Source organism: Papio anubis, chromosome 20 (assembly GCF_008728515.1).
Source record: "Papio anubis isolate 15944 chromosome 20, Panubis1.0, whole genome shotgun sequence".
Classification (NCBI taxonomy): Eukaryota; Metazoa; Chordata; class Mammalia; order Primates; family Cercopithecidae; genus Papio; species Papio anubis.
The window spans coordinates 13,678,230-13,816,286 of record NC_044995.1 but is presented as its reverse complement, the minus strand read 5'-3'; the positions used below and the strand labels follow the sequence as shown (position 1 = coordinate 13,816,286).

At 50.7% G+C, this 138,057-nt stretch overlaps 8 protein-coding genes across 15 annotated transcripts; 3 read left to right on the top strand and 5 right to left on the bottom strand.

Annotated features, from left to right (window-relative positions):
• Nucleotides 1–7,728: 7,728 nt before the first annotated feature.
• On the bottom strand, nucleotides 7,729–41,324 carry XRCC1 (X-ray repair cross complementing 1). Its single transcript, XM_003915641.3, has 17 exons — nucleotides 41,071–41,324; nucleotides 40,566–40,658; nucleotides 26,352–26,462; nucleotides 18,020–18,178; nucleotides 16,975–17,049; nucleotides 16,767–16,878; nucleotides 16,351–16,460; nucleotides 16,166–16,277; nucleotides 15,353–15,611; nucleotides 14,911–15,027; nucleotides 11,170–11,263; nucleotides 10,881–11,013; nucleotides 10,448–10,502; nucleotides 10,214–10,353; nucleotides 8,558–8,648; nucleotides 8,024–8,099; nucleotides 7,729–7,917 (listed from the first exon to the last, which is right to left on the bottom strand). The coding sequence occupies exons 1-17, from the start codon at nucleotides 41,119–41,121 to the stop codon at nucleotides 7,804–7,806; spliced, it is 1,902 nt and encodes a 633-aa protein (XP_003915690.1). The 5' UTR covers nucleotides 41,122–41,324; the 3' UTR covers nucleotides 7,729–7,803.
• An 858-nt stretch (nucleotides 41,325–42,182) lies between these two features.
• PINLYP (phospholipase A2 inhibitor and LY6/PLAUR domain containing) lies at nucleotides 42,183–47,762 on the top strand. Its single transcript, XM_021931144.2, has 5 exons — nucleotides 42,183–42,932; nucleotides 44,244–44,360; nucleotides 46,869–47,021; nucleotides 47,220–47,360; nucleotides 47,525–47,762. Exons 1-5 carry the CDS (start codon nucleotides 42,791–42,793, stop codon nucleotides 47,668–47,670), a joined length of 699 nt encoding a protein of 232 aa, XP_021786836.1. The 5' UTR covers nucleotides 42,183–42,790; the 3' UTR covers nucleotides 47,671–47,762.
• A 10,112-nt stretch (nucleotides 47,763–57,874) lies between these two features.
• IRGQ (immunity related GTPase Q) lies at nucleotides 57,875–62,326 on the bottom strand. Of its 2 annotated transcripts, none has more exons than XM_003915642.5 (3): nucleotides 62,054–62,326; nucleotides 60,879–61,410; nucleotides 57,875–59,441 (listed from the first exon to the last, which is right to left on the bottom strand). In XM_003915642.5, the coding sequence occupies exons 2-3, from the start codon at nucleotides 61,406–61,408 to the stop codon at nucleotides 58,100–58,102; spliced, it is 1,872 nt and encodes a 623-aa protein (XP_003915691.2). In that variant the 5' UTR covers nucleotides 61,409–61,410; nucleotides 62,054–62,326; the 3' UTR covers nucleotides 57,875–58,099. The 2 variants fall into 2 exon arrangements, with proteins under 2 accessions (XP_003915691.2, XP_009192911.2); XM_009194647.4 differs by having other exon boundaries at nucleotides 62,074–62,326.
• A 116-nt stretch (nucleotides 62,327–62,442) lies between these two features.
• On the top strand, nucleotides 62,443–66,071 carry ZNF576 (zinc finger protein 576). Of its 3 annotated transcripts, none has more exons than XM_009194648.4 (3): nucleotides 62,443–62,815; nucleotides 63,161–63,257; nucleotides 64,899–66,071. In XM_009194648.4, the coding sequence occupies exons 2-3, from the start codon at nucleotides 63,173–63,175 to the stop codon at nucleotides 65,324–65,326; spliced, it is 513 nt and encodes a 170-aa protein (XP_009192912.1). In that variant the 5' UTR covers nucleotides 62,443–62,815; nucleotides 63,161–63,172; the 3' UTR covers nucleotides 65,327–66,071. The 3 variants fall into 3 exon arrangements, with proteins under 3 accessions (XP_009192912.1, XP_003915694.1, XP_031515274.1); XM_003915645.5 differs by having other exon boundaries at nucleotides 63,158–63,257; XM_031659414.1 differs by having other exon boundaries at nucleotides 62,443–63,257.
• A 7,798-nt stretch (nucleotides 66,072–73,869) lies between these two features.
• On the bottom strand, nucleotides 73,870–86,431 carry ZNF428 (zinc finger protein 428). Its single transcript, XM_003915644.5, has 3 exons — nucleotides 85,324–86,431; nucleotides 81,148–81,352; nucleotides 73,870–74,530 (listed from the first exon to the last, which is right to left on the bottom strand). Exons 2-3 carry the CDS (start codon nucleotides 81,221–81,223, stop codon nucleotides 74,031–74,033), a joined length of 576 nt encoding a protein of 191 aa, XP_003915693.1. The 5' UTR covers nucleotides 81,224–81,352; nucleotides 85,324–86,431; the 3' UTR covers nucleotides 73,870–74,030.
• Nucleotides 78,596–81,416, top strand: SRRM5 (serine/arginine repetitive matrix 5). The gene has a single exon (XM_009194649.3). It carries the CDS (start codon nucleotides 79,095–79,097, stop codon nucleotides 81,186–81,188), a length of 2,094 nt encoding a protein of 697 aa, XP_009192913.2. The 5' UTR covers nucleotides 78,596–79,094; the 3' UTR covers nucleotides 81,189–81,416.
• Nucleotides 86,432–88,441: 2,010 nt separating the features above from the next.
• Nucleotides 88,442–107,552, bottom strand: CADM4 (cell adhesion molecule 4). The gene is made up of 11 exons (XM_003915647.2): nucleotides 107,546–107,552; nucleotides 106,400–106,437; nucleotides 105,315–105,795; nucleotides 93,581–93,727; nucleotides 93,103–93,255; nucleotides 92,724–92,858; nucleotides 92,069–92,233; nucleotides 91,856–91,946; nucleotides 91,137–91,309; nucleotides 90,170–90,298; nucleotides 88,442–89,509 (listed from the first exon to the last, which is right to left on the bottom strand). The coding sequence occupies exons 1-11, from the start codon at nucleotides 107,550–107,552 to the stop codon at nucleotides 89,400–89,402; spliced, it is 1,629 nt and encodes a 542-aa protein (XP_003915696.2). The 3' UTR covers nucleotides 88,442–89,399.
• A 4,078-nt stretch (nucleotides 107,553–111,630) lies between these two features.
• Nucleotides 111,631–137,248, bottom strand: PLAUR (plasminogen activator, urokinase receptor). Of its 5 annotated transcripts, none has more exons than XM_017952955.3 (7): nucleotides 136,733–137,012; nucleotides 133,862–133,972; nucleotides 131,476–131,619; nucleotides 121,663–121,824; nucleotides 120,643–120,777; nucleotides 117,296–117,442; nucleotides 111,631–112,090 (listed from the first exon to the last, which is right to left on the bottom strand). In XM_017952955.3, the coding sequence occupies exons 1-7, from the start codon at nucleotides 136,785–136,787 to the stop codon at nucleotides 111,999–112,001; spliced, it is 846 nt and encodes a 281-aa protein (XP_017808444.2). In that variant the 5' UTR covers nucleotides 136,788–137,012; the 3' UTR covers nucleotides 111,631–111,998. The 5 variants fall into 5 exon arrangements, with proteins under 5 accessions (XP_017808444.2, XP_003915697.2, XP_021786837.2 ...); XM_003915648.5 differs by lacking the exon at nucleotides 111,631–112,090 and adding an exon at nucleotides 113,944–114,507; XM_021931145.2 differs by lacking the exons at nucleotides 111,631–112,090; nucleotides 120,643–120,777 and adding an exon at nucleotides 113,944–114,507 and having other exon boundaries at nucleotides 136,733–137,248.
• Nucleotides 137,249–138,057: the final 809 nt, after the last annotated feature.

The following is a 138,057-nucleotide window of genomic DNA, read 5'->3' as shown; positions in this document are numbered from 1 at the left end:
GCCTATAATCCCAGCACTTTGAGAGGCCAAGGCGAAAGGATAGCTTAAGTCAGAAGTCCAAGAGCAGTCTGGACAACATAGCAAGACCCCATCTCTACCAAAAAAACAAAAGCTGGGTGTGGTGGCATGTACCTATAGTCCCAGCTACTTGGGAAGCTGAGGTGGGTGGATCACTTGAGCTGGCAGGTCAAGGCTGCCGTGAGCTGTGATCGTGCCACTGCCTTCTAGTCTGGATGACACAGCAAGACCCATCTCAAAAAGAAAAAGAAAAAAAATCCCAAGATTCAGAGCCATCCCTGACCCACTTCTTACAAGTTGCCAGGCCTTGGACAAGCTCTCTCACTCCTCTGGACTCAGATGCCTTTGCTGTAAAATGGGTGGGTTATAAGGCATTTGTAAGGGGCAAGCAACACCTCAGGCAAAGTCAGTTCCCCTCTTAGAGCCTGTTTCTCCCATTGTAAAATAAAGATGAGCAAGCTAGCATGGGACTACTCTTCATTCCACAAATATTAAGCACCTCCTGTGTGCTGGGCCCTGCATGGGGTGCTGGGGACACAGCAATGAAGACAGACCTTGTCTAGTGAGGAAAGTGGACACTAATTTTAAAAAGCAGCAGCGGCCGGGCGCGGTGGCTCAAGCCTGTAATCCCAGCACTTTGGGAGGCCGAGACGGGTGGATCACGAGGTCAGGAGATCGAGACCATCCTGGCTAACACGGTGAAACCCCGTCTCTACTAAAAAAATACAAACAGCAGGCCATGCAGAGTGGCTCAGACCTGTAATCCCAGCACTTTGGGAGGCCAAGGCAGGTGGATCACTTGAAGTCAGGAGTTCGAAACCAGCTTGGCCAGCATGATGAAACTCCGTCTCTACTAAAAATATAAAAACTAGCTGGGTGTGGTGGCGTGCACCTGTAATCCCAGCTACTTGGGGAGGCTGAGGTACAAGAATTGCTTGAACCCGGGAGGCAGAGGTTGCAGTGAGCCAAGGTTGCACCACTGCACTCCAGCCTGGGCGACAGAGACCCTGCCTCAAAAAAAAAAAAAACAAAAAACAAAAAACCAGCAGCAGCCAAGTCATTCATTCATCTATGTATGTATGTATGTAGAGATAGGGTCTATGTTGCCCAGGCTAGTCTGAACTTCTGGACTCAAGCAGTCCTCCCACTTTGGCCTCCCAAAGTGCTAGGATTACATGTGTGAGCCACCATGCCTGGCCCCAAGTCCATTTAGAAGAACAAGTAGGAGAGCCTTGGCTCCCCACCCCCTCAACCCAGATACAAAAATTATTACAAAGCTGTGCAGTAATGAAATTGGTGGTGTTGGCTTGAAAACAGGTCAGTGGAAGACAACTGAGAGCTCAGAAACAGACCTGTGCTTATGCTGACATATGACAAACTGGACCTGTAGATCTGGGAGTGGCAACCTTTTCTATAAAGGGCCAAACAGTACAGACGGTACCTGACTTACAATGGTTTGAATCAGGACTTTCCAACTTTATGATGGGTTCATCTGGATGTAGCACCATTGTAAGTCAAGGAGCATCTTTTTTTTTTTTTTTTTTTTTTTTGAGACAGGGTCTTGCTCTGTTGCCCAGGCTGGAGTGCAGTGGCACGATCACAGCTCATTGCCCTGAACTCCTGGGCACAAGTGATCCTCCTACCTCAGCCTCAGAAGTAGCTGGGACTACAGGCACACACCACCACACCTGGCTTATTTATTTTTATTTTTGAGACAGAGTCTTGCTCTGTTGCCCAGGCTGGAGTGCAGTGGCATGATCACCACTCACTGCAACCTCTGCCTCCCGGGCTCAAGCAATTCTCCTACCTCAGCCTCCTGAGAAGCTGGGATTTCAGGTGTGCGCCACCATGCCCAGTTAATTTTTGTATTTCTAGTAGAGATGGGGTTTCGCCATGTTGGCCAGGCTGGTCTCGAACTCCTGACCTCAAGTGGTCCGCCTGCCTTGGCCTCCCAAAGTGCTGGGATTACAGACGTGAGCCACTGCACCCAGGCCCCAGCTAAATTTTTTTTTAATTTTTTTGTAGAGATGGGGGTCTCACTATGTTGCCCAGGCTGGCCTCAATCTCCTAGCCTCAAGTGATCCTCCTGTCTTGGCCTCCCAATGTCCTGGGATTCCAGGCGTGAGCCACTGAACCCAGCTGCATCTGTTACATTTTTAAGTTCTGCGGGCCATACAGTGTCTTCCACAACTATTCCACTCTGCCACTGTAGCAGGAAAGCAGCCACACACATTACAATACATAAATGAATGAGCATGGCTGTGTTCCAATAAACATTTACCAAAATTCTAAGTAGGCTGGATTTTGCCTATGGGCTGTAGTTTGTTGTGACCTGACATGGATGAGTGGAGGATGGACAGACTAATCAGTAAATAAGGCTAAGAGACATGGGGAAAAATTAAGTTGAATCCCCTGTTGTATAGAAGAATGATCCCCCAAAGATATCCACATTTGAATCCCCAGAACCTGTATGTTAGCTGGCATGTAGCAAAAGGGACACTGCAGATGTGATTGAGATGGGTAAGTTATCCTGATTATTCAGATAGGCCCAATATAATCACAAGGGTCCTTATATGGGAAAGAGGGAAGCAGGAGACAGAGAGAGGTGATCATAAAAGCAAATATTCGAGTGATGGAAGACCCCAAGTCAAGGAATTTTGCCTACAAAAGGCAAGGAAATAAATTCCTTCTTAGAGCCTCCAGAAGGATTGCAACCCTGCTGACACTTGATTTTAGGCCAGTGAGGCTGATTTTGGACCACTGACCTCCAGAACTATAATAAAATTAACTTGTGTAGTCTAACGCCACTAAGCTTATGGCAATTTGTTACAGCAACAATGGGAAACTACTGCAGATCCCTACCTCACACCATATGCAAAAATACATTTCTGGGAGTTTAAGATCTAAATTTGAAGAGAAAAACTCAAAAACATTTACATGGAAATAAGAATTATCTTAGTAACTCCAGAAGTAGAGACAATATCCTTAAGAGACAAAAGAGTATAAATCATAGATGAAAAGATGGGTAGGCCGGGCACGGTGGCTCTCACGCCTGTAATCCCCCAGCACTTTGGGAGGCCGAGACGGGCAGATCACGAGGTCAGGAGATCGAGACCATCCTGGCTAACACGGTGAAACCCTGTCTCTACTAAAAAAATACAAAAAAAAAATTAGCCGGGCGTGGTGGCGGGCGCCTGTAGTCCCAGCTACTTGGGAGGCTGAGGCAGGAGAATGGCATGAACCCGAGGTGGAGCTTGCAGTGAGCTGAGATTGCACCACTGAACTCCAGCCTGGGTGACAAAGCAAGACTCCATCTCAAAAAAAAAAAAAAAAAGAAAAAAGAAAAAAAGTAAAAAGAAAAGATAGGTAAATGTGACCATAAATGAATGTAAAGTTATGACTAGGATGGATGAGATGTAGTATTTTAAGAGTGTGTACCTGGCATATCCTATTATACAGTGGAGGTTAGGAAAGGCCTTGTTGAGGATGTAATGTTTGAGCTGAGATCTGAAAGTTGTGGAGGAAGGAGAAAGTAGAAAGTGTCCATAGACTAGATAAAGAACATGTGGTACATATAAACCAGGTAATACTATGCAGTCATAAAATGGAATGAGATCACATCCTTTGCAGGGACATGGAAGGAGCTGGAAGCCATTATCCTTAGCAAACTAACGCAGGAACAGAAAACCAAATACTGCATGTTCTCACTTATAAGTGGGAGCGGAATGATGAGAACACATGGACACAGCTGGGCATGGTGCCTCACGCCTCTAATCCCAGCACTTTGGGAGGTGGAGGTGGGCAGATCACCTGAGGTCAGGAGTTCAAAACCAGCCTGGCCAACATGGCAAAACCCCCTCTCTACTAAAAATACGAAAATTAGCCGGGCATGGTGGCAAACGCCTGTAATCCCAGCTACTCGGGAGGCTGAGGCACGAGAATCCCTCGAACCCAAGAGGCAGAGGTTGCAGTGAGCCAAGATCATGCCACTGCACTCCAGCCTAGGTGACAGAGTGAGACTCCATCTCACAAAAAAAAAAGAACACATGGGGGGAACAACACACACTGGGGCCTGTCAGGGGGTGGGGGTGAGGGGCTAGGAAGAGCATCAGGAAGTATAGCTAATGGATGCTGGGCTTAATACCCAGGTGATGGGATGATCTGTGCAGCAAACCACCACGGCATACATTTACCTATGAAACAAAACTGCACATCCTGCACGTGTACCTCTGAACTTAAAAGTACGAGAGCCGGGCACGGTGGCTCACGCCTGTAATCCCAGCACTTTGGGAGGCTGAGGCAGGTGGATCACCTGAGGTCGGGAGTTCAAGACCAGCCTGATCAACATGGAGAAACCCCATCTCTACTAAAAATACAAAATTAGCCGGGGTGGTGGCGCATGACTGTAATCCCAGCTACTTGGGAGGCTGAGGCAGGAGAATTGCTTGAACCTGGGAGCCGGAGGTTGTGGTGAGCCAAGATTGCACCACTGCACTCCAGCCTGGGCAAAAAAGTGAAACTCTGTATCAAAAAAATAAATAAAAATAAAAAGTAAAAATAAATAAAAAATAAAAGTAGGAGAAAACAAAGTGTCCAGCATAAGGGCTAGGACTGAGCAGGTTGCTGTACTGTACTCTACTCAGGCCTTTTGGGGAAGGTTCTGGGAGGGATAAGGGGTCTACTCTGTCCTCCTAACCCAGCAGTGCTGCTTGTATCCACGTTTATACAGAGAGCTGTGCTGTATATGTGAGCTGGAGAGTTTCTCCAAAGCAACCGCACCAGCAGCAAAGTTTCAAAGACACATACTCATTTGAGAGGGCGTTGATCTGATCCAACCTTACTTTCACAGATGGGGGAAATGAGGCCAGGAAAGATGAGATTTATTGGCAACCAAACCACAGGGCAGTGCCTGAGTCTAGGTGGATCCTGGGTCTCTTGATAGCCTGACACCCACCCAGCTGTTCCTTGAACACATAATGCGCGCTCCTGCCTCAGGGCCTTTGAACTTGCTTTTCCTCTGCCTGGAAGGGCTCTCTCAGATACTCCTTACTTCTCCCAGGTCCCTGTAAGTCCTCCAAGAGGCCATCCCCAATCACCCTATCTAAACTACCAAGACCTTACCATTGCTGTCACTCACGATGCTATGTTTTCCTTGCTCTCACAGCATTTCCCACTGTCCAAGGCTGCATTGCACATGCACCATCTCTGTCGCCCTGTACAATGTCAGGCCAATGAGACTGGGGACTATTGTCTGTTTTTTTCATACTGTCTTCCCAGTGTCTCCCACATGGTGGCTGTGGTAGGCAGAGTAATAGCCTCCCAAAGATGTTCACATCCTGGCTGGGCACAGTGGCTCATGCCTGTAATACAGCACTTTGGATGGCTGAGGCAGGTGGATCACCTGAAGTCAGGAGTTCGAGACCTACCTGGTCAACATGGTGAAACCTCGTCTCTACTAAAAATACAAAAATTAGCTGGGCATGGTGGCAGGCGCCTGGAATCCCAGCTACTCGGGAGGCTAAGGCAGAGAACTGCTTGAACTCAGGAGGCGGAGGCTGCAGTGAGCTGAGAATGTGCCACTGTACTCCAGCCTGGGCGACAGAGAGAGACTCAGTCTCAAAAACAAAAAACAGGGAGATTATCCCAAATGATCCAGGCAGGCTTAATGTAATCACAAAGATCTCTTGTTGCCCAGGCTTAAGTGCAATAACATGATCTTGGCAGACTGCAACCTCTGCCTCCCAAGTTCAAGCGATTCTCCTGCCTCAGCCTCCCAAGAAGCTGGGATTACAGGCATTTGCCACCACACCTGACTCATTTTGTATTTTTAGTAGAGATGGGGTTTCTCCATGTTGGTCAGGCTGGTCTCAAACTCCCAACCTTGGGTGATCCGCCTGCCTCGGCCTCCCAAAGTGCTGGGATTACAGGCGTGAGCTACTGCACCTGGTCTACAATCACAAAGATCTTTACATGTGGAAATACGGAACAGAAGAGTCAAGGTCAGGGTGATGGGATATGAGAAGGACTCAATAGGCCATTGCAGGCCTGGAATATAGAAGGGGAATGGAATGTGGCAGCTTCTAGAAGCTGGGAAAGACAAGAAAGCAGATTCTCCCCTCAAATCTCCAGAAGGAATGCAGCCCTGCCTACCTTGATTTTTAGCCCAAGGATACCCATTTTGCACTTCAGACCTCCAAACCTATAAGATCATAAATTTCTATTGTTTTAAGCCACTGAGTTTGTGATAATTTGTTACAGCAGTAGTACAAAACTAACATGGTGAGTTATCGGTAGGAGTGTGAATGAGCAAATGAATGAGTAAACGTGAAGTCTAAAGCCACGCTTTAGCTGGGCGCGGTGGCTCAACACCTGTAATCCCAGCACTTTAGGAGGCCAAGGTGGGAAGATTGCTTGAGGCCAGGAGTTTGAGGCCAGCCTGGGCAACATAGTGAGAGTCCATCTCTACAAAAAAGAGAAAATTTCTCAGGTGTGGTGGTACACGCCTGTAGTCCCACCTACTCAGAAGGCGGAAGCAGGAAGATCGCTTGGGCCCAGGAGATCGAGGCTGAGTAAGCAGTGATTGCACCACTGCACTTCAGCCTGGGCAACAGAGCAAGACTCTGTCTCTAATAATAATATAAAACCATCCTCATCAGAAAGAGACAGGAGTGAGACTGGTAACCCTTGGTTGATGAGGCAAAAGTTGGGAAAGGACTTGGAATGTCCAAGAAAAGGTTACCCAAAGGTCAGATCTCAAACCTACCTCTGACCCTGGCCTCTGTCCTGTTCAAACCCCCTCCTAATCTTCCCACCCTCAGATTAAAGTCCAGGCTTCTCAGCCTGGAGTTCACAGACCTTCAGGCCAGCCCTGTCCAAAAGACCTTTCTAGAGTGATGCAAATGTTCTCTGTGCTGCCCAATACAGTAGCCACTGGCCCAATACAGTAGCCACTGAGCAACTGAAATGCATGGCCACTGTGACTACAGAAGTGAAGTTTACATTTCATTTCATTTCATTTTAATTATTTTAAATAGCTACCTGTACCCAGTGGTGATCACACTGGACAGCAGAGCTGCAAGGACTGTGCCTGGCTTTCTAAATCTGCCCCCAAAGCCTCTTCACCAAAGGCAGCAATGTTCTTCTGCCTGCCTCAGGCTGCTTCCCACCTCCTGACCCATGCTGTGGCCTCTACCTAGAGCACCATCCCATCCTCTGCCCTGATTCCCTCACAATCAGCTCAATTCCCACTTAAACGTGGTGGAGCCTTGAAGGGGGTCCAGGGTTTGAGTGGGTTGCTTAAAATGTCCTTTCCTCCCATTCTACCTCCTAAATTAGGTGATGTAAAACCACGGTGGTGACATTCATTATACAGCTACTTCTGAAAACCCTGGAGGAAAGGCACTATCCCTGGCCTGGGGATGCTGAGGCTTCAGGAGAGAGACGGGCCTCATGGGTACCGAGGCCTCCAGCCACGAAGGGACAGCCAAGACACAGGTGTGGCTCACAGGGCCAGAACAAGTTGAGGGGCAGTGCTGAGAGTCAGATTCCCAGTTCCCTGCCTCTTGCCAGCACAAGGATAAGGAGCCAAGCAGAAGAGACAAAGGGTTCCTTTTCTACTAGATCTCTGATGGAGGTGCCCAGCGTTCTTCCCCAGGTCCCAGGGAGCCTCTTAGCGTTTTGGGAGACTCCTGGGTGAGAATAGGCAGCTGCTCCAAACCAACTCATCTTTATTAAATGCATCGTGTGTGTGTGTGTGTGTGTGTGTGTGTGTGTGTAGCACATACTTCAGGCCTGTGGCACCACTCCATAGAGCTGGTGAGGAAGTAACTTCTGTTTCTCGTTGCAACTGTAGATCCATCGGGGACGAACAAATGCCAGGGAGGGGTTATCCATCAAGGCCTGCAAGGTGGGGTGGAGTCCATACAGGAATGTGTCATCAAGGGGAGGACGGAGGAGATGCAAAGGTGTGCCAGGGTCTCCCATTCTCTGCCTCTTTGGTACTCACCTCCTCAAAGCTGGGATCCCATTCCTGTGCCGTGATCACAAACTGAACCCGGTCGCTCATATAGTCCTCGAGTTCCCTGGTGGGAGAGAAGAAAAGAGGTAGAAGGCACATCAGGGAATCAGCACTGACATCCTACTCCCCAGCCACTCTCAATGGCTGTCCTCACACTGTCTCCACCTATTCCCCCCTAGGCTGCCTGTGGTGACTCCATTCTTCCATGTATCCATCTTGCCATAGCTACAATGACCAGAGCTCCCACAGTGGCTAATCCTCAGGCCAGCCCTTTCAGAAGCAGGGGTAGGGGTAGGGATCCTCACTGTAGAGAAGAGGAAACTGAGGCAAGCAACGTATCCTGGGCTGCCGGCGGTGGGCAAGCTGGCATTCGGATTCCATGGCCTGTGCTCACCTGCTGGGCATGGCCCTTCTCCATCCTTCTGATGGTCTTCTTTCCCACACCCCCACCCCTCCCAGCAGGTCCCTGAGCCCTCCCCTGGACCCATCACCCCTTCCCCACCCCAGTCCCTGGAGATTCACCCATTGAAGGCGGTGACATATCGGATGAGTTTCCGCCGCTCATCACCAGGGAACTCCCCGTAAAGGAAGAAGTGCTTCCCCTGGAAGAAATCTGCAGGAGAGAAGGGGGCTAAGGTAAGCATGAGGCCCCAGGAGTTCCCAGGACCAGACAGGAGTGACAAGGCTGACCCAGCAGCTGAGGAGAGGGCTGTCCACATGTGGCCAGGGATTGAAGGCGGGCAATGGCCCCTGCCCAGCGGCCCATCAGAGCCTTCTGGGGAGGTAGGCAGGTTGGTTGGTTGGTTTGCTTTAACAGTATAAGATACAATGACTATTATTGCGATTTGTTTCTGACAGACAGGCGGGAGCCACTTATCTCTCTCTCTCTTTCCTTTTTAAGACAAGGGCTCACTCTGTCGCCCAGGCTGGAGTGCAGTGGCGTGATCTTGCCTCACTGCAACCTCTGCCTCCTGGGCTCAAGTGATTCTTCCATCTCAGCCTCCCCAGTAGCTGGGATTGCAGGTGTGTGCCACCACGCCCGGCTAATTTTTAAACTTTTTGTAGACAGATGGGGTATTGACATGTTACTCTTGGACTCAAGCAATCCTCCCACCTCAGCCTCCTGAGTAGCCAGAACTACAGATGCACACCACTATGCTCAGCTAATTTTTAAAACTTTTTGTAAAGACGGGTGAGGGGGAGGGGCGGTCTCGTCTCACTATGTTGCCCAGGCTGGTCTTGAACTCTTGGACTCAAGCAATCCTCCCACCTCGGCTTCTCAAAGTACGGGGTGAGCCACCATGCCTGGCCTGCCTGGAGCCACTTAATGAGCTTAGTCCAGGCTGGAAACATCAGTATCTGCCACTTCTTCACCTTTGCTCTCCTTTCCAACCAGTGCCTTTCTTGCTCTGACCTTTGGGGTTGCTCCTTTCCATTTTAAGGTGACTCTCTAGGCCATCAATTTGCTGATGCCACTTTAGGGGCTTTGGAGAATCAAAGCATCTTCCTGCCCATCACCCAAGAGAAACTGGCTGGAAACGGCTCTTCTGGAAGTCCGCGAACCACACCCCTGCACAGCCCCTGGCTGCCTTTCCTCTGCTCCCTTCATTCTCAAACAAGCTCTACCTCCCTGCCCCCCATCCCACAACTCCCTGCAGAGTTTCCCCATTCTCTTTCGTTCTTATTATTTTACACTGGAAATGCACACACACAATGTGTGCAGACAGCATCCATGTCCAGAGTGATGGCTGATGTTAAAGCCAACACTGGTGTGCGCCCACCCAGGGCCTAACAGAGAGCAGTGCCCCTGTCACCTGGTGTGCCCGGCTTCACCCCAGACCAATAGAACGGCACCTGGGCAAGTGAATCACTAGCATGAGGGTGGGGCCCTCACCCCTGATGTGAAAAAAAGGAGGTCACACCTGGCACATGGCTGCAAGGGGAGTGGTCAGAACAAGAAATCTGGAGGGGAGAAAAAGGCAAGACACAGAGAGGATGCTGAAGGGAAGGGAACAAGCCTAGCAGAACCTGGAGGTGCTGAGGCAGGGAGTGGGTTGAGGAAGGAGAGGGGAGGCAAGACACAGGGACAGCAGTGACCCCAGGGTTGGCCAGGGCAAGTCCCAGTTGAGAACTGAGAAGGGAAAATGCTGCTTCAGGAGGGATGGGGGGATTTCCCACCTGGGAGCTCAGGGACTGGCAGATCAGGTGGCTCCTGGTGTTCCTCATCGTCCGTGTTCTCATCCGTGGAGCCCGCATACGGGTCTTCCCCGTTCTCCTCCTGGCCAGGGGGTGGTCTGTGTTCCTTCTGCTCAGCCACCCTGGGGATGCCAAGAGGAGTAGAGAGTGAGCATGCAGGGCAGCCTCCCCTACACCCAAGGCCAGGGACACCCCAACCCCCAGCCCCAGCCCTACCTCCTCAGCTCATCCTCTGTGTCCCCAGAATCTTCCGCCCCGTTGTCCTGTCCTTCTACAAGTAGAAGCTCAGTCAGTGCAAGGCTGCCTTATCTCCTAGGAAGACTGGCAGCTCTCCCAGCGTGGCACAGACCCAGGCATCTCATGTCCCCGGCCTAAACTGCCCTCCAGATCCAGTCATCTGGGCCCCTACCGCCTCCTCCCTCAGACCCAGGAGTCCAGGCCCCAATCCCTCCTCCCTCAGACCCAGGAGTCCAGGACCCAGCCCTTCCTCCCTCAGACCCAGGAGTCCAGGCCCCAGGCCCTCCTCCCTCAGACCCAGGAGTCCAGGACTCAGCCCTTCCTCCCTCAGACACAGGAGTCCAGGCCCCCAGACCCTCCTCCCTCAGACTCAGGAGTCCAGGCCCCAGCTCCTCCTCCCTCAGAGTCTGACCTGACCGTTCCCCCTCAATGTCTATATCTTCCTGGAGCACTGGTGAGGCTGCTTTGGTCTCTTCAGGGGATGGGGGCTTCTGGGGTAAGCTGGGTCCCGTTGCCTGAGTGGGTTTGGTTTTGGTCTGGGGGCGCTGAGGAGGGAGAGTGGGTGGGTGAGGAGGGCAGGAACAGTGTGGGTATGATGCAGGGGTACCTGTAAGAGGCAGGAGTGGGAAGTTTGGGGTGCCACAGCAGACCCATGTCATCCTCCCACTACACCCTCCCCCACTGGACAGGGGGCATCAGACCTTTCGAGGAAGCTTGGGGGCTTCATCTCCACTGCTGCCGCTGTGAGAGGCCTCATCCTCCTCGCTGCTGGAGCCTGGCCCTGCCATGAGGTACCTAGGGGAGGAATCAGGCCTCAGACAAACAGGCCCGAGGGAAGTGGGGAGGGCATTCAGGAGACAACAGCCACTGGTGTTTACTAAATACTCACTCTGGTGGGCTTCATGGTCTTGCTCCCAGCCCATTCCCTCCCAGCTCAGGAAGGCCCCAGTGAACCCAGTCAGCCCAGTCACCTGCCCTGCAGACCTGGGCACCCCCTTTCTTCCCCTCCCCTTTTTTTTTTTTTTTTTTTGAGACAGAGTCCCATTCCATCACCAGCCTGAAGTGTAGTGGTCTGATCTCGGCTCACTGCAATCTCCGCCTCCAGGTTTGAGCGACTCCCCTGCCTCAGCCTCCCTAGCAGCTGGGATTATAGGTGCACACCACCACGCCCGGCTAACTTTTTATATTTTAGTAGAGACGGGGTTTCACCATGTTGGCCAGGATGGTCTCGATCTCCTGACCTCGTGATCCGCCCCCCTCAGCCTCTGAAAGTGCTGGGCGTGAGCCACTACTCCCAGCCTTGAGACAAGATCCACCCCAGTCACCCAGGAGAGTGCAGTGGTGTGATCTTGGCTCACTGCAACCTCCACCTCCCGGGTTCAAAACGCATTCTTCACAGCCTCCTGCAGTAACTGGGTTAACAGGGCATGCCACCACGCTAATTTTGTGTTTTTGTTTGTTTTTAAGCATATACGTTTCACCCACGCTAGCTAGATGGTCTCGAACTCCTGACCTCGAGGATCCACCCACCTCAGCCTCCCAAAGTGCTGGGATTACAGGCATGAGCCACTGCACCCGGCATTCCCCTCCCTCTTGGGGAAGAAATGTCTCAATTCAGAAAGGAACGAAAAATCAGAACTTTCCCCTTTGAGAATCAAAGTCAGTTTCTCATTAGGAAAATACCCACCATTTAAGGGGAAAATCTCAAAGCAAATACGTTTTAAAGAACCCAACACTATAATCATGGTTCCTTAAGCCACTAACATTCCAGGAAAAGAATTTTCCCAGCTCTAACAACAGTAGCAGATTGACACTTACATGGGACTTCCTACATGCCAGGTAGCACATGACAAATACTGAGTCACTGAATCCTGAGGTAGGTGCTATTTTTAGCCCCATTTTACAGATGAGGAAACTAAGGCACAGAGAGATTATTTAATCTGCCCTAAGCCATAGGAAGGTATGCAGAAGCAAATGAATGTATTAGTTCCATTTTTCGGAGACATACGTGTTAAGACCCTTCTGCATTTAATTTGGTTGTTTTAAAGCTGGTGAAATGCTGTTTGGGTAAGTCACACTCATAAAACGGTGCCTTACAGGAGATTCAGAGAATTTAAAATGTAGTAGTTCATTAACAGTCAATAGTCGGCTTATTTTTTGAGACAAGAGTCTCGCTCTGTCCCCAGGCTGGAGTGCAGTGGCGTGATCTGACTCACTTCAACCCCCACCTCCCAGGTTCAAGGGATCCTCCCACCTCAGCCTCCAGAGTAGCTGGGGCTACAGGTGTGCACCACCATGCCCAGCTAATTTTTGTATTTTTTGGTACAGATGGGGTTTTACCATGTTGGCCAGGCTGGTCTCAAACTCCTGACCTCAAGCGATCCACCCGCCTCGGCCTCCCACAGTGCTGGGATTACAGGCGTGAGCCACCGCACTCGACCCAATTTTTATTTTTGAGATAAGGTCTTGATTTGCTGCCTAGACTAGAGTGCAGTGGTGCAATCATGGCTCATTGCAGCCTCAACCTCCTGGGCTCAAGTGATCCTACAACTTCAGCCTCCCAAGTAGCTAGGACTACAGGTATGTGCCACCATACCTGGAAAATTTTTTTAATGTTTTGTAGGGATGGGGTCTCACTACGTTGCCCGTGTCATATAGTTAATTTTTTATTTTACAAATGAGTACAAGCCAGAATTTTTAAAAATATAAAATGCTTTGTGAATTCTTTTTGTTAAGACCAGTTGCAAATCCAACATTGTCTGTCTTTTTCCCTTTTCTTTAATGCCCTCCTTAAGCTCTCCCAGGTAGATAATAACGCATATCTGGTTCCTTCTGCCCCAAATATAGCACCAGCCCATCCCCTCTTCTGTTCCTGAGGCCCCAGCCTACTCAGGAGTCCCTACCTGCAGCCTCCCCTTGACAGTCCATCCCTCCCAACAGAGCCCGCCTCTGCTGCCATCAAACCTTCAGTGATTCCCCTCTGCTCACAGAGGAGGGCCCTGGAGCCGGATGGGCTTCAGAATTTTCAATCTTTCAGATTTCAGAGAGGCAAATGGCTGGCGTACAGATTGTTACATAAACTCCCAGTAGGGCATGGGGGAGCACCCCATGATCAAACCCACTAATATTTCTGTAGTTAAGACCATGACACACTTAAGGCGATAAAAAAAAAAAGTCCGCAAATAGCCTCACATTAGTTCAGGATGACTGCAGCGAAATGAGTTTTTGCTGAACCTAGAAAAGAACTTTCAGCTTCTAGAGATGTTTGGATTCCTGAACAACAGATGAGGGTTCTGTGAAGCTGTATGGAGCCCAGTGTGTAGGCCGGGCTCCAGAAGCCCCTTCTGACCTGAGCCTACCCACCTCGCAGCCTCATTATCCCCCAAGGCAGATCATTTCTCAAATACACCAGGTACAGCTAACTTCTGAACACACTCAGGCCATAGAGTACAATCCAGTCTCCCCTCCAATCCACGGGCCTCAGATCTGAGCCTGCTGTGCTCAGTCCAAAGCCTTCTGTGGTTCCTACTGCCCCAGTCCCATTTTTCCTGCCACTTCTTGCCCCCACGTAAGCTCAGCCTCACCTACAACTCCTCCAGGCAGCCAACAGGCTGCCCTGACCTTGTCTCCTCTGCCCAGCATGTTCTCTGCCTCTGTTCAGCCTGAAAAATCTCTCCTGGGACCTTGAAGACCCCTCGCTCTCTGCAGGCCACCCCATAGAGCTTCCACTGCACTGTTACGATTCTGATCCCTCATCAAAGTGAGAAGCCTTCAAGGGCAGGGTTCAATAACTGGATCCTCAGCCTTGCACAGTCCAGCCTGGCACCAAGCAGAGGCTTCTGGGACTCATTTTAGTTTTTGAGGGTTTTTTTGTTGAGATGGAGTCTCGCTTTGTCCCCCAGGCTAGAGGGCAGTGGTACGATTTTGGCTCCCGGGTTCAACCGATTCTCCTGCCTTAGCCTTCCAAGTAGCTGGGATTATACGCATGCACCACCACACCCAGCTAATTTTTGTATTTTTAGTAGAGGCAGCGTTTCACCATGTTGGCCAGGCTGGTCCTCATACTCCTGACCTCAAGTGATCCACCTGCCTCAGCTCCCAGAGTGCTGGGATTACAGGCATGAACTACTGCGCCGGGCCTCACTTTGAATGAATGAATATGGACCCCAGCACTTGTTCTACCACCACTGAGTCTTTGCACAAACTACTCCTCCAGATTTTTCTGATAAGCAGGCTTCACAGAGCCCTGTGACCTCCCAGGCAGGTCCTCCTTCCCTCATCTGGAGTACCCCAGCCCCTGCCCCACTCCTCTCAGTAATCTGTTGATTCTGGGCTGGGACCACCTGTGTTTCCGCTGGCAGGCTCCGGTCTGACTCCTCTCCAGATCCCTGGCATTGCCCAGCACAGAATAAGGAGCAGGGTTGGTGTGTGTGTGGCCTCACCTTCGGGAGGGCAGCCGCCGACGCATGCGGTGACAGTCCAGCACCCACTCCTTACGCACGATGCGGCCTCCCAGGCCTAGGACCTGGCTGTACTTGGGGGTGTTGGCAAAGGCACAGCTGGTGGGGGGCAGAAGTGAGGATGTCAGTTAGGTGTGATAGGGGCAAAGGGGAATGAGAGAGACAGGGGAGACAGAGGGAGACAGAGAGAGAGGGAGAGAGATCGTGAGATCGAGGTGGGAGAAATAAAAAGAGGTTGGAGACCAAGGGAGAGATGCAAAAATCAGAGAGAAGACAAAGGCTACAGAGTGCAAGCGAGAAAGAAAGCGAGTGAGAGAGAGAGAAAGCATGCAGCATAGTGGACACAGAGAAAGCACAAGGTGGAGGAGACACAGGAAGCTGAGGGAGAAACTGTAGCGGCACAGACAGTGGGGTGCTAGCCTACATGAGATGCGTGCTGTCCTGGGTCCAGTCTGGCCGGTACTTGGCCCCAAGCTCTAGGGCCTTATCTCGCAGCTCAGAGCGGAATGGGTTCTGGAAGCCACTCAGCACCACTACCACACCCTGAAGGATCTTCCCTAGCTCCTCTGGGCCAGCTCGGGGTCGTCTGGGCTCGGTGCCTTCTCCTCGGGGCTTGCCTGTCACTGCCCCCTGTGCTGGGGCAGGGACTGGCACTGCGGCTGGGGTACGAGTGGGAGCTGGTACTGGAGAAACCAAAGAGTAGATTCAGTTACCACCACTGGGGCTCAACCCCCAGGCCCTCCTCCCTCAGACCCAGAAATCCAGGCCCCAGCCCCTCCTCCCTCAGACCCAGAAATCCAGGCCCGAGCCCCTCCTCCCTCAGACCCAGGGGTCCAGGCCGCCAGCCCCTCCTCCCTCAGACCCAGGGGTCCAGGCCCCCAGCCTCTCCTCCCTCAGACCCAGGGGTCCAGGCCCCCAGCCCCTCCTCCCTCAGACCCAGGGGTCCAGGCCCCAGCCCCTCCTCCCTCAGACCCAGGGGTCCAGGCCCCAACCTCTCCTCCCTCAGACCCAGGGGTTCAGGCCCCCAACCCCTCCTCCCTCAGACCCAGGGGCCCAGGCCCCAGTCCCTCCTCCCTCAGATTCAGGAATCCAGGCCCCCAGCCCCTCCCCCTCAGACCCAGGGGTCCAGGCCCCCAGCCCTTCCTCCCTCAGATTCAGGATAGCAGACTCCAGCCCCTCTTCCCCTAGGCCACAGGAGCACAGGCTCCTATGGGAACAAGGGATCTAGTTAGCTTACATTTAGGTCTCTTGGGAACAGATGGTGACAGCTGGGCTGGTGGTTTGCTGGGGGTCTTCTTTTCTTCTTGGTTCAAATCCAACTTCCTCTTCCCTTTGGGAGACTCCTGGGGCTGAGGGGATGGGGATGGGTTGAGGCCTCCAGCTTCTCTCCTCCTCCACCCCACCAAAGTCTGATGATTTCACCTTGGAGGTGCTGCCTATGGCCCTGGAGACTGGAGAGGCTGAGGAGGCAGCACTAGAGGCCTGGAGGGTAGCAGCTGCATAGCTGGGTCCTGCCGGGTCGCTGGCTGTGACTATGAAGGCAGAAAGTGGATTCAGGATGAGAGGGCTGAGCCCCAAGACCCTTTCACTCCCATCTATGGGACACAGAGTACTGTTCCCAAATCCCACCCATGATCCAGGAGTCCCAGCCCCCAGACCCCTCATCCCTCAGGACACAAGAGGCCAGGCCCACCTTCCTCCACCCTGAGACCCCATACAGGACTCCACTACCCTCCTCCCTCAGACCCAGGAATCTGAGCCCCAGCCCCCTCTACCCTCAAACCCACGAGTCTAGGTCTCAACCCTACTCACTCAGGACCCAGGTTGTCTGAGCTCACCTGGGGATGTCTTGTTGATCCGGCTGAAGAAGAGAGCCCCCGGCCTCAAAGAGTTGGCACTCTCATCCTCCTCCTTCACACGGAACTGGCCGAGCTTGGTCACTGTCACCTTCTAAGGTCCCGCAAGTTCAGTGTTATAGGTGGGCTGCTGGCAGGTGGGGGTGGAGAGGCAGGGAGAAGGCCATGGGGAGCAACGGGTACAGCTTACCTGGGACGGGGCCTCTGCCTCATCTTTGTCTGGGGGGCTATGAAACCGTACAAAACTCAAGCCAAAGGGGGAGTCCTGGGAAAGGAGGGGTGGGAGTCAGGGAGTCTGGCCCAAGGACAGAGGCCAGGCTCAAAGACCCTTTCACTCAGGGAAACCCCTTCCTGGCTCTTTCCCTCTCATGAACACCCATGTTGAAGGAGGGGCCCTGGTGATGGTGATGACGATTATAGGATTTAGCTGCTGTGACTGAGCCCTAACTCTGAGTCTGGCTCCAAGTCCTTTTCACACGTTAGCTCTTTGAGCAATTGGCAGAGTCTACTGGGTGTCCCAGCGAATCCACTGCCCTATGCACAAACTCCTGCCTGTGGAATGGGAGGGAGTGCTGCGTGCTGCTTCCAGAACACAGAAGTGTTCCAGGCTCTCTCCTCCTGTGCCAGCTGGATGCAGGGCCAGAAAATGGGAGAAGCCTGGGTCCCTGCATGACCTCATAAGGAGAAGCCAGCTGACAGGCTAAACACTCCCCAGGACAGTTACCTGGGCAAGAAGCACACCTTTATTGTGTGGCATCATCACATACTCCAGTCTTACTGTTACCACAGCTTTTAGCATCCCCTAACCTACAGCAACCCTATAAGGATCAGGAAATGGAGGCCCAGAGAAGGTAAGTCACTTGCCCAAGATCACAAACCTAAAAAGTGGTATAGCCAGGATGTGAACTCAGTCATCAGACTCCAGATCTCCTGATGTTAACTACTAGGCCCACTCTACTAGGCCACCTCCCTAACAAGTCAGTTCCCCTCCTCCGATTGCCCTCTGAGATGCTACAGTTCACCCTTCCTAGATTCCCTCCAGGAGATGAAACTTCTCGTTACAGGAAAGATTCCAAACCCATTTTGGGGAACGCAGGGATCCAGTCTCCCCATAATCCCAAGGGACACCAACTGTCTGCTCCTCCCGGCCCTATTGGCCCTCAATGTTGAGCAGACTCAACATTGGCCCTTATCTCCCTCCTTGCCCAGGACCAAGGACTCTGCACCCTAGGTACCTTGCTGTAGGGCTGGCTACAGACAATTTTGACCCGGTCCCAGCGCTTCTCGGCGGCTGCCCGGACCAGCTTGTCAGGTCCAAACATGCGAACACGGTTGGGGTTTGAGCCACTGCGGCTCTCAGAAGGGGACATGAAAGATGAGGTGACCAGAAGCACCTGGGGTGGGAGAAACCACAGTGAATGAGAACCAGGGCAGGTTGGCTTAGATGAGAACTTCTAGGGGCTGCAGAAAAGGGCACAGGGCCCATGTAGGGGACTAGGAGCCACTAGAATGTAGCTTGGGCCTCGATGGCTCCAGACCCTTCCTTTGTTTCTGGGCCTTGAGTCAGTCCTGCCCTGACACAGGCCCCAGAGGGATCTTTTTATCCTCCAGATGTGAGCGACCCTTATCTAAATTCTCCCATGGAGTCTTCCATATATCTGGCAATACAGCAGGCTACATGTCCTAAGGAACTTTCCCAGCAGAGAATACTTGGTAAACTGGAACAATATTCAAACACCTTTTGGAAATGTACAGGTGAGTCAGCGGAAAGGCAAGGGGAATTACTAGAGGCTGGAAATGAGAGAACAGAATCCAAAGAATCAGAGGAGCTGCACTAAGTATTAAGTGATTGTTTCTCAGCTCAACCCTACCCTCTACAACTCATCTCCGTGATCTGGGCCTACACTTGGTAAACCACGTTTCTGCTTCTCTAGCTGATCATGACCAGGCTCTGCCAAAAGGAGGAGCGAGAGAGAGAGGCTGCAAGGCTGCAGGAGGGAGGAGGGACCTGCTCCTCCTGCATTTGCAGATCCTGTGAGCATCACCCCCAGTTAAGCTTCAGCTTCTGCAGTGGTTCCTGCCTGCAGCAGCAGATGTATCCAGTTTGCAGTGTCCCGGTACCTCCAGAAACAGCCTCGTTCAGCCCCTCTCAGCAGCCGCTGGGGGAGAAAGCCCTCCTCAAATGATCTGAATTTCAGCTCCTGGGGCCCCACCTCCAAGTTTCCAAACATCTACGTTTTAACAATTCCTGCCCCTCTCTTTTGTTCCCCCAACCCTGGGAGTGGTAGCTACTCCCTGCTGATATGAAGCTTCTCCTTCATATCTTAGTCTTCCAGTAACACCTAGTTACTGGTTCTTTCTACTAAATTCTCTGTTAAAATAACTGGTGTGGTTTTAGTCTCCTGGCAGGACCCTGTCTGACCCGGCAGCACTAATGTTGGTAGTTTGTCATGGTGCTGATCTCAGGTGGCAAAAACTTGATTTTATTTATTATTTTTATTTTTTTAAGAAACAGGGTCTTTCTCTGTCACCCAGGCTAGAGTGCAGTGGTACGATCATAGCTCACTGCAGCCTCTACCTCCAGGGCTCAAGTGATTCTCCCACTTTGGCCTCTGAGTAGCTGGATCGAGAGATGCACAACACCACACCTGGCTAATTTTTTATTTTTTGTAGAGGCAGGGTCTTGCTATGTTGCCCGGGCTGGTCCTGAACTCCTAGCCTTAAACGATCCTCTCACCTCAGCCTCCCAAAGCTAAGGAATTACACGCATAAGCCACCACACCCAGCTAGAACTTGATCTTTAAGGGTTATGCACTTGGTGGTGAAAGAGAACAAGAGAGAAAACCCAGGCTCCAAGCAAGGGAGAATGGCATCTCAGAGATCCTCACCACATTGCACAGAACTGAGGACTCCCCAAAGGCAATGCCCACACTAGTTAAATGAACAGGAAATGCACCTGTGGAAAGAGTCCCTGGAAGGCCTGTCTGTCTTGGCCTTAGCTTGGGGGGACACCAAAGAAAAGGTGAAAATTCTTCTCTGGAGAACTCCTCACAAGTCTGTTCTCTCAAGGAATTTAGAGCAGAAATTCATGTTTGCAAACTGCATTGAAAAACTCAAGCTGAGGCCAGGCACGGTGGCTCACGTCTGTAATCCCAGCACTTTGGGAGGCCAAGGAAGGCAGATCTCTTGAGATTAGGAGTTCAACATGGTGAAACCCCGTCTCTACTAAAAATACAAAAATTAGCCGGGCATGGTGGCAGGCGCCTGCTGTCTCAGCTACTCGGGAGGCTGAGGCAAGAGAATTGCTTGAACCCAGGAGGCGGAGGTTGCAGTGAGCTGAGATCACACCATTGCACTCAAGCCTGGGTGACAAGAGGCCAGGAGTTCGAGACCAGCCTGGACAACATGGTGAAACCCCGTCTCTACTAAAAATACAAAAATTAGCTGGATGTGGTGGTGGGCACCTATAATCCCAGCTACTCGGGAGGCTGAGGCACAATAATTGCTTGAACCCAGGAGGTGGAGGTGATGGTGAGCCAAGATTGCGCCACTGCACTCCAGCCTGGATGACAGAGCAAGACTCTGCCAAAAAACAAAAAACAAAACAAAACAAAAAGACTGGGCATGGTGTGGCTCACGCCTGTAATCCCAGCACTTTGGGAGGCCGAGGTGGGTGGATCACGAGGTCAGGAGATCAAGACCATCCTGGCCAACATGGTGAAACCCCGTCTCCACCAAAAATACAAAAAATTAGCTGGGCGTGGTGGCGCGTGCCTGTAGTCCCAGCTACTTGGGAGGCTGAGGCAGGAGAATCACTTGAACCTGGGAGGTGGAGGTTGCAGTGAGCCAAGATTGCACCACTGCACTGCAGGCTGGTGACAGAGCGAGACTCCATGTCAAAAAAAAAAAAGATGAATGCAGCCACTTTTGGTTGGGTATATTTTGTTACTGACTTAGTCACTTAGTCTCTTTTCTAACTGACATGCTGTGAAATTTATAAAATTGAACAATAAAGCCTTTTGCTGAGAAAAACAGAACATAACCATAGCTCTTTTTGTGCACAGCTGATTGTGCAAAGGAAACAAGAAAGACAATTATACAGAAGGGAAGCTTTCTCCCTGACCTTGACTATACTTATTTAGAAAAGGCCTGATTTGGAGCTGACAGGGAAGCTGCATTTTTGGTGACTAAAAGGGGTAAAGCAAGCTGTGGTTGGCAGCTGCTATCCACATGAACCAAGATTTCCTCTGAGGGTTAGACCACTGGCTTCCTTGGCTTTAGGGCCTTGCAACTTGGGCTGAACCATGTTACCAGCTTCCCTGGTTCTCCAGCTTACAGACAGTCTATCATGGGACTTTGCAGCCTCTATAATCATGTGACCCAACTCTCGTAATCCCTTCTATCTATATCTATATCTATAAACTATTGCTTCTATCTCTCTGCAGCACCTTGACTAATACAACTACCCATTCCATCTTACTAGAAAGACAGCGAAGGTAAATAAACATTCACATACCAGATATGATAAAATTTTAGCTAAAAATGTACTTATTCTGTCTTTATCATTATAAAGTAGAATTCTGGCCAGGTACAGTTGTCCATGCCTGTAATCCCAGCACTTTGGGAGGCCAAGCCGGGCAGATTGCTTGAGCCTGGGAGTTTGAGACCAGCCTGGGCAACATGGCAAAACCCCATCTCCACTAAAAATACAAAAATTAGCCAGGTACGGTGGCAGGTGCCTGTAGTCCCAGCTACTCAGGAGGCTGAGGTGGGAGGATAACCTGAGCCTGGGGAGGTTGAGGCTACAGTGAGCCATGATCATGCCACTGGACTCCAGCCTGGGTGACAGAGTGAGACCCTGACTTAAAAAAAATAAGAAATAATAAAGTAGAATTTTGGCCGGGCGCGGTGGCTCAAACCTGTAATCCCAGCACTTTGGGAGGCCAAGGCAGGTGGATCACGAGGTCAGGAGATCGAGACCATCCCTGGCTAACATGGTGAAACCCCATCTCTACTAAAAATACAAAAAACTAGCCGGGCGTGGTGGCGGGCGCCTGTAGTCCCAGCTACTCGGAGGCTGAGGCAGGAGAATGGCGTGAACCCAGGAGGCGGAGCTTGCAGTGAGCTGAGATCGCGCCACTACACCCCAGCCTGGGCGACACAGCGAGACTCCGTCTCAAAAAAAAAAAGTAGAATTTTGATCTAAATCCATTTGCCAAAAGAACACATAACCTTTTTTTTTTTTTTTTGCGACCGTCTCAGTTTGTCATCCAGGCTGAAGTGCAGTGGCATGCTCATAGCTCACTGCAGCCTCCACCTCCAGGGGTCAAGGGACCCTCCCACCTTAGCCTTCTGAGTAGCTGGGATTACTAGTATGCACCACCATGCCTGGCTAATGTTTTTATTTTTGGGACAGACAGGGTCTTGCCTTGATGCCCAGACTGGTCTTGAACTCCTGATTTCAAGTGATCCTCCCGCTTTGGCCTCCCAAAGCACTGGGATAACAGGCATGAGCCACTGCACCCGGTCAGAAGCTTCATTTGTTAAGATGTACCTTGTAGAGCAGAAAAAGCACTTGATAAGATTCAATACACATTCATGAAAAAAAAAAAAAGCTCTCAACAAACCAGAAATAGAAAAGAATTTTCTCAACCTAACAAAGGACATCTATAAAAAACAAACAACCTATAGCTAACACCATATTTAATGGTGAAGGACTCAACGCCTTCCCCCTAAGATCAGGAACAAAGCGAGGATATCCACTTCCACTACTTCTATTCAACATTGCACTAGTCAGTGTGACAAGGTGAGAAAAAGAAAAAAGAAAACTATCTTTTTTCACAGATGACGTGATTGTCTATGCAGAAAATCCCAAGAGATCTAGACAAACTACAAGGTTTAGTAAGTGAAGGTCACAAGATGAGAAGTCAATATGCAAAATCAACTGTATATTACACATCATTTCTGTGGTATTCTGGCCAAAGTGTGCAACCTAAATTAATCACAAGGAAACATCATATATTTTGTACAGTAAGTGATATCTGACAAAATCACTGACCTCTACTCTTCAAAAACATCAAAGGCACACACCCAAAGTCACAGGAGTCTTCATTCCTTCCGTTCTCCCTCCCTCCCTCCTTCCCTTTTATGTTTTTTTTTTTTTTTTTTTGAGACGGAGTCTCGCTCTGTCGCCCAGGCTGGAGTGCAGTAGCCGGATCTCAGCTCACTGCAAGCTCCGCCTCCCGGGTTCACGCCATTCTCCGGCCTCAGCCTCCCGAGTAGCTGGGACTACAGGCTCCCGCCACCTCGCCCGGCTAGTTTTTTATATTTCTTAATAGAGACGGGGTTTCACCGTGTGAGAGGCTGGTCGTGAACTGCTGACCTCAGGTGATTCACCCACCCCGGCCTCCCAAAGTGCTGGGATTATAGGCGTGCGCCACCCACGCCCAGCTTCTTTCTTTCTGTGACAGCGTTTTGACGTTGTTACCCAGGCTGGTCTCAAACTCCTGAGGTCAAGTGATCCACCCGCAGTGGCCTCCCAAAGTGCTAGGATTACAGGCATGAGCCACCACACCAGGCCTTCTTTTTATTTTTTAATAGAGACGGGGTCTCAGTATGTTGCCCAGGCTGGTCCCTAACTCCTGGGCTCAAGTGATCCTCCTACCTCGGCTTCTTAAAGTTCTCGGATTACAGGCGTGAGCCACTGTGCCTGGCTGTCACAGGAACTCTTTTTAATGAATGGAAACCAAGGAGATGTGACAAATCAACGCAATGCGTGATTCTGCATTTTCTTTTGCTGTAAATAACATTATCGGGGCAATGAAGAAAATGTGAAGAAAGTCTGAGATCAGATGATATAGCACTGTATCAATGTTAATTTCCTAACTTTGTAATTGCACTGTAGTCAAGTAAGAAATGTCTCAGCTTTCAGGAAATACTCACTGGAGTATTCAGGGATAAAGGGGCATCATGCACATAATTTACGCTCAGTGCAGAAAAAAAATATGTACATATTTGTTACCTTTGGGGAATATGAATGAAGAGTATATGGAGGCCGAGGCAGGCAGACTGCTTGAGCTCAGGAATTTGAGACAAGCCTGGGCCACGTGGCAAAACCCCATCTCTACAAAAATACAAAAATCAGCTGGGCATGGTGGTGCAAGCCTGTAGTCCCAGCTACTTGAGGGGCTGTGGCAGGAAAATCACTTGAACCTGGGAGGCTGCAGTGAGCTGAGATCGTGCCACTGCACTCCAGCCTGGGTGACAAAGTGAGATCTCGTTTCAAAAAACAAAAGAGTAGGCCAGATACATACAGTGGCTCACATGTGTAATCCTAGCACTTTGGGAGACCGCAGCAGGTGGATCACTTGACCTCAGGAGTTCAAGACCAGCCTGGGCAACATAGTGAAACCCCATTTCTACAAAATATATTTAAAAATTAGCTGGGCATGGTGACTCCCACTAGCTACTTGGGGGGCTGAGGCGAGAGGATCACTTGAGCCCAGGAGGCAGAGGTTGCAGTGGGCTGAGATCATCCCACTGTACTCCAACCTGAGCAACAGAGTGAGACCCCCATCTCAAATAAATAAATAAACAAACAAACAAATAAAATGAAATATATGGTTTAAAAAAGAGACAGTTTGGCATTGGCATAAAGAAAAATACACATATCAATGGAACAGAGAAGAGAGTATAGAAATAAACCCACACATATTGTCAATTAATTCTCAACAAGGAGTCAAAATTATTCAATGAGAAAAGAGAAGTCTTTTTTTTTTTTTAAGTATTTTCAGTCAGGTGCAGTGGCTCAGGCCTGTAATCCCAGTACTTTGGGATGCCGAGGTGGGAGGATCACTTCAAGCTCAGGAGTTCAAGACCAGCCAGGCAATGTAGGGAAACCCCATCTCTACAAAAATTTTTTTTTTGTTTTGAGATGGAGTCTCGTTCTGTCACCCAGGCTGGAGTGCAGTGGCGTGATCTCGGCTCACTGCAAGCTCCGCCTCCCGGGTTCATGCCATTCTCCTGCCTCAGCCTCCCCAGTAGCTGGGACTACAGGCGCCCACCACCACGCCTGGCTAATTTTTTGTATTTTCAGTAGAGACAGGGTTTCACTGTGTTAGCCAGGATGGTCTCGATCTCCTGACCTTGTGATCCGCCCGCCTCGGCCTTCCAAAGTGCTGGGATTACAGGCGTGAGCCACCACGCCTGGCCAAATTTTTTAAAAAAATTAGCCGGGCATGGTGGCTCACACCTATAGTCTCAGCTACTCAGGAGGCTGGGGCTGGAGAATCCCTTGAGCCTGGGAAATGGAGGTTGCAGTGAGCCAAGATCATATCACTGTACTCCAGCCTGAGCAACAGAGTGAGACTCTGTCTCAAAATAAATAAAATAAATCAGCATTGTCAACAAACATATAAAAAAGATACAGAAAAGGGCCAAGCATAAGGGTCTTTATAAGAAAGGAAGGCTGGGTGTAGTGGCTCATGCCTATAATCCCAGCACTTTGGGAGGCTGGAGTGGGTGGATCGCTTGAGCCCAGGAGTTTGAGACCAGCCTGGGCAACACAGTGAAACCCTGTCTCTACAGAAAATAACAAAAGTTAGCCAGGAGTGGTGGTGTGCACCTGTAGCCCCAGCTACTTGGGAGGCTGAGATGGGAGAATCACTTGAACCTTGGAGGCAAAAGTTGCATTGAGCTGAGATCATGCCACTGTACTCCAGCCTGGGCAACGGAAATGAAATCCTGTCTCAAAAATAAAAGAAGTAAAAGAAAGATGGGCGCAGTGGCTCACGCCTGTAATCCCAGCACTTTAGGAGGCTGAGGAGGGCAGATCAGGAGGTCAGGAGTTCGAGACCAGCCTGGCCAATATGGTGAAACCCCGTCTCTACTAAAAATACAAAAAAAAAAGTTAGCAGGGCATGGTGACAGGCACCTGTAGTCCCAGCAACTCAGGAGGCTGAGGTAGAAGAATCACTTGAACCCGGGAGGCAGAGGTTGCAGTAAGCCGAGATTGCGCCACTGCACTCACTCCAGACTGGGCGACAGAGTGAGACTCTGTCTCAAAAAAAAAAAAAAGAAAAAAAAAGAAGGCAAGAGAGTTAGAGTTGGAGAAGTGACAATGGAAATGGAAGCAGGCATTAGAGGGACAGGAGTGCTGGCTTTGATGAAGGAAGGGCCACAAGCTGAGGAGGGCAGATGGACTCTAGAAGCTGAAATAGGCAAGGAAATGGATTCTCCCCTAGAGCCTCCAGAAGGAACACGGCTCTGCCCACACCTCGATTTTAGCCCAGTAAGAGTGATTTTAGACTTCTGACCTCCAGAATAGTCAGATAATACATTTGTGTCACTTTAAGCCATGATCCAAACTTGCTCTCTTCCCTGATGTGCAGTTTACCGCCCCGTGTCTGCCTTCTGTCTCCTCCGTACACTGGTGATCCTCCAGAGGGCAGCAATCAGGTGTGACTCACATCTGCCCCATGTCTTCCCAGCCCCAGCCCCTGGGGGAGACGGTGATGCAGGCATGAGGGGCAGAGGTCAGTATGGGATCCATCTCATAGCCCTGCTTACCTCATAGTCTTGCTCCCCAGCGCCTCCAGCTGAACTGCCCACCAGCACCTCCACGAAAGCTGAGCCATCATTCCCAATGTCCACACTGTGTATCTGCTCCTCCTTCTCCAACTGTGGGCAGAGAGAGAAGCCACTGTCAGTGCCTGCTCTGCCCCTGGGCTCACTGTGGGACCTCAGGATGAATTTCCTTTGGATCACCATGTCCCTGTAACGTCAACTCTGTGAGGGAGCACACCAGGGTTGACTGGTGCCATGAGTCCCCTCCACGCAGCATAGGGTATGGCATGGAGCAGGAATTGACAAAACAGTCACTGAATGAATGCACACGCCCCCACCCCACACATACCTGCTTCCCTGACCTCTCCAGACTCCACCACGTCAGCCTATCACACGCCACCATGGAGCTCTCCTTGGTAAGCACTTGTCAGAGTTATAACTTTATTCAAATCATCATGCAGACAAACAGCACATGTCACCCCTCACCCACAATTGCAGAGGACTCCAGGAAACCTCCCTGAGAGCAGGGGCTTTGTCCCATCTTGCTCACCACTAGTTCCTGGGTTTGAATCCCAGCTCTGCTGCACACTAGCTGTACGATCATGCCAGTTAACCTTTTGGAGCCTCAGTTTTCTCACCTGTAAAATGGGAATGACCACCATATCTAGGATCATGCACATAAATAATGGCCACAGGGCATGGTGAGGAGTAGGCAATTAACCACTGTCAGTCAGGAGGTATTATTAGTCAGTGCTTGACAACTCTTTGTTGAAAGAAGAAAAGAGCTACCTATAGGAGGCCTCATCTCAAAGGATCTGCCATTCCGGTCTGACAGATGAAGATGCAGAAAGTCATGTGGGCCATGTGGGCATGGGAGGCAGTTAGGTTGAGGCAAGTGTCCTACCTTCCAGTTTGGGGCTCTTTTATTAGGATCCTAGAATGACACATTATTGCAACTCTCAAAGTTACCTAGGCCAGGTGCAGTGGCTCAAGCCTGTAATTTCAGTACTATGGGAGGCCAAGGCAGTGGATCACTTGAGGCCAGCCTGGCCAACATGGCAAAACCCTTCTCTACTAAAAATATAAAAATTAGCCGGGCATGGTGACGCATGCCTGTAGTCCCAGTTCTTCAAGAGGCTGAGGCGTGAGAATCTCTTGAACCTGGGAGGCAGAGGTTGCAGTAAGCAGAGATCGTGCCACTGCACTCCAGCGAGACTCTGTCTCAAAAAACAAAACAAAACAAAAAACAAGGTACTTAGTCCACCACCCTACACTGCCCTCTCCTCCCACCCGTGATGATGACAGATGCTCCAATCTGCTCTGTTGCCTCCCTGTCAGATCATCTAGACATCATCTGCACACTGCTATCAACAGGAACACCATCGTATGGGAGGAAGGAGCCTGGACTTGGGGTGAGGTAGGCCTGGGCTCAAATACAGCAATGCCATTTCCAACCTATACAACCTTGGGTGACCTAGTCAACGTCTCTGTGAGGCAGTTTCCTCACGTGCAAAAAGGGAAGATGGTCATAACAACCCTCCTTCCTTGGCCAGGCACAGTGGCTCACATCTGTATAAGCAGCACTTTGGAAGGCTGAGGTGGGAGGATCACTTGAGGTCGAGAGTTCAAGACCAGCCTGGGCAACATAGCCAGACCTTGTCTCTACAAAAAATACAAAAATTAGCCAGGCATGGTGGCATATACCTGTGGTCCCAGCTACTCAGGAGGCTGAGGCGGGAGGATCACTTGAGCCAGGGAAGGTCAAGGCTGCAGTGAGTCGTGCTCGTATCACTGTACTCTGGGCGACAGAGTGATGAGACCTTGTCTCCAAAAAAAAACTTACCCTCCCTCTGAAGTAAGTTGAGATGACACACAGAGTTAACAACTATAACCACAACTGCGGCCAACATCCGAGTGCACTCAGTGCTCCTGGTATGCCAGACTCTTGCTAATAATACATGTATCTACTCTCCTGCAACGGCTCTGCCAGGCAGTTGCTAAAATTATCTCCATCTTACACATGAGCAAACGGAGGCAGGAAGTGATTATGTAACTTCACAGCTGGTGGGTGGCAAAGCCGGACCGGAACCCAGAAAGGCTGGCGACAGTCCATGCGTGCTCCTCCATCACACCACTAACGTGCTGGAGAAGGAAGATGGTGCTGGAGGAAGGGCCTGCCTAAGGCTGAAGCCGGCAGACCTCCTGCTGACTCCCCTGCCTCCACCGCCACTCCCAGCCCTGGGCCCTGGGCAGTGTACAGTGCTGCCTGGGCTCATGAGAAGTCCCAGTCTGGGCCGGGTGCGGTGGCTCACACTTGTAATCCCAGCACTTTGGGAGGCTGAGACAGGTGAATCGCTTGAGGTCAGGAGTTTGAGACTAGCCTGGCCAACATGGTGAAACCCCGTCTCTACTAAAAATACAAAAATTAAAATTAGCAGGGCATGGTGGTGAGCCTGTAATCCCAGCTACTGGGGAGGCTGAGGCAGGAGAATCACTTGAACCCGGGAGGCGGAGGTTGCAGTGAGCCGAGATTGTGCCACTGCACTCCAGCTTGGGCAATGGAGCGACACTCTTGTCTCAAAACAAAACAAAACAACAACAACAACAAAAAAAACAAAACAAAACAAAAAAAACACACACACACAAAAAAAAACAAGAAGCCCCAGTCTGACTGCTTAGCCTCTGGCCAGGCTTTGTGACTCTTGACCAGCCACAACAGCCTCCTTTCTGTGCCAAGAACAGTCTGGCTCCTTCCCACCTCAGGGCATCTGCACCTGCCAATCCCCCTGTCTGGACCACTTTTCTCTCAAACATACCCATAGCTGGGTAAAAGTTTACCTTCTGTGCTTCAGGTGCCCACTCAGATGTCACTTCAGACCATAAGTAGCCTACCTCGCCCCCTACCCGGTGCCACTCTCTATCTCCCTACCCGACTTTACTTTTCTTCATGTTTACTGCCTGGTGTTACACAGTTACATCTTTTTTGTTTGTATTTGTCTAGCATCTGTCTCTCCCGCTAGACTTTTAAGCTCCACGAGAGCAAGGACAATGTCTGAGTTGCTCCCTCCTGCGTCCCCAAGGCCAAGAACAGTGTCTGGTCCTTCCCAGCTCTGCTGATTTCCTGCTGTGTGATCCTGGAGCAAATGGTTTCACTTCACCCCTTGTGCCTCAGTTTCTGAACCTGTGAAATGGGGACAGTAAAAACGCCTACCTCATAAAGTTGTTGATAACATTCAAATTCATACCAAGAATGAGAAATAACATACCAAGTGCCTGGAATACTGCCTGGCACAGAGCAAACACTATATAAATGTCAGCTGTGAATATCATTAACACAGCAGGCCTCTAGTGCATTCCCAGTGGATGGACAGACAGACGCAGAAGAGGCCCCCAGCGACCGTTTGCAGAAGCTACTACTCAAGAGTTACTAAGCTGTAACTCTGGCTCTGTCCTCCCTTACCAGGTGGCCCTGTTGAACCCCTTCTCTGATGCTTGCTTGGGTGTCCCATCTGTCACAAGTGGATCATCATGGCTAACATTTTCAGATTCTCACCATGTGCCAAGTGCTTGGTGTATGAGTTTCCTGTTACTGTTGTACAAATTAGCAGAAACTTCGTGGCTAAAAACAACACAAATTTGGCCAGGCGCAGTGGCTCACGCCTGTAATCCCAAAACTTTGGGAGACCGAGGCGGGCGGATCACCTGAGGTCGGGAGTGCGAGACCAGTCTGACCAACATGCAGAAACTCCGTCTCTATTAAAAATACAAAATTAGCCAGGCGTGGTGGCCCATGCCTGTAATCCCAGCTACTCGGGAGGCTGAGGCAGGAGAACTGCTTAAAACTGGGGGGCGGAGGTTGCAGTGAGCTGAGATCGCACTACTGTATTCCAGCCTGGGCAAGAGGAGCGAAACTCCATCCCCCCTCAAAAAAAAAAACCCATAAATTTGTTATCTTATAGATCTGGAGGTCAAAAGTCTGAAACTGGGCCTTACAGAGCTAAAATCTAGATGCGGCAGGGCTGCGTTCCTTCCTTCCGAGAGCACTAGAGGAGAATATGTCTCCTTGCATGTTCAGCTTCTCGAGGCCACCTGCCTTCCTTGGCTCACAGTCCCTTCCTCGTCTTCAAAGCCGCTGAAAGCGCTGGCATCACTCCAGGCTCTGCTTGCATCTTCACAGCTCTGGTTCCAGCACTCTTGCCTCCCTCTTTCCCTTATAAGGCTTCCGGGGGTTACATGAGGTCCACTGGATAACCCAGGGCACTCTCCCCATCTCAAGATCCTTAATTTAATCAAACCCACAAAGCTCCTTTGGTCATTAAAATATTTCCAGGTTCTGGGGACGAGGACATGAACATCTTTTGAGCGCCACCGTTCTGTCCACCACACTTGGCTAAGCATGCACCAGGCATCACTGAAGCCTCAAAACCACTTTAAGTAGAAGGGTCTGTTACGACTCCAGTTTCACAGATGGGGAAACTGAGGCTCAGACAGGTTAAATCAATAGCTTACATGGCACACAAGCTAATAACTAGCAGAGTACTTCGGACCCAACTGCCTGACTGCAAAGCACTGCCCAATGCCACCACTGTTCTCAACTCCTTTCCTTCCATCCCTGAGTCAAACTCAACATCTTTACCTCTCCCACAATATTAAGCACAGCTCCTAAATCTGGTAGGATGGAGATGCTTTTATTTTAAATGAATGATTCCTACTGCATATATAACTATTTTTACTTTAAACACGCACAGGCACTCCCTGACATTTCTTCTTCATATATAAAAAAACTACTGGCTAGGAGCAGTGGCTCACGCCTATAATCCCAGCACTGTGGGAGGTGGAGGCGGGAGAATCACTTGAGGCCACGAGTTCAAGACCAGCCTGGCCAACATAGCAAAACCCTGTCTCTACCAAAAATACAAAAAGTTAGCTGGCTGTGGTGACACACACCTTGATAGTCGCAGCTACTCAGGAGGCATGAGAATTACTTGAACCTGGGAGGTGGAGGTTGCAGTGAGTTGAGATGAGCCACTATACACCAGCCTGGGCAGGTGACAGAGTGAGACTCTGTCTCAAGAGAAAAAACAACAGGCTGGGCACGGAGGCTCACACCTGTAATCTCAGCACTTTGGGAAGCCAAGGCAGGCAGATCACTTGAGGCCAGGAGTTCGAGACCAGCATGACCAATATGGTAAAACTCTTTTTCTACTAAAAATATAAAAATTCTCCAGGCATGGCCGGGTACAATGGTTCACGCCTGTAATCCCAGCACTTTGGGAGGCTGAGGCGGATGCATCACCTGAGGTCAGGAGTTCGAGACCAGACTGGCCAACATGGAGAAATCTCGTCTCTACTAAAAATACAAAAAGTAGCTGGACGTAGTGGTGCACACCTGTAGTCCCAGCTACTTGGGAGGCTGAGGCAGGAGAATCTCTTAAACCCAGGAGGTGGAGTTGCAGTGAGCCGAGATTGCACCATTGCACTCCAGCCTGGCCAACAAGTGAAACTCCGTCTCAAAAAATAAAAAAATAAAAAAATAAAAATTAGTCAGGCGTGGTGGTGTGCACCTGCAATCCCAGCTACTCAGGAGGTTGGGTGACACAGCGAGACTCTGTCTCAAAAAAAAAAAAAGTAAAAAAATACTTTTAAAAATTCTGATAAAAATGTTTATACATAGAGGCTGTGGGTGGTAGCTTATGCCTGTAATCCCAACACTTTGGGAGGCCGAGGCAGGTGGCTCACTTGAGCCAGGAGTTCAAGACCAACCTGGGCAACACGGTGAAATCCTGTCTCTACTAAAAACAGAAAAATTAGTTGGGCATGGTGGCATGCGCGTATAGTCCCAGTTACTCAGGAGGCTGAGGCAGAAGAATCACTTGAACCTGGAAGGCAGAAGTTGCAGCGAGCCGAGATCATGCCACTGCACTCCAGCCTGGGCGACAGAGCGGACTCCATCAGAAAAAAAAAAAAAAAAAAAAGTGGCTGGGCACAGTGGCTCATGCCTGTAATCCCAGCACTCTGGGAGGCTGAAGAGGGTGGATCATGAGGTCAGGAGTTCAAGACCAGCCTGGCCAAGATGGTGAAACCCCTTCTCTATTAAAAATACAAAAATTAGCCAGGCGTGGTGGCGGGTGCCTGTAATCCCAGCTACTTGGGAGAGTGAGGCAGAAGAATTGCTTGAACACAGGAAATGGAGGTTGCAGTGAGCCGAGATTGCACCACTGCACTCCAGCCTGGGCAACAGAGCAAGACTCAATCTCGAAAAAAAAAAAAAGTTTATATACACACGGAAACAACCCAATACATGTCTATCAATTGATGAATGGATAAACATTGTACAATATATTTATGGAATATCATTCAGCTATTAAAAACAATGAAGTTGTGATATATGCCACAACATGGATGAACCTCAGAAACATTATGCAAAGTGTAACAAGGTTAAGTGTAAAAGACCACATATACATTTATAAGTCCAGAATAAGCAAATCCAGAGAAGCAGAAAGTAGATCAGTGGTTGCCAAGGGCAACAATGGGGAGAGAATAAGAAGTGACTGCTAATGGTTATGTGGTTTCTTTTTGGAGTGATGAAAATATTCTGAATTAGAGAATGGAGATGGTTGAAGAACATTGTCAATAAGCTGGAAAAAAAAAAAAAAAAACCCTGAAATGTGCACTTTATTTATTTATTTATTTTTGCTTTTTGTTGAGACAGAGTCTCGCTCTGTTGCCTAGGCTAGAGTGCAGCAGTGCGATCTCAGCTCACTGCAACCTCTGCCTTCCGGTTCAAGGGATTCTCTTGCCTCAGCCTCCCGAATAGCTGGGACTACAGGCACGCACCACCACCCCCGGCTACTTTTTGTATTTTCAGTAGAGACGGAGTTTCATCATGTTGGCCAGGCTGGTCTTGAACCCCTGACCTCAAGCAATCCACCTGTCTCAGCCTCCCAAAGTGCTGGGATTATACAGGTGTGAGCCACCACATCTGGCTGAAATGTGCACTTTAAATGGTTAAAACAGTAAATTTTATGTGAATTTTATCTCAAAATAAGACATGAGTGCTCAGTATGTATCAGCTGTGAGGATAAGGACACAAGATGACTATCATCTGTGGCCTGGGTTCATGTGCATGCACCTTTCTCAGGGAGACACGGTTCATGATATGAACTGTTCCTGAAACAAACATGGCACAGGAGGGCAAAGTTCCTGAGAGATATATTGCTAAAAAATTGTTCCACGTTGATGAAATGCAATCTTTTTTTTTTTTTTTTTTTTTGAGACAGAGTCTTGCTTTGTCACCCAGGCTAGAGTACAGTGGCACGATCTCGGCTCTCTGCAACCTCCACCTCCTGGGTTCAAACAATTCTCCTGCCTCAGCCTCCCGAGTAGCTGGGATTACAGGCGCCCGTCACCGGACCTGTCTAACTTTTACATTTTTAGTAGAGACAGGGTTCCACCATCTTGGCCAGGTTGGTCTTGAACTCCTGACCTTGTGATCCACCTGCCTCAGCCTTCCAAAGTGCTGGGATTACAGGCGTGAGCCACTGCGCCCAGCCATGAAATGCAATCTTATGCATCATTTAAAAGGATAAGGTAGGCCGCACACGGTGGCTGACACCTGTAATCCCAGCACTTTGGGAGGCCAAGGCAGGAGGATCACTTGAGGTCAGGAAGTCAAGACCAGCCTGGCCAACACAGGGAAACCTCATCTCTACCAAAAATACAAAAAGTAGCCAAGCCTGGTGGCATGTGCACCACTGCACTCCAGCCTGGGCGACAGAGCAAGATTCTGTCTCAAAATAAATGAATGAATGAATGAATGAATGAATGAGGTAGAAATTTATGCAGTGTGCATCTCCAAAATACACTGTTACTTCAAAAACACACACAAGGGAACAGTGTATATACCATGCATTTTTTAAAACGGGATGGAGGGGGTAGGTATATATGCTTGTATGTGTACAGAATGACCCAGGAAGACCACCCAAAAAAACTGCTAATGCTGGTTGCATCAGGAGAGAAGAATGAGGGAGCAGGAGTTGGAAAGGAAGCAGGGAGGGATGGAAAGGGTGAGGGGAGATTTTCTTTTTAGTGTATACCCTTTTGCCCCTTTTGAATTTCGCACTATATGCATATAATACCCATTCAGAAAGCAAATATAATAAAATCACAATGGCCAGGTCTTGTGGTTCTCTCTGTAATCCCTGTAATCCCAGCTATGCAGGAAGCTGCCTTCAAAAAGCTCAAAAAAAAAAAAAAAAAAAAAAAACAAATTAGTTGGGTGTGGTGGTGTGCACCTATAGTCCCAGCTACTCAGGAGACCAAGTTGGGGGATCACTTGAGATCAACAGTTCAAGACCAGCCTTGGCAACATAGTGAGACTCCATTTAAAAAAACAATCAAATATAAATAAATAAAACCATAATGTTATCTCAATACAACCGAATACTATACAGAAATGACAATAGGCCAGGCGCAGTGGCTCATGTCTGTAATCCCAAGGATTTAAGAAGCTGAGGCAGGAGGAATGCTTGAGCCCAGGAGTTCAAGACCAGCCTAGACAATACAGTGAGACCCCATCTCTGCAAAACAAGACAAAAATTAGCCTGGAGAAGTGGCACATGCCTGTCGTCCCAGCTATTCAGGAGGCTAAGGTGGGAGGACCGCTTGAGCCCGGGAGGTTGAGCCTGCAGTGAGCTGAGATGGTGACACTGCACTCCAGCCTAGGTGACAGAGTGAGCCCCTATCTCAAAAAAAAAAAAAAAAAAAAAAGACAATAGGAGTTGGGCACGGTGGCTCATGCCTGTAATCCCAGTGCTTTGGGAGGCTGAGGCAGGTGGATCACCAGAGGTCAGGAGTTCGAGACCAGCCTGACCAACATGGTGAAAACCTGTCTCTACTAAACACAAAAAATTAGCCGGGCGTGGTGCTGCATGCCTGTGATCCCAGCTACTTAGGAGGCTGAGGCAAGATAATCACTTGAACCTGGGAGGCGGAGGTTGCAGTGAGCTGAGATTGTGCCATTGCACTCCAGCCAGGACAACAAGAGTGAAACTCCATCTCAGAGACAGAAAAAACAAACAAACAAACAAAAAAAATCACAATAAACCATCTGCAGCTACACTCAACGACATAGATGAAATGAACAAACATAACAAGGGAACCTGGACAAGAAAAGTTTATACCACACGATTCCATTTTGTACGCAATTCAAAATCAGGCAAAATGAATCCATGCTGTTAACAATCAGGACAGTGGTCACCCTTGCAGGGGTACTGACAGGAAGAACCTGAGGGAACTGCTGGGGGCTAGGCATGTTCTGTGGCTCTGTGCTGCATCTGGGTGTGGAGTAGACAGGGCTGCAGTTTGCGAAGAGTCACTGAGCTCTATGCTTACTTACACCTTCACTTCACTCTATGTATGTTACACGTCAAAAAACAGTAAAAACAAATTTAAAACACCACAGTGGCAAACTGAATGACTAGAAAACCAATGACAATCAAAAATGACCATAGGCCCTACTGCTGATGAACATTTCTTCTAAAAATGACACACCTCCAGTGACACACAGGAGTTATATCTGGGTCTTATCCAAGCCACCCCTCCAGCCCAGGAGTAGTTAGCAAAGAGGTTGGCATTTCCCTCTGGGAGCAGGTGATGAGCTGGCAACAGAGCCTTCTGTGGCTACTGCAAACAATCAGGTGTGTGGGGCTGTCATAAGCAGATGGCTAAGCCCCATGTGGTAAGATCCAGATGTTGCGTAATAATGATTAGAGGAGAAAATGCAGGGTAGTAGAAGAACCCACAGATGTGGCCAGGTGCAATGGCACATGCCTGTAATGCCAGGACTTTGGGAGGCCAAGGCAGGAGGACTGCTTGAGCCCACGAGTCCGAGACCAGCCTGGGTAACACAGTGAGATCCCATCTCTACGAAAAATTTTTTAAATTAGCTGGGCCTGGTGGCACGCACCTGTAGTCCCAGCTATTCATGAGGCTGAGGTGGGAGGATTGCCGGAGCCCAGGAGGTTGAGGCTACAGTGAGCCATGACTTTGCAACTGCACTCCAACCTGGGCAAGAGAGTGAGACCTGTCTCAAAACATAACAAAACAACCCAAAGATAAGGCTGCTGCCTTGGTGGCCAGAAATTTCTGCCTTATCAGTTACGTCAAAATAATCAAAACTATCATTTGATGAATCCAGAGTAACCCCACATATTAGTCATTGACAGATGCAAGCAGTCATTCTAAAGAGTCTCTGATGTGGAATAAGTTACCAAAATAACTGTTGCAATGCTGGTCTCCCACTCCTGTGTGTGGCCCCTGCAGTTGATGGTCAACATGGAGCCAGCAGGATCCTGTGAAGGCCTAAGGCAGATCCTGTCCCTCCTGTGCTCGGAGCCCTCCAGTGGCTCCTATCTCACCCGGAGTAAAAGCTCAAGTCTTTTCAATGGCTTTCCAGGCCTTAAGTGGTTTTTTAGGGGCTCCCAGTCCCACCCTGTTACCTCATCTCCTACCTCTCTCCCCCTGGCTGACTCCACCCCAGCCACACTGGCCTCTTTGCTGTCACAAGCCAGCTTCAGAGTCTTTTCCCTAGATACATACATAGCTCGTGTTGCTCAAATGTCCCCTTTTCAGGGAGGCCTTCCCCGATCCTATTATTTAAATAAAAATCCTTGCCATGCTCCAGCTCCAGCTGGGGCACTCTCATTCCCCTTCCTTCAGTTCCTCCATAGCACTCATCATCCAACATATGTTTTACTGACTCATTTGTCAGTCTTTCCCTACTAACGTGAAAGCTCCACAAGACTTTTGTTTTTAAGAGACAGCATCTTGCTCTGTTGCCCAGGCTGGAGTGCAGTGGTGCCATCATAGCTCACTACAGCCTTGATCTTCCAGGCTCAAGTGATCCTCTCGCCTCAGCCTCCGGAGTAGCTGGGACCACAGGCATGGGCCACCACGCTTGACAAATTTTTGTATTTTTAGTAGAGATGAGGTTTCCCTGTGTTGCCCAAGCTGATCTCGAACTGCTGGGCTCAATGACCCTTCACCTTGGCCTCCCAAAGTGCTGGGATTATAGGCGTGAGCTGCTGCACCCCACTGAGAGTGAATATTTTTTGTCTTCTGCTATGTACTGCTATATTAAAACAGTGCTTGGCCTACAGAAAGCACTTAATAAATACTTGACTAAATAAATGAGTGAATGAACAAATAAATCCATCATCTACCCCCGAGTCTATAGGTTCTTTCCCTGCACTGACAACTTCCACATTCTGTCTCCAGCTCCACATGTGATCCCTAACTGCCTCCTGGATGCCACCCCTTGACTATCCCAAAGTCACATCAAACCTGGACATCCCAATTGAAACACATCACCTTCCCAAGCTGCTCCCTCTGGGGTCTACCATGTTGGTGACAGCTGCAATACTCCCTCAGTCTCTCCCAGGCCAGGGACAGATTCTGTCTCTTCTGCCTCCAGTCACTCTGTTTCCACAGCAACTGGGGTAACAGAATGAAATGTGATTTCGCTGGAGTCACCTGATCATAAGAGAGCCCAGCGGAATCATCACCCAGTAAGTAATAAAAACACGAATCCCTCCCTCTACACAAACACCTACTTGTTGACAGAGCACTTGTACAGACATTATGTCACCGAATTTTCACAACTCCGGCTTGGATGTCATTATTCCCAGACATGAGAAAACAGGTTAGAGAAATGAAACAATTTGCTTGAGGTCACCGAGTAAGAGGAAGAGCTGGGGGCTTGCATCTAGGTCCTAAGACTAAAACTGTCAGCAACCTGTACCTATCACAGTTTAAACGACTGAGGTCGGGTACAGTGGCTCACGCCTGTAATCTCAACATTTTGGGAGGCCAAGGTGGGTGGATCACTTAAATTAGCATTTGGTGCTAATTTGCCTTGAACTCCCGAGGTCAGGAGTTCAAGACCAGCCTAGCCAACATGGCGAAACCCAGTCTCTACTATAAATACAAAAATTAGCCAGGCATGGTGGCACATGCCTGTAAATTCCAGCTACTCAGAAGGCTGAGGCATGAGAATCACTTGAACCTGGGAAGTGGAGGCCATTAGTTGACAGGTGCTAAACATTGACATCAATTGGGATGGACTAGATGATGTTACAGTAACAAAGGAGTCCCTAATCTCAGTGGTTTGAAACCACAAAGTTGTATTAACTTACACTGTAATAATGCTGTGTAACAAATCATCCTAAAACTGAGACTTTTTGTTTGTTTGTTTTTGAGACAGAGTCTCACTCTGTCTCCCAGGCTGGAGTGCAGTGAAACCATCACAGTTCACTGCATCCTCAACCTTATGGGCTCAATCGATCCTCCCCACTCAGCCTCCCTAGTAGCTGGGACTACAGGCATGCGCCACCACGCCCAGCTATTTCTCGTATTTTTTTGTAGAGATAGGGTTTCCCCATGTTACCCAGGCTGGACTCAAACTCCTGGGTTCAAGCGATCCACCCACCTCGACCTCCCAACATGAAAACTGAGACTTACACCAACAAGCATTCTTCTAAGAGTTCATGGGATGGCTGCTTTGGCTGCAGTTTGGAAGGATTCAGGTCTCTTCCATGAGATTTCAGTTTTCTGGGATTAGCAGTAACCTGACAAATGTTCTCATGGCAGATCATGGGAGCACAAAACCCAAGTGCATTTAAGGCCCTTGCTGAAGTTAGATGTGCTGAAATTCCATTAAGTAAATCATATGGTCAAACCCATCAATGGAGCAGGGAAATATACTCCCCCTCCAGCGGGAGGGAGAGGAGTGGATATTTGCTGAATGACTGCCCATTCTCAAAAGGTTAACTTTTCCTTCACCCTAGCACTATCCAGAGGGTGTTCTGCTCCTTATAGTCATAAACCAGCCCCCAGGCCAGGAACAATGGCTCACACCTGTCATCCCAGCACTTTGGGAGGCTGAAGCAGGAGAACTGCTTGAGTCTAGGAGTTTGAGACCAGCCTGGAAACATGGTAGAAACCCTGTCTCTAAAAAAATAAAAAAAAAAAAACTAGCCAGGCATGTTGGCGCACACCTGCAGTACCAGCTACTCAGGAGGCTGAGGCAGGAGGATCGCTTGAGCCCAAGAGGTAGAGGCTGCAGTGAACCAAGCCAAGATCATGCCACTGCACTATAGCCTGGGAACAGAGTGAGACTCTGTCTCAATAGATAAATAAAAGGCTGACTGTCAGGCAAGTTGTATAACTTCTTTGGGCCTCAGTTTCCTCATCTGTAAAAGTGGGGATAACAGAGCTTGCCTCTTGGGGTTTATGAGGACTCAATGAGCTAATCTATGTGAGTGAGGTGTGTAGAGCAGTGACTGGCAGGTAATGTTGAATAATGTTAGCTCTCATTACTATTCTTTTATTTTTTATATTTTGGGGGTCTCGCTGTGGTGCCCAGGCTGGAGTGCAGTGGCGCAATCTCAGCTCACTACTGCCTCCATCTCCTGGGCTCAAGCAATTCTCTCATCTCAGACTCCCCAGTAGCTGGGATTACAGGTGCACACCACCATGCTCAGCTAATTTATAAAATTTTGGTAGAGATGACATCTCACTATATTGCCCAGGCTGGTCTCAAACTCCTGGGCTCATGTGATCCTCCAGTTTCGGCCTCCCAAAGTGCTGGGATTACAGGTGTGAACCACCACACCTGGCCTATTATTCTTTAAAAAAAAAAAAGTATTTATTTTAATAAAAATAGAGACAGGCTCTTGATATGTTGCCCAGGCTGGTCTGGAACTCCTGAGCTCAAGTAATCCTCCCATCTCAGCCTCTGAAAGTGCTGGGATTACAGGCATGAGCCACAGCATCCAGCCAGTTTCCCCTTCTTTAAAGTGGAGTAGATTGGCTTAGATGACCTTCCTGGACACCTTCCAGCCCCGAGCCCACTGGCTGCAGGAGGCAGGGTACGTGGCAATGATTCATTTTGTTCCAGCTGAGGAAAGTGAAACCCAGAAAGTAGAAGCCACCAGCCCAGGACCACACACTGATTCCTATGGTCATCCTGGACCTCATCCTTGGGTCTCCTTTGCTCTCTGCTGAGGGGCACAGGGATCATGCCGCCCATTTTCCAAGTAAGGAAGCTGAGGCCCAGCAAAGAAAGTGACTCAACCCATTGCCAGTTGGTTCAGGAGCAGAATCTGGTACCCTGGACTCCAGACTCCTAGTGAGGAGGAGGTGGGGTGGCAGGATCACCTGTAGAACCACAGAGATGGTCTTCTCGCCTGCCTTGGCTGCCCGCCATTTTCGGTAAGTGTCTGCCTTGAGAAGATTTTCTGCACAGTGGGTCTGGAAACAACAGTGGGAGAGGAGAATTAGAGCACAGAAATGACAGCTAGGCCTCCAGCTCTCAGTTGATTCCTTCGAGTCCTCCCAAGGCCTCTACGATCCTCCAGACTTAAGCTCTCCCGTTAATCCCCCCACACTCTGCCTGGAGTTTCCCTTACAACACTTTCCCGTGGAAGTTCACCTATGGGCTCTCCAAGAAAGCTTTCCTTATTCCTCCTTTTCTCTCCGGAAGTTCGTTCCCTAGACGCCGGAACGTCCCTAATTCAACATCTCTCCACAATTCACTTTTAGTCTCCTGGAAATCCCCCCATGACTCTCCTTAGACTTCCAAGAAGAACCCCAAGAGTTCTTTTTAGAGTTGTCCTCATTAATTCCCTCACGTCTTCCAACCTCCCCCATGCAGGTCCCTCACCGAGTCCTGGCTGCTGCAGGACACGACATGGCGGAGGCGGATCTCCGGCATGTCAACGTCGTGGGCTTCGCCTGGCCAGAAGGATGAGGTAGGGTCTGGGGTCCGAGAGGCAGGGAGGGTGGGAGGGGGTGAGGTGCGCCCTGCGCGGGCTGAAGCGCGCAAGCGCGCGAGGCTTGGGCCTTTCAAACCCCGGCGCGCCGGCGCTGGCGTCGACACTGCGCAAGCCCAGTCGCGCCTCTCCACAGCGGGAAGAGCGCTGCGTTCCTTAGCAACGAGCGTTTCCTCCAGCCCCGCCTCCCTCTGCCACACACCCCCGCTCTAGCCCCGCCTCCCGATGACGTCCGCACCTTGCTTTCTAGGCGCCTAGCAACAGAAGCGACCTCCGGGATTGGTGTCTAGAAGAAATTCGCCATTCTCATTGGACGATGCAGTCACCGCTCACACTGGAGCCTGGAAAGCAAATCTTTTTGCTGTATTATTATTATTTATTTTATTATTTTTTAAAATTTTTTGTTGAGACAGGGTCTTGCTCTCTCACCCAGGATGGAGTGCAATGGCAGGATCTCGGCTTTCTGCAACCTCTGTCTCCTGGGGCCAAGGGATCCCCCCACTTCAGCCTCCTAAGTAGCTGGGATTACAGGCACTCGCCACCACATTCGGCTGATTTTTGTATTTTTTGTGGAAACACGGGGTGAGGGGGCGGCGGGTCTTGCTATCTTGCCCAGACTGGTCTCGAACTCCTGAGCTCAAGCGATCCACCTGCCTCGGCCTCTCAAAGTGCTGGAACTACAGGCGTGAGCCACCGCACTGGGCTAGGACAGCAAATCTGAGTGAATTTTCGTAGTTTCCTAGGAAACCTGGATTCTACGCAACAGGATGTCCTCAAACGGCTCAGGCGGCTGCAGTCTTCACTCTGTCCCCCTGCCCCACCCCCACACACACACACATACACATACACATACACATACGCGCGCGCGCGCGAAAAAAAATATATCAGATCTGTCTCAGCCTTATGCCTGAGGCCAAAAGAGAAGGGTTCAGCGTTCTAAATATAACGCAAAGTATGTGCCCAACCCCCCCCCCCCCATACACACACCCCTATCCTGGAGTTTGTCCAAAAAAGCCTCAGTTTCCCAATATGTAGACTGTGGACATCTGTCTTTTACTACGCCCGCCTATGGCTGCTGACAGGCATCCCCTCTGTTCATTCGGTCCCTTGGAAAGCCAAGGGTGCAGCCCAGGGTGGGGTCGCAGCTGGAGACAGCCCAAACATACAAGGAGTGTGAGCCAAGCACATGAAGAGAAGGGAAGGGAGACAAGGCACCCCGCACCCACAGGACCAGCCTGGACATGCTGGGTGCTCCCAGGTGGGGCCCTATCCACACTGGGTGCTTCCTTGGGAGGAGAAGGAAAGAGAGAGAAGGAGAGGGCATCCCAGTTCTTGCAGCCACTGGGAATCAAGTGACCCAACTCCGTCTTGGTCTTCAAGCAAACAAACAAACAAAAATGGGCTGTGGGAAGGTGAGAAAACAGGGTAGTGACTTTCTGGGTTCTAATGGAAGAGGGGGCTGGAAGCCCAGACTTCTGGGGTATCCATGGAGGTGGGGGGCTGGGCACAAGATGCCCAGGTCGCTTTGGATTCTGGTTCCGCCTTCCCAACCCGGAGGCCACAGAGGACTGCCCTGGGTTCTGACCTCAGCTATTTCTCCCCGCAGGGTGAATGTGGGTACGGACCCGCCCCTCCTCAGCTTCCTATAAAAGCTGGAGACCGGGAACTGCCGATACACACACCATGAGGCCCTCCAGGAGACAAGGGACCCTTCTGCTGGCCTTCGTGCTGCTCTGCACCCTCCTGGGTCTTGGTAAGTGACAAGGGACCTGGACTCTCTCTGGAACCTCAGGAAGAGAGAGGTCCCAGACAGGGAGAGAGAAAGAGAGAGAGAGCCTTCAGCAAGTCCTCAAGGTGAATGGGCAGACATTCTGGAAATTCAGATTTATGGAAGAGGTCAAGGGTAAAGGAAGAGAAAGCCTGGGGGTCCCAGAGAAGAAAAGCTTCTGTGATTGGGTCCCTGAGAGAGGGGCTTGGTGGGCTCTGAATCCTCCATCCTCCAGGAAGGATCCCAAATACATCTCAGTTCTAGGAAATCAGATGAGAGCATGGCTGGAAAGGGAAATCTTTAAAAACATAATTTTTTAAAAGAGGGAGAAAGTCTGGTACGGTGTCTCATGCCTGTAACCCCAGCATTTTAAGAGGCCGAGGCGGGTGGGTCACTTCAGGTCAGGAGTTCGAGACCAGCCTGGCCAACATAGTGAAACCCTGTCTTTACTAAAAATACAAAAAAAGTTAGCTGAGTGTGGTGATGGGCGCCTGTAATCCTAGCTACTTGGGAGGCTGAGGTGGAAGGATTGCTTGAGCCCGGGAGGCAAAGGTTGCAGTGAGCCAAGATCGCACCACTGCACACCCCAGTCTGGGTGACAGAGCAAAACTCCATCTCAAAAAACTAAATTAATATAATATATATATTTTTTAAAGAGGGAAAGAGATTTCTTTTCTCCTTAGACTAAGAAATTCAGGCCCCAGTCCCCTCCTCCCCTGCACACAGGAGTCCAGGCAAGCCTCACTTTCCCCAGGACCCAGGTATCTGGGCCCCTAGATTTCCCCTCTCTCAGGACCAAGAAGTTCAAGTCCTCTGCCCTCCTGGTCCTCACTCTCCCTCCTTGACCTGGGATGCAGTCCCCAGCCTCAGGGCCCCCTGCCTGAGCTCCCGCTGTCTACAAGACCTACGTGGTACCTTCAAGGAGGAGAATCCCACATTCAGGAACCAGCTGGACCTGAAGTTTCACAAAAGTCCATGGAAACCTCCACCACAACCCCTCCCTGCCCCTGAGCTTTCTCAGAGGACCCTGGCATCCAAAATCCCCAGCCACGTAATTAGGCAAACAGGCTTCATGGTGGAGTCGCTTCCCGTCCCTGGAAGCAGCTTTGCTGGCATCACCACTGCTTCTTCGTCCTACTCTGGACAGTTCCTTGGGCAGCGGTCAACATCCTGACCATGAAAAACCAGGGAGCTGCTGGTCCCTCCTCTCTCAGGACACAAAAGTCCTAAGTCAAAGTTGTGGTCCGAAGACCACACCACCCATGACTACAGCCTCGCCTTCTGTCTACACTGCAGGGTGCCCACTACGCTGTGAAATATGTAAGGCGCCTGGGAGCAGGTGCCATGGCCAAATGAGGACCTGCAGCAGCGACAAGGACACATGTGTGCTCCTGGTGGGGAAGGCTACTTCAAGTAAGACGATGTGGCCTGGGACCTGGTGGGGAGATGGGGTGTACCTTCAGGGTGGAAGAGACTACCATGCTGAGGGGGGATCATCATGGTTCTCAAGATGGGGGAGCGTGGGAAGAAATCAGTGGAGAGCAGGAAAGAGGGAAAGACCATCATGAGATGGAGGGAAGAGAAATAAATGGTGTGATGGAAATCATTATTGTCACGGGATTCTGAAAATGAGACTGTCCTAAAGAGAAGGAAAACGGGGGGAGGGGTGAGAGTTAATAGACTTTCTTAGGCAGAAGAGGGGTAAGGAAAGACATTGTGTGGGGGGGGCAGAGAAATAGTGAGAGGGGAAGAATCTAACTGGCAGGAGGTGGAAATGATGGAGAGTGGATAGAGAAGGAAGAGGCTGGGCTAGGGTGGGAGAGTGTTAAAAGGAAGAGGTCATTCCTGGCAGCAGAGGGAGGAGAGATGATGTTGGAGTGTTGGAGTAGTGGGAGAGACAGAAAAGGGACCACCCCAAACAGGAGAGGGATGATAACCTTGAAGTATGGAACAAACCATTTTTTTTTCTTTTTTGAGACGGAGTCTCGCTCTGTCACCCAGGATGAAGTGCAGTGGCACGATCTCTGCTCACTGCAACCTCCACTTTCCGGGTTCAAGCAGTTCTCCTGCCTCAGTCTCCCAAGCAGCTGGAATTACAGGTGCGTGCCATCACGCCTGGCTAATTTTTGTTTTTAGTAGAGACGGGGTTTCGTCATGTTGGCCAGGCTGGTCTCCAACTCCTGACCTCAAGTGATCCTCCCGCCTCGGCCTCCCAAAGTGCTGGGATTACAGGCATGAGCCACCGTGCCTGGCTGAGCAAATCATCTTAAAGAGGAGAAGCAGAGACAGGGAGGGGGAGATATGGATGAGCAAAATAAAAGGGAGGCCAGGCACGGTGGTTCACGCCTGTAATCCCAACATTTTGGGAGGTTGAGATGGGAGGATCGCTTAAGCCCAGGAGTTTGAGATCAGCCAGGACAACAAAAAGAGATCCCATCTCTACAGAAAAAGAAAAAAAATTAGTTGTGCATGGTGGCACATGCCTGTAGTCCCAGCCACTTGGGAGGCTGAGACAGGAGGATCACTTGAGCTTGGGAGATCGAGGCTGTAGTAAGTTAAGTGCACACCACTGCACTCCAGCCTGGGTGACAGAGGGAAACCTGTCTCAGAAAATAAAATGGAAGAGAGAAGATGGGCATGAGTTAAATGAAAGAGACCACCCCAGACCTGAAAAAGGATGGAGGAGAAAGGGAGCAATGGAAGAGACCAGTGGGGAACAGGGATGTTTATACAAAGCTGAAAGAGACTTTTAGTCACAGGAGGAGAGATGGTGAGGCCTGGTGAGGGAATGAAGGTGACTTCGGATGCAGGGAGAAACCACTGGTCGGGAGGGGCTGTGAAAGGAAAGTGAGATAGAAGATCACCCAGCCACCGTTGGTGGGTTAGGGAAGGACCTGAAAGGCTTGAAGAGACCCCCCCATCCCGACATAGAAGAGGAAACGCACCCTGGGGAAGGGAGGAGAGGGAGCTGGGGGACCCCTCCATGGGGTGAAGGGGGAACCAGTGAATTGGGTAGGAAGAGACCACCACATGGTGGGGAGGGGGAAGGCCGGGGAGGCTGGAAGAACCCACCTTAAACATAGACCTGAAAATAGCTAAGAGGGGCAGCAAGAGACCCTTGATGGGAGGTCTGAGGAGTGACCATGGCAGGATCTGAGAGAGGAGGATGCCTGTTGCTGGGACTGGGGTTCATTGAAAGAGACTACAGGGTGGGCGGGGGAGTGGCGGGGAGTTATGGAGGCTGGAAGAGACCATTTCACGAAGGCATGGGGGTGGCCATAGGCGGCCTGAAATAGAGCAATCCTGGCAGGACAGGGAGAGAGGGGTGGCCGTGGGTGGGGTGGGGTGGGGTGGAAGGGACCACATCCGGCAGGCTGAGGTTGGCAATGGGGAGCTGGAAGAGACCACCGAAGGCCGACTAGGGGCTATGGCAGCGGGAGGGAGGGCTACCTAAGAAACCACTCCAGGCCATGCATCAGACAGATTAGGCCGCATGGCTCTAGGGGACTTGAAAGAGACCACCCTGGCCGGGCGGGTGCAATGGCTCCCGCCTGTAATCCCAGCACTTTGGGAGGCCCAGGTGGGGGGATCACCTGAGGTCAGGAGTTCGAGACTAGCCTGGCCAACATGGTGAAACCCCGTCTCTGCTAAAAATACAAAAAAATAGCTGGGCATGGTGGCGGTCGCCTGTGATCGCAGCTACTCGGGAGGTGGAGGTTGCAGTGAGCGAGATCGCTCCATTGCACTCCAGCCTGGGCGACTCCATCTAAAAAAAAGAAATAAAAAGAAAGAAAAACAAGAAAGAGACCACCCCAGGAAGTTGTGGGGTTGGGGAGGCCTAGGGTTAGGTGAGACCTTGAGGCAGGGGTTGAGGCCAGGGAGTGGTCAGCCAGCACCATCCTGCCTGTCCCCATCCCACAGAGGGCAAGGAGTGGGTGCACACCTACAAGGGCTGCATGAGGTCCCAGGACTGCTATTCCGGCGTTGTATCCACCACCATGGGCCCCAGGGACTACATGGTAACCAGATCCTTCTGCTGCCAGAGCGACGGCTGCAACAGTGCCTTTTTGTCCGGTAAGAGCCCGTGGTGCGTGGTGTGTGCTCTGGGTCTCTACTGACCCTTGCTGTAGCTACTTGCTGGCTCTGAGCCTGTTTCCTTACCTGTAAAATGCAGTGTCTGTTAGCAACCCTGGTGTTCCCCGGGGTTGTTGGGAGGTTGGGGGAACGGTTTAAACATCTCTAATTCACCTTACACTTCATCCTCATCCTCAGTTCCCTTGACCGATCGTACTGAGAATGGCCTGATGTGCCCCGCCTGCACTGCAACCTTTAGGGACAAATGCATGGGGCCCATGACCCGCTGTACTGGCCAGGAAAACCGCTGCGTCTCCTTATCTGGACACGTGCAGGCTGGTGAGTGGTGCCTGGATCTCTCCAGAAGGAAACAGAACTAGAGGCCCAAACTTCTAGGTTCCATGGGAGGAGAGGGTTCCAGAGAAGTGGGTGAGGATGTGTTCTGGGATTATGAGGAAGAAGGGGCTGAGGTCCCTGATTCCAGTCTGAAATCTCCCTTTCAGGTATCTTCAAACCCAGATTTGCCATGCGGGGCTGTGCTACAGAGAGTATGTGCTTCGCCAAGCCTGGTGCTGAACTGCCCACAGGCACCCATGTCCTCTTCCTCCACCATACAGAGTGTACTCACTCCCCCTGGAAAGCTATCTGAACCGAGGAAGATATACGTGGTGTGAAGTCTCCATTTGTCCCCAGCCTGTAACTCCCCGTGTGCCTATAAAAAAGTTAATAGAGCAAGCCTGAGTCCTTGTGGTGTGATGTATCTTGAGGAGATAGAATGCAGGAAATAAGGGGTCTCAATCCTCATTTCAAATCCTCTCCTTTTGAGGAAGAGAGGGAAGGCCCTGCCTTCTTTCTTTCTTTTTTCTTTTTTTCAGACAGGGTCTCACTCTGTCACCCAGGCTGGAGTGCAGTGGTGCATTCAAGGCTCACTGAGGCCTCAACCTCCCGGGCTCAAGTGATTCTCCCACCTCAGCCTCCCTAGTAGCTGGGACTACAGGCATGCACCACCATGCCCGGTGATTCTCCCACCTTGTTCTCCCTAGTAGCTGGGACTACAAACGTGCACCACCACGCCCTGCTAATTTTTTATTTTTTGTAGCAACAGGGTTTCACTACGTTTCCCAGGCTGGTCTTGAACTCCTGGACTCAAGCGATCGTTGGCCTCCCAAAGTGCTGGGAGGACAAGGTGTGAGTCACCATTCCTGGCGGCCCTGCCTTTTATGAAGGGGTTACTCTTTGCCAGGTCCCTGTGCTGTGTTTTCCATGCTATACCTCATTTCATGATCATAACAACTCTGTGAGGTTGATACTATTAACCCCACTCTACAGATGAACAAACTGAGGCATAGATTGTGGGTGTCATTTGCCTTGGGTCAAACAACTAGGGAGGATCAGAACCTTGATTTGAACCCAAGTCTGGTATACTTCAGAGTCCATGATCATCTCTCTCAATTAACTGCTTCCTCTTTTTGCCTCAATGTTCATGTCTGCAAAACGTAGATATTAATAGTTATAACCTCAAGGTTGTTGTAAGAGTCAAATGAAAGACAATTTAAAAAGCGCCTAGTGCAATGCCTAGCACCTTTAAGACCATGTGGATTCTAAAGACAATGTATGCCTGAGTAAACAGTAATCATCATAATAGCTGCCACTTACTGAGTGGCCATTAGTTGACAGGTGCTAAACATTGACATCAATTGGGACAGATTAGATGATGTTACAGTAACAAAACAAGTCCCTGATCTCAGTGGTTTAAAACAACAAAGTTGTATTAACTAACACTGTAGTAATGCTGTATAACAAATCATCCTAAAACTGAGACTTCTTTTTTTTTTTTTTGAGAGAGAGAGTCTCACTCTGTCTCCCAGGCTGGAGTGCAGTGAAACCATCACAGTTTACTGCAGCCTCAACCTCATGGGCTCAATGGATCCTCCCCGCTCAGCCTCCCTAGTAGCAGCGACTACAGGCATGCGCCACCACGCCCAGCTATTTCCTGTGATTTTTTTTTTTTTGTAGAGACAGGGTTTCCCCATGTTACCCAGGCTGGTCGCAGACTCCTGGGTTCAAGTGATCCACCCACCTAGGCCTCCCAACGTGAAAACTGAGACTTATACCAACAAACATTCTTCTAAGGGTTTGTGGGTTGGCTGCTTTGGTTCCAGTTTGGGAGGATTCAGGTCTCTTCCATGAGATTCCACAATTTTCTGGGATCAGCAGCTCCCTGGCAAATGTTCTCATGGCACATCACGGGAGCACAAAAGCCAAGGGCATCTAAGGCCCTTGCTAAGGTTAGGTCTGCTAAAATTCCATTAAGTAAATCAAATGGTCAAACCCATCAGTGGAGCAGGGAAATATACTCCCCCTCCAGCGGGAGGGAGAGGAGTGGATATTTGCTGAATGACTGCCCATTCTCAAAAGGTTAACTTTTCCTTCACCCCTAGCACTATCCAGAGGGTGTTCTGCTCATCATAGTCATAAATCAGCCACTGGCAGGGTGTGGTGGCTCACGCCTGTCATCCCAGCACTTTGGGAGGCCGAGGCAGGAGGACCACTTGAGCCCAGGAGTTTGAGACCCATCTGAGCAAAAATACAGAAAAAAAAAAAAATAGCCAGGCGTGGTGGTGCACACCTGTAGTCCCAGCTACCTGGGAGGCTGAGGCGGGAGGATTGCTTGAGTCTGGAAGGTGGAGGCAGCAGTGAGCTGAGATCTTGCCACTGCACTGCAGCCTAGCTGACAGAGACCCTGTCTTAAATAAATAAATAAATAAAGCATCCACCAATTTGAATGTGGCCAATTTCTGTGTCATGGGACGTTTACCATGGGTAATCACACGCTGTGATCAAGAAGTGACTTAATACAAGTCACTGGATGGAGTTAGTCACATGGCCCACCTGGCCACATGGGGACCAGGAAGTGAGATCCTGCCCCAAGGTCAGAAGGCAGAGAACTGGACATGTTTCATTAACAGCACAAATGACCACCATGACCCCTTAGAAGCTGTTTTTCATTTTATTTTCACTACTTTATGTGATAGGCACTATTATTCGCATCCCTGTTTTCAGGAGACATCGGAGGCTCAGAGGGCTGTCACACTGGAGGTCCCACAGCCTAAAAAGTGGCAGAGTTTAAGATTTTAATCACTGAGTCATGTTGTTGGGCAGAAAGAGACCACATCACACACAGAGAGAACAAGTCTGTTATTAGTTGCTTTTGCTACATAACAAACCACTCCAAAATTTAGTGGTTTAGAACAATCACCTATTTAGTTGATGATTCTCTGGGTTGCCACTTGGTCTGGGATCAGCTGGGCAGTTGTTTTGCTGGTCTCAGCAGGGTTCAGCTGCCTATCAGCTAGGGAGCTCTGTTCCAGAGGTCGGTTGGCTATGGGTGGCGGGGATCAAGGATGACTGGGCCATGTGTCTCTTTTCTCTTTATTACCCAGCAGGTTAGTCCAGGTCTTTTCTTTTTCTTTCCTTCTTTTTATTTTTTTAGACATTGTCTTGCTCTGTCACCCAGGCTGGAGTGCAGTGGAGCCATCGTAGCTCACTTCAGCCTCGACTGGGCTCAAACAATCTGCTTGCCTCAGCCTCCCCGATGTAGTTGGGACCACAGGCGCACACCACCACATCTGGCTAATTTTGTTGTAGTTGCTTTTTTGTAGAGATGGGGGTCTTGCCATGTTGCCCAGGCTGGTCTCGATCTCCTGGGCTCATGAAATTCTTCCCTTTGCCTCCCTAAGTGCTGGGATTATGGGTATAAGCCACCATGCTCAGCCAGCCTGGGGATTGGATGTGGCAGTGGTGGTAGGGGTACCAAGGGGAGCAAAAGAGGAAGTCCCAGTGCATAAGCACTTTTTTTTTTTTTTTGAGACGAAGTCTCGCTCTGTTGCCCAGGCTGGAGTACAGTGGCGCAGTCTCACCTCACTGCAACTTCCACCTTCCAGGTTCAAGCTATTCTCCTGCCTCAGCCTCCCGAGTAGCTGGGACTACAGGTGTGCACCACCACACCCGGCTAATTTTTTGCATTTTTAGTAAAGACAGGGTTTCACTGTGTTAGCCAGGATGGTCTTGATCTCCTGACCTTATGATCCGCCCGCCTCGGCCTCCCAAAGTGCTGGGATTACAGGTGTGAGCCACCGCACCCGGCTGCTTAAGTACTTTTCAAGCTTCTGCTTGTATCATGTTTGCTATTGTTCTAGTGGCTGAAGCAAACCACACAGTCAAGTCTAAAAGGAGAGCAACAATCCAAGGGCATGGCTACAGAAAGGCTGGCCCAATTGGGGTCATTAATGGGTACAGCTGGCTCCAGAGCTAAGGCGCTTTACCATCATAAGCTCCCAATGTTTAAACAGTAAGTCTGCCTGCACTCCTTCCAAGGTGGCAAAACTCAGATACTGATAAATTCTCTTGATCACAGCCCCGTCTTTTCCCAGCAGATTCCCCACCATCCCTCCTATGCCCAGATGCTGGAGTCTAGGTTTCCAGCCCAGTTAAAATCTCAAGGATCTTTCTTTTCCCTCAAACTCCAAAAGAACAGACACGCAATAGGATTTCTATTCATTTTTATTCATTCCTCCAAAGAGCACCATAGGCCAACCACACCCTTGATGTGTCCTTCATGGTTCCCCACTGCAGTGGACACAAATCCCTCCATCATTATTCAGGAATGTATGGAACTCTGCTGTGCTGATGAGGTTGTCTCGTCCACTCACCCAAGTTTTCCATGCCTGTTCTGCTTCTGATGGCAGTGCCAAAATTCATCATACATTTCCTTGAATTCCTGCCTCCAAGGGTCTTCCAGCCCCGTGGTGCCATGCAGACACACTCCAATGGAGGCCAGTGATCTGTCTACAAGGGAGTCTTAGTCTTTTCTGCTTGGATGCTCCCAGAGACAGATGCCTACTTATGTATTCACAAAGACTAAAATTCAATCCCATCAAAAGTCATGATTTAAAAGGCGACCACCCCCAAAAGAAGTCATAACACTCAAGCATGTCAATATATACAACGATGTAAACACAACCAATCTACAACTATATCAACACAACCAGCACTCCTCTATGGGCACAGACACACACACACAAAATTGTCTTGCTTTCTCAGATATGATCTCTGGCATGACTCCTGCTGGCATGAGGGCAGAGGAAATTGAGAGCAGCAAAGCATATAGCAGTGATGTCAGACAGGACCAAATCAGAGACAGAGTCAAAGTGGCAGAAAAATAAGGAGCACACTCCGAGCAAAGGCATGGGGGTGAGACAAAGGCGCCCGGACTAGAGCCATCTTGGTGCTGCCCAGGGGTGGGTGGCACTCATGTCTGAGCTCCCTGTGTCAGGCTTTTCAGGAAAGGGTGCACTGTTATGTGTGTGTATGCATGTTGTATGCATGCACATACATACACACGCTGAATTCTCACCATAACCATGTGAGGTAGATGCCATTTGTGGAGTGACTTGCCCAAGTCAGTAGAAGGACTATCTGCCCCTAGAGCTAGACTGATAGAATTTTCTATGTTGATAGAAGTATTCTGTACCTGCACTGTCCAATACTGTAGCCACTAACCACATGTGGCTACTCTGTATTAACACTGCACTACTGTCAATGAAACATAGAATTTTAAGTTTTATTTACTTTTAATTGAACAGCTGAGGCCAGGTGTGGTCGCCCATGCCTGTAATACCAGCACTTTGGAAGGCTGAGGTGGGAGGATCACTTGAGGCCGGGGGTTCAAAACCAGATTGGTGGCAGGCGTAGTGGCTTATGTATGTAATCCTAGCACTTCAGGAGGCTGAGGTGGGCGGATCGACTGAGGTCAGGAGTTCAAGATGAGCATGGCCAATGTGGTGAAACCCTGTCTCTAAGAAAAATATCAAAATTAGCCAGGCATGGTGGCACACACCTGTAGTCCCAGCTACTCAGGAGGCTGATGCAAGAGAATCAGTTGAAACTGGGAGGCAGAGGTTGCAGTGAGCCGAGGTCATGCCCACTGCACTCCAGCCTGGGTGACAAAGTGAGACTCTGTCTCAAAACAAAACAAAACAAACAAAACAAAAAAACCCACTAGCTTGGTCAACGTAACAAGACCCGCATCTCTACTTAAAACATTGACACTCGGCCAGGCGCGGTGGCTCACGCCTGTAATCCCAGCACTTTGGGAGGCCAAGGCAGGCGGATCACGAGGTCAGGAGATCGAGACCATCCTGGCTAACATGGTGAAACCCCGTCTCTACTAAAAATACAAAAAATTAGCCGGGCGTGGTGGTGGGCGCCTATAGTCCCAGCTACTCGGGAGGCTGAGGCAGGAGAATGGCATGAACCCGGGAGGCGGAGCTTGCAGTGAGCCGAGATCGCACCACTGCACTCCAGCCTGGGCGACAGAGTGAGACTTCATCTCAAAAAAAAAAAAAAAAAAAAAATTGACACCCATCTCAGTTTTTGGAAAACTATTATATAATTGGAACAACTTGGATATGTAAATCTACTTCTCCAACTATGAATTTTATGAAATTGAAAAACAGGTCAAGCATTTTGGATGAAAATGTATCATGGTAATTGAGATTTGGTGTAAGTGTAAAATATACACCAGATTTTGAAGACAGCATAAAAGAATGTAACATAACTCATTTAAATACCAATGATGCCAGGTGCAGCGGCTCACGCCTGTAATCCTAGTACTTTGGGAGGCCGAGGTGGGCGGATCACCTGAGGTCAGGAGTTTGAGACTAGCCCGGCCAACATGGCAAAATCCCATCTCTAACCAAAAATACAAAAATTAGCGGGCATGGTGGCGGGTGCCTGTAATCCCAGCTACTTGGGAGGCTGAGGCAGGAGAATCACTTGAACCCAGAAGGTGGAGGTTGCAGTGCACTGAGATTGTGCCACTGCACTCCAGCCTGGGCAACAGAGCGAAGCACCATCTCAAACAAACAAAACAAAACAAAAAACGACGATATGTTGAAAGCTATTTTAGATACATTGGGTTAAGTAAAACATGTTAAAATGAATTTAACCTGTTTCCTTTTACTATTCTAATGTGGCTATTAGAAAACTTGGCTGTAATCTGAGCACTTTAGGAGGCTGAGGTGGGCAGATAACTTGAGGCCATGAGTTCAAGACCAGTTTAGCCAATGTGCTGAAACCCCATCTCTACTAAAAATACAAAAATTAGGCTGGGTGTGGTGGCTCATGCCTATAATCCCAGCACTTTGGGAGGATGAGGCCAATGGATCACCTGAGGTCAGGAGTTCAAGACCAGCCTGGCCAACACAGTGAAACCCCATCTCTACTAAAAATAGAAAAATTAGCTGGGCGTGATGGTGCGTGCCTGTCATCCCAGCTACTTGGGAGGCTGAGATTGCAGTGAGCCAAGATCGCACCACTGCACTCCAGCCTGGGTGACAGAGCAAGACTCTGTCTCCAAAAAATAAATAAATAAATAAAAATATAAAAATTAGCTGGGCGTGACGGCTCACACCTGTAATCCCAGGACTTTGGGAGGCCGAGGCGGGTGGCCTGAGGTCGGTAGTTCGAGACCAGCCTGACCAACATGGTGAAACCTCGTCTCTACTAAAAATACAAAAATTAGCCAGGCATGGTGGCATATGCCTGTAATCCCAGCTACTCAGGAGGCTGAGGCAAGAGAATCACTTGAACCTGGGAGGCGGAGGCTGCAGTGAGCTGAGATATTGCCACTGCACTCCAGCCTGGGTGACACAGTGAAGCTCCATCTGAAAAAAAAAAAAAAAAAAGGAAAGAAAAGAAAAGAAAACTTAAAATGACATATATGTGGCTTGCATTTTGCTTCTACTGGACAGTGCTGCCCTGAAGCTCTCCCATTCCATCAGGTGGCTGACATGCCTGATTGCAGGGCTTAGACAATAATATGAGGGGGTAAAGAGGTGTAGTGGATATTACAGATATGTATGAATATTCTTCCCCTAAAGCTGAAAGAGCTTTCATGGAAATGCCTGGAGCCATTCAGTATAGAACCAAGTGCTCTTCCCCATGGTAGATAACTCAACTTTGATGGGACACATTGTGTCAGCAGTGGGGGAGACAGTGGTACCATCCCTTGAGTATCTCCCCTTGGATCAGTCACCCTTGTCTTCAGCTTCTAAGAGAGACAGGATCTCAAAACTCTTGAAGGTTCTTGTCCAGCCCTTTCATTTCACAGATGGGAAAATAAGGCACTGTCCAAGTAACACACAGTGACAGTGGCAAAGTTGCGCTTGCTTCCCAGGCCCCTGACCTCAGACAAGGGTGTTCTCTCCAATTAAATGCTTGTTTCTCCTTATCTTGCTCCATTTTCCTATCTTGTGGCAAGAGATCAACAATCGAAATTCCAATCCTAGTTCTGACACTGATCAATGAAATAAACATGTAGGCTGGGTGTGGTGGCTCACACCCACAATCCCATCAAGGCAGGAGGATCACTTGAGGCCAGGAGTTCAACACTAGTGTGGGCTACAAAGCTAGAACCCGTCTCTACAAAAAATTTGGTGCTGTGTACCTACAGTCCCAGCTACTCTGTAGGCAGAGGTGGGAGGATCATTTGAGCCCAGGAGTTGGAGGTGGCACTGAGCCACGATCATCCCACTGTATTCCAGCCTAGGCAACAGAGCAAGACCCTGTCTCTAAAATAATAATAATAATAATAATAGTAAAAAATATTTACGAAGCACCTATTGTATCAGTCACCTATTGTTCTAGATACTGGGGGAACAACAGAGAACAGGACAGGCAATGGGTCAGAAGCCAATAAATAGGTAAATAAATAAGATCATTTTTGACAGTAATAATTGCTATAAGGAAACTCAACTGGCCGAAATGAATGGGGGGATGTGAGTTACTTCAGATAGGGTGGATATGTGAGCTGAGATCTGACTGAGCGAGTCACAGGAAGGTTTGAGAGTGGAACAGGAAGTTGTGAGTAGAGCCTTGAAGGAAAGAGAAGAGCAGGTGCAAGGGTCCCCAGGCAGGACTCAAGGTGGCCACTCAGGCATCAGAAAGAAAGTCAGGTGGGCATGATGGCTCACACGTGTAATCCCAGCACTTTGGGAGGCTGAGGCGGGTAGATCACCTGAGGTCAGGAGTTTGAGACCAGCCTGTTGGCCACAACAGGGTGAAACCCCTTCTCTACTCAACTACAAAAATTAGCCAGGTGTGGTGGCACATGCCTGTCATCTCAGACACTCGGGAGGCTGAGGCAGGAGAATCGCTTGAAGCTGGGAGCAGGAGATTGAAGTGAGCGGTGATCACATCCCTGTACTCCAGGCTGCGTGACAGGGCGAGATTCCATCTCAAAAAAATAAAAAATAAAAAAAGGAAGGAAAGCCTATCAGGCTGGACAGGAGTGGGAAGGGGCAGGGAATGAGAATAAGCAAGGGCCAGACCCTCAGGGCCTCAAGCCTGCCCTCTCTGGACTTTGCTCTTTCTGTCTACAACAAAAGGGATTCTATCGCTTGGATTCTCAGATCCTCCTTTTCTGTTTTTGACACTGAAGAATTCTGTAACCTGCAGCTTTTCCCCTACATGTGGCTAGCAGCCTAGAACATTCCAGGCACTGTGGTTTCTGCCTTTGCTTCATTCATTCCTGGCATATTCCCATGGTCTCAAATGCCTGGCCACCCATTTGGTGGGCCCCTGGCTCAGCGCAGTACCCTCTATGTACATCAGAAAGCAGAGTCTCTTGGGGATACCTAAGGTGTCCATACAGAAGTGTTTGGACCAATGCAGCAGTACAGCTGTTCTTCCAAAAAGGAAGTTGCACAAAACACCAAGGCCAAAAAAAGAGAGAAACAGACTCTTTTCCTGAAGAAGAGAGACAGAGAAACAGACTCCCCAGAGATCATCTGAATTGCTCAGCACCTAGAAGATGAAGGCAGTCATATCCCTTCCCAGTCACACTCACAGAGGCAGTTGCCGGGATCCCAATACAAGGTTTGGAGGAGCTGTCTCTGAGGTATTCTTTCCTGCCCTTCCACACCCAGAAGGCCTCATTCCTGGTCCCTGGCTACTTCTAGAGCCCGCCATGCCCAGACCTCTTACCCACCTCACCTCATTTTTGTGGGACCACCCTCCCTACATACTTTTGGAGGGCAATTGTAGAAACCCATCCACTCCCCAGGAGAGATCAAGAAGTCTCCAGCTTTCTCCCACAAGCCCCCTGATCCGTCCTCCAGATGCAGACCTCCCCTTACCCAAGAATTAGGAACCAAGGTCCACAGCCATCTTAGGACCCTGGAGTCTGAGACCCTGGAGGCCTCCGCCACCCCATCAAGACTCAAAGCCCACTGCTCCTTGGGGACCTGTGTGCAGGCTTTTTCCCCCAGAGAAATGTAGACGCTGTTTCCCTCTGAGGCTCTGAAGCCCAAGAGTTCCAGCTCCCTGGGGCGCTCAGGTCTCCCTCCCCTATACTGGAGTTTAGGTACCAGTCATGGACACCTCCCCACCAATTAGGAAACAGGACTTCTCCCCTCCCCTGGAGGACTAAACATCCAGTAACTCCAGTTTCTACTCCCTAGGAGACAGACATAGTCCCTGCTAGACTCTGGGCCACCAACTCCCTTCAGGACAGAAGGGTCTGGATGTCATGCACCATGGTTCCCAAAGAAATCAGGATTCCTGGCAGGGCACGGTGGCTCACGCCTGTAATCCTAGCACTTTGGGAGGCCCGGGCGGGTGGATCGCCTGAGGTCAGGAATTCAAGGGCAGCCTGGCCAACAGGCTACTAAAAATACAAAAATTAGCCAGGCTTGGTGGCAGGCACCTGTAAATCCAGCTACTCCGGACGCTGAGGCAGGAGAATCGCTTGAACCTGGGAGGGAGAGGTTGCAGTGAGCCGAGATCGCGCCATTGCACTCCAGCCTGGGCAACAAGAGACTTCGTTTCAAAAAAAAAAAAAAAAAAGGAAAAAAAAAAAAGAAATTAGGATTCCTGTCCCCCAGACTCTCTGAATCCAGGTGATGAGAAGTCACACATCCCAGCTAGAAATCAGAGTCCACATCCCTTTCAAGCACTCAGGATTAAGCCCAGGCATCCCCTGCCACAGTCTGGACCCTCAAGCCCCCTCCCACCTCTCACTGGGCAGACTCAGGGGGTGCCAGCACAGCCTCAGCATCAGCCCGCATCTCATCCAGAGCCTGCAGCAGTACGCCGTGAGCCGCTCGGTAGCCCAGGCCACCTGTCGCCGCTGCGCCACCCGCAGGCCACAGGAAGGAGAGAGCACCCAGTGCTGCGCCCCCAGCAGTGCCCTCGCCCGCCCAGGCACCCAGCCTTGCTTCGACCTCGGCGCGCGTCACCGGGCCTGGGAAATGAGCGCGCGCTGCCAGCTCCCCAGGAGCCAGGCCCAGGGCACGCTCACGTCGAGCCAGTGCCGCGGGTTCCAGTCCCAGGCCCCGTCGCCACTCCGCCAGCTGACCCCGCAGAAGTGCCACGTCGCATGCCCAGCCCAGCCCTGGGAGTGGTGCCGCCGCCGCTGCCAGACTAGCCAGCAGAGCTGGCCTCCACGCCCCGGCCCGCAACGCCGCAGCCTTGGTTCGGGCAGCGCTGGGAGATGCTGGTGGCAGTGCCAGCAGCAGCGCCCCTGCCTGGGCTGGGGGGAGCGCTTGCCGCAGCCATTCGCATAGCCCTGGGAGTCCACCAGGCCATAGGGGGAACACTGGCGGCGGTGCCTCCTCCAACACCTCCCATGTCTCGTCCTCCGGGCTTAACACGGCGGCCCGCTCTGAGTCGCCACCACCTGATTTCTTCATGCCGACAACCTGCTGCAAACCCTCGCTGCCAGCTTTCCCAGGACCTTCCCCGCTGCCTGCTTTCTGCGATCCAGCGCTACATCTCTCCCTTCCCTTACTGAGTGCATTCTCCAATCCCCCTCCGCCTGCGTTCTTTAAGCTCTCGCCGTTGGGTTTCTCCATCTTGCCTTCTCCCAAATACTCCGGATCCTCGCCCTCGCCGTCTGTGCGCACACAGACAAGAGGCGCATCTGGTAGCACCAAGGCCTGGACCTGGGCCCAGTCCTTCTCAGTGGGGGCCCCAGGGGTGACGAGGATGAGGGCGTCGTAGTGCGTTGGGTGAGAGGCTGCGGCCGCGGTGGTGGCAGTGCCCGTGGGGCCCAGAGGCACAGTCCAGAGCACCACATTCGGGCGCTCTGGGGCCGGGAAGGGAGTGGGCCCCGTGGGCGCCGAAGCAGGCGCAGCACCTGGGTCGCCAGGATCCAATCCAAGCAGCATGTCCACCACAAGGCCCACGTCAGCCTTGCCGGCCACGGCCAGGTCTAGCCGTGCGCTGCCCAGGCGCTCCAGGCCTGAGCGCACCCACGACAGCGCAGCCTCCAGGCCGCCGGTCTCAAAGGCCTCACGCACAGCCTCCAGCTCTGCTGCACCCAGCACCTCGAAGCCATCCTGGGCCGGGGGCAGGAGCCTGTGGGGACAAGAAGGGTCAGAGTCAAAGGCAGAAGAGGGGCTGGGTTACATGGACTGGGCTATGAATGACAAGGGCGGAGCTTTCCTAATGATCCCAGAATGGGGCAGGGATAGGAAAGGGAAGGGCCAGACTGACGGCACGGCAAATAGAAACCAGATGGGGAGGGGCCATGATGATATGGGCGGGGCTTCAAGCAATAATGGAGTCTTGATTATTGGACAGGTGGACTTAAGGTCAGGTTTCCCACTCTAGCCTAAAATGGGGATTGGGCTAAGACTTCCATGGAATACAGTATTTGGGGGCGGGGCTTTTCCAAGGGTCAGCTGTGCTGGGTGGGACAAAGCTCACAGAGAGTGGGGCCTAGAACAAAGAATCGCAACTGTATTGTGGCCTAAACACAAGTCCAGCACTATTTGAGACAGACAAGGTCGCCAAGGCACTCTTTTCAGAGGCTGGGCCTAAGGAGGGTCAGTGAGGGGAGAAATTTCATCTACTAGTTCTTACCAAGGGGGAGTGGCTAAGGTGACTCCCCACCAGGTGAGGCTAAGGAAAAAAGATGATAGTGTACTAGGACAAGGGACTGCCCCTCTCTGAGCCTCATTTTAAAGTCTGTAAAATGAGGAGGCTGGCAGGTGGTAGAGCAAATTCAGGAGGTAGCCAGCAAGTGGGCACAGAAACAAGAGGGAGCTGGAGAAAGGAGGTGGATGAGTATGCCCCAAGATCCTCATTGCTGGTGTGGCTTTAGGTCACTTGAAAACCAAACTGATGGTGGGGAGGGCTCAAGGATTAGAGTTTTCAGGTAAAATCTTCCAGGGGGCTGGGCAAAGTGTCTCACGCCTATAATTCCAGCACTTTGGGAGGCCAGGGAGGGCGGATCACCTTGCTTGGGGCAGGGCCTAGAAAAAGGAGCCTCAGGGCCCCAGCAGATAAAGTGCTAAGATTTTCCCTTTTAATCCTAGGGCTTTGGGAAGCCTGGGTGGGGGCATGGCTTGAGGCCAAGAATTTAAGACCAGCCTGGGGAAACAGTGAGATCCTGTTTTGCAGCCTGTTCTATTAGCTACTCTGGAGGCTGAAGCAGGAAGATCATTTGAGTCCAGGAGGTGGAGGCCCTCAGTGAGCTAGGATAGCAGCAGTGCACTCCAGCCTGGGCGATAGAGTGAGACCCTGTCTCAAAAAAAAAAAAAAAAAGGCCGGGTGTGGTGGTTCACGCCTGTAATCCTAGCACTTTGGGAAGCTGAGGCAGGAGTATTGCTTAAGGCCAGGAGTTCAAATTCAACCTAGTCAACGTAGCAAGACCCTGTCCCTCGGGAAAAAAAAAAAATAATAGAGCTAAGCTCTTTGCCCCAAACTCACTGGGGGAGGGATCTCATGGATCTCAAATAGGACCTAGGTGTGTAGGGTCTCAACTAAGGGACCAAGCCAGAAAGCACTCACCTCCGCAGCGCTTCTGCCTGGCTCTGCAGCGCCGCCCGGAGGCGCTCTAGCTCCTCGCAGCCGTCGCTGCTGCCGCAGTTCGCCGGTAGCACAAACAGATCCGCAGCTCCCAACCCCGCGCTGTTCAGCAGAGCTGCTGTCTGATCACGGGCCTGGGCCGCAGTCTGTGAATCCCCAGGACGGAGGTTCCGCACAGCCAGTAGCGGGGTCCCTCGGGCCAGGGCGGCCCGCGCTGCCTCTCCCAGGGCTGCAGCCAAGGGTTCCCCGTTCCCCTCGGGTCCGGGCAGCACCAGTACCAGCACGTTGGCTTCAGCCGCCCAGGGCCCCGGCGTTGCAGGTGGGCAGCTCAGCTCGCCCAGAAAAAGGCCTGGGCCCGCAGCTCTTAGGCTGGGAACCCCGGAGTCCGGCCGTCCCTCGGGGGCCTCGAGCGTCTCCACATCCTTGTCGCACAGCGCCGCGATCAGTGCGGACTTCCCCAAGCCAGGAGGCCCCAGAAACAAGGCGGTCACGTCACCCTGCGGCGGAGGCATGGCTGGAAAGCAACGGGTGGAGAAGACCTGGGTCAGGGAGCACCTAGCCTTTTCCTTTCCTAGCCGCCCCACTCGGAACAAAGGCCTCAGTCCTCCCCCCGGTCCCCTTCGGTTCTTGAGTGTCTCTCTCCAGGACCTAAAAAATCCAGAGCCCAGACCCTATTCCCCAGGGATTCCAGGCGCCCTGTCTGTCCGCCCTCTTTGTAGATGGAAACGTTTCCCTTTCTGCTTCAAAAACTCTGAAATCAGGCGCGGTGGCTCATGCCTGTAATCCCAGTGCTTTGGGAGGCCGAGGCGGGAGGATCGCTTGAGGCCAGGAATTCGAGACCAGCCTGGCCAACACGTGGGACTCTCTGGTAGAGTCTCCGTCTCCACAAAAAATAAAATTTAGCCGGGCCATGGTGGCGTGCGCCGGTAGCCCCAGCTACTTGGAAGGCTGCGGCGGTAGGATCGCTTGAGCCCAGGAGTTGCAGGCTGCAGTGGGCAGTGATCACACCACCGCACTCCAGCCCAGGCGACAGAGCAAGACACTCTCTCAAAAATAAATAAATAAAAATAAAACCTCAGAAATCTGGCTTCCAGTCCCTCCTCCCTCGGACACATTGTTATTTTTATCCTTCCCCTTCCCCCTTCCACATCACAAACCGAGCAAAAAGCAGACCCACGGGATGAGCGCAGTCGGTGGCGGTAGGTCAGCAACTGAGAAGCCCGACCCCTCGGCCGCAGCGGACGGAGGCCGAAGAGGCCAGGGCGCGGTGATTTAAAGATGCCGGGACGCGTCCCAGTAGCTTTAACCTGACGTCACTCCCTCTTCCAAGGGGGTGTGTCTTGGAAGAGCTACCGCAGAGACCTAGCCCTTCGCAGCGCCTGCGCAGAACGGCCGAAGTGCTCACGCCCCTGTTCGGCGGCCTCTGGGCCTCGAACAATGAAGGAGTCAACGCGCCTGCGCGCCACGAGCACCTACCCAGACTTGCGCAAAAAGCTTCGGTACCTACGCCGCGGGAGGGTGAACGTCATCATAACGCACCATAGTGCAGAGAAGGACCCCTCCCGTTATTTTGAGGACCGGACTGGTGCGACTATACTACTGCCGGATGCCAAATCCGGGATCTCGGCTCCGAGAGGCTCATCTGGCAAAAGGGCGCGGAAACCACGGGGGCCCTGAGACTGAGTGGGCTATCCCACTTCTCTCTGGGTGGCGGGGCTGTAGCTAGCGACTGACAGGCGCAGCGAAAGGCAGCCCTCTGCTGTACGGAGGAAAACTGAGGCCTGGGAGCAGGAACCTGTAGGCAGCGCTTGAGGGTAGCGGGATAGCAGCTGCTAGTGCGCGTGGGAGGCGGGGGCTCTGGGCGGAACAAAAATCACAGGATGTCAGAGGATGTTTTCCGGGAAGAACTGGAATAAAGGGTGGGTATCACTACCTGCCCCAAGACACTTGAGACTGGGATGACGCTGGTGTCAAAGATCAAGACTCCCACGCTGAGTTCAGGGAGTTAGTTTGATGCAGCAGGTCATAGGTCACACCAGTGAAAAGACTCTTGAGTCCCAAACCCAGGAAGTCTTTTGGGAGGTTTGAAGCTTCTCTTAGCAAGAACTCCATCAATTAGAGTTCAAGGAGATAGTATGTCGTAAGGGTCAAAAGCAGGCAAGGAGAGCCTATGGCGATGTCAAAGGTCATAGACTTAGGGTGCCCTCTAAGACTGGTAACAGATGAACAGCTTCACTCATGCACGCTCCTCTCCTGACTAGAAGGGTCCCAGCACCATGGAGGACCCGAACTCTGAAGAGAACATGAAGCAGCAGGATTCACCCAAGGAGAGAAGTCCCCAGAGCCCAGGAGGCAACATCTGTGAGTACACATGGCTGGCTGGCTAGAGGAGGGTGGGGTGCAGGAGCTGATGCTAAGAAGATCTCTGTGGCACTTCAGTGTCCAAGGCGCCACAGAGTTTTGCCTGTTGAGAAGGGGCTGTAATGGTCCCTGAGCTGCCCTAGCAGGAAGTGCATCTCCTCACACCGGCTTATGTGGCCAGAGTACTCACCCTCCTCTGGCCACATAAGCAGGATTGCAATGCTTATGCATTCAGAGGGATAGGGTGGCTTCCAAGAGAGGCTTGGGTTGGAGACGTGGCTGGGAATGGTTCTATTGGGAGAAAAGCCCCAAGATTCTGGTCCCAACTGTGTCCTAGACTTTCAGTGTAACTTGAGCCTTGGTTTCCCTGACTGTCAAAAGAGGGTGGCACTATCCACCTCACAGGGTGGTTATGGGATTAACTGCAGCAAAGGGGAAAGCTAGGGGTTAATGATGGTAGCCAGTTTGCCATGTAATAGCAACACCTCCTGCTGTTTTATTATGAGCTAGGTGTATTTATTCTCATATTATGAACGATTTTAACATTCATTATCTCATTCAGTCCTTCTAATAATAGGCCCTTTAAACTGGGAACTGAGGCAGAGAGAGGTATTTGTAACAAGAGCTGTAGTCTCAATGCCCTTGAGCCTGAGATTACCGGAAACACACGTGCAGTTGAACACGTTGGGTTTATTTCTCGCTGCAATGAAGAACATGCACCATGGGGGAACTGTGGGGTGTCTCACTAAGAGTGGTAAAAACGACATAGGATTTGGGCTTGTGGGTGGTGATTTTGGGGAATGTGCGAGCAAAATTGTTTTGCTGTGGATTGGATGCTACCAGGAAGCAGGGGCAATTCTGTGATTGGCTATCGTAATAAATCTTGTCCAGAAGGAGGAAGGAAGAAGGCAAGGCTCAAGCTCTGACTGAAAGCAGCAGCAGACATTCACATGAGCCAGGATAGGAGGATGTTTGGTCATTTCTCTGCTTGGACAGCATTCATATTTTGTCTGTGCTCAGACATTATTATGATGTAGTCTTGTCTTGATTCATTCTAGTCACAGCATGACCTTGTCTGTCCTTGATATTTTGTGAAAATTTATGTTCAACAGAACACCAAGGTCTAGCTGTGAGTACCAGGCCATATCCTGGATGTCGGGCTGGATTTCTCTGTTATCATTAGTCATAATTGCAAATGACTGTACAGCAATTCATTTATTCCTTCCAACAGTCCTATGGAGTAGATACTGTTATTAGCCCATTTTCCAGATAAGGAAACTGGTGTAATTGCCTAGGAAGTGGTGGAACTGAGATTCAATCCCAGGCAGTCTGGCTCCAAAGGCTGTGCTGTAATCACCATACCCCTCTGTTGGGCAGGCTGACTCTCTGGGTTCCAACCCTGGCTCCACCATTTCCTTTCCTAGCCTCATTGACTATGGGCAACTTGGCTAACCTCTTTCAATCTCAGTTTGCTCATCCATAAAATAGGTCCAAGAACAGTTCTCCTGTTTGGTTGTCCAGCATTAGCATAGAACCGAGCACATAGCACACTCAATGTTAATTGTTGGTATGATTCTGGGGTTCAGGAGAGGTCCTGGAGACTCCTGCCGGCCTCCCCTGACCTCTCCGCACATCTCTCAGGCCACCTGGGGGCCCCGAAGTGCACCCGCTGCCTCATCACCTTCGCAGATTCCAAGTTCCAGGAGCGTCACATGAAGCGGGAGCACCCAGCGGACTTCGTGGCCCAGAAGCTGCAGGGGGTCCTCTTCATCTGCTTCACCTGCGCCCGCTCCTTCCCCTCCTCCAAAGCCTTAATCACCCACCAGCGCAGCCACGGTCCAGCCGCCAAGCCCACCCCACTGGTTGCAACCACTACTGCCCAGCCCACCTTCCCCTGTCCTGACTGTGGCAAGACCTTTGGGCAGGCTGCTTCTCTGAGGCGGCACCGCCAGATGCATGAGGCCCGTGCCCCTCCTGGCACCTTCGCCTGTACAGAGTGCGGTCAGGACTTTGCTCAGGAAGCAGGGCTGCATCAACACTACATTCGGCATGCCCGAGGGGAGCTCTGAGTGCAGCTTAAGCATCTCCGTGGTCACAGGTGGCTCTGTGGCCAGTAGGACTCACCCATGATACGGGGTGCAGGAATTCCGGGGGCCCTGAGGGATTTGCTTCCCTCCCCTGGGAAGGCAGAGGGCTCCTAATAAAGAGGACCCAGAAGATTCTCATTTAGAGCTTCAGTCTTTGGAGGACACAGGGCCTTCGTGAGACAGTGAAATCAGACAATAACGAGATCTTTCGTTAAAAAAAAAAAATGGGAATGGAGTGCGGAAGAGAAATGGTTTGTGTCTCCCTTATTCCCAGTTAAACACCTAGCTGCAGACTGTGTCATCACCCTTCATTCTTCCCAGATGGATGCCATGGGCAATGGAAGCAAAATGCCCTGGACCTTTGCCTGAATGGGGGCAGGGAAGGTGAGGTGTTGCTGGCCTGTAATGCCACCGGATGAGTTCCAGATGTGGAGCAACTTGGGCTTTTGGGGATGGGGCAGCACAGTTGGGAGCTGGACCCCAATTGAGTGGGGGTGGCAATTGGAGTCCTTGTGTCTCTTTCCCACCCCCTGCCAACCTCACTCAGAGGGGCCATGGCACTAGATGGCACTAGTCCCCCGATAATTTATGTCTCATTTAAATAATTTTGTATATCATTCTGGTCATGAAATATTTTTTCATATGTGTAGGTGAAATGGTATGAATAAGCTAACAGGAATAGTATCTAAAAACAGAAAACATCCATATTAAAATGTCTAAACAGGGAGCTCTGGCTTTTGAGTGGGAATTTCCAGAGAACATAAGGGTGTGGGCAGGTGGGGGAACTCAGGCCAGAGTTGGCCTCGCTTTGTGGGGAAACTGGTTTGGAATCAAACAGAGATACCTTCTGTTTCGGGTTTATTTGGCCAACACTGGGAGATTTCCCATTAAGATCCTATTTTCAGCTCTCTTGAAAGGCCCAACCTAGGGTGACATTGTCAGCAGGGGCAGGGCAGAAGCTACAACAGGCTGGAGGGGAACAGTGGGTATCATCCTCAACTGGAGATGAGTCCCACCAGGCCAGTTTTACCCCCTTAGTTACTTGCCCTGCACTTGCAGACAATGGTCAATGCCCTGCATATAATACTTATAGACTCTGTTTATGTTGAGGGATGTTTTTAAAGCCCAGGTGAAGTGGATGTGGTAGACTGATCACTGTCTCTCTGTTTTTAGCTAAGCACATGGTAGCTGAAAAGACTACATTTCCCAGATTCCTTTGCAGCTAGATGTAGCCATGTGACCGATTCTGGCTAAATTCCTGGGTAGAACACTCAAGCTTAAGAAAGGGACGGCGGGGCACAGTGGCTTACACCTGTAATCCCAGCACTCTGTGAGGCTGAGGCTGGTGGATCACCTGAGGTCAGGAGTTTGAGACTAGCCTGGCCAACATGGTGAAACCCCATCTCTACTAAAAATACAAAAATTAGTCAGTGGTGGTGGCATACACCTGTAACCCCAGCTACTTGGGAGGCTGAGGCAGGAGAATTGCTTGAATTTGGGAGACAGGCTGCAGTGAGCCAAGATCATGCCACTGCACTTCAGCCTGGGTGACAGAGTGAGACTCTTTTTTAAAAAAAAGAAAAGAAAGGGACATACCTTTTTCCACCTTCCTAACTGTAATACGGACATAGTATCCAGCCATCTCAGACCATAAGGACAAGAACGACACATGGGATGGCAGAGCAACAAGACAGCAGGAGCCTGGGTCTCTGGTCAATTTCAGGGAGCACAGCCACCATACCAGCCCACTTCCATATTGCTATCTAAGAAAGAGAAACTTCTAATTTAAGCCATCATTATTCTGGGTTTCTGTCACGTGCAACAGAATTTACAACCTAAGACAGGGGTCTGCAAACTATGGCCAACTCTAGCCTGCTGCCTGGTTTTGCAAATAAAATTTTATTTGAACACAGTTTTATACTCATTCACTTATGTATTGTTGATGGCTGCTTTTGCCTAGAACAGCAGATCTGCATAGTTGCATCAGAGATCTTATGGCCTCCAAAACTTAAAATAGTTACCATCTAGCCCTTTGCAGGAGAAGTTTGCCAATCCCTGGTCTAATAAGACATTCAACCTACTCTGAGTCTGGAAGCAGAAATTTCGATCCTGGGAACCACCACCTTTACCAGGTAGGTAGGTAGGGTGTGTGTGTGTGTGTTTTGGGACAGGGCTACCCTGGATCTCTTTGCTGGGGTGACTTATAGGGAGACTGGTTGGAGTTAGTAGACCATCAGTTTTTTTCAAGATACCAACTTCACAAAGAGCCAGATATTTCCTCTGGCTCCTGGTGAACGCTCAGAAGTTTCCAACCCGGATATTTTCACACTACCCCCACAGTGGCTCCCCTAAACCCAAACCTAAGGATCTAATCCCACATGCTCTCCCAAGATAGCAGCCTGCCCAAGTACACTCTGGGCTTCCTGTTCTCTCCAGACGTCACAGATTCTCTAAATAGCATCACTGATGACTTCCACATTTTTATCTGCAGCCCAAACCCCAGACATAAGATATAACCATTTGAATAAACAAATGGAGATCTCAAACTTAAAATAGGTCAACATGACTCCTGCGGCCTGACCTGCACCACTGCCATCACGTTAGTAAAAAACTGTGCACTCTTTTAAATTCTTTTGAGTCTTGCTCTGTCTCCCAGGCTGGAGTGCAGTGGCGTGATCTCAGCTCACTGAAGCCTCCGCCTCCTGGGTTCAGGCAATTTTCCAGCCCCAGCCTCCCGAGTAGCTGGGATTACAGGTGTGCACCACTATAACTGGCTAATTTTTGTATTTTTAATAGAGATGAGGTTTCACTATGTTGCTCAGGCTGATCTCAGACTCCTGGCCTCCAGTGATCTGCCCGCCTGGGCCTCCCAAAGTGCTGGGATTATAGGTGTGAGCCACTGCACCTGGCCTTCATTTTTTTTCTTTTTTCTTTTTTTTTCTTGAGACAGGGTCTCACTGTGTAGCTCAGGATAGAGTGCAGTGGCAAAATCTCGGCTCACTGCAGCCTTGACCTCCTCGGGCTCAGATGATCCTGCCACCTTCGCCTCCCTCCCTATAGCTGGGACTACGGGTGTGCACTACTATGAACAGCTAATTTTTTGTAGAGATGGGGTTTCACCACGTTGTTTAGGCTGGTCTTGAACTCCTGAGCTCAAACAATCCGCCCACCTCGATCTCCCAAAGTGCTAGGATTACAGGCGTGAGCCCCCGTTGTCTGGCTGACTTTCAGCCTTCTAACACCTGTGTAACTATTCCCTGTATTAAATCCTCTTTGGGAAATGCCTGGCCTGATTCCATATCCTGAATGGGTGCTGGCTGAATGACCCAACTCCTGATTTACAGTGTCTCTTGTGATCCTTAGGAATATTTGCCAATGATGGAAATTCTCTGTATCTGTCCTTAGAAATCCTGTCTTACAGCAGAAGACAGGATGGGGTGCTGCTCCAGGAAATAAAACCTATGATCACACTTATCCATGTATGATGGTTAAATGTCTGTGTCCCCCTAATATTCATATGTTGGGAACCTAAGACCCCATGTGATAGTATTCAGACGTGGCGCCTTTAGGAGACTGCGGAGTCATAAGGGCTCTGCCCTCATGAACAAGATAAGTGCCCTTATAAAAGGACACAAGGGAAGTAGCTAGGCCTTCTCCCCTTCCATCTCTCCTACCATCTGAGGACACAGTGTTCGTCCCTTTTTGCCACCTTCCACTGTGTAAGGATGCAGCAAGAAGGCACCAACTTGGAAGCAAAGAGCAACCCTTAATAAGACACCAAATCTGTTGGTTCCGACCTGGAACTTCCCAGTCTCCAAAACTAGAGGAATTAACCTTTGTTCTTTATGAATTACCCAGTCTCAGGTATTACGTTACAGCCACACAAACGGACTGAGACACTGTTGTTTTAACGAGCCCGGAATTTCTGCTGATGACTCTGAGGTTCCATGATGCGAAGCTATAGTGGCTAGGAAAGTCAGTTCAGCGTGGATCACTGTCAGGTTTGGAGATTCTGGGATAAGAAATGTAGGTTTTGAAAAATGCTTTGGTCTGAAATCCTGTAATAGGTGTCAAAAATGCAAATGTTGGCCGGACATGGTGGCTCACACCCGTAATCCCAGCACTTTGGGAGGCCAAGGCTGGTGGATCATTTGAGGTCAGGAGTTTGAGACCAGCCTGACCAACATGGTGAAACCCCATCTCTACTAAAAATACAAAAATTAGCCAGGGGTAGTAGTGCCGTGCCTGTGGTCCCAGCTACTCAGGAGGCTGAGGCACAAGAATCGCTTGAACCCAGAATACAGAGGCTGCAGTTAGCCGAGATCACGCCACTACAATCCAGCCTGGGTGACAGAGTGAGACTCCATCAGAAAAAAACCAACAACAACAAAAACCCAACATTTAAAAAAAAAAAAAAGCAGATGCTCTTCAGGGCCAAGCAGGCAGGATTGGGGTGTCCAGATGTGGGACAGTGGTGACCAGGCACATAAGAATGAATGCCTCCCCTCCAGAAAGTGACTCCTACTCAGCACCAACAAACTACTGTCCCCATGGGATCGGGGATTCAGCAATACAGATCTTAGAATTTTCAAGACAGTCCAGAAACTTCAATTTTTTTAATGTGAAATTACCCATTTTTCAACATTGGTAACCAACGTAACTTAAAAAAAACTCAATAGCTCGGTGGAGACCAGATACACTCCTGGAAGTCGGATGGTGGCTGTGGGTACTAGACTGTCATTTCTAGTGTGTGGCTTGGTGATTAAGAGTGGATGCGCCTGCATCCATTTGTCTGGGTACAAACCAGGGCTCTGCAGCTTACTGGCTCCGTGACCTCTGGCAGGTAACTCAACCTCTCTGTGCCTCTGTAGTAGCAGTTTGTTTGTTTTTGTTTTGTTGTTGAGTTGGGAGTTTCCAGCCCAGGCTGGAGTGCAGTGGCATGACCTCAGCTCACCGCAGTCTCCGCCTCCCGGGTTCAAGCGATTCTGCTGCCTCAGCCTCCCGAGTAGCTGGGATTACAGGCATGTGCCACCACGCCCGGCTAATTTTGTATTTTTAGTAGAGATGGGGTTTCCCCATGTTGGTCAGGCTGGTCTCCAACTCCTGACCTCAGGTGATCACCGCCTCAGCCTCCCAAAGTGCTGGGATTACAGGTGTGACCTACCATGCCTGGTCTCTTTTTTTTTTTTTTTTTTTTGAGACAGAGTCTTGCTCTGTTGCCCAGGCTGGAGTGCAGTGGTGCGATCTGGGCTCACTGCAACCTCCGCCTCCCAGGCCTAGCCCGGTCTCCTGCCTCAGTCTCCCAAGTAGCTGGGACAACAGGCACATGCCACCACATCCAGCTAAGTTTTTGTATTTTTAGTAGAGATGGGGTTTCACCTCGTTGGCCAGGCTGGTCTCGAACTCCAACCTCAGGCAATCCACCCACCTTGGCCTCCCAAGGTGCTGAGATTACAGGCGTGAGCAACCATGCCTGGCCTGTTGTAGCAGTTATAAAATGATGATCTTCCCACCTCAGCTTCCTGAATAGCTAGCTGGGACCATAGGCATGCACCACCATGCCCTGCTAATAATAAAAGTAGCCTCTAAAGATTATTATGAGCACTCAGATTACTCAGAGGACTCAAGACTCAGAGAGAATGCCGAAGTCAGTATATGGTCCCTGCGGCCTGATTCTCTGCTACCTTCTGACCTCACCTCCTGTCTTCCTCAGTTCCAGCCTCGTGGCCCTGTGTCTTCTTCCCAAGCACCCCAAGTGGGCTCCCACCTCAGGCCATTGCACTTACTGTCCCCAGACAGCCACAAGGCTCACTCCTGCCCCTTCTCTAGGTCTCTGCTCTGATGCCACCTGAGTGAAGCCTTCCCTGACCATCCTACTTAAAACTGTAACCTTCACACACACAAGCTTCCCACCCTGTTCTTTTCTCCATAGCACTTATGACTATCTAACATTCCATACAATTTGTATATTTTACTTAAACACTTGATTACTGTCTTCCCCATTATAACCTCCACAAAGGGAGGGTGGTTTTTTTTTTTTTGAGACGGAGTCTCGCTCTGTCGCCCAGGCTGGAGTACAGTGGCGCAATCTCGGCTCACTGCAACCTCTGCCTCCTGGGTTCACGCCATTCTCCTGCCTCAGCCTCCTGAGTAGCTGGGACTATAGGCGCTAGCCACTACGCCGTGCTAATTTTGTGTATTCTTTAGTAGAGACGGGGTTTTACTGTGTTAGCCAGGGTGGTCTCGATCTCCTGACCTCGTAATCTGCCCGCCTCGGCCTCCCAAAGTGCTGGCATTACAGGAGTGAGCCACCACGCCCAGCCGGGAGGGGGTTTTTGTTCATCGTGTTCACTGTTATATTTCCAACTCCCAGAGCAGTGCCTGCCATCTCATAGGTGCTCAATAAATCATTGTTGGGTGAATGAGTAAATAAATAACAGTCCCTACCTTGTAAGCATCTGATGTGATTGTCCACATAAAGCACTGAGTCCAGGGCCTGGTCCACTGTGAGAGCTGACTTAATGATGGCCATTACAGTAATTCAGGTTCTATTCTTGAAGGTTCTTAGTTTCTAACCTTCTATGAGTTAACACATGTAAAGCGCCTTAGAACAGGGCTGGTTGCCCAGTAAATTCTCCGTTAATGATAGCTATTATTATAATTAGGCTTCTATTTTCAAAGTAGCTTCGGTGCCAAGCTTCTGTGAATTATGAATTATACTTCCCATCTCAGAGCCCAAGCCCAAGTTTTGGCAAGGCTGTAAAGAGCTGATCCTCTGCCACCCTTGGATTCATCCCTACAGCTCTGGCCTCCTTGGCACACCAGGCAGGCTCCTCTGGCCTGGAGTGTTCTTCCACATTGATGTACATGGCTCCCCCCGGCTTCAGATCTGTCGCCTTCTCAGGGAGGACTACACTCTTTAAAACTGCAGCCTCCTTCCAGAACAGTTCTCCCTTCAGTCCTTTTTAAAAATTTTTTGTTGGGACAAATTCTTGCCATCATCCAGGCTAGAGTGCAGTGAGCAGTGGCATAATCACAGGTCACTGCAGCCTCAACCTCCAAGGCTCAAGTGATCTTCCCACCTCAGCTTCCTGAATAGCTAGCTGGGACCATAGGCATGCACCACCATGCCCTGCTAATTTAATTTTTTGTAGATGGGGTCCCACTGTGTTGCCCAGGCTGGTCTTCAACTCCTGGCCTCAAGAATCTTCCCACCTCAGCCTCCCAAAGTGCTGGAATTATAGACGTAAGCCACGGGCCTCCCTTCAGTTTTTTTTTGTTTTTTGGAGACAGGTTCTCACTGTTGCCCAGGCTGGAGTGCAGTGACATGATCACCACTCACTGCAGCCTTGACTTCTCAGGCTCCAGCAATCCTCCCATCTAAGCCTCCCTAGTAGCTGGGACTATAGCCGTGCACCATTGTTAGCCCAGATAATTTTCTGTATTTTGTAGAGATGGGGTTTTGGCATGCTGCCCAGACTGGTCTCGAACTCCTGCGCTCAAGCGATCCGCCCACCTCAGTGCTGGGATTTCAGGAGTGAGCCACCATGCCGGGCCTCCTTTCAGTGCTTTATTGTTCTCACGGCATTTGTCAGCACCCAGCATATGCTGTATCTTACTTGTTTATGTCTGTCTTCACCAGCAGCCTCTACCCACTCCCATGTAAGCTCCATGAGGACAACGATTTTATTTTATTCACTGGTGTGTTCCCAATGCTTAGCACACAGCAGGTACTCAAAAATATTTGTTAAATGAATTAATGGATCACAATCCCTATCTCCCAGGGTTATTCTAAGAAGCTGATAATCTCATGCAAATTAAGTGCAGCACTCTGTAAGTGCTCGGAAAATGGCAGCTGTAATTATCATTAAGGTTCTATTTTTGTAAGTTCCTAGATGCACCATTTCTATGAGTCAATATATATAAAGCCCTTGGACTGGCACCAGACACCCAGGAAGCGCTGAGGAAGCGTAGCTGTGATTATAATTAAAGTCCTCTTTGTGGAAGTTCCTAGGCGATGTGGCAGAAAGCCCTAGCTGTCCTCCACGAACCGTTTTCTGCTTTCTGGGCGCTTGGCTAGACTGCTTCTCCCAGGTTGTTTTTGCAGTTAGCTGTGGCCACGTATCTAATTTCTCAGCAGAGGCGTGTCAATGGAACCAGTGTGTGCCCCTGGCAGGCCAGGGCTTGTAAGACAACACGTGCACCTCACCAGGTTCCCTGTCCTCTTCTGTCAGCAGGACCCAGGCCATAGCCACCCAGTCTGGACCATGGGGGAGACAACAGGCTTAAGGGATGGCCTGGGTCCCCAAATGACTCACCCAGCACTATTTTGTGAGTGAGAAATGAAATTCTATTGTTAGAGCCTATGGAAATATCATCAAATACAAGCACATAGTAAATGTTAGTTATCTTTCCCAAAAGACCCCGAGGTTCCCCAAGAAGGAGCACAGGGGAAATACACATACACACACACACACACACACACACACACACACTCTCTCTCTGTCTGAACCAACACACACAGATACAGATTTTGGCTTTTATTCTGGCCATCACACATCTACTTCTAAGACAACACAGACCGGCAATACCCCATCCCCCATGACCACTGTCACAACCCGAATTTCCTCAGGCCCCCTCCTCCCACCCCGCCCCTTCTGCCAAGCTCCCTGTGTGGGGGCTCTGCCTACACCTCACCCCGGGCGTGCAGCATGAAGTGCCCGTGCAGCTCCCCCAGGTTGTCGAAGGAATCCTCGCATTCCGTACAGTGGTAGGTTCCCTCCTCCTCCTCTTCCTCCTCCTCCTCCCGCCCAGCTGGTCGGCCCTCCCCAGCCCGAGGTGGTTCCTCCTCTTCCTCCCCGAGTGCCCTGCCTTCAGGGGCTGGTGCTTCCTGGGGGGCTGTAGCAGGGCAGCAGAGCCGGCAGGGTGGGGTTCCCGGTGGGGCCTCCCCAAGGGGTGAGCGGCCACAGAGCTGGCAAGGCTGAGCCGGGGGGCCCGGGGGCTGGGCTGCACGGGGGGCCCGGCGGGATGGGCCACCACGGCCCCCCCCAAGGCGCTGCTTCACCTTGTAGCCAGGATCATATTCGGGATCGTCAGTGGTCTCCTCTTCCTCCTCCTCCTCATCTTCTTCCTCTTCGGAGTCCGGCTCTGAGAGAGTGTATTCTGAATCAGAGGAATGCTCAGGGCCTGGAGGGGGAAAGACAGGGGGAGACAGTGGCATCAGAGGAAAGAAGGCTAGGCCCAGCTGTCCCCTCCCTGAACCTCACATTCAGACTTGCCATAGTATGACCAGGGTAGCCTGGGCACTACCCTTCTCTTCCCCACAGATGAGTCCCCATGGCATAGAACAAGGCTGGCAGCCGGTAGATTCCCTGTATCTTTGTGTCAAGCAAATGAATGTCTTCTAAGAACTGCATGGGACAGGACTGGGCATGGTGGCTCATGCCTGTGATCCCAGCACTTTTGGGTGGCCAAGATGGGAAGATCACTTGAGCCCAGAAGTTTGAGACCAGCCTGGGCAATATAGCAAGACTCCGTCTCTATAAAAAATTTAAAAATTAGTCAGGCCTGGTGACACATTGCCTGTAGTACCAGTTTCTCAGGAGGCTGAGGCGGGAGGATCACTTGAGCTGAGGAGTTTGAGGCTGCATTTGAGCCATGACTGCGCCACTCCCTTCCAGCCTGGGTGACAGAGTGAGACCTCACCTCTTAAAAATAATTTTTTTGGCTGGGCATAGTGGATTATGCCTGTAATCCCAGCACTTTGGGAGGCCAAGGAGGGCAGATCATGAGGTCAGGAGTTCAAGACCAGCCTGGCCAACATGGTGAAACCTTGTCTCTACTAAATACACAAAAATTAGCTGGGTGTGGTGTCAGGTGCCTGTAATCCCAGCTACTCGGGAGGCTGAGGCAAGAGAATTGCTTCAACCCAGGAGGCGGAGGTTGCAGTGAGCTGAGATTGCACCACTGCACTCCAGCCTGGATGACAGAGCAAGCATCCGTCTTGGGGAAAAAAAAAAAACTCCATGGGGAGGTGGGTTGGGAGGCGTTTAGGAAGGACAAAGCAGGAGTAGTAAAAAACCAACAGTAACAATAGCATCCTTGCTATTCTAGAAGCCCTGTTCCTATACATTAACTCACTAAATCCCCAACAACCCTTTGAGGGTGATACTGTTACTATCCCCAGTTGATGGATGTGGAAACTGAGGCACACGGAGGCTAGACGACTTACTCCCCTGTGGTTACACAGCTCTGGCAGGAAAGGCTGAACCTGGGCCATGGCCGACACTGGATCATTTTAGGGAGACAACCATTTGAAAAGGTATTTGTGCAAATTAAAACACATACATACACACAGATGTACTTTTATATCTGTGGCCATGGAGAGAGAGATATATAGGTGAATTAAAATATTTATTTATAGGTGAGATATTACTGTGATTTCACAGTTATCAAGGACATGCCTAGGACAAGTTTAGGTTTAAAGAAAAGGGCCTGTAATCCTAGCACTTTGGGAGGCTGAGGTGGGCGGACTGCCTGAACTCAGGAGTTCATGACCCACCCTGGGCAACATCATGAAACCCAATTTATTTCTTGTACTTTTTGTATTTTTAGTAGAGACTAAAAATACAAAAATTAGCCAGGTATAGGGTGGTGGGTGCCTACAGTCCCAGCTACTCGGGAAGCTGAGGCAGGAGAACTGCTTGAACCCAGGAGGCAAAGGTTACGATGAGCCAGTATCAAGCCACTGCACTCCAACCTGGGTGAGAGAGCGAGACTCCGTTTTCAAAGAAAAAGAAAAGGGGAAAAATTTTAAAGTTGATATATGGAAAAGGGCGACATCAGCTGCCATTATGGGGGCGCACAGAGTAATGGCTGGGGTGGGGTCCCCGTGACCACAGTGTGGGAAGTACCAGCTTTTTTGGCCTCAGTGGCAGGAGCCTGCCAAAAGCCTTACCTTGTATCCATCCCGGCCCCATTCCTCAGTTTCTCCCAGAACCCAGAGGATCCTGCTACTGCACCCAGTGCTCCACCCTTGCTCCTGTCATCACAGTGGCCACAAGGCTCTTCATACTAGGCTCCTCACCTTCCCTGACACCCCAGGCCCGTACCTGCCTCAGGGTCTTTGCCATCCTTTCTGCCGATATCACTCTCCATTCCATGTCTCTTCTCAAGTGTCACCTTCTCAGTGACACCCTGGCCACTCCCTAGCACTCCCTATGCCCCTTACTCTGCTTGATTTTTCTCCATCTTCTTTTGAGATGGAGTCTCGCTCTGTCATCCAGGCTGGAGTGCAGTGGTGTGATCTCAGCTCATTGGAAACTCCACCTCCTGGGTTCAGGCAATTCTTCTGCCTCAGCCTCTCAAGTAACTGGGATTACAGGCGCGCACCATCACGCCCAGGTAATTTTTGTATTTTTAGTAGAGACGGGGTTTCACCTTCTTGGCCAGGCTGGTCTCAAACTCCTGACCTCAGGTAATCCACCCATCTCAGCCTCCCAAAGTGCTGGGATTACAGGTATGAGCCACCGTGCCGGGCTCTTTTTTCTCCATCTTCTGACTCACTGCATACAGCATTTGCTTGTGTGCTTGTTTATTGCCTGTCCCCGACAGCAGGGATTTTGTCTGGTTCACTGCTGTGGCCTTAGCATCTAGAACACTTCCTTTGTACAAAGAAAGTACTTATGACATATTTATGGCATGGATATCTCTGCATGGAATTTGAAAAGCCTGTTCTGAGGCTTCACACACACTGTTCCTCCCTCTGGTGGGAATGTCCTGCCCTAGTTTTTCCCACCATCCTTTAGGACCCAGTGGGAGGCCTTCCTCTTTGGTGAGGCCGTCCCAGACCTCCTCATCCCAGGCAGCCAGTCATTTTTTCTACCACCCTCCTGGTGGGTTCCCAGCATCACCAGCCCAGAACGGGTTATAACCGTTTTCTTCTGAACATCCGCCCCTGCAGCTCTCTCCTACTGGTTCCCGCCATTTAACAATCGTTTCCTGGCCGGGCGCGGTGGCTCACGCCTGGAATCCCAGCACTTTGGGAGGCCGAGGCGGGTGGATCACGAGGTCAGGAGAACGAGACTATCCTGGTTAACACCGTAAGACCCCGTCTCTACTAAAAATAGAAAAAAATTAGCTGGGCATGGCGTCAGGCGCCTGTAATCCCAGCTACTGGGGAGGCTGAGGCAGGAGAATGGTGTCAACCTGGGAGGCGGAGCTTGCAGTGAGCCGAGATCGTGCCACTGCACTCCAGCCTGGGCGACGGAGCGAGACTCTGTTTCAAAAAAAAAAAAAAAAAAAAATCGTTTCCTGAGGCCTTGGCATGGGCTATTCCCCACTCTGTCCACCTGGTGACCCCCTAACTCATCCTTCAAGACCCAGCACAAACTCCGTCCTCTGTGAAGCCACCATCCTGATGCCCCAGGCTCCCGGCCAGGTCTCTCTCCGATGCCCCAGCACCTCCTCCTGTTACTGTCCTAGAAGCTGACTGCAGTCAGCTGCCCCTCAGGGTATCTGCTTTATCTGACTCGGAAATCCTCAAGGGCAGGTATGATCTTGGGGTCCCCAGCAGAGGACATGTGGGTCAATGGATGATAGTGGCCCCAAGACCCTGATCTCCCTCCCCAAAGCCTTAGCCTCTGCTCCCTGCCCACCTGGGTGACCCATTCTTTTTTTTTTTTTTTTTTTTTTTTTGAGAGAGTCTTGCTGTCACCCAGGCTGGCATGCAGTGGTGTGATCTTGGCTCGCTGCAACCTCCGCCTCCAAGGTTCAAGCGATCCTCCCACCTTAGCCCCTGAAGTAGCTGGGATTACAAGCGTGTGTCACCAAACCTGGCTAATTTATATATATATATATTTTTTTTTTTTTGAGATGGAGTCTTGCTCTGCAGCCCAGGCTGGAGTGCAGTGGCCGGATCTCAGCTCACTGCAAGCTCCGCCTCCCGGGTTTACGCCATTCTCCTGCCTCAGCCTCCCAAGTAGCTGGGACTACAGGCTCCCGCCACGTCGCCCGGCTAGTTTTTTGTATTTTTTAGTAGAGACGGGGTTTCATCGTGTTAGCCAGGATGGTCTCGATCTCCTGACCTCGTGATCCGCCCGCCTCGGCCTCCCAAAGTGCTGGGATTACAGGCTTGAGCCACCGCACCTGGCAATTTTTATATTTTTGGTAGAGATGGGGTTTCACCATGTTGGTTAGGCTGGTCTTGAACTCCTGACCTCAGGTGATCTGCCTGCCTCGGCCTCCCAAAGTGCTGGGATTACAGGTGTGAGCCACCGCGTCCAGCCTGCCTGACCCTTTCCTTCTCTACTGGCAAAACTCCTGCTCCTTTTTAAAGCCAAGCTCATGTCACCTCCTCTGTGAAGTCCTTGCTGACTCCCCAGGCAGTCAGTGTCTCTCTCATATGGGCTCCCCGGCCCCTGCTCCGCTCTCCATCACACCCTGACCACTCTGGGCAGTGACCCCCCCTCCCCACCCACTGACTATGGGCTCCTCAAAGGCAGGACCTGGGTCTGCCCCATCTCTCTGTCCCCAGCAATGCTGGGCATGAGTCAGCCTCAGAAGACATCTGCTAAATGGCTGCAAACCAGAGGAAATATCTCCAGCCTCAGGCTGGGTGGGATACCTGCCCTCTCCTCCCACCTCTGACTTCATACCACTCACCCTGCAGAGTCTTCAGTGCCCACTGTGACTTCACACAGTTGGCCTGTGACAGGCAATCAGGTCATCGTCCACGGCTACCAGGTGTTTCATGTCTACTGTGACTTCCAGGACCACAAGCCCTTTTGCGCCCACCATGTCTTCACCTAAGAGATCTTCAAAGCCCAGTATGTCCCCGGCACCCAGTGGATCCTCCATGCCCACTGCGGATCCCAAGCCTCCTGCCTCCTTGAAGTCCACCAAATCAGCAACGCCCAACAGATCTTTAGTGCCCACCAAGCCAGCGACATCCCCCAACTTGGTCGTGAGCCCAAGCAGTTCCAAGTCCACCAAATCGACCAGTACAAAAAGAGCCCCTTCTAACCTGCCCAGCAGCAGGTCCCGAGTCCGCAGCAAGGCAAGAACACCCAGCAGGGTGAGCACCGACACCAGGACCAGCAAAGCCAGCAAAGCCAGCAAGGCCAGCGGCGTGAGATGCCACCAGCGGAGGGGCACACACAGCCGGGGTAGGACACCTGGCAGAAGGGGAAGCCGAAGCTCCAAGAGGTCACCCAGCAGGGCCAGCACTCCTGGCAGGATAAGAACTCATGGTGCCAGACCAGGCATGGCCAGCAGGGTGAGAACTCCCACTTCACAGCAAAAACGGAGCCGGGGAAAGAGTTACGGCCGGCCTAGAACCAGCAACAGGGAAAGAAGTGACAGCCAGCCTAGAAATATGAGCAAGAAGAGTTACCGCCCACCAGGAGGCTCAGGTATGGGGAGGAGTTCCGAGCTGGCTGTAACTCCCAGTACAGCCAAGTGTCAAACCCTGACTGGAATTCCCTCCAAGGAGAAGAGTGACAGCCCATCTCCATCGTCATCAAGGATGGTGAAGAGCTACGGTCAGATAATCATCCCCAGTAGGGAAAAGAGTTACAGCCCCACTGAAACGTCCAGCGGGGTCAAGAGTTATAACCAGGCCAGTACCCACAGCAGGCCGCAAAGTCACAGTCAATCTAGAAGCCCCAGAAGGTCAAGAAGTGGCAGTCAGAAGAGGACGCACAGCAGGACGAGAAGTCACAGTTGGAAGAGAAACCACAGCAGGGCAAGAAGTCGTACCCGGAAGGGAATTCTGAGCCAGACGGGAAGACATAGCCAGTCTAGAACCCACAGCAAGGGGAAAAGTCAAAACCAACCTAGAACCCCCAGAAGAGGAAGAAGTCACAACTGGTCTAGAAACCCCACCGAGGAAAGAAGTCATAGCCATTCTAGAAGCTTCAGCAAAGACAGAGATCGCAGAGGATCTAGCAGCCCCAGGAAGGAGAACGGTCACAGTCAATCTGGAAGCCCCAACAAGCAAAGAGATCGCAGCCCATCTAGAAGTCCCAAGAAGGAGAGAGATCGCAGCCGATCTAGAAGTCCCAACAAGGCGAGAGATCATAGCCGATCCAGAAGCCCCAGCAAGGAGAGAGATCACAGCCAACTTGGAAGCCCCAGCAAAGAGAGAGATCGCAGCCGATCTAGAAGCCCCAGCAAGGAGAGAGAGCGCAGACAATCTAGAAGCCCCAGCAAAGAGAGGGATCACAGACGATCTAGAAGCCCCAGCAAGGAGAAATATCACAGCCGACTTGGAAGCCTCAACAAGGAGAGAGATCACAGCCAATCTAGAGGCCCCAGCAAGGAGAAAGAGCACAGACAATCCAGAAGCCCCAGCAAAGAGAGAGATCGCAGACGATGGAGAAGCCCCAGCAAAGAGAGAGAGCGCAGACAATCCAGAAGCCCCAGCGAGGAGAAAGAACACAGACAATCCAGAAGCCCCAGCAAAGAGAGAGATCACAGACGATGGAGAAGCCCTAGCAAGGAGAGACAGTGCAGACAATCTAGAAGCCCCAGCGAGGAGAAAGAACACAGACAATCCAGAAGCCCCAGCAAAGAGAGAGATCACAGTCAATGGAGAAGCCCCAGCAAGGAGAGAGACCCCAGTCAATCTACAGTCCCCAGAAGTCCCGACTGGAAGAGATCCCCTACCAGGACAAGGAGTCTCAGTCAGAATAGAACCCCTAGCAAGACAAGCAGCCACTGCCCATCAACATTTCCCAGTGGAGGCCAAACCCTAAGCCAGGATGACAGTCAAGCCAACGCCACCACCTCTAAGGCCACCTTACCTGGGGAAAGGTCTTCGTCGTCTTCTTCCAAGCTGGCATAGCCCCCAGTCTCAGCTGGCTCACGGGTCTCTGTCATGGCCGGGAGAGGGGACAGGAGACAGGAGCAGAGCAGCAGCTGAGCAGCGTCCCTCCCCGGCCAGCTCTCCACAGCCACACCTCGGCCACAAGTTCTCTAATACAGGATGTTGGCAGGTAGAGAGGGATGCTGGATAGGGGGAAAGGAAAGGCCTGTGATGATTCAATAAATTTTTACATAGCACCCATCCCCACCCTAAGCCCAACTGTGTGCTCATTGCTGGGGTGGGGCACAGAGGACCCCAGCTGTGTCCCTGACTGTCTACAGGGAATTGACTACAAGCCCTGCCCCTCTCTAGGTCTTTTTTTTCAGTTAGGCAGAGTCTCGCTCTGTTGCCCAGGCTGGAGTGCAGTGGCGCGATCTCAGCTCACTACAACCTCCACCTCCCAGGCTCAAGCAATTCTCCTACCTCAGCTTCCCAAGTAGCTGCAACTACAGGCGGGTGTCCTCACGCCCAGCTAATTTTGTATTTCTAGTAGAGATGGGGTTTCACCATGTTGGCCAGGCTGGGCTTGAACTCCTGACCTCAGGTGATCCACACACCTCAACCTCGCAATGTGCTGGGATTACAGGCGGGAGCCACAGCACCTGGCCCCCTCTCTAGGTCTTAATTTCCCCATGTGGGCAACAAGGCTGCCTTCTGGTTCTTATTCAGTGGGACAGGGAGAGGTGACACTCCAAATATTCAATAGTGGAGACTGGTGTGGGCACCAATCAGAACTGAGAGTGGAGCAGGGACGGATGCCAGGCATTAACCCTTTAGTTGCTGGACCATGGAGAGGTCTGGGGTTGGAGGAGTGTTATGGGGAAAAAACCCTCAAACTATGTTTTTCCTCTACTCTCACACTACCACCATAACAATCATCAACACAGAATTCTGTGACCAAATGTGTGGGGCTTTTTCCCCACACACTGCACAGCAGACACAGGCTAGGTGTCCCCTCCAATTCCATTCCAACGCTATCCACACGCCCAGCTAATTTTTGTATTTTTGGTAGAGACAGGGTTTCACCATGGTGCCCCAGAGCTCAAGCAATCCGCCCGCTTCAGCCCTCCAAAGTGCCGGGATTACAGGCGTGAGCCACCACACCCGACTTTTTAAAGAAAATAAGGCTGGGCGAGGTGGCCCACACCTGTAATCCCGGCACTTTGGGAGGCCGAGGCAGGCAGATCACCTGAGCTCAAGAGTTTGAGACCAGCCTGGGCAACATGGCAAACCTTGTCTCTACCAAAAAAAAAAAAAAAATTACAAAAGTTAGCCGGAGTGGTGGCATATGCTTACAGTCCCAGTTACCTGAGAGGCTGAGGCAGGAGGATCACTTGAGCCTGGAAGGTCAAGGGTGCAGTGAGCCGTGACCTTGCCACTGCACTTAAGCCTGGATAACCCCTCTTACAAAAAAAAAAAAAATTGCTGGAGCTGCTCACAGAACTCAAGGAAATGCTTATTTAGATTTTCTGGTTTATTATTGCAAAGAAGAAAGATGAAGAGATGTGTAGGGCAAGGTATAAGGGAAGGGGCAGGGAGCTTCACGCCCTCCCTGGGGTGCCACCCTACAGGAACCCTCATGTGGTCAGCTATGCGGAAGCTCTCCAAACCCAGTCCTCTTGGGTTTTTACAGAGGCTTTAAGACAGCAGCATTAGGCATGGAATTCTCTGAAAATGTCTTAAGACCAACAATCAGGAAGGTGGGGAAGATTAGAGTCTTGCCCTGGGGCAGGAAATGGAGGGAAGGAGGAGGTCAGAGTTGAGACCTGCCCCAGGCCTAAGGTACACAACATTATAACAAGAGACCACAAACAAAGGCTATAGGAGTTAGCAGCCAGGAACTGTGGATAAAAACCAACATATTTATATATATAATACCACATGGAGGGTCCAAAGTGGCAGTTAGGGACAGGGAGTACTTGTGTAGCAGTGACACACCAACCCATCTGAAAGTATTTTAATATTTAAACAATTGGTATGGCTGTACTAGTTTGTGACTATCAGCCTTAATTCTGTATCCATTGGCAAGATAGTGTCTAGGTTTGCCACGCTCTAGCTGTGTAGCACCAAGCGAAGAACTTAACTTCTCCAGCCTGTTTCCTTCTCTGTAAGAAAGGGGCTTCCAGGCCTTAACTCACGTACTCCCCATAACTAGGTTGGAATTACCTCCTTTGTACAGATGAGAAAACAGACACAGAGGTGGTAAGTGAATAGCCCAAGGTCACCATCTGGTAAGTGGATGAACTAGGATTGGAAGCCACACCTTTCATAAAATGATTTCAGCTCAAAAGGTTTTTCTGAAGATTCAGTAGGCTCACTGATAGAAATTGCTGGTGTGTGGCCGGTATTCCATCAAGAGTGGTCATTACTACTCCCACCCCCACCCCTCTGTAAACTCCAGACATTCCCAACCTCTCACCTCTCCCTGTGCACACAAGGCCTTTTCCCGTCTGTGCGTCTTAGTACACCCACTGTTGCTGTCAAGAAAGTCCTCCTCCTCCTTCTTTTTTTTTTTTGGAGATGGAGTCTCACTTTTTTTGCCCAGGCTGGAGTACAGTAGCGCGATCTCACTGCAACCTCCCCCCTGCCTCAGCCTCCCTAGTAGCTAGGATTACAGGCAGCCATCACCACGCCCTGCTTTTTTTTTTTTTTTTTTTTTTTGAGGTGGACTCTCACTCTGTCGCCCGGGCTGGAGTGCGGTGGCGCAAGCTCCGCCTCCTGGCTTCAGGCCATTCTGCTGCCTCAGCCTTCCAAGTAGCTGCGGCGGCTATTTTTTGTATTTTTAGTATAGACGGGGTGATGGTCTCGATCTCCTGACCTCATGATCCGCCCACCTCGGCCTCCCAAAGTACTGGGATTACAGGCGTGAGCCACCGTGCCCAGCCTACTTATTTATATTTTTTAAGAGACAGGGTCTCGCTCAGTTGCCCAGGCTGGACTGCAGTAGGGTGGTCTGTAGGAAAGGGGCTTCCAGGTCTTAACTCATGTAATTCCCATAACCAGGTTGGAAGGTTAGCTCACTGTAACCTCAAACTCCTATGCTCATAGTACCCTACTCACCCCTAGCAGAGGAGCTGGGACTACACGTGTGCGCCACCACGCCAGGCTTAATTTTTACTTTTTTTTGTAGAGAAGGGGGTCTCGCTATGTTGCCCAGGCTGGTCTTGAACTCCTGGTCTCAAGTGATCCTCCTGCCTCAGCCTCCCAAAGCGTTAGTATCACAGGCATAAGCCACTGCAACTGGCCTAAACAGTTATTTAATATAGCTATGTTCCATGTGATATTTGAAACATACTTTTCTAAAAGGTTGTATCTTTTGGATATAGTTGTTTATCTGAAATTCAAATTTAACTAGACATTGTATATTTTATATGGCAACCATACACCTGGGGCAATCAAGACCGTCCCATGAAGTTACCAAAAGACAATGCCTATCAGCCTACACTTTTCCAAGCCCACATAACACAAGGCCCCTTCCTGAGTATTCCAGACGTCAGGTAGGGCCATCCCTTGGTTCACAAGCCTACTCCTACCACGCCTATGGCAGCCAAACTGAAAGGCAAACACAGTGCTGGAGACCCCACAATGCCCTGGGTCTGTAGCAGCCAATTCCCAAGATGCCCCGCGTGAACACAATAGGCACTCGTTCCAATGCTCGAGCAATGAGACGAGGGTAAAACCTTCCACTACGGGACAATAAGGGCCAGTTCCCACAATTCCTTGTGGCAGTTTTTCCCAGGATGCCTTGGGCCTATAGCGACCACCTTCCCGGACTCCCTGTGTGGAAGCGCTCCAAGTCTCCAAGACAGTCAGTGGCAGGTGTGGGATAAAAGGAACCGGTCTCGACGAGGATCTGGGACACTCTTTCCCAGGATGCACCAGGCCTACAACGACTAGCGGACCGACTCCCACAGCGCTTCAAGGCGGAGCGCTCGGTTCTCCCAGGATGCCCCAGGGCGGCACAGCCGCGTAGGGGGAGAAAAGGAAGCCCTCGGGTCACCATGGCCCCAGACCGCCGGCTCCCCGGCGACGGGAGTCGTCGTTCCCATCATGCAGCGGGGCCGTAGCGCCCGCTTCCCGGCATGCCCCGCGCACCCCTGCCCGGGACACTCACCGGCGCCGGCGGCCCCCGCTCCGGCTCTGCGGCGGCAGCTGCACGCCCAGCCTCTGCGCCTGCGTCGCAAGCAGGGTAGGAGAGCGCGCAGGGGGCGTGAAGAGCCTAGGGCGCTTGCGCGGTGAGACGGACTAGTCCTGTAGCTCTGTGTGAAGAGGGGCTATGAGCGTCGGGCCGTCGACGAGACCCGCGCGGGGGGCGCCGTGCTTTGCCCCTCGCTGCCTGGGTTTACTTGGTACAGTCCGCGGCCCGAAGGAACAACAAGCTGAAGGGTTCGCGCGTGCGTGTGGGGGGCAGGAACGCTACTTATAAAAATGGGATGCGCTGGGGGTGGAGGGCGCTAGTTTGGACTGGATCCTGGGCCCGAGGCCTGCTTATTTGCATAATCCTAGCGCGGGACAATGAAAGGCCTCCAGAACTGGAAGGAGTGATTTGCATATTCCCCGAGGAGGCCTTACTCCTGAGCGCAGTGATTAGCATATGGCGGGGCAACCTGAGCAAAGCGCATGCGCGCAGGGACTGCAGACTAACGCGAAGTGGGTAACCTTGCTTTCGTTGGGGATCAGTTTGCATCCTGAGAGGGGCACGAGGGTCAGGACCCCTCCCAGCCAGGATAAATGTTTATTGATCTCCTAGGTGTCAGACCCTATGCTGGCAGATTCTATGGTTTCTGCAGTGAACCATACTCCTGTACTCAAGGCGCCCCAGTCGAAGGAGATACACACCTAATTAGACAACTACTACCCAGAAGGTCAGACCTGGAGTGAGGAACACAGGGGACTATGGGAGCCTAAGAGGCGCCTGTCCCGGCCTATGGTTCTAGAAAGGCTTCCAGGAGGTGGTGATCCTTAAGCCAAGTACGAATAGGAGCCAGCTAGAATGGGAATGGATCTGGCAGAGTGAACAAGCGCCAAGGCCCAGAGGCCAAAAAAAAAAAAAAAAAAAAGCGCATGGTTTGAGGAAGCAAGAGCAGCATAGTATGCCTAGAACCGAACTGGAGAGGGGAAATGGTCTTATAGACCATGTTAGAGTTGATCTATGACTACATTCCAGTCTTCCTGGAAGTGTCACATTCCGGCTTAAACTCCCAAAGGAATCCCATTAGGAAAAAAAGTCCAAAAATCTTTATCATGGCCTCAGGGCTATACAGCTGGTCTGGCCGTGCTTATCTTTCTGACCCCACCTACTTCCTCCTCCCTCCACTCCTGTCCAGCTCCACCTTAAGCCAAACTCTCTCTGCCATCTCGGGCCTTTGCTCTTGCCGTTCCCTCCGCCTGAAAATGCTTTTCCCTCTGACCTTTGAATACCTGCTCTTGTGCTCACCATTCATATCTTGGTACAGATGTCAATTTGAGAGGTTTTTCCTGATCTCTCCATAATAGCGCTTACACATATGACTGGAGTTACAGATAAATTGGGATTGGCCATGAGTCCGTGGTGGTTGTAACTGGCATGAAGAGTACATGGGGCTGGGCGCGGTGGCTCATGCCCGTAATCCCAACACTTTGGGAGGCCGAGGCGGGTGGATCACCTGAGGTCAGGAGCTTGAGACCAGTCTGGGCAACATGGTGAAACCTGCCTCTATTAAAAGTACAAAAATTAGCCAGAGGTGATGGGGGGTTGCCTGTAATCCCTGCTACTTGGGAGGCTGAGGCATGAGGATCACTTGAACCCTGGAGGCAGAGTCGAGATTGAGCCACTGCACTCCAGCCTGGGCCACCCAGCGAGACTCATCTCAAAAAAAAAAAAAAAAAAAGTCTGGGCGTGGTGGCTCACGCCTGTAATCCCAGCACTTTGGGAGGCTGGGGCGGGCGGGTCACGAGGTCAGGAGATTGAGACCATCCTGGCTAACAAGGTGAAAACCCATCTCTATTAAACATACAAAAAAAAAAATTAGTCGGGTATGGTGGTGGCAGGCGCCTGTCGTCCCAGCTATTTGGGAGGCTGAGGCAGGAGAATGGCGTGAACGCAGGAGGCAGAGCTTGCAGTGAGCCGAGATCTCGCCACCGCACTCCAGCCTGGGCGACAGAGTGAGACTTCATCTCACACACACAAAAAAAGTACATGGGACTTTATTGCCCCATCTACTCCTGTGGGTTTGAAGTTTTCCATAATGACAATGGCATACCACATTACCATACTCTGCATGTATATTAATAGTTCCTATCACAATCTGAACTTTCTTTGCTTCCTTGTTCTAAGTGTTTTCCTCATGAAAGCTTCATGAGGGTAAGAATGCAGTCGCCCTTTTTCATTTTGGGTTCTCAGTGCTTAGAGCAGGATCAGATTTCAGAGTAGTGCAGAGCTGTCTTTTTTTTTTTTTTTTTTTTTTTTGAGACGCATGCCCAGGCTGAGGCAGTGGCCGGATCTCAGCTCACTGCAAGCCTCGGCCTCGGTTCACTTCCTATTCTGTCTCAGCCTCCCGAGTAGTTACCTGCATGCCTCGCCAATCAGGTTCGCTAGTTTTTTTTTGTATTTTTTAGTAGAGATGGGGTTTCACCGTGTTAGCCAGGATGGTCTCGACCTCCTGACCTCGCGGATCCTGCCTGCCCCTAAAGTGCTGATTACAGGCTTGAGCCACCAAGGCCTCGGCCGAAAGGCCAAGGTTCTAACACCTAACATTTGCCTGTTTTATTCACCATGGACTCTAGAACTTTGAGCAGCACCTGGCATGTTGTAAGAGGTTATTTTTTAAAGTTAGAATAATACATCTAAAAGGTACATGAATGAATGAGAGGCCTGGGATGCCAGACTAAAGAGCTTTGACTTGGTCTAGAGGTGATAGGGAGCTAGGCAAAGGTTTTGAGAGCTTAACTTTAATTCAAAGTTCCCTTGGAGACTAATGTCTGGGGTATGGGGAAGCCAGGGTAAGGGTCCGGGCCATGGAATGGGGTAGCTCAGTTGCTATCAAAAAGACAAGACTCCATGACTATTTGGCTGAAGAAGTGGCCAAACCCAGGTTTCTTGGGAGGTCGAGATACCCTCAATGAGGTCAGGACCTTCTCCTGGCCTATACTGTCCACCAGCAACCATCACACTCCCCCCTCCCCTCTCCCTTAGTTCTCCTCCCAGTGGTACAACCCTTGACAGCAGGACAGACACACGGCCACCCCAAACACTTGTTCTCTCCTCAGTTTAATGGTGGTTAGTGAGATTGCCAAACCCCCTCCCCATTCCCCTCCCCGCCCCGTACAAAATGTGTGTGTGGTTTTTTGTTTTTTTGTTTTTTGTTTTTTTAACAAGAAAAAGGGGGCAAAAGCCAGGAATGGGGAGGGGGGGTGCAATCTGATATTTTTCATACAGACTTTTGATTTTTTAATATATTATATATAAAACCATAAAGACCACGAATCCTCCCCAAACTCCTTTCCCCCTCCCCGGGGGGCCTGGAGGAGAGATGGGGAAGGCCCCCCCAGGAGTGGGTGGACAGAGAGACAAATATGGATGGGACAGACGTTGGGGGAGAAGGTAGAGAGAAGGGGAGCCCAGGAACCTGGGGAAGGGGGATTGGAGAAAAGGGTTGGGGCTGTCTCCCTCACTGCCCCCATCAAAGTTATGACACAAAGACACAGAATCCCTATTTCCACGCCCTCCCCCCACCCATCCCCCCACCGTGCAAACATGGCTTTGCAAAGAGGTGCCCAGAGCTCTGTGGAACTCTTACAATGGCTGGCATGGGGTCTAGGACCCCCAAAGAAATCTGTGTTCCCCTTCCCTGCCCACCCCACCCTTCCCAGAAACTGACCCCCTCCCCACAAGACCTGGTTTTGTAGCCTAGGGGCCCTGGCCTTCCCCCAGTTATCTTCCCCCAACCCAATCCCTACTGCCCTCCCTGGACTTGGGGGATCTGGACCTTTGGCCCCTGCCCTCTGGGGGACCCAGACCTCTGGGCCCTCACTTCTGGCCCTTGCAGAGACCAGGCATCCAACACCCCCATCCCTGCCCAAGTGTCTGAGGTGTTAGTGGTGGGGGGAGAAGCCCACCATCCCAGACTCTGGTAAATGTCTTTGCTGGTTCCTTGCAGCTGGCAGTGGGGGGGACCCCAGCCCAGGCCTAGGCCTGGGGTGGGGATAGGGTCAGATGAAGAATTCCTCTTTCCTCTTGTGTCCGTCGCTGCCGTTGAGGAAGGCTTCTCTTGCTTCTCCCTGTTCATCCAAGCCACTGGCTTCGTGGGTCAGATAGGAACCTGAGGGGGTGACAGACCCCCAGGGCAGGGAGGACATATTTGTGGACCCAGGAGTTGGACAGAAATATAGGGGAAGAGGGAGACAGACAAGGCAGATGCCAGACGAAGGAAGAGGGAGAAACCAAATCAAACACACAGGGAGAGGCAGAGAAAGAGGTAACAGCAGAATTAGGAAGACTCCAAAAGCTCACCAAAAGTGCCACCCTTATCCCTTCTGTTGGAGGTATTTCCTTGCTCTGCTCCCAGCGAATTCAGCAATTAGGAAAATAAATTGCTTTATTCAAATCCATGCTCTTTTTTTTCCCCCTACTTTTTTGTATTTTTAGTAGAAAAGGGGCTTCGCCATGGTGCCCAGGCTGGTCTCGAACTCCTGGTCTCTCAAGTGCTTTACCCACTTTGGCCTCCCAAAGTGCTGGGATTACAAGCGTGAGCCACCGCGCCCACCCACAAATCTATGCTTTTTATTCAGCTTCTAAATTCTACCCCTTTTCGGAGTATTGTGCCGAAAGCCCCTCTCCCTTTGTCATCTTGGCCCCAGGTGCAGGGGGATTTGGAATCCAGCGCCTAGGCTCCGCCCTCTCGTTACCCTGGCCCTAGGCCCCGCCTCTTTCCGAGCCCCACAACCAACCAACCGCAGAGTCCAGGCCCCGCCCCACTCACCCTTCTGCCGTACCGAGCACCAGACCATGCCCACTAGCACACATATGATCAGAAACACCAGCAGCGCCAGGATGCCGCCCACAATGGCATAGGGAACCGACGTCTGAGCCTCTACCACCGCACCAGGGTCTGCCAGAGGGACAGGGCACAGGGCAAGGTAATCAGAGGACGGTCCCAGTCTGGCCCCATCGCTGCGAAACTTTTAAGCCATTCTGCACACGTCTAACCGCGCCCTTTTATGTGCCACACCCCTCAAAAATTACTGCCACCTTGTAGTCTCTTTACAGATGCTTGTTGGTTTGTACACTGCCCTACCCCTCCCCTGAGTCATGTTGCATTTTCCTTTTCTTTTTCTTGTTTTCTTTTGCAGAGACGGGGGTCTCGCTATGTGGCCCAGACTGGTCTTAAACTCCTGGGCTCAAGCGATCCTCCGGCCTAGGCCTCCCAAAGTACTGGGATTAGAGGCGTGAGCGACCGCACCCGGCCATCCCTTTTCTTTTGACTCAAGTTTCTTCCTCCACTAAGAAACAAAGTCCAAGAAACAGGTCCAAGTCCCTTCCCACCTTGTCTAAAACGCTCCAAGTATTTAAAGTGCTGGGTTTCCAACTACTTCCAAATTTTCTGCCCCACCGTCATAGAGCTAAACACAGAACAGCTGTGTGCTAGAGCCCATTCCAACCACTTTACATATTTAGCTCACATCATCTTCACAACAACCTTGTTATATAGGTGCTATTGTTTATTTCCACTTTCCTGATGGGTTAACTGAGGCGCAGACAGGTTCGGTTATCTGCAATAGAATGCAGCCAACCCGAATTTGAGCCCCGCGGGCCAGTCTGGTCCCAAAACGACAAGAACTCTGTTGGCTGCCGAACCCCTGAGTTACGTGGCCTCTTTGCCCAAGCTCAGCCCCCGCCACCTGGCGCCCCGCCCCCGCCCTGAGCCCTGCCCGCAGCCCTGCCCTCACCGTAGACCACGAGTACGTAGAGCGCCCTCGCATGGCCGTGCTTATTGGACGCCTCACAAGTGTAGGTGCCGTTATCCGCGGATACCAGGCCGGGAAGCGTGAGCGTCTCTCCCACGGCCTCCGCCCTCTCCGGCAAAGACTCATTCCCGCGGTTCCAGCGGATCTGGTTTGGCCTGGGTGGGGATAAAGTATAGTGAAAGTTAGGAACCCAGGTGCCAGCACCCAATTCTGACTTGTCAAGAATATAGACATGCAACTGTCATCCCGCAGGGACCTCCAAATAAGAGGCTTCCTGCTATCTCTTTACTTTATGGAAAACCAACAGTCCTGGGCCTACTTCCACCCATCACCGAGGTCTCAGGAATTCTAGCCCAGGCTGATCATGGTGGCTCATGCCTGTAATCCCAGCACTTTAGGAGGCTGAGATGGGAGGATTGCTTAGGGCCAGCAGTTCCAGACCAGTCTGGGCAACATAGGGAGACCCCGTCACTACAATTAATAATAATAATAGTAATAATAATAATAATAATTAGCCCTCCCACGCCATTCCATCCTCAGCAACCAGGAGTCCGAGGCTGCACAGCTTCAGTACTGGGGAGTCCGAGCCTCCAGATTCCTCCTCCCTCAGGATCCAGGAGTCCAGGTCCCCAGCTCTCTCCTCCTTAGGACCCAGGAGTTCAAGTCCCTGGTCCCTGTTCTTCCAGGTCCCTAGCGCTCACCTGGGGTTTCCCGTGACAGCACACGTCAACACCAGCGTGTCTCCCTCCCTCACCACAGCTTGGGAGGCATGAATCCGGGCCGTGGGGGAGTCTGCAAGGCAAAAGTAAGAAGGGAGAATAGTTTCCAAGCCATCACGCGGGACAAGGGGGACCTCCCGGGTTGCGGGTGGCTGGCGTTGGGATCCCTTGGGTCCCAGCCCGCGGGGCACTTACACTGCACATCCAGCACGTACTGCGTCTGCTTGCTGTGTCCGGAGGGCAGCGCCTGGTTCTGCGCCTCGCAGATGATGATACCACCGTCGTCCTTACGGTCCACACGAAACCGCACTGTGCTTGCCACGCTCCAGACCTTGCCATTTTCCTGGCTGCTGCTCACTCCTGCCACACCCCGGCCAGACACTGTCAGGCTGCGATTTCGGCTTCATCCACCCACCCAAGCCAACCCAAAGCAGGCTATTTGCCAAGCTCCACCCCTTACCCACAGGCCCCGCCTCTTGTCCTCCAAGCTACGCCCCTCCCCTAACCAAGGCCACGTGCCTCCTCCCAAAGCTCTTCCCTCTTTCACGCTCATGCTTTCTCGTCTATCCATTTAATTGCTATATATATAAACATAAATCTATATATATACTTAGAGACGGGGTCTCACAATGCTGGCCAGGTTGAACTCCTGACCTCAAGCAATCCTCCCATCTCAGCCTCCCAAAGTGCTAGAACTACAGGCGTGAGCCACTGCGCTTGACATCGACCGCTACATACTGAATGTCCAGTGTCTGTGAAAACCTGTGGCTCCTCTCCACATATAACCACATATAACCTCTGCTAAGTCCCACCTCCTCCCCACCCCTCATCAGCACTTGGCCCAGGTTACCTTTCAGCTCCTTGCGGTCGCGGTACCAACGCAAGGTGGCGGCTGGACGGGACCGCGGAACGAGGCAGCTGAGCTCCACCTCGCCGCCCTCTACCGCCTGCTCCCGGACCTCCACCACAGGATTCTCTGGGGCCACTGCCGCAGGAAGAAGGGAAGTAAGGGGTTAAAAAAGGCACGAACGTGGGTTCAAAGCAATCAAGCTGCCGTTTCCCAGTGACCAGAGGGAACCAGGGTCCCAGGTGGCAGGGGTCAAAGGGGAGAGGTCAGGAGCCAGATGCCCATCCAGGATGTTAAAAATAGTCATGGTCTGAAAGTCTCAGGAGAAGAGAGAAGCAGAGAAGAAAGGAGAGGATGCACCCGACAAGGGGGAGGGCGTTACCTAGTACCGTGAGCGTGGCAATCTGGTGGTGGGTGTCTTCTGTGTAGAGCTGGCAGAAATAGCCCCCCTCATCCTCCAGGCGGGCATCTGAGAGCCGGATCCGCACCCGGCGTGGGGAGAACTCCTCAAGCTGGAAACGCTCATCCTTCAAGGCTAGAGAGAGTGAGGGGGAAGGTGTGAATTTCGGGAGTCCTGGCCTCACAAGTCCCACCCATCCAACAAGAGCTTAGAGTCCAGCCCTCTGCCTCATTTCTCCAGCCATACCTATGAGTCTGAGGTGTCCAACTATTTACTCCCTTGAGAACCCAGCATTAGTCAAGTCCTCCTGCCTGCAGGACCAGCAGTCCAGGCCCCCAGCCCTTTCTTCTCCGAGACCCAGGAGACCAAACTCTCGGGTGTGTCCTCTTTCAGGACATGGGAGTCTGGGCCCCAGTCCTCTCTTCCTTTAAGACTCAGGAGTCTGGTCCCCAGCACTCACCACGGGTGCCATTGAAGAAGAGCGTCTGCCGGGCTGGGTTCTGGATGACAACTATGGACCCATCATACTGGTGCAGACGGCAGGTGATCTCAGCCACCCCGCCCTCAGCCACTGTCACGTTCTCTGTCTGTACTTCCTGTCCTGCCCCTGGACGATTAGACAAAAAGACAGGATAGCAGACTCACTGAAAGCTGCATTTCAATTTTTTCTTTCTCCCTCTTTCCCATCCAAACCTCCAATTCCTCTCTTTCCCCTCATTCATTTCATTGTACTGAACATTTCCTGCAGGCTAGAGTCCAGGACAGGGAGGAAATCTGCTCCCTACTCTAAAAGAGCTGCAGTCAAGATTTAGTAAAATATGCTCTAATGAGGGCAGCACAGGGCACATTAGGAGCCCAGAGCAAGGGGAGACTATTATAGAATTGCCTAGAGAGATGGGTAGCCAGAGAGGGCTCTGCAAGCAAGCTCCATTGGATCTGGATCTTAAAGAGTAAGCAGAAGGCTGGGCGCAGTGGCTCATGCCTGTAATCCCAGCACTTTGGGAGGCCGAGGCGGGCGGATCACAAGGTCAAGAGATAGAGACCATCCTGGCCAACATGGTGAAACCCCGTCTCTACTAAAAATACAAACAAACAAAAAAGTAGCTGGTTGTGGTGGCATGCACCTGTAGTCCCAGCTACTCAGGAGGCTGAGGCAGGGGAATCGTTTGAACCGGGGAGGCGGAAGTTGCAGTGAGCCGAGATTGAGCCACTGCGCCACTGCACTCCAGTCTGGGCAACAGAGCAAGACTCTGTCTCAAAAAAAAAAAAAAAAAAAAAAGAGTAAGCAGGAGTTCACAAGGTGTGGGAGACTGCTGTGTGTTCACCAAGCCTCATCTTTCACACCTGGGCACATATTGTAGCCCGTTTGCAAAGATGGCTGTAATATTCTCTTGTTCCTGGACGTGCCCTTTGCAAATTGATTTTGCCATTCCTCCCATTGAGAAAGCACTCTGTCCCCCTACTAGTCTGGGTAAAACTTGCGAGTTGCTTTGACCAATAAAATTTGCTAGAAGTGATATTGAGCTTAGGCCTGAAGAGGCCTTGTAACTTCCACTCCTGCCCTAAGACTGTTACATGAAAATACCCAGACTAGTGTCTTTGCAGATGAACGATCACAGTGAAAGAGAAGCCCAGCCAGCAGCCAGCACCAACGGCCAGCTGTGTGAGTGAGGCCATCCTGGATCACCCAGCCCCAGCTGCCCCACCAGACGACAGCAGCCATACAAGTGACCCCAGTTGAGACCAATAAAAGATCTGCCCATCTGATACACCCCAAACTGCTGAACCCCAGAATCATGAACAAATAAGGTGGTGGTTGTTTTAAACTCCTAAGTTGTGGGTGATCTGTTCTCTGCTAAAGTTAACTGATACAATACAGAATTAGGCTATACTTCCCAGCATCCTTTATAGTTAGGTGGGGCCATGTGACCAATTCTGGCCAATGGGATGTAGGTGGAAGAGAAATACCTCTTGCAGCCTGACCCATCTCCCTCATAATCCTTCACACTGACTGAACAGAGAGGACTCCAGGGAGCCTAGAGGAGGGCAGGATCACAAGCCGGAAGGAACCTGGGTCTCTGACTGACTGTCCCCCATGACCTGCCTGTATAGGACTGTGATATGAGCAAGAAATATACCTTTTTGTTAAGTCATTGAGATTTCAGGGGTGTCTGTTACGGCATTTAACCTACCCTGATTAATCCATCAGAAAACCAAGGTGGGGAATTAGAAAGGGGATGTTTCTAGCACCATCGGAGGAAAGAATTTAGGAAAACTGAAAGCCAAGACTAATCATCAGCATCACTATCATCATCTGTTGTCTTCAAAATAACAGTAACCCCCATAGCTAACAATTATTAGGTACTTGCAATGTTAGTCCCTGTGCTAAGGGCATTACCCATATAACTTACATTTAATCTTCACAATCCCTGTGTAAGGTAGGCATTATTATTATTAATAATAATAATAATATTGCTCTGTTTCCCAGGTTGGAGTGCAGTTGTGCGATCTCAGCTCACTGCAACTTCCACCTCCCAGGTTCAAGCGATTCTTCAGCCTCAGCCTCCCAAGTAGCTGGAATTACAGGCATGCACCACCATGCTGGGCTAATTTTTGTTTTTAGTAGAGACAGAGTTTAGCCATATTGGCCAGGCTGGTCTCGAACTCCTGGCCTCAAGTGATCTGCCTGCCTCAGCCTCCCAAAGTCCTGGGATCACAGGTGCGAGCCACTGCGCCAGCCAATTATTATTATTTTTAATTTGAGAGAAGGTCAGGCTAGAGTGCAGTGGCACGCTCTCAGCTCACTGCAATGTCTGCCTCCCAGGCTCAAGTGATCCCACCTCAGCCTCCCCAGTAGCTGGAACTACAGGTGCACGCCATCACACCTGGCTAATTTTTGTATTTTTTTAGAGACGGACTTTCGCAGTGTTGCCCAGGCTGGTCTCGAACTCGCAAACTCAAGTGAACTGCCTGCTTCGGCCTCCCAAAGTGCTGGGATTACAGGCATGAGCCACTGTGCTCGGCCTATCCCCATTTTCCCGCATCCCCTTTTTTCGTTTTTTTTTTTTTTGAGACGTTGTCTTGCTCTGTCGCCCAGGCTAGAGTGCAGTGGTGCAATCTTGGCTCACTGCAACCTCCACCTCTCGGGTTCAAGTGATTCTCCTGCCTCAGCCTCCCAAGTAGCTGGGATTACAGGTACCCACCACTGCACCTGGCTAATTTTTGTATTTTTAGTAGAGATGGGGTTTCATCATCTTGGCCAGGCTGGTCTGGAACTCCTGACCTCGTGATCCACCCTCCTCGGCCTCCCAAAGTGCTGGGATTACAGGCTTGAGCCACTGCGTCCTGCTCCCATTCCCATTTTATAGGTGAGAAAATTGGCCCACAGAGATGAAATGACTTGCCCAAGTTCACAGCCAAGAGTGGCAGCGCCAAAATCTGCGTCCAAATCTCTGATTCTGTATCCTGCATCTGTATATCCACTCCCGGCTGTCTGGATTAAGTGTCCGTCATTGGCAGGGGGTTGTGAGATCCACTTGTGATGGGCCTCAAATGCCAACCTAGGAGATTGACTTTCATCCTAAGGGCCGGTGAAGGTTTTGAAGCAGGAAAATGCCATGATTAAATCTGGCTGTTTGTCTTTAAGTGCTAGATAACTATCCATGTCTTTTATATTCAGGTTCAGGGTTGCATTCATTCAGGAGCATATCCTGAGTATCACATAGGTTTTCAGGGGCTGAGTAGTCAGAGATGAGTTAGATGGGGTCCCTGCCCTTTAAGACTTTGGGAAGGTAGAAACCAATCACTGTAATCAGAAGTGTTACGTTCTCTGTAAGAGGATAGGTAACCTAATTTGGGAGTTGAGGGGTAGAAAAGATTATTTCTGGGGGATGGAGACAGAGACTTCTGGCTTCCTATTCTGACATCCATTTTTCCCTTTCTCCTCAGTAAAAGAAAAGAACACTGGTTGTATTTTATGGTTGCACTATGTCCAGCAGAAAAATACATTTCTCAGTCTCCTTGCAGCAAGGTAAAACCATCTGATAACATTTTGTCCAGTTGGATACAGGCCAAAATTTTGCATGACAATTTTGGGAGGACTTCCTGAAACAGGTGGACAAACCCTTTTTTCTACTGAGTCACCTTTGTGCCGCCCGGAACTAGCAGTGTGATGCACGGAATTTAGGCAGCCATATTGAACCATGAGGACAAGGGCAGTGGGAATGGCGGAACCAAGAGCTGGAAGGTGCCTGAGTCTCTGGTGAAGATGTGGAGCTGCTGTAACAGCCCTGGACTCCTACTTCTGGACTTCTTTGATGTTTGAGTGTAACACTTTGGGTATTTTTATTTTTAAAATTTATTTTAGAGATGAGGTCTCACTATGTTGCCCAGGCTGGACTCAAACTCTTATGCTCAAGCAGGCCTCCTGCCTCAGTTTCCTGAATAGCTGAAGCTATAGCACTTTGGGTATTTGAGCTACTATTTGAGGTTTATTTAGCACCTCCTGGAATATCAAGCTTAACGTGTCCAATCCTTGCCCCAGATATTTTCCTCCCCAAATTTTCTCAATCTCAATAAATGTCACCACCATTCACTTGGTTGCTCAGGTCAAACACCTAGAAATCATTCAAGTTCTCTCCCTTTCCCTCATCCCCAATATCCATTCCATCAGCAATATCTGTCCATTCCACCTCCAAGACATATCCCAGATCTCATCACCTTTGTCTGCCTCTCCTACCCTCACTCTCATCCAGCATCATCCATCCCTCACTTGGACTCTGCAAGAGGCTACTCGTGGGTCTCTCTGCATCCCTGTCTGCCTCCTCCAAGGCCATTCTCCACCCAGTGGCCGGATGGATTTTTCAAAGAGGTAAATCAGATCAATTCATCTCTCTGCTTAAAACCCTCCAAGGGCTGCCCATAACATGTAGAGTAAAATAGAGACCCCTTCCCGGGGACTTCAAGGTGCTTATGGCCTGGCCCCTCTCTGACTTCACTTCACTCTGGGCTCGCTAGCCTTGCTGTCCCTCAAACATGCTGAGCTCGTTCCCCCAACAGGGCCTTTTCCCTTTTCTTCCTTCTGCCTAGAATATTCTTCTCCCCACCTCCCAACCCCCATCTTCCCAGGGCTGACTCCTGTTCCCATTTGGGTCTCAAATCATATCAGTACCTTCTCAGAGAGGCCTTCCCTCCCTGCTCATCCCTTCACCTTTAGAACACTCTCTTTTCTTTTAAGAGACAAAGTCAGCCTGGTGCAGTGGCTCATGCCTGTAATCCCAGCACTTTGGGAGGCCAAGGCGGGCACATCACCTGAGATCAGGTGTTCAAGACCAGCCTGGCCAACATGGCAAAACCCCACCTCTACTAAAAAATACAAAAATTAGCCAGGCATGGTGGTGCACACCTGTAGCCCTGGCTACTCAGGAGGCTGAGGCAGAACTGCTTGAACCCGGGAGGCAGAGGTTTCAGTGAGCCGAGATCAAGCCACTGTACTTCAACCTGGGTGACAGAGTGAGACTCCATCTCAAAAAAAGAGAGAGAGAGAGAGAGAGACAGGTTATTGCCCTGTTGCCCAGGCTGGAGTGCAGTGGGGTGCAACCATGGCTCACCATAGCCTCGAACTGCTTCATCCTCCCACCTCAGCCTCCCAAGTAGCTGGGACTACAGGCTCCTCCCACCACACTTGGCTAATTTTTGTATTTTTTTTTATGGAGACAGAGATTCTCTGTTGCCCAGGCTGGTCTCCAACTCCAGGGCTCAAGGGATCCTCCTGCCTCAGCTTCCCAAAGTGCTGGGATTACAGGCGTGAGCCACTGCGCCTGGCCCAAAACACTTGCTATTTCCTCACCATTGCTTTATTTCTTCTACGAAGATTTCACTGGAATTATCAGATTAATTTGCTTATTTGTTTACTGTCTGTTTGTCGTCCATGACTGGAATATATACTCTAGGAAGGCAGGAATATAATCCACTGGGTTTACTGCTGCACCCCTAGTACCTAGAAGAGTGCTTGGCACCTGATAAGTGCCTGGGGAACTTGCTGCATGAATTACATGTGTCAGATGGGATCTGTTTGTCTTTCCTCTTTCTTTTCTTTCTCTTTCTTTCTTTCTTTCTTTCTTTCTTTCTTTTCTTTCTTCTTTCTTTCTTTCTCTTTCTTTCTTTCTCTTTCTTTCTTTCTTTTTCTTTCTCTCTCTCTCTCCTTCCTTCCTTCCTTCCTTCCTTCTTCTCTTTCTCTTTCTTTTTTTTTCTTTTTTTGAGATCTCACTCTGTCACCCAGGCTAGAGTGCAGTGGTGCAATCATAGCTCCCTGTAACCTTGAACATGTGGGCTCAAGCGATCCTCCCACCTCAGGCTACCAAACAGCTAAGACTACAGAGATGCTAGCCATGCCCAGCTAATTTAAAAAAAAAAAAAATTTTTTTTTTTCTTTAGAGATGGGGGGGGTCTCAATATCTTGCACAGGTTGGTCTTGAACTCCTAGGCTCAAGCAATCCTCCTGCCTTGGCCTCCCAAAGTGCTGGGATTATAGGCATGAGCCACTGCAGCTGGCCCAGACAGAATCTCATTTCAGCCTGACAACAACTTTGTGACATCATTATTTTCATCTTAAACACTTAGGTCGATCCCAGATCCACCACTTGCAATCTGTGTGACCTGGGGGCAAGTGACCTTACCTTTCTGAGCCTCAGTTGCCTCATCTATAAAATGGGAATGATGCCAGTGCCTGCCTTGTAAGGATGAGCCCCGTGCCTAAAGCTCAGGGAGCCCTCTCTGCAAGCCTGTTTTAGTACAGCCTCCGGAAACATGCCTATGGATCTGAAAACTGGCATGCACATTCTGGCGCTTTTAAAAACATCTCGAAGCCTGTCCATAGATCTGGACCTCAAGGCTGGTTCAGTGCTAGCCCCCCATTTTACAGATGTGGAGAATGAGGCTTAGCAGGTCCCAGGCAAGTCGGTGGCAAAATTCACCATCTCCTGGGAGTCATCAGGTTCCTCTCAATCTGCCCCCACCAAATTTATCCCCTACTCTCTGCTTGAGGGTGCACATGCGGTGAGGGTGGGGGGCTTTTGTCTTACTCCCTCCCCCTCCTGAGGAGTCAGTAACCAACAGTGTCTGTGCCTGGAATATTAATGTCTCAGTAGCTTTTGTTTGGGGGGTTGAGGGTGGTGGGGGCGGGACTTTCTGGTCAGAGAGGGGCTGAGCTTGGGGACTGAGGCACTGGCCCTTTAAACTGTGTTGACAGCCAGGAGTCGTCACGGGGATGGTGCTTGGAAAAAGGGACAGGGGAGGGTTTGGGAAAGAGTGGCAGAGCAGGTAATGCGTAAGACCCAGGAATCCAGCCCCCAATTACCTCCTCTCCCAGGACCCAGGAGTCTAGGCTCCCAGCCCCTCCTCCATCAGGTTCCAGGAGTCTGGAACCCCGGTTTCTTTCCCCCTTAGACCCAAGAATTCAGCCCCCAACCACCTCCTCTCTCAGGTTCCCGAAATCCAGACCCCTAGCCCCCTTTTCGATCAGGACCCAGGAGTCTGGGCTTTCAGCAGCCCCTTCCTTCAAACCTAGGAGTCAGAGCCCCCAGCCCTGTCCCAGCTTAGACACAGGAGTCTGGGCCTCCAGCCCCCTCCTCCTTCAGGACCCAGGAGCCAGGGGTCCAGAGTACACAGCTGGTGGATGTTTCCACGGAGACTAAGCAGGGTGGGGGGAGCGCTTCCTGGGTCCTGAGTCAGCGAATACCCAAGGGAGTCTCAAGGTCATAGTTCCGGGAAGGTCACCACCACCCACTCTGTATCCGCTCCCCAGGGGGCTCCTGGCATCCTGCCTCCTTCCCCCTTCCTCCCCTAGGGAGGTGGTACATCCCTGCGTCCTGACTGAACCCCCCTCAGCCCCCCATCAATGGCGGAGTCCGAACATCCTCGCACAAAGCGTCAATTCTTCCCCAGCTCAGCCTTGTGAAGGCGCCTGTATTCGCAGGACCTAGGCATCAGGGTCTCAGCCCCTCCTCCCTCAGAAACCTGGAGTGGAACCCCCCGCCTCCAGCCCCTTCCTCCCTCAGGACCCAGGAGTCTGTATCCCCATCCCTTCCTCCCTCAAGACCTGGAGTGTGGACTCCCAGCCCCCTTTTCCTTCTGGACACAGGAGTTCCAGCCCTTGGCCCTCTCCTCCCTTAAACGCAGGAGTCTAAGACCCCAGCCCCCTTCTCCCTGAGACCCAGGAGTCTAAGACTCCAGCCACCTCCTCCCTGAGAAACAAGAGTCTAAGACCCCAGCCCCCTCCTCCCTCAGACTCAGGAGTCTAAGACCCCAGCCCCCTCCTCCCTGGACCTAGGAGTCTAAGACCCCAGCCCCCTCCTTCCTAGACCTAGGAGTCTAAGACCCCAGGCCCCTGTCCCTCAGACCCAGGAGCCTAAGACCTCAGCCCCTTCCTCCTTGAGACCCAGGAGTCTAAGACCCCAGCTCCCTCCTCCTTCAGACCCACTAGTCCAGGCCCCCAGACCCTCCTCCATCAGACCCAGGAGTCCAGGCCCCCAGCCCCTCCTCTCCTGGAAACTTTTGACTCTAAGTCCCCAGTCCTCAACCCCTAGAACCAGAGTTCTGCCTTTCCTCAACCCTGTGTCCCCTCCCATCTGGGGACCTTGGCATCAGGTGGGGGCGTAGGGGTGAGTCAGCAGCCTCATATACAATGTCCCCGCTGTGGCCCCCACATTCCTGGGATATTCGGGACTCCCTGGATTCCAGGCCTCAGGCCCAGCCAGGGAGTGGGGAGTCCTCCAGAGGTCCTCCCTGGGTGTGGGGTACGGGAGGAATTCCTGCTCCGGGAAGGGTGCAGGCCTGCACTGAGCTCCCACTGTCCGAACCTCCACCCCCAGTGCCCTCTATTCACACCCCCTTCCCAGAAGAGCCCAGGCTCAGCGCCTGCCCCTTGCTCCACTGGGTGCCCATGGAGAAGCCTGTGTGCCTGCTCCCTGTGGGCCTGGGGTCTGCAAAGGCGGAAACCAGTGGGTGCTTGGGTCCTGGTGCCACAGGCCATTGGATGCTGGTGGGTCTGTCTCCAGGCCACCCCCCACCCCTCCCAGAGAGAGAAAGCTGCCTTTGTGTTCTCCAAGATGGGGACAGGCCAGGCTCGCACGACATTAACCCAGCCTCAGGCCCCAGCACTGCTGTGTCTAAGGTCTTGGAATCCATTGCAGAACCTCACCCCCACCCCCAGGCTCTGGGGACACAGGCGCCTGGCTCATGGGTGGGTGGGTGGGGGGGGTCAGTGATAGAAACCTCCAAAACCTGTTCCTTGGGGTGACTCACAATGGAGGCAGGGTCCCCCTGTTCTCAGAGTGGTTGGTCAGAATTTTAGCAGGAAAAAGTGAGTCACCCTGGGAGGAAAACATTATTTGGGGATCAACAACTGCCCCCTCCACAAGGCCCCTCAACTCCTAACCACCTCTCTATTCTTTCTTTGTATTGGATATCTGTTTCCTCTGCTCCTTTCTGTTCTACCCAGTTTCTGGCTGCGGGTCCCCGTTTCTGCCTGGGTGCATCTCTGGACAGTCAGCCCATCCCTCCCTCTCCCTTCCTCTCCTCTGCCCACCCTGGATCCTTCTTCTTTGGGCATAAATCTCATCATCTTCTTCTGGTATGCTCAGAAGATGAATGAAGCAGGAGAGAGAGAACATGTTTTTAAAAATGGCGCAAATGTACCCCATCTCCCCTGATTTCTGCTGGCTGGGCAAGGTGAGAGAGGAAGGAGTGACTAAGAGAGAAATGTGGGAACAACAGATACCCACTAAAATGTGGTGGCCAAGGCCACTCAGAAATATCCAATGGAAAGGAAAGCAGGAAGGATCCTCCAAGACCACATGCTATAGCTTCCTACCCCATGCTTTACAGAAGGGGAAAGTAAGGCCCAGAGAGGGACAAGGACTGATGCAAAGTTATACCAAAGGGTCCTGTGTAAGGCTTGGACCCAAGTTCCTTAGCTCCCAGTCGGGAGCTCTTCCCATGACACCAAGCTCAGTTTCTACTTGTAAAAGTCACATACCATTTACTTTAGAGAAAGTTTACAGAGAGGATTAGGGTGCCAGAAAGCAGTGACTTGGAAATCAAACGAGGGACAGGGCTGTAGACCTAACTCCCAGAAGCACCAGAGAAAGGCTTTTGCACAGAGCGGGTGGTCACCTTAAGCTATATTCTGATCCTGAGAATTCAAAGTCTGATGATTCTAAGCTGCCAAGATTCTAAATGTCATAGATATCAAAATCCAGGAACTCCAAGACATCAAGATTTCACGATTTTCAAGACGTCAAGATGCTAGCATGCTAACACCATCAAGGTTCTAGAACTTCAAAGTTGTCAAAATGCTAAAGCCTTCTGGATTCTAGAATCCTATAGATGTCAGTATTCTAGAGTACCCTCAGGTTCTTTGTTTACTGGATTCATTAGTTCCAGGATTCTATGAGCCTGGTGTCTAGCCTAAAAAATAAAGATAAATTAAAATTGATGGAAATGTCACTGGGGTACCAAAGTTCTCATCTGGGAAATTGTGGCGTGTCTGTTGCAAAGAAAGGAGGTAATGATGCAAGTTCTAAAGCAGTCACAGAAGACTAGAGAAGAAAGAAAGGCAGACAGTGAGAGGACAGCTTTGCCCCTCACCCTGGCCGAAGTGAAGGTGGCTCTGCCTCAAACCCTGGAGTGGGGAACGTGTAACCACACTCAACTTGCCAGAAAGCCCTTCACAGTCTGAGCTGGCGTTCCCTTTCAGGTCACTGAGTTCAACATCCTCACTTTACAGAAAGAGAAACAGAAGCCTGGAGAGAGGGAGGTGTTTACCATTGGCTGCAATGGCAAATGGCAGGAGCCAAGATTTAAGCCCAGGCTGCCAGCCCCGTGCCACCTGATCACAACTCCTCTCACCAATCTCTGCAGAACACCCAGCCCTCCTGCTTCTGCCCAGCCACCTTCCAATCCTCTGTTCCTTCCAAAAGTGGCCTTATCCACCAGGGAGGGGTGACCCGTGGCAGGTTCGAGACTCACACAGTGTGAGAGTGTGTGTGGGTGACATTTCCTGACCTTGTCCCCAGTTTCAGGGTCACCCGACCTTGGGGGTCTCCAGCTTCTCACAGTGTGTGATGAGGGTATGTGGATGGCTCCCTGGATGTCCCGGACAGGGGCTTCTCTGTGTCAAGCCTGGGTGTGTGAATGGGTGAGGAGGGTTTGGAGAGACATTCGCTGAATCCACGTGTGTGCCTACATGCCAAGGTCCCCCATTCTTACTTCCCTGTACACATGCACAGATGTTTCCCCCCCGGGCTCTTTAGACTGCCCTGCCTGACTGAATTCCTCTCCAGGGGCACAGAGGGATAGAGAGAGGGAGGAAGGAAGGATGGGAATGGGAGATCCCGGGATGGAGGCTGTAAGGGTAGAGAGAGGAGGCACAGCAGAAAGACAGGGATGGAGATAGTGGGACAGAGAAGGGGGAAGGAGACAGGTGACAGAAAGGGCTAGAGAAACGAGTGACAGAAAGGGGACAGAGAGACAAGGGGATGGGGCAGATAGGGGACAGAGGAAAAGAGACAGAAAAACAAGGGTGACAGCGAGACAGAGACAGGGACCAAGAATAGGGACAGAGAGGGAGGGCAGAAATCCGGGGGAAAGAGAATAGAGAGGATGATGGAGGGGACAGAGTGACCCAGGAAAAGGGGACAGAGACCAGGGGACAGAGGTAAGGGACAAAGACAGAATAGATGAGGAACACGGAGGCAAGGAGAGAGGTAGACAGACAGAAGGAGGGACAGGACTTCGAGACTGAGGGACAGAGGACAAGGGTAGGGGGACGAGGAGCCGGACGGGGGGAAGGGGGGATTTAGAGACGGGCGGACACAGGGACGCAGAGACTGGACAGGACAGCGGGACGGGCCTGGGGAAGGCGGACTCGTGTGTGTGGGGGGTCTCGGGCCCTTTGTCCCCGCCGGGATCCGGCCTGCGCGGGTGGGGGGGCTGCGGCACGGCGGCCGGGGCCCGCGCCCCCTCCCCCGCTCGTCGCTCCCGGCTCCCGGCCCGCGCTGCGCTTTGTCCCGGGGAGGGGGCCCGGCCCGGCCCCGCGCGCATTGTTCGGCCTCTGCGGCCCCGAGGCGGCCGGGCTGTCACCACGGCGCGACCCCCGCCCCACCCGGCCGGCCGACCCCGGCCCCCGACCCTACCTGGCCCCGCCGCGGCCGCCCACAGCAGCAGCAGCGGCCACTGGAAGCGCCGGGCCCGGCCTGGTGCCGCCGCCGCCGCCGCCGCCGCCGTCTCGGCCCGGCACCCGCACCGCCTCGCGCTGGGCTCGCCCCGCCTCGCGCGCCCCGCCCCGCCCGCCCGCCGGGGCGGGGCGCCGAGGCCGGGGCGGGGCCGGGGCCGGGAGGGAGTGGCACGGAGGAGAGGCTCGGAGATCGGGGACGGCACGGTGGGGGAACGGTGCGGGGTGCGAGCGCCGGAGAGGAGAGGGGTGAGGAGGGCGGGAAGGGGTGCGCAGGAGGGCGACAGCGTCGTGGGAGCAGGTGGGGGATCTGGGTGAGCGCGGGAAACGGGGGGTGTTGGGTAAGGGTGCTGCGTGCGGGCCCAGGTGCTGCGCGCGAGGTTGCAGAGTTGCTGGCATGCAGGGTGCGTGCGCTGCGCGGAGGGGAGGGTGGCAGGGAGTTGCTGGAGGCAGTGAGAGGGTGGGAGCGTGGGCGTCGTGGGGTGCGGTGTGTGCGAAGGGAGAGCGTGGCCAGCGTGACGGGAGAGCGTAAGGGAGGGAGTGCGACGTGGGAAAGGTGAGTGTGAGAGGCGCGCTGCGGGCAGGTGGGTGTCTGGAGTCTAGCGAGAGGCTGTGAGCTGAGCCGCCGGGATAGGGGAGGCTTCAGCGGGAGGTCCACAGGGTCTGGAGGTCGAGGCAGGTCAAGGATCTCCCAGGGCAGGGCGAGGCTGGGGCTCAGGAGTGGGGCGGGGTTAGTTCCCTCCTTCCCTCTCTCCTGTCCTGACCTGAAAACCCCGTGTTTCCGCGTCATTCCCCGGGAGGGGCCCCCTGAAAGTGAACTAACTGGAAGGAAGCCTGAATCGTGGGTCCCAGGAGGGAGAGGCTCCTGTGAACACCTTCCAGACTCTGGCGTCCCCTTTCCTCCCTGCTGTCTTCCTGCCCCAGCCTCTCACCCTCTCTCTGCATGTATTTGCCTCTGCCCTTCCTCTCTCCCCATGTTTGAGGCTGACTCATCCCTCCAGACTTAGATCCCTTCTCCCTCCTGGGAGTGGGTTTCCCTGAGCCCACTTCCGTGACACCCTGTAAACCTGATGCGGGATCATTACCTATGGAACCCAGAAAGAGTGAGAAACCATGGAAAGAAGACCTCGACCTCTCTCATGCCCATTTGTCAGGTAAACTGAGGTCCAGAAGTGCCAATTATGAACATCTTTCCTTCCCCCTCCCGCCCAGACGGAGTCTCGCTCTGTTGCCCAGACTGGAGTGCAGTGGCACAATCCCGACTCACTGCAACCTCTGCCTCCCGGGTTCAAGCGATTCTCCTGCCTCGGCCTCCCGAGTAGCTGAGATTAGCCCGCCACCACACCTGGCTAATTTTTATACTTTTAGTAGAGATGGGATTTTGCCATGCTGGCCAGGCTGGTCTTGAACTCCTGACCTCAGGTGATCCACCTGTGTGGGCCTCCCAAAGTGTTGGGATTACAGGCCTGAGCCACCATGCCAGGCTGAAAATCCTTACTTTTTATTCCTACTAAAAATTTTTACATCCAGGCCCACAAGGGACTTCAGCTTCACACACCCTTCACACACCTTTTCTGTCCTCAGTGCCCAGCTTCCAGTATCCTTTCTGACCTCAAGACCAAAGCTACCATCAACCCTTGTGTCCCAGGACCATGGCTCCCAGCGTCCTCTCTTTCCTCAAGGTCCTAGCTCCCATCAACTCCTGTGTCCTCAGGACCATGGCTTCCAGCATCCTGTCTGTCCCTTGGGTGCAAGCTCCCATCAACCCCTGTGAAGCAGGACCATGGCTCCCAGCATCCTCTCTGTTCTCAGGGTCCAAGCTCCTATCAACTCCTGCGTCCCCAGGACGGTGGATCCCAGTGTCCTCTCTGTCCTCAGAGCCCAAGCTTCTAACTGTCCCTGTGTCCCCAGATCCATAACCCCGAGCAACTTCCTTCTGTTTCAGTCCTCAGCTTCCCAGCTTCTGTAGACTGGGGAAAAGATAGTCTCTAATCCTCCTTCCAGGGCTCACATGATGTGACTTTTGCTAGATGGGAGAGGAATGTTTGACCTGCCTTTGGGATACTGGTTCAAGGGGTAACTAGTAGTTGTCTTTTCCTGCAGGAGCCAATAGGCCCCCTCACTCAGGACTCTGACAGATGTCTCCTGCTCCAACTGAAGGGGAACCTTGGGAGATGTTGGTTTGGTTCTCACCTGTCATCCTTAAGTCCCACCATTCCATATGAAGACATCATGAGAGTAGTGGTCCTGACAGGCGCATTGGCTCACGCCTGTAATCCCAGCACTTTGGGAGGCCAAGGCGGGCCAATCACTTGAGGTCAGGAGTTCGAGATTAGCCTGGCCAACATGGTGAAACCCTGTCTTTTCTAAAAAAAAAAAAAATTAGCCAGGTGTGGTGGCACGTGCCTGTAATCTCAGCTACTCGGAAGGCTGAGGCAAAATAATCCCTTGAACCTGGGAGGCAGACGTTGCAGTGAGCTGAGATCATGCCACTGCACTCCAACCTGGGTGACAGAGAGAGACTCAGTCTAAATAATATTAATAATAATAAATAGAATAGAGGTCCTGTCCCCATCCTACTCCAGGGTACCCTGTCCATTAGGGATTTAGTGCAAGTGACAGCAAGTCCAACCCAACTGGTTTGAGAGAAAGAGAACTGGTTCACACATAACAAAAAGTCCCCGTATGGTTGGCTTTGGCAAGGTCTGTCAATCTCTGTCCTAAGGATGCATGGCTCCCCTCCTGTAGCAAGATGGCTGGCAGATACCCCTGGGGCCAGATTCACATTTGGGGTGATTAAGATTCTGCAAGAGAGAGACAACCTTTATTTCACACAGCTTTTCAATTGTTTTCTGTCCCTGGTGAGACTCAGAGACCTAGCTCTTGCTTGGTTTCTAAACTTTCAATAACACCGTTTTTGCTTAAGTCAGCACAAACAGATTTTATTTCTTGCAACCAAAGATTCCTGAACAAAAACTTCAGAGTCATTAACAATGAGGTCCTGATCACAAGCTATGGTATAGGACATGAGAAATTTGTCGCTAGCCTCAATATCTGCTGGAGGGCATCATGGAATAAGTATTTCTATCCTCTGATCCCCACTGTACGGCATCATGGGATATATAATCCTAACCTTCAATCTCTGCCATAGGGTTTCATAGGCAATGCAGTCCTAGCCTCAATATGTTGTAGGGAATTATGGGAAAGGTGAAATTATCCTCAATTATAATATGGAGTATCTCCGAAAATGTCATTTTAGCCTCATCTCTGCTGTAGGGCATCATGGGAGATATACTTCTGGTCTAATTTTTGTTGTAAGTTGCCGAAGATGCAGTCTTTCCTTTCCTTCCTTCTCTTTTTTCTTTTCTTTCTTTCCTTTCTTTTCCTTTTTTTTTTTTTTTTTTTTTTTATGTAGAGACAGGGTTTCTTGCTATGCTGCCCAGGCTGGTCCTGAACTTCTGGGCTCAAGCAATTCTCCTGTCTTGGCCTCCCAAAGTGCTGGGATTACAGGCATGAGCCATTGCACTCAGTCCCTTCTCTCCTTTCTTTCGTCATCACCTGCCATGTTCCAGGCACTAGGAATAAATTACCAAGTAAATAAAAGGCCTTGCCTTCCATGGCAATTATAATGGGGAAAGTTAGCTAAAAACAAATAAAAATTACTGTTCCATTTAACCATCGCTGAATAACAAAATACCCCAGAACGTAGTGGTGTGAAACAACAACCTTTTAATTTTATGATTCTGTGAGTCAGGAATTGGAACAGGATTGGTGAATATCTGCTTCATGATGAACTGGGGCCAAAAATGAACCAGCTGGAACAGCTGGAGATGGAGGGGAGGGGCACCAAGGGCCATATATCTAAGGCTGGTGGTTGGTATTGTGGATTTTGAATAGTGTCCCCCAACTAAAATATATGTTGAAATTCTAGCCCCTGGTATCTGTACATGTGAGCTTATTTGGAAATAAAGTCTTTGCAAATGTAATTTACTTTTTTGTTTGTTTGCTTGCTTGAGACTGAGTCTTGCTGTGTCACCCAGGCCAGAGTGCAGTGGCATGATCTCGGCTCACTGCAACCTTCACCTCCTGGGTTCAAGCGATTCTCCTGCTTCAGCCTCCCAAGTAGCTGGGATTACAGGCATGTGTCACCATGCCCAGCTAATTTTTGTATTTTCAGTAGAGACGGGGTTTCACCATGTTGGCCAGGCTGGTCTCGAACTCCTGACTTCAAGCGATCTGCCCACCTCAGCCTTCCCAAAGTGCTGGGATTACAGGCTCCCTGCCCAGATGTGATTAACTTCTAACCGCTAGTATCTTTGCATGTGACTTTATTTGGAAATAAAGTGGTTTTTTGTTTGTTTTTTGAGACAGAGTTTCACTCTGTGGCTCAGGCTGGAGTTCAGTGGCACAATCTCAGCTCACTGAAACCTCTGCCTCCTAGGTTCAAGCGATCCTCCCACCTCAGTCTCCTGAGTCACTGGGACCACAGGCAAGCGCCACCACACCTGGCTAATTTTTGCAGTTTTTGTAGAGATGGGGTTTTGCCATGTTGCTCAGGCAGTCTCCAATTGCCACCCTCAAGCAATTCATCCGCCTCAGCCTCCCAGAGTGCTGGAATTATAGGTGTGAGCCATGGCGCTTGGCCAGAAAGTCTTTGCAGATTTAGTTAAATTAATGACTAAATGATTCCATGCTGAGTTAGAGTGGGCTCTAAATCCAATGATTGATATGGGGTTATAAGGAGAGATATTTGAAGACATAATCACACTTCTAGGGAAGGTAGCCATGGGAAGACAGAGGGAGGGATTACAGGGATGCAGCTACAAGCCAAGGAATGGCAGAGATTGCTGGCAGTCCCTCAGAAGCAAAGGAGAGGAAAGGAAGGGTTCTTCCCCCGAGACTTTCTAATTTTTCTTTTTTTTTTTGAGACCGCGTCTCACTGTTGTCAGCCCCAGCTGGAGTGCAATGGTGTGATCTCGGCTCACTGCAACCTCTGCCTCCCAGGTTCCAGCAATTCTCCTGCCTCAGCCTCCGGAGTAACTGAGATCACAAGTGCCCGCCACCATGCCTGGCTAGTTTTTGCATTTTTAGTAGAGATAGAGTTTCACCCTGTTGGCCAGGCTGGTCTCGAACTCCTGACCTCAGGTGATCCCCCCGCCTCCGCCTCCCAAAGTGCTGGGATTACAGGTGTCAGCCCCCGAGACTTTAAAAGCATGGCTCTTCCCCTGACACTTTAAAAGCTTGGCTCTTCCCCTGAGACTTCAACACCTTGGTTTTGGACATTTAGCGTTCAGAACTGTGGGAGAACAAGTTTCTAGTGTGTGTGTGTGTGTGTGTTTTCATTTTACTTTATTTATTTATTTTTTTTAGACAGAGTCTCATTCTGTTGCCTAGGCTGGAGTGCAGTGGTTCAATCTCGGCTCATTGCAACCTCTGCTTCTTGGATTCAAGCGATTCTCATGCCTCAGCCTCCCGAGTAGCTGGGATTACAGAGGAGCACCACCGCAGCCAGCTATTTTTTTACTTTTTATTTTTTAGACTTTTAGTAGAGACAGGGCTTTACTGTGTTGGCTAAGCTGGTCTCAAATTCCTGGCCTCAAGTGATATACCTGACTTGGCCTCCCAAAGTGCTGGGTTTACAGGTGTGAGCCACCACACCTGGCCTAAGTTTCTGTGTGTGTTTTTTTTTTTCTTTTGAGACGGAGTCTCGCTCTGTTTCCCAGGCTGGAGTGTAGTGGCGTGATCTCGGCTCACTGCAAGCTCCGCCTCCCGGGTTCACGCCATTCTCGTGCCTCATCCTCCTGAGTAGCTGGGACTACAGGTGCCCGCCACCATGCCCGGTTAATTTTTTGTATTTTTACTAGAGACAGAGTTTCACCGTGTTAGCCAGGATGGTCTCGATCGCCTGACCTTGTGATCCGCCCGCCTCAGCCTCCCGAAGTGCTGGGATTACAGGCATGAGCCACTGTGCCTGGCCGAGTTTCTGTGGTTTTAAGCCACCTCGTTTGTAAGATTTATGTGTGTGTGTTTTAAATTTTTTATTTTAAATTATTATGGATACATAATAGTTGTGTATATTTATAGGACATACGTAACGTGGTTTTGGGTTTTAGTGTTTTGTTTTGTTTTTTTTTTTTTGAGACAGACTCTGGCTCTGTTGCCCAGGCTGGAGTGCAGTGGTGAGATCATGGCTCACTGCATCCTTGATCTCCTGGGCTCAAGTGATCCTTCTGACTCAGCCTCCCATGTAGCTAAGACTATAGGCATGCCCCACCACATCCAGCCAATTTTTTTTTTTTTTTTTTTTTAGTAGAGATGAGGTCTCACTGTGTTGCACAGGCTGATCTTGAACTCCTGAGCTCAAGAGATCTTCCTTTCTCACCCTTCCAAAGTGCTAGGACTACAGGCGTGAGCCACTGTGCCTGTCCTTCCGTGATGTTTTGATATGGGCACACAATGTGTTAGTTTATAAAGTTTGTAATAATTTATCACAGGCTGCCATAGGAAACTAATATAGCTGAGTTTCCTGGTTCTTCTCTATATCACATCTGCTGGGGCTACATGTCCAAGATGGCTTCTTCACCCACTTGTCTGATGCCTGGGCTGAGATGGCTGAAACATCTGGGGCTCTATCTCCACATAGCATTTATACGTGAGTAGCCTGGGCTTCCTTACAGCATGGCGGTCTCAGGGCAGTAGTACTTTTACATGGCAACCAGTTTCGCCAGAGTGAGCGTTCTAAGATTCAGAAAGTGAGAAATGACAGTTTCTTAAAGCTTGATTCCAGAACACAGCACAGCAAAACTTCCACCATATTCTACTGGTCAAAGCAGTCACAGAGTCACTCATATAAGAAGTACAGACCTCACCTCTTTAAGCCACCACAATGACAGGTGGTGATATGTGATTAGAGAAAGCCCTAAACAAGGACCTTGTCCCTCACCTACCCCCAAATACCAGGGAAAAGACGTCTTTTTTTTTTTTTTTTTTTTTTTTTTTGAGATAGGGTCTCACTGTGTCATGCTGTGGTGTGATTTTGGTTCACTGCAACCTCCTCCTCCTGGGTTCAAGCGATTCTCTTGCCTCAGCCTTCCGAGTAGCTGGAATTACAGGCACCCACCACCTTACCCGGTTAATTTTTGTTAATTTTGGTAGAGACGGGGTTTTGCCATATTGGCCAGGCTGGTCTGAAACTCCTGACCTCGAGTGATCTGCCGACCTTGGCCTCTCAAAGTGCTGGGATTACAGGCATGAGCCACCACAGCCAGCCGAAGATGTCTTATTTTTTTTTCTTCATTAGCCACAAGGCTTGATGGGGAGTGTAATTTTTGTCTCCATGGGTTGCCTTAGCAAATGATGGGAAGAAACATGAATTTTTCAATGTTATGCTCCTAGAGTGCCATTGAAATGGTAGTTCTGGCTCTTTTTCTGACAGTCCTGAGGCATCCTGGAAAATAGAGCCCAGCCTTTATCCCGTCCCCAGCACATCAGGGGAAGTGCACTCCTGTCCTTATTCCTCACTGCAGTGCATGCAGGGAGTTCTGGCCATCAGATTATCTTCTATCCGTCTCCTGTCCCAAAGTACATTGGGAAATGTGGGGATGTCTCCTTAGAACAACAAAATAGTTGCAATCTTTGAAGTTTAGGAGACTAGAAGGTTAGTGTTCAGTGTGTGAGCTGGAAGGTTGCATTTGTAAGAATTAAAGAAAGAGGAGGCCAGGTGCAGTGGCTCATGCCTGTAATCCTAGCACTTTGGGAGACCTACGTGGGCAGATCACCTGAGGTCGGGAATGTGAGACCAGCCTGACCAACATGGAGAAACCCTGTCTCTACTAAAAATACAAAATTAGCCAGGTATGGTGGTGCATGCCTGTAATCCCACCTACTTGGGAGGCTGAGGCAGAAGAATTGCTTGAACCGGGAAGCAGAGGTTGTGGTGAGCCGAGATTGTGTCAGTGCACTTCAGCCTGGGCAACAAAAGTGAAACTTCATCTCAAAGAGAAGAAAAAGAAAACGAAACAGGAAAGAAACATGAAATGTGGCTTGACAGTGAAGGACAGGTTTATTTTAGAGAAAACAAACCTGAGAGGGGCTTTTGGCTGAGTTAAGTTAGAAAGCCCCCCCTTTTTTTTTCAGACTAAGGATATTTAGGGGTTTTGGAAGGGGGCGCTTATCATAGGTCCGGAATGTTTTTATGTGAGGAAAAGTTTATCGCGGGGTTAGAAAGTCTCTGGTCGGAGGGGAGGCTATCTGGGGGTTGGCATGTTTTTGGTCAGAAAGGGGTTTATCTTAGAGTTGGAATGTTTCTGGTTATGCTGACATTAGCCATTAGGCTGATGTTTTGGGGCTGGATTTAGCTGATTTTTAATCAAGGGGATCTAAGAATGGTGGTGTTTGTTCAAGATGGCGATGCTCCTGCTCCGTCAGCATTTGGAGTCCAGAAATAGATGTGGAGGCAGCCCCCACAAGGACTTCCAAGGTAGGCAGGGGCCTCAAACATGACCCCTGATTCCAGGAGCCTGTGGAAAGGTGTCCCCCACCATTTATCCTCCCAGAGATAGACACTACAAAGAAGGGCAGACCTCGCCTTGTTCACTGGTACAAAATCTTTATTTAAGTATAAAATAAATAATATGAATATTAATTAATAACAACGACAACACAACAGCGGCAACAATATTAATAATAACAAGAGCTCTCCCATTGGCCCATGGCCTTCCTCCAGCTTTTCTCTTCTGCTTCGCACAACTTTGTGATAGGTGTTTTCACAGCTGGCAAAACTGAGGCTCAGAGAGGTCAGCACACTGGCCTGAGGTCACACAGCAAGTCTGTAGGGCTGGAGCCAAGGGAAGGGCAAGGGGTCCCCTGGATCCAGCCAGGGCAGAGAGGGGGGTTTCAGGTTTAGGTCCAGAGGAGAGTGCCTCCCCACAGTCTGGCAGTCATTAACAGAGTGATGGTGAGGCTGAGATGGGCAGGGCCAGGCTGGGGAGCAGCCCCCTTGCGGTAGTGGACATCCAGGTCTGGGTGGTTACAGCCACTTTCAGTACAGCAGGAGACATTGATGTGATTCATGCTGAAGGCGTCACCCAGGTGGGCACGTTGGCACATTGAGGCAGTTACACAGCCTCTTACCATATAGCTTTGGTTTTTCGGTTCTGAGGAAAGAGAAGACGGAGTGAGACTTCCAGCTCCTGGGCCCAGGACTGGAATTCTCCAGTAGGTGACCTGCCACCTTCAGTGGGCGCCACCTTCACTACCACCTAGAAAAAGCAGCAGTTCTCAGGGCCAGGTGCGGTGGCTCATGCCTGTAATCTCAACACCTTGGGAAGCCAAGGTAAGAGGATAGCTTGACCCCAGGAGTTCCAGACCAGCCTGGACAACATACCAAAACTCTGTCTCTACAAACATAAAGTAAAAAAGCTGTAGTCCCAGCTACTTGGGAGGCTGAGATGAGAGGATCACTTGAGCCCAGGAGATGGAGGCTGCGGTGAGTTATGATCACGCCACTGCACTTCAGCCTCGGCAACAGAGTGAGACCCTGTCTCAAAGAACAAGCAAAAAAAGAGGAAGAAAGGAAGGGAGGGACGGGAGGGGCGGGGGGTGGGGGGGGGGGGGAGGGGAGGGGAGGGAGGGGAGGGGGGAGGGAGAGAGAGAAGGAGGGAAAGAGAGAGAGGAAGGAAAGGAAGAAAGAGAGAGAAAGAAAGAGGAAGGAAAGAAGAAGGAAGGAAGGAAGGAAGGAAGGAAGGGAGAGGAAAGGAAGCGAGCAGCGGTTCTTAAAGTGTGGCTCAGGGACCCCTGAGACCCTTTCAGGAGATCTGTGAAATCAAAATGATTCTCATGATAATACTAAAACATGGCTTTTTCACTCTCATGTGTACAATGGACTTTTCCAAAAATTCCAGGACATGTGATATTGCAACAGACTGAAAGCAGAAGCTTCCATGAGGACCCAGCTGTCTTCTATTAAGCTGGACATTAAAGAGATGTGATGTACAACACAGCAAAATCATGCCAGTTTTCTCTCTCTTTTTTTTTTTTTTTTTTAAGATGGAGTCTCACTCTGTTGCCCAGGCTGGAGTGCAGTGGCACGATCTTGGCTCACTGCAACCTCCGCCTCCCGGGTTCAAGCAATTCTGCCTTAGTCTCCCTAGTAGCTGGGACTACAGGCGCGCGCCAGCACGCCCGGCTAATTTTTGTATTTTTAGTAGAGATAGGGTTTCACCACATGGCCAGGCTGGTCTCGAACTCCTGACCTCATGATCTGCCCACCTGGGCCTCCCAAAGTGCTGGGATTACAGGTGTGAGCCCCCATGTCTGGCTGTCATTACATTTTTTCTTTGGAAACTATAGTCATTTTTCATTAAAATGTTATTTATGTTAATGTGTAATGAGTTTTTATTGTTATAAGATGAATTCATAAATAAACCTTTAAAGATTTCTCAGTTTTGGCTGGGCACGGTGGCTCACACCTGTAATCCCAGAACTTTGAGAGGCTGAGGTGGGCAGGTCATGAGGTCAGGAGATCGAGACCATCCTAGCCAACATGGTGAAACCCCGTCTTTACTAAAATTACAAAAATTAGCTGGGCATGGTGGTGCTTGCCTGTAATCCCAGCTACTCAGGAGGCTGAGGCAGGAGAATCGCTTGAACCCAGGAGGCAGAGGTTGCAGTGAGCCGAGATCCCACCACTGAATTCCAGCCTGGCGACAGAGCAAGACTCCATTTCAAAAAAAAAAAAAAAAAAATTCTCAGTTTTATTTTTATTTATTTATTTATTTATTTATTTATTTATTTATTTGAGATGGAGTTTCGCTCTTGTTGCCCAGGCTGGAGTGCAATGGCACGATATTGGCTCACTGCAACCTCTGCCTCCCGGGTTCAAGCGATTCTCCTGCCTCTGCCTCCCGAATAGCTGGGATTACAGGCAGGCGCCACCACGCTCGGCTAATTTCGTATTTTTAGTAGAGGCGGGGTTTCTCCATGTTGGTCAGGCTAGTCTTGAACTCCTGACCTCAGGTGATCCACCTGCCTCAGCTTCCCAAAGTGCTAGGATTATAGGCGTGAGCCACTGCACCTGGTTCCCAGTTTTATTTTTAAGGTGGCATTTATCTATAGAAATTGCTGACATAAACAGTAAACAACAATTTTTTTTTTAGACAAAGTCTCACTGTGTCAGCCAGGCTGGAGTGCAGCGGGTTGATCCCCACTCACTGCAACCTCCTCCTCCTGGGTTCAAGTGATTCTCATGCCTCAGCTTCCTGGGTGGCTGGGGTTACAGGTGTGGGCCATCACTATACGCAGATAATTTTGCTATTTTTTTGTACAGACAGGGTTTCACCATGTTGGCCAGGCTGCTCTCATACTCCCAACCTCAGGTGGTCCTCCACCTCGCCCTCCCAAAGTGTTGGGATTACAGGCGTGAGCCACCACACCTGGCTAACAATAATTTTTAAGAGCATAAATAAGTTGAGACCAAAAAGTTTGAGAACCACTGGAATACAAAGATCTTTCCAGGACACCACAAGATAAAAGCCTAAGCTGTCTTCAGCAGATCCCCACAACCCATAAGAAATCTTGCCACCAAAGAATTCCATTTTTCTTTCCCTTTTTCTTTTTGCAGAAATGGGGGTCTTGCTATGTTGCCCAGGCTGGTCTCAAACTCCTGGCCTCAAGACATCCTCTGGCCTCAGCCTCCCAAAGTGCTGAGAGTACAGGCTTCAGCCACCGCATCCAGCCAGAATTCCACTTTTCTATGGCAAGAATGTCCGCATCCTGATGGACAAGTCCTAATTCCTTACAACAATATTCACCCACCTGAAGGAAATCCCACCTTTTCCACAGGGAGACCCACCACAGTTAAGTCCAGCTTAACTGGAAGTCAATCTCTTGCAGAACTCTTCACCCGCAATAAGTGTTCCCTCCCAGCCTCGGAGAGGGCCTCACCGTAAGTGCCGGTGGCTACCAGACATTGATTCATGGGGCCTCGGCAGTCAATGAGGAAAGTCTCTTCAGAGGAGCATCCGTGGGTGCTGTTCCCCTTGCAGCTGTAACACTGGTGGCCATTCTGTGGCAGAGTTTCAAGCTCCAGGACTTAGGAGAAGACCAGAGACACAGAGACCAAGAAAATTAGTGCTTGGATCCCCACTTCCTTGAATGACCTCCCCAGGACTCCCACTCCGAGCCAGAGATGTCATGGAGCCACCTTGTGGTCAGGCGTCTGAATGGCATTTGGAGCGGGATGGTTTTTGAGTGCTTAAGAGAAACCGCAACTTTCAACTCCCCCAGCCCCATTTCTGGCCAGGCACTGTGCTGGGTGCTGGGTCAGCAACTATGTAAGATGAAACCGTCCTTGCCCTCACAGAAGTTACAATTTATTTATTTATTTTTGATACAGAGTCTCACTTTGTTGCCCAGGCTGGAGTGCAGTGGCGCAGTTGTAGCTCACTGCAGCCTCGACCATCCCAGCTCAAGAGATACTTCCACATCAGCCTTCTGAGTAGCTGGGACTACAGGCATGCACCACCATGCCCGGCCGATTTTTCTATTTTTTGTAGAGATGGGGTTTTGACACGTTGCTCAGCTGGTCTCAAACTCCTGGGATCAAGGAATCTGCCTGCCTCAGCCTCCCAATGTTCTGGGATTACAGATGTGAGCCACTGTACCTGGTCAGAACTTGCAAGTTATTACTATTATTATTACTAAAAAAATTCTTTGAGATGGGGTCTTGCTATGTTGCCCAGGCTTGTCTCAAACTCCTGGCCTCAGGTGATCTTCCCACCTCCGCCTCCAAAAGTGCTGAGATTACAGGTGTGAGCCACTGTGCCCAGCCAGAATTTACAATTTAGAGCTACGCTTCCCAATCTGGTAGCCACTGGCCACATGTGGTTGTTTACATTTAAATAAATTAATATTAAACCAAATCTTAAAATTCAGTTAGCATTTCAAGTGCTCACTGACCACATACAGTGGTGGCTGTAATATCGGACAGGACAGATATGGAACATTTCCATCTGTTGACAGTTGCTGGGTAATAGAGACAGGGATCTAGATTACACTGGAGGGGAGGGACAGTGAAAGCATCCCTGAAGATGATACATGAAAGCTGAGGCCTAATGGATGAGAAGTTGCCAGCAGGGTGAACTCTTGGGGAAGGCGTGTTCCAACGGAGGATACTGCATATGCAAGGTCTATGAGGCCAGATGGGTTTTGGTGGTTATGGAAGCCAAATGAACGTCAGCACAGTGGCTCATGCCTGTAATCCCAGCACTTGGGGAGGCTGAGGCAGGAGAATAGCTTGAATCTGGGAAACGGAGGTTGCAGTGAGCCAGGATCACTCCACTGCACTCCAGCCTGGCTGACAGAGTGAGACTCCATCAGAAAAGAGAGGGGGAGGAAGGAAGGAAGGAAGGAAGGAAGGAAGGAAGGAAGGAAGGGAGGAAGGGAGGGAGGGAGGGAGGGAGGGAGGGAGGGAGGGAGGGAGGGACGGAGGGAGGGAGGGACGGAGGGAGGGAGGGAGGGAAAGAAAGAAAGAAAGAAAAAGAAAGAGAAAGAAAGAAAGAGAAAGAAAGAAGAAAAAAAGAAACTAAATGAAGGTCAGGCACAGTGGCTCATGCCTGTAATCCCAGCACTTGGGGAGGCCGAGGCAGGAGAATCGCTTGAACCTGGGAGGCGGAGGTTGCAGTGAGCCCAAATCGCGCCACTGCACTCCAGCCTGGCTGACAGAGCAAGACTCCATCAGAAAGAAAGAAAGAGAGAAAGAGAGAAAGAGAGAGAGAGAGAGAGAAAGAAAGAAAAAAGAAAGAGAGAGAGAGAGAGAGGGAGGGAGGGAGGAAGGAAGGAAGGAGAAAGAAGGGAGGGAGGGAGGAAAGAGAAAGGAGGGAGGAAGGAAGGAAAGAAAGAGAAAGAGAAAGGAGAGGAGAGGAGAGGGGAGGGGAGGGGAGGGGAGGGGAGGAGAGGAGAGGAAAGGAAAAGAAGGTGAGGCACAGTAGCTCATGCCTGTAATCCCAGCACTTGGGGAGGCGGAGGCAGGAGAATCGCTTGAACCTGGGAGGCAGAGATTGCAGTGAGCCAAGTTCGCTCCACTGCACTCCAGCCTGGCTGACAGAGCGAGACTCCATCTCAAAAGAAAAAAAAATTAGAAAAAGAAACTAAATGAAGGTCAGGCACAGTGGCTCATGCTTGTTATCCCAGCACTTTGGGAGGTCAAGGCAGAAGGATTGCTTGAGCCTGGGAGTTTGATACCAGCCCGGGAAACATAGTGAGACCCCATCTCTACAAAGGTTTTAAAATTTAGCTGGGTGCGGCTGGGCGCGGTGGCTCACACCTGTAATCCCAGCACTTTCGGAGGCGAGGCGGGCGGATCACAAGGTCAGGAGATCGAGACCATCCTGGCTAACACGGTGAAACCCTGTCTCTACTAAAAATACAAAAAAATTAGCCGGGTGTGGTGGCGGGCGCCTGTAGACCCAGCTACTCCAACGGCTTAGGTGGGAGGAACTCCGGAGCCCAGGAGTTTGAGGCTGCATCGAGCCATGATCATGCCAGTGCACTCCAGCCTGGGTGACAGAGCGAGACCCTGTCTCCCCCATACCCCTCCCCCGCAAAAATCGCTCGCTGCTGGGTTGAACCTTGGCTGTATGGTGGCAGGAGTGGAAGCAGGGAGACCAGAGGAGAGGTCATTGCAACAACCTGAGCAAGAAGTCAGCGTGGCTCAGCCCAGGTGGTGGCAGTGGAGGTGGGGAGGAGTGGGAAAATTTGAAAGACACAAAAAAGACAGGAAGCTCAGGTCTTGGCAAGGGCTGATAGTCAGTATCATTGAATTCTTACAAAATTCTTCTTTTGAAGAAAAGCCTGGCCAGGCACAATTGCTCATGCCTGTTATCCCAGCACTTTGTGAGGCCAAGGCAGCCAGATCACTTGAGGTCAGGAGTTCGAGACCAGCCTGGCCAAAATGGTGAAACCCCTATCTCTACTAAAAATACAAAACTTAGCTGAGCGTGGTGGTGGGCACCTGTAATCCTAGCTACTCAGGAGGCGGAAGCAGGAGAATCGTGAACTCGTGAGCAAAGGTTACAGTGAGTGGAGATCAATCCATTGCACTCCAGCCTGGGCAACAGAGTGAGATTCCATCTCAAAAAAAAAAAAAAAAAAGGCCTGATACTGCCATTTTTCAGAAAAGGAAACAGAGGCGCCAGAGAGGAGTCGATTGCCGGAGAGTGACTGCGCAGCTGTCTGCCTGAGTGCATGCTCCTGCCCAACCCCAGGCCTTGCCTGTGTCTCCCGTTCCTTACTTGGGCCCTCGTTGCATTTGGTGGTGTTGCAACACTTCAGGAAGTGGAAGGTGTCGTTGTTGTGGAAACCACTGGAGCCTGGGCAGCCGGGAAGGTAGCCACAGCCTCGGAGGTGGCGGTCATCCTTTGGACGCCCTGTGGGGGCCAGGGAACAGAGGTCAGATGTCAGATTGTGAATGAGGGACTAAGATGGGATTTGCCCGCAATAGCAGGCATTCAACCATTCACTACTTCACCCTTCATCATAGGACCCTCATTTTATCTAGGACAGTCATAGATCTTGTCAAAAACTACATATTCCAGCCTCTCTAGGTACAGTCATGTGATGAAGTTCGGACCAATGTGATATAAATAGAAGTGCTTTCTGGGACTTCCAGAAAGGAGAACACTTACAAAAGGAGCAGTGCCCCCTTTTTTGTTCCTTCTTTCCTTCTTCCTCCTTCCTGGAACTTAGATGTGAGACCCGGAGCTCCAGCAGCCATTTTGGACTATGAGGCATTTTGAGAATGGAAGTGATGTGTAAGAAACAAGAAGGTGGCTGGGCATGGTGGCTCATGCTAGCAATCCCAGCACTTTGGGAGGCTGAGGCAGGTGGATCACAAGGTCAGGAGTTCGAAACCAGCCTGACCAACATGGTGAAACCCTGTCTTTACTAAAAATGCAAAAATTAGCCAGACGTAGTGATGCACATCTGTAATCCCAGCTACTCAGGAGGCTGAAACAGGAGAATTGTTTGAACCTGGGAGGCGGAGGTTGCAGCAAGCCGAGATCATGCCATTGCACTCCAGCTGGGCGACAGAGAGCGAGACTCCGTCTCAAAAAAAAAAAAAAAAGAAACAAAAAGAAACAAGAAGGCATCTGGGTTCTTGGTGACTCTGGAACTGTCCTTGTGGCCCTGGACCTCTTGCGTATGAGAGAACTTAGTCCCTTGCTGACATCCCTGTTACTCTGGAGTTGTTAAGTACAGTCTTGGGGAGGAGCAGAGCAGGGAGGAGGAGTTGCTGGCAGGTTGGGGCTCACCTTCTTCACCCTCCTGGATCCAGTGGGTCACCACATCCAGGCACTGTTCTTCAGGGTTGCGGCATTGCAGGCTCTGGTGCCGGCCCCTCTCACAGCTCATGTCTGATGAGCCACAGGAAATGCATTCAAGGTAACGGCTTCGGGAAAAGGTGACAGCCCGGCCTGTTTGGAAGAGGGGGAGGGGAGTGAGACTCCATGGGGACAGTCCTGGAGCCCCAGCTCTGCAAGGACTCACTGGGCATCAATTCCTCCTTATCCCACCCTGTAGCCAGTTAGTGAGCCCTGTCTATTCTGTCTGCTGAATCTTTCTAGAATCCACGCCCTCCTTTCCAGCCCCATGGATCAGTCCAGCTCAGACCTCCTTCAACTCCAGCTACCTCCCTAGCCTCTGGGTTTCCATTCTTGTCACCCCCTACTCACCCCAGTGCAGCATTTCCACATGGCCCTAGAAGTGTATTTCTTTCCCGTTTTTTTTTTTTTTTTTTTCCTCTGAGACAGAGTCTCACTCCATCACCCAGGCTGGAACGCAGTGGCACCATCTTGGCTCACTGCAACCTCCACTCCCTGGGTTCAAGTGATTCTCCTTAGCCTCCCGAGTAACTGTGACTACAGGCGTGCACCACCACGCTGGGCTAATTTTTGTATTTTTAGTAGAGACAGTAGTAGAGCTGGTCTCGAACTCCTGACCTCAAGTGATCTACCTGCCTCAGCCTTCCAAACTGCTGGGATTACAGGCATGCGCCACCGCATCCGGGCCCTTAGAAGGGTATTTCTAATACTCATATTTGACCCTGTCTCTTCTCTCCTCAAGACTCTTCCATAGCTCCCTACTGCCATCAAAATAAAATCCAAGATCTCTCATCCTGGCTAACACAGTAAAACCCCGTCTCTACTAAAAATACAAAATAATTAGCCGGGCGTGGTGGCGGCGCCTGTAGTCCCAGCTACTCAGGAGGCTGAGGCAGGAGAATGGCGTGAACCCGGGAGGCGGAGCTTGCAGTGAGCTGAGATCCGGCCATTGCACTCCAGCCTGGGCGACAGAGCGAGACTCCGTCTCAAAAAATAAATAAATAAATAAATAAAATAAAATCCAAGATCCTCAGTATGGGATTCAAAGCCCATCAAATACTGAGGCCCGAGCACCTCTCCTGCCTCGTCTCCCTCCACTACACCCTCAGACTCTACTCCACACTGACTTCCCACAGTCTGCGGCTACACATGTTGCCTGCCATCCAGGCCTTTGCATATGCCGTTGTCTCTGTCTAGAACACCTTTCCTTTGCTCTCTGCCTTCCCTAACTCCTACTCATTCTTCAGGTGTCAGCTCCAATTTTACCTCCTCTGGGAAGCCTTTCCTGATCCACCAGGCTGGAGCAGCTCCCACACACCCCTGGACTCCCGCATCCCACTCTGGGTGGTCACTGTCTGGTGACAGGTATGTCTCCTCTACTGGACTGTGAGCTCCAGGAGGGCAGGGCCAGGGGCTGTCTTGATCACTATTGTGTCCCAGCACCACCTGGCACAGGGCCAGGGACAGATAAGATATTCAATACCTATTTGTGAAATGAATGAATGAATGAGGAATTACTTAAAACCCTTCTCTGTTCTCTGTGGTAGCCTGTCTCCAAAATGGCCCCCAATAATCTCTGCTCCCTGGTATTCATGCCCTTAAAGAATAGGGCTGGCTGGGTGCAGCGGCTCATGCCTGTAATCCCAGCACTTTGGGAGGCCAAGGTGGGAGGATTGCTTGAGTCCGGGAGTTTGAGGTCAGTCTGGGCAATATAGCAGGACTCTGTCTTTAAATTAAAAACAAAAAAAGAAAAAAGAAAAAAGAATAAGGATGCCCTATGTAGTCAACTGGATATTACGGAAATGATGGTGTGTGCCTTCTGTGGCTAGATCATAGAACACATGGCAATTTCTGCTTGGCTGTCTCTCTTGGGTCATCTTTTCTGGGAGAAGCAGCAGCCATGTTGTGAGGACACTCAAGTAGCACCATGGGGAAGTTCATGTGGCAGAACTGAGGCCTGTGCCAAAGCCATGGGAGGGGAGCATTCATGTGAGTGAAGCTACCTTGGGAGCCTTCAGATGATTGTAACCCCAGCTGACATCTTGACTGCAGGCTCATGAAGGATCCTAAGCCAGAACCACCTAGCTAAGCCACTCCAGGGTTTTTGACCTTCAGAAACTTTGTAAAATAATGCATGCTTATTTTATTGCTGCAATCTGTAATGCAGCAATAGAGAATAGATAAGCAATCGATAATACACTACCTAATTGTCCCGGGAATCAAAGACTCACTTGACTGATTCCTGATCACTTTGCCTTTTGCACGAACCTTGCGGTGTTGGCCAACTGGATCCGTTACTTTTCCCTGGAAACACCAGAGTCATTCCTCTGCCCAGCCCTTGGCTCACACCATTTCCCATACTTGGCATGCCCTCCCTGTCCTGACCCAAGACACATCTAAGCTGAGTCCAAGCCAAGTCTTAAAAAAGTGAGAGGACCATGTCAGCCAAGGCTCTCAACTGGCAGGCCGCTAGCTGTAATTAGGCGAATCATTTACATCCAAAGCCCAATCATCCCCCTCAAAGAAAAATAACTACAAGGCCACCCATGTCTTCTCATACAAACTTCCATGAAAATGAAAACACAAATTCTCATCATTGCCAAAATAGCTGTTCACACCTAGAACGCCTTTTCCTTGTGCCCTACTTTCTCTAACTCCTACTCATTCTTCAGCTGTCATCTTCAATTTTACTTCCTCTAGGAAGCCCTCCCTGACCCATCAGCCTGGAACAGGTACCTGCTCTGAGCTCCCACTGCCCCCTGAATTCCCCATTTCTGGTTCTGCCCACTCTGGGTGGTCACTCACGGGTCTCCTGTGTGAACTCTTTTTATGCCACTCTTCTAAATGCCAATGATCCTCAGGGCTATTTTCTTTTCTTTTCTTTTCTTTTTTTGAGATAGAGTCTTGCTGTGTCCCCACGGCTGGAGTGCAGTGGCACAATCATGGCTCACTGCCACCTCGACCTCCCTAAGCTCAGGTGATTCTCCCATCTCAGCCTACTGAGTAGCTGGGACTATAGGCGTGTGCCAGTACACCTGGCTAATTTTTGTATTTTTTGTAGAGACAAGGTCTTGCGATGTTACCCAGGTTAGTCTCGAACTCCTGGACTCCAATGATCCTCTCGCTTTGGCCTCCCAAAGTGCTGGGATTACAGACGTGAGTACTGTACCTGGCCAGGGCTCTGATTTAAGCCCTTTTTATTTCTCACAGTATAGACTCTTTCATGGGGTAAATATTGAAATGACTTCATTTCCATCTATCTGCTCATCACTCACAAATCTCTCTCTAGTCCAGGCTTCTCTCTGAGCTCCAGACCTGTACATGCAACTGTCTCTTCAAGGCCCCATGGCTATACCTCAAACACCTGTCCCAAACAGAACTCCCCATCTTCTCCCACAACTGCTCTTTTTCTTGAAGTTCACGCGTCCAAGGCGGCCCCATCCAGTCCCTAGGGCGGAACCTGGCAGACCCCTTGGTCTTCCACATCTGTGGATCAATCCACATGCTTCTACTGTTCCATCTTCTAGCTCTTTAATCCTTTTGCTCTGCTGTTTCTGACCTCTATCAAGCATAACTGCAGAGTTCTTCATTTGAGTCACTGTTCTATATTTTCTGTTGGACTCTTAAAAAATGGATTCCTTGATTGGGTGCAGTGGTTCATGCCTGTAATCCCAGCACTTTGGGAGGCCAAGGCGGGTGGATCACGAGGTCAAGAGATTGAGACCATCCTGGCCAACATGGTGAAACCCTGTCTCTACTAAAACACAAAAATTAGCCAGACATGGTGGCAGGTGCCTGTAGTCCCAGCTACTTAGAAGGCTGAGGCAGGAGAATTGCTTGAACCCGGGAGGCGGAAGTTGCAGTGAGCCGAGATCATGCCACTGTACTCTAGCCTGGCAACAGAGTAAGACTCCGTCTCCAAAAAAAAAAAAAGGATTCCAGGTGTTAAAATGTGCCCATTCTTCTGTTTTCCTGAATATATTGATTGTAGCAATTTTCATGTTTCCTATAATCCAATATCTGAATCACTACAATTCTGTTTCTATAGTTGGATTTTTCTCTTAGTTTCTGGTCAATTGGTCCTTTTTATTTTCTTCAGGATACCCTGTAAGATTTTGTTGTTGTTGTTTATTTTTTGTTTTGTTTTGTTTTGAGGCAGAGTCTTGCCCTCTCGCCCAGGCTTGAGTGCAATGGTGCGATCTCAGCTCACTGCAACCTCCTTATCCCGGGTTCAAGCGATTCTCCTGCCTCAGCCTCCCAAGTAGCTGGTATTACAGGCGTACGCCACCATACTCAGCTAATTTTTTCTTTTTTGTATCTTTAGTAGAGAAGGGGTTTCACCATGTTGGCCAGGCTGGTCTTGAACTTCTGACCTCCTGATTCGCCCACCTCAGCCTCCCAAAGTGTTGGGATTAGAGGTGTGAGCCACCATGCCCAGTCTGTTTTTTTTTTTTTTTAAGATGGGGTCTTTCTACATTGTCCAGGCTGGTGTGCAGTGGTATTCATAGGCATAATCCTGCTACTGATCAGCACAGGAGTTTTGACCTGCTCCATTTCTGAGCTGGGCTGCTCCAACCCCTCCTTAGACAACCTGGTAGTCCCCTGCTCCTGGGAGATCAACATATTGATGCCAAACTTAGTTCAGACACCCTATTGATATAGCACATTACAGCCCAGAACTCTCAGGCTGAAGTAATCCTTCCAAGTAGCTGGGATTATAGACGCATGCCACCATGCCTCGCTATCTTGTACATTTTGATCAGATGCCAGACATTATAGATAAAAATCTGTCAAGGGCCTAAACGATGTTTTCTTCTTCCACAGAGAGTCAGGTTTTCATTCCTGTCAAGTATTGGACCTAGGCTTGTTTAGGGCTCTTCTATTTCACTTTGGCCCTTACCCCTAGGGTGGTCTTAGGGGGAAAGCCTGAGATGCTTACCAAGGCCTCTCCAGCTTGGCAACCTGTGTCCCCAGCATCACATGTCTGCTGGAAGCCTTGTTCGCTTTTGTAGCTTCCCAGTTGCTATTTTTCTCTTCCAAGTTTCTTGGACTCTCACCCTGTGCATGTACAGCTTGCCAATGACTTGAGGGAGATTTGTTTGCAGGTTGGGAACTCCCTTTTCTGTGGTCCCATCCATTCCAGGATTTTAACTTTCATCTTCCAGACATTCTGGCAGCCCCAAACTCCAACCTCCGTCTTCTCAGTCTAGCGACTCTTTCTGTCTGGGCTCTATTTCCCTTCCACAGCAGCAGATTGGCAAGTGCACTCCGGGAAAAAGCCAGGTTGTCTGTGGAACCCACATTTTATGCTTCCCTTATTTCAGAGGTTGTAGTGCCTCAAGTTTCTCCTTTCTTTCTTTCTTTTTTCTTTTTGAAACGGAGTCTTGCTCTGTCGCCCAGGCTGGAGTGCAGTCGTGTGATCTTGGCTCACTGTAACCTCTACCTCCCAGGTTCAAGCAATTCTTGTGCCCCAGCCACCCAAGTAGCTGGGACTACAGGCATGTGCCACCACACCTGGCTAACTTTTGTATTTTTAGTAGAGACGAGGTTTTGCCATGTTGCCCAGACTGGTTTTGAACTCATGAGCTCAAGCAATTCACCTGCCTTGGTCTCCCAAAGTGCTGGGATCACAGGCATGAGCCACTTCGCCCGGCCAAGTTTCTCCTTTCATTTGCTGCTCTCCAGTGACTTCATTGTTTATTATTTGTCCAGCATTTGTAACTGTCATTGGCAGAAGGGTTGGTCTGATACAAGTCACTCCATCATGACCAGAATTGCAGGTCCCCTCCCACATTTAATCTACCACTAAGGCCTGCTTCTAAATAGCTCTTTTTTGGCTTTTGTTGAGACAGGGTTTTTCTCTGCCGCCCAGGCTGGAGTGCAGCGGTGTGATCACTGCAGCCTCCAGCTCCTGGGCTCAAGCAATCCTCCTGCCTTGGCCTTCCAAAGTGCTGGGATTACAGATGTGCGCCACTGTGCCTAGCCTGAACAGCTCTTAAATCTATCCATTTCTCTTCCTCTGCATATCTGACACCCTAGTCCTGCTGCCCTCTTCTCCACCTGGACAACCTCACCCACGCCCAGGTTGGTTTCCTGTCATCTACTCTTGCTTCCTTTCAATCTATCTTCTGTCCTGAGGTCAGAATAATTTGTTAAAAATATAAATGAGGGCCGGGTGCAGTGGCTCAAGTCTGTAATCCCAGCACTTTGGAAGGCTGAGGCGGGCAGATCACGAGGTCAAGAGTTCAAGACCAGCCTGGCCAACACGGTGAAACCCCATCTCTACTAAAAATACAAAAAAATTAGCCGGGCGTGGTGGCGGGTGCCTGTAGTCCCAGTTACTTGTTAGGCTGAGGCAGCAGAATCGCCTGAACCTGGGAGGCAGAGGTTGCAGTGAGCTCAGATCGCACCATTGCCCTCTAGCCTGGGCAAAAACAGAGAAACTCCGTCTCAAAAAAAATAACAATAAATAAATGTGATCATTACATTCGCTGTTTAAAACCTTCTGTGATGCCCCAGTGCTCCCAGGACGACGTCTAGAAGCCCCTGTGTAACATGCTCCTGCCAAGCTTTCCAGCTCATCTTGTCCCACTGTTTCCTTCATCCAGCCACACTGCTTTTGGCCACCTTTGTATCCGTTGCTCCCTCTGCTGGACTGCTGGAAAACCCTTTCCACTGTCTTTTTTTTGTTTTTTTGTTTTTGACAGGATCTCGCTCTGTCACCCAGGCTGGGGTACAGTGGCACGATCATAGCTTATTGCAGCCTCCACCACCTGAGCTAAAGTGATCCTCCTGCCTCAACCTCCCAAGGAGCTGGGATCACAGGCATATGCCATCACGTCTGGCTAATTTTTGTATTTTTTGTAGAGTCATGTTGCCTAGGCTGCTCTGGAACTCCTGGGCTGAAACAGTCCTCCCACCTGGGCCTCCCAAAGTGTTGGGATTACAGGCATGAGCCACCGCACCCGGCCTCCACTGGCTGTTTAATAGTCTGATTCCCACTCATCCTTCAAGATCCAGCTTAGCTATTGCTTCCCCTAGGAAACCTTCCCTGACCTGAGTCAGGTATCTCCTCTGGGGTCCCACAGCCCCTACTCTTCCCTCATCCCAGCCCTGAACCCTCTGCCTGTGTTTCCCCCTTCCTAGCCCAGACTAATCTATTAGGTTGGTGCAAAAGTAACTGCGGTTTCTGCTGTTGCTTTTAATGGCAAAAGCCGCAATTACTTTTGCATTAACCTAATAATCAGTCACTGTCTGGTGATGGGTCTGTCACCCCTATACACACACACACACACACACACACACACAGGACTGTGAGTCCCATGGAGTCAGGCAGTGTGGGGAAAACAGACACAGTAACAGGCTGATCTCTCTTTCTTTTCCCCACAAGGCAGGGCACAAGGCTGTCTTGGTCCCTGCTGTGTCCCCAGCATCATATAAGTACTGAGTGCAGTTTAACCAACTATTCAAGTTGCCACAAGCAGGATACAATGGCATTATAAATGGGGATGAGGCCGGGCGCAGTGGCTCACGCTTATAATTTCAGAACTTTGGGAGGCTGAGGCGGGTGGATCACCTGAGGTCGGGAGTTCAAGATCAGCTTGACCAACATGGAGAAACCTCGTCTCTACTAAAAGTACAAAATTAGCCGGGCGTGGTGGCGCATGCCTGTAATCCCAGCTACTTGTGAGAATGAGGCAGGAGAATCGCTTGAACCCGGGAGGTGGAGGTTGCGGTGAGCTGAGATCGTGGCATTGCACTCCAGCCTGGGCAATAAGAGTGAAATTCCATCTCAAAAAAAATAAAAAGAAAAGAAAAGAAATAGGGAGGATATAGGTATCTCAGTTATTAGATTACTGAATTGACAGCTGCTGCTCCAAGCTCCTGGTGGACCCCGACCACTCCCAACTCTCTCCCCAGGACCCTTCCTGTCCCTGTGACCCATCATGGAAAGGGGTAACACCAGGCCCAGCAGGGGACTCCAGGAGTTTGTCGCGGCACTCATCAATATTTTTAAATATTTTCACTATCATCTCTGATTGAATGCACTACTTAGACCCAAGTATTGGTGCTTTCCTTAAGCGCATCTCACCGAGACAGGAAGCCCACATCCTCTCTTGTCACTTCCTCAAAACAAACATCTGATTTGGCCCCGCCAACAGATTAGTGTTTGAGGACAGGAACGATGAAAACCAGGCAGAATCAGGAAGAGTGAAGAACAAAGAAAACCCAGTGCAAACTCAGCCCTCTGCTCACTGCCGTCACCGTGACTAGACTGGCCTTACCCTATTTCCTTCCTCGCTAGGTCCAGAAAGAGGAATCTCTTTCACAGATGGATCCATGCACTGTGGACCCATTCCTTCCCCACCCTTCCTGTCCTGTGGGAATTTAGGAGAATTTGACCTTTTCTAAGTCTTTTTCTTAAAATGATCAGAGCCTGAAGCCATGGAATTTGACAAAGGTGCTTATGGATATTTCTTTCTCTCTCTCTCTTTCTTTCTTTCTTTTCTTTCTTTCAGACAGGGTTTATGTCTCTTTCTATGTTTCTCTTTCTTTCTCCTTCCTTCCTTCCCTTTTCTCTTTCTTTCTTTCTTTCTCTTCTTTCTCTCTCTCTCTTTTTCTTTCTTTCTTTCTTTTTCTTTCTTTCTCCTTCCTTTTTTCTTTCCTTCTTTGTGTCCCTTCCTTCCCTTCTCTCTTTCTTTCTCTTCCTTTCTCTCTTTCTGTCTCTCTTTCTTTCTTTCTTTCTTCTTTCCTTTCTGACAGGGTCTCACTCTGTTGCCCAGGCTGGAGTGCAATGGCATGATCACAGCTCACTACAGCCTTGATCTGCCAGGCTCAAGTAATCCTTCCACCTTAGCCTCCTGAATAGCTAGGACTACAAGTGTGTACCGCTATGTCCGGCTACTTTTTGTTTATTTTTTGCAGAAACTGGGTCTCACTATGTTGCCCAGGCTGGTCTTAAACTCCTGGGCTCAAGCAGTTCTCCCGCCTTGGTCTCGCAAAGTGCTTGGATTACAGGTGTGAGCCACCACATCCAGCCTGTTATGGACATTTCTTCACATTTTTTGTTTTCACTGCCCAAGCCAGAGACCATCTATTGCAGAGGATTCTCCCAGCCTACTGTGGCCCATTTAATCCTCCCCTCTTTTGACTTCCCTTAAGAACATCAAGTCTTTGCTTGAATCCTGGCCCCTCAGCATCTATTGCTTGGACCATCTCCCATCCCAATGGATTGGGTAGGACCATCTCCTGCCCAGTCAGATGGACAAACATCACTGAGACGTCTCATCTATGTCTCATGCACGCGTGTGAGCTTAAGGGCAGAGTTGCAAGTTATACCTAACAACCACACATACAAACATGCAGGATGGGGATTGGGTTAAGGATGAAAGTAATTGTGTCATTGGGGTGGGGATTTGGATAGTCTGAGATGGGGATGGGGTTGATTTGGGGATGGGGCTGGAACTGTGTTTGGAACAGGGCTGAGTTTGAGTTGGGAACAGTGTTGGGGTAACATGAAGTCGGGGATAGGATTGAAGGTGAAGCTGAGTTGGGGTTGGATATTGGGTCAAGAATGGGTTGGGGATGGGGCTGAGCTAGAGATGGGTTGGGTTGGGGTTGGGACTTGGATAAGGCATGCAGTTGGGGTTCGGCTAATGTAAAGTTAAGAGTAGGATTGGGATGATGATGAGGTTGAGCTGGACATGGCTTGGGGTTGGGGATGGCAAGGGCTGCCGTACTCACCAGAGTTGCCCTGGTTGCACAAGTCTAACCCACACACAACCTCGGTAAGGCTGGTGATCTTCAAGCCAGTCCGATAGCTCATGGTCCTGTTGGTCTTCTCTGAGTGGGTACAGCTTTTCTCCACCAGCTCCAGCTCTTCCCCTTCTGCAAGGAGGGGATCTTCATTACCACAGAGGCTCCTCTCAGCCCAACCAGACTCTGACAGTCCTGGTCTCAAGGTCACCCGCTCCCAGGGCTGATTTTTGGTAGGCCTCTTCTCTTGTTTGAGTCCAACTCTGTCTTTTTCTAGAGTTAACCTTGACTCTACCCCCATTCCAACAAGGAGCCTGCTCTATTTTATTTTAATTAATTTTTTTTTTTTCTTTTTCCGGGAGACAGGGTCTTGCTCTGTCACCCAGGCTGGAGTGCAGTCGCAAGATCTCAGCTCACTACAACCTCTGCCTCATGGATTCAGGCGATTCTCCTGCCTCAGCCTCCCAAGCAGCTGGGACTACAGGCACATGCCATCACACTTGGCTAATAATTAATTAATGTTTTAAGAGACAAGGTATCGGCCAGGTGTGGTGGCTCATGCCTGTAATCCCAGCACTGGGAAGCCAAGGTGGGCAGATCACGAGGTCAGAAGATTGAGATCATCCTGGCTAACACAGTGAAACCCCGTCTTTACCAAAATGTTTTTTGCATTTTGCAAAAATGCAAAAAACACCAGGTGTGGTGGCGGGCACCTGTAGTCCCAGTTACCTGGGAGGCTGAAACAGGAGAATCACTTGAACACGGGAGGCAGAGGTTGCAGTGAGCTGAGACTGCACCACCGCACTCCAGCCTGGGCGATAGATTGAGACTCCATCTCAAAAAAAAAAAAAAAAAAAAAGAAAAGAAAAGAAAAAAAAAGAAACAGGGTCTCACTCTGTCACTCAGGCTGGAGTGCAGTGGTGCAATCATAGCTCACTGCAACCTTGACCTCCCAGGCTCAAGCAATCCTGCCTCCTCAGCCTCCCGAGTAGCTGGGACTACAGGCGCCCGCCACCACGCCCAGCTAATTTTTTTTTTTTAATTTTTAGTAGAGACGGGGTTTCACCAAGTTAACCAGGATGGTCTCGATCTCCTGACCTCGTGATCCACCCGCCTCGGCCTCCCAAAGTGCTGGGATTACAGGCGTGAGCCACCATGCCTGGCCCCATTATGTAATTATTACCACAGTGTCTTCTGCTGCTGACTTGCTGACTGACTTAAAGTCATTTCCATTTTCTTCTTTTCTTTCTTTCTCCCCTTCCTTCCTTCCTCCCTCCTCTCTCCCTCCCTTCCTCCCTTCCTTTCTCTTTCTTTCCTTTCTTCCCTTCCCTTCCTCTTTCTCTCTCTCTCTCTCTCTCTCTTTCTTTTTTTCTTGAGATGGAGTTTCGCTCTTGTCGCCTAGGCTGGAGTGCAATGGCATGATCTCAGCTCACTGTAACCTCCGCCTCCCGGGTTCTAGCAATTCTCCTGCCTCAGCCTCTCGAGTAGCTGGGATAACTGGCACCCAACACCACACCTGGCTAATTTTTGTATTTTTTAGTAGAGACAGGGTTTCACCATGTTGGCCAGGCTGGTCCTGAACTCCTGACCTCAGGTAATCCACCTGCCTCAGCCTCCCAAAGTGCTGGGATTACAGGCATGAGCCACCACGCCCGGCCCACATTTCTCTCTTTCGTTCATTTTTTTTGACAGGGTCTCACTCTGTTGCCCAGGCCAGAGTGCAGTAGCATGATCTCAGCTCACTGCGACCTCCGCCTCCCAGGTTCAAGCAATTCTCCTGTCTCAGCCTCCTGAGTAGCTGAGATTACAAGTGCGTGCCACCACACCTGGCTAATTTTTCCTTTTTTTTTTTCTGTAGAGACGGGTGTTTCACCATGTTGGCCAGGCTGGTCTTGAACTCCTGACCTCAAGCAATTCATCTGCCTCTGCCTCCCAAAGTGCTGGGAATACAGGTGTGAGCCAGTGCCCGGCCTGTTTCCAGTTTTCCATGTCACAAACATTGCTGCTAAGAACATTCTTATACATGTATCCCTGGGTATATGTGGCCAAGGTTCTTTGGCATTTCTGCATGCCGAGGAGTTGAGCTGTAGCATATGCTAATCTTCTTCTGGACTAGATATTGCCAAATCGCTCTAGGTGGTTGATGTGCCAATTTACTCCCCCACCGCAGACACGGTCTGCAACTCCACATCCTTACTAACCAGGGTATTGTCAGATTTTTAAAGGCTTGCCAGTCTGGTGGGTGTGAAATGGGCTCTCCTTGTTTGTTTGTTTGTTTTTAGTTTGCATTTCCCAGTTACGGGTGAGGAAGGTTTCTCAATCACTCGCGTTCCATGCTGCGCTGGAGGGGTGTGTGTGTGGGAGGGAAGCTCACCTTCCCACATGCGCACGATCGTGGTCCTGCAGAGGTCCTGTCCTAGGGCGCACTCTTCCACCCGGCAATCCCCGTTGCTCTTACACTGCATGCACCGCAGGCCCCAAGAGGCTAGGGGAAGGAGGGAGAGGAGAGGAGAGGAGAGGAGAGGAGAGGTTAACTTCGCTTAGCTCCAAGACCCCCCGCTCGCCCCTGCATGTCCCAATACCAACACCAAGTCTCTAGGCCCCGTCCATTCTGATTCGTGTTCCATGTTCTGCTGGGTTCCGGCCGGCGGTACTTCCAGTCTGTCCTTTGTCCACGTTCTACCTCCATCCCCCTAACTGAACGTTCTATCCCTGCCCACAAGTCCTTTCCCAAAGTCCTGTCCTGGCCTGTTTTTCCTTTCATTCTGTCCTCGTGAGGCGTATATCCTGACAGTCCCCGCCCTCTCTGTCTATCAGTACGTTCTATTCCTGCTCCCATTAGGCCCTTCTCACCGCGCCGGCCCTCGGTCGATCACGCCTCTCCAGTTCCACTAGGGGAGTTCTAGCCTCACCCCACCCCTGTCTATCTTTATGTTATACCGCCACTCCTAGTGCCCTAATGGAACTATTCCTCCACTCTCCCCCTGGTTCTACCCGGCTCCAGAGCCTCTCCCCGCTCCCCGCCCACTTGTTTATTCCCAAATTGTAGCCCGGGCCATCAGCCCTCCCGAGTTTCTATCTTCAGATACTCTAGTTTCCCGCGAAGTTCTGTCTCCGCTCTCCAGCTCCCCAACTAGGTTTTGGCCCCGCCCTAGACTCCTCCTCGAGGTTCTAGCCCCGCCCTCTAGCTCTTCCTGAGCTAATCTTCTCGCCCCCTGGCTTCTCCCCGATGCCATAACCCCGCCCCTAGCTCCTCCTCGAGGCTCTAGTCCTGTCCTCTAGCTCCTCCTTGTGGGTTTTTTTTTTTTTTTTTTTTTGAGACAGAGTCTCGCTCTGCCGCTGGGGCTGGGGCTGGAGTGCAGTGGCCAAGTCTCAGCTCGCTGCAAGCTCTGCCTCCCGGGTTTACGCCATTCTCCTGCCTCAGCCTCCCGAGTAGCTGGGACTACAGGCGCCCGCCACCTCGCCCTGCTAGTTTTTGTATTTTTAGTAGAGACGGGGTTTCACTGTGTTAGCCAGGACGGTCTCGATCTCCTGACCTCGTGATCCGCCCGTCTCAGCCTCCCAAAGTGCTGGGATTACAGGCTTGAGCCACCGCGCCCGGCCTCCTCCTCGTGGTTCTAATTTTGCCCTTTAGCTTTCCCCGAGGCTCTCCCCTCCGCTAGTTCTTCCCTGAGGTCATAACTCCACCCCAGTCCCTCCTTGAGGTTTCAGCCCCACCCTGTACTCCTCCCCGAGGTCGTAACCCCGCCCCTTGGCCCCTTGAGGTCCTAACTCAGCCCCGTAGGTCCTCCCCAAGCTTATAACCCCGCCCCTAGCTCCTCCTTGACGTTCCAGCCCCGCCCTCTAGCTCCTCCCCGATGTTATAATCCTATCTCTTAAGATTCTAGTCCCGCCTTCCAGCTCCTCCCCGAGGTTATAAGTCCGCCCTCTAGTTACTCCTCGAGGTTATAACCCCGCCCTCTGGCTCCGCCTCGAGGTTCTAGCCCCGCCCCTAGCTTATCCTCGGGGCTCTAACCTCTCCCCAAGCTCTTCCTTGAGGTTCCAGCCCTGCCCTCTGGCTCCTCCCCGACACTCTCTCCCCGCCCCAGGCTCCTCCCCGAGATTGTAGCCCAGTCCCTAGGCCGGGTCCGGACCTCCGGGCCTTCCCCGACATCCCTTTCCAGCTGTGCGTTCAGAGTATCCCGGAGTTGTTACTCATTCCAGGCCTCCCGCGGTCTCGAGCGCTTTCCGGGTTATTCATTGCGGCCGCAACACCCCGTGGCCACCCGCCCTGACTCAGTTCCTTCTCAAATTCCTCGTTTCTCTACCCAGTGCCCCCCACATTTTCCGGGGAAGTAGGTGAGAGTCGCCTCAGTGAGAGGGAAAGGTCCTGAGGGACAGTCCCGGGTCTCCAGCACTGGCTCTGCACCGCTCAGTCAGCCTCCCTTGGCCCTTTTGTAAAAGGGAGTCCTGTCCCCTCGTTTCTCGGAGAGGGAGACCTGGCAGCATGGACAGCGCTGGGGGGCGCTGCGGGGTCAGATCCTGCTTATTCGAGCACTGGCTGTGTGATTTTAGGCCAGTTATCTAACCTCTCTGTGCCCCAGTTTCCTCTGCGAAACGAAATTAATAATAGTCCCATCGTCAAACGAAATTAATAATAGTCCCATTTTATAGTTCCTTGAAATTACAAGGAAGAGGCTTCGAAGAGCTCCATTAAAAAAAAAAAAAAAAAGCACTTGGGCTGGGCGCGGTGGCTGACGCCTGTAATCCCAGCACTTTGGGAGGCCGAGGCAGGGGGATCACGAGGTCAGGAGATTGAGACCATCCTGCCTAACACGGTGACACCTGGTCTCTACTAAAAATACAAAAATTAGCCGGGGGCGATGGCAGGCGCCTGTAATCCCAGCTACCCAGGAGGCTGAGGCAGGAGAATCGCTTGAACCCGGGCGGCAGAGGTTGCAGTGAGCCAAGATCGCGCCACTGCACTACAGCCTGGGTGACAGAGTGAGACTCCGTAAAAAAAAAAAAAAAAAAAGCACTCACTAAATTATGTAAAGCTAAATGCCTTTGCTCCACTAATATTTCCGTAGCTACCGAGAGCCAGGTACTGCGCCGCGTAGCGTTGCACAAAGCACGAAAATTACTATAATTTGATTAGGGAGGGTGCTGGGGACTGAACCCCATTCCTCAACTCATCCTCTGACAACCCCCACTCCCCTCAATCAGACCCTGTTCCAGGCGCAGGCGTTCGGGACCCAGCCCCTACCTGGGACGCAGGTGTGGAGCAGCAGCAGCAGTGGCAGCAGCAGCGGGTGACCCATGTCGCCAGGGCAGCTCCTGTGCGCGGGGTCCCTGCACTTCTTCTCTCCTTCTGGCCTCAGGAAGGAGGCAGTTTTGTGGCCCCAGGGGCTCCTCCCAGACGTTTTGTGAAAGAGCGAGTCAGCCCCAGATGCGTGGGCGCCTCCCCCTCCTCCCGTAGGAACCTCCTCCGCCCCAAACTTCCCTTCCCGGGGCGCGGCCAGCTGGTGGTGAAGGGGTTGGCTCGGCCCTGACTCATGGAGCTGTGGTCACAGCTGTGTCCCCAGACTGCCTGGGTGCAAATCCCAGTTCTCTCTCTTCCTAATGTGGGACCCGGGGCAATCGCTCTCCACTGCTGTAAAATGAAGATAAAAGCTTTGACGGTAAATATGAATGTGGCTGATTATTAGATAACAGGATTTTTGTTAGTTTTGTCAAATGTCCTTATCTAGAGAGGCATCCTGAAATATGCATCTCTTAAACACTTAACACACTTAACCCTTGCTTTGCTTCCTGCTGTGCCCCCAGCTCCTGGACCAGTGCCCAGCACAAAGTAGGTCCTTGGTAAATGTTAAAAGAATGCGTTGAGCCCTCCATTTCGGCCAGCAGCTATTCCAAGCATTGCACCTACATTAAAACACTTAATGGTGAAACCCCGTCTCTACTAAAAATACAAAAATTAGCCGGGCGTGGTGGCATGCGCCTGTAATCCTAGTTACTTAGGAGGCTGAGGCAGGAGAATCGCTTGAACCCGGGAGGCGGAGGTTGGGTTGCAGTGAGCCGAGATCGTGCCACTGCACTCCAGCCTGGCACAGAAGGAGACTCCGTCTCAAAAAACAAACAAAAAACATTTCAGCCAAAAATGTAAAAAGATACACTGTTACGACAATGGCTTTGTGCTTAGGTGGATTCTTTTTTTTCTTTTTTCTTTTTCTTTTCTTTTTTTTTTCCAGATGCTCACTAGAGTATTTAGGGGTGAATGTGACTGATGTCTGCATTTTTTTGTTGTTGTTTTGGAGATTTTTGGTTTTTTTTTCTTTTTTTTTTTCCTTTTTCTTTTGTTTTCATTTTGATGTCTGTATTTATTTTATAATACTTTAGAAGAGGTCAGATGAGGTGGTTCATGTCTGTAACACCAATGCTTTGGGAAGCCAAGGCAGGAGGATCACTTGGGGCCAGGAGTTCAAGACCAGCTTGGGAAACATAAAGAGACCTCGTCTTTCCAAAAAAAAATTAAAAATAAAATAAAATTAGCTGGGTGCAGTGGCCTGTACCTGTAGTCCTAGGTAGTTG

Coding starts and splice junctions, on each gene's coding strand:
- PLAUR (XM_003915648.5), bottom strand. CDS start 136,787: ATGGGTCACCCGCTGCTGCTGCCACTGCTGCTGCTGCTCCACACCTGC. Junction 131,620..133,861: donor GATCGTGCGCATGTGGGAAG/GTGAGCTTCCCT, acceptor CCCTCCTTGCAG/AAGGGGAAGAGCTGGAGCTG. Junction 117,443..120,642: donor CAAATGCAACGAGGGCCCAA/GTAAGGAACGGG, acceptor TCTTCTCCTAAG/TCCTGGAGCTTGAAACTCTG.
- XRCC1 (XM_003915641.3), bottom strand. CDS start 41,121: ATGCCGGAGATCCGCCTCCGCCATGTCGTGTCCTGCAGCAGCCAGGAC. Junction 16,879..16,974: donor AGGCAGAGGCCCCGTCCCAG/GTAAGCTGTACC, acceptor GCGGGACCTTAG/AAGGTGACAGTGACCAAGCT. Junction 10,503..10,880: donor CATTGAGGGGGAACGGTCAG/GTCAGACTCTGA, acceptor TTCTACTTGTAG/AAGGACAGGACAACGGGGCG.
- IRGQ (XM_003915642.5), bottom strand. CDS start 61,408: ATGCCTCCGCCGCAGGGTGACGTGACCGCCTTGTTTCTGGGGCCTCCT. Junction 59,442..60,878: donor CAGGCAGAAGCGCTGCGGAG/GTGAGTGCTTTC, acceptor TTGTCCCCACAG/GCTCCTGCCCCCGGCCCAGG.
- ZNF576 (XM_009194648.4), top strand. CDS start 63,173: ATGGAGGACCCGAACTCTGAAGAGAACATGAAGCAGCAGGATTCACCC. Junction 63,258..64,898: donor GAGCCCAGGAGGCAACATCT/GTGAGTACACAT, acceptor CACATCTCTCAG/GCCACCTGGGGGCCCCGAAG.
- PINLYP (XM_021931144.2), top strand. CDS start 42,791: ATGTGGGTACGGACCCGCCCCTCCTCAGCTTCCTATAAAAGCTGGAGA. Junction 47,022..47,219: donor CAACAGTGCCTTTTTGTCCG/GTAAGAGCCCGT, acceptor CCTCATCCTCAG/TTCCCTTGACCGATCGTACT. Junction 47,361..47,524: donor ATCTGGACACGTGCAGGCTG/GTGAGTGGTGCC, acceptor TCTCCCTTTCAG/GTATCTTCAAACCCAGATTT.
- SRRM5 (XM_009194649.3), top strand. CDS start 79,095: ATGTCTACTGTGACTTCCAGGACCACAAGCCCTTTTGCGCCCACCATG.
- ZNF428 (XM_003915644.5), bottom strand. CDS start 81,223: ATGACAGAGACCCGTGAGCCAGCTGAGACTGGGGGCTATGCCAGCTTG. Junction 74,531..81,147: donor CGACGAAGACCTTTCCCCAG/GTAAGGTGGCCT, acceptor TTCCCCCTCCAG/GCCCTGAGCATTCCTCTGAT.
- CADM4 (XM_003915647.2), bottom strand. Junction 92,859..93,102: donor TGCCACGCTCACGGTACTAG/GTAACGCCCTCC, acceptor TTCCTGCGGCAG/TGGCCCCAGAGAATCCTGTG. Junction 91,310..91,855: donor GCTGTCACGGGAAACCCCAG/GTGAGCGCTAGG, acceptor ATCCCCACCCAG/GCCAAACCAGATCCGCTGGA.